We start from the raw sequence: 112,379 nt of genomic DNA on the forward strand, positions 1-112,379 counted from the left end.
TCACAATGCTCCATGACCCCTGACAACAAAATGATCCTGGACTCTTCTCATCAAAATGCTCCATGACACTTTTCATCAAAATGATCCATGTGCTTGTCATCCCAATGTTCCATGACCTCTGTAATCACAATGCTCCTTGAGGCTTGTCATCACAGTGCACCATGACCCTTGTCATCACAATGCTCCATGCCTTTGTCAGCAAAATGCTCCATGACTATGTCAACAAAATGCTCCATGAGCTTATCATCACAATCCTCCATGAAACTTGGGATCACATTGCTTCATGCCCTTTTCATCACAATGCTCCATCCTACTTGAAATCAAAATGCTCCATTCCCTCTTTCATCATAATGCTCCAAACCCTTGAGATCACAATGTTCCATAACAGTTGTCATCACAATGCCCCATGACGGTTGTCATCACAATTAAACATGGTCTTCTCATCACAATGCTCCATGACCTTTTTCATCACAATGTTCAATACACTTGTCATCACAATGCTCCCTGACACTTTTCGTCAGTATGCTCCTTGAACACTTGCATGACAAAGCTCCATGCCTTTTTCATCACAATGATACATGCCCTTTTCATCACAATGCTCCAAGCCCCCTGTAATCAAAATGCTCCATGCCCTTCTCATCACCAAGCTCCATGACACATGTCATCAGAATGCTCCATGGCCTTATCATCAAAATGTTCCATGCCCTTGTAATCAAAATGCTCCAAGAACCCTGTAATCACAATGATCCATGCCCCTTTTCATGAGAATGTTCCATGAGACTTGTCATAACAAGCCTCCATGGTCTTCTCATCAAAATGCTCCAGGACCTTGTCATCACAATGCTCCATTCCCTTGTCATCACAATGCTCCATGACCCCTGTCATCACAATACTCCATGAACATGTTCAGCCCAAAGATCCATGAAATTCTCATCAAAATGCTCCATTACCCTTGTCATCACAATGCTCCATGACCCCTGGCAACACAATCATCCCAGACTCTTGGCATCAAAAACCTCCATGTCCCTTGTCATCCCAGTGATCCATGCCCTTTTCATCCCAATGCTCCGTGACCTCTGTAATCACAATGCTCCGTGAGCTTGTCATCACAGTGCTCCATGACGCTTGTCATCAAAATGCTCCATGCGTTTGTCAGAAAAATGCTACATGACCGTGTCATCACAATACTCCATCTGCTTGTCATCACAGTACTCCATTACCATTGTCATCAAAATCCTCCATGACCCTTGGGATCAAAATGCTACATGACTTTTTCATCAAAATGCTACATGATCCTTGAAATCAAAATGATCCATGAAATCTGTCATCACCATGCTCCAAACCCTTGTGATCACAATGTTCCATAACACTTGACATCACAATACTCCAGGATGCCTGCCATCACAATGCTCCATGACCTTTGTCATCACAATGCTCAATACACTTGTCATCCCAATGCTCCCTGACACTTGTCGTCACAAAGCTCCTTGAACCCTGTCATGAAAAGGCTCCATGCCTTTTTCATCACAATGCTCCATGCCCTTTTCATCACAATGCTCCATGCCATTGTCATCACAAAACTCCACAAGCTTGTCATCAGAATGCTCCAAGACCCTTGTCATCACAATTCTCCATGACACTTGTCATCACTATGTTCCAAGACAACTGTCATCACAATGCTCCATTCCCCTTGTCATTACAGTGCTCCATGATGTTTGTCATCACAATTTTCCATGGTCCTCTTATCACAATACTCCACGGTCTTGCGATCACAATGCTCCATGCAATGGTCATCACAATGCTCCATGTCCCTTGTCCTCACAATTCTCCCCGTCCGTGTCATCACAATGCTCCATGACACTTTTCATAACAATGTTACATGCTCTTGACATCACAATTCTCCATGCACTTGTCATCACACTTCTCCATCACCCCTGTCATAGAAAGCTCCATGCACTTGTCATCACAATGCTCCATGCCCTTGTCATCACAATGCTCCAAGCCCTTGTCATCACAATACCCCATTACCTTTGTCATCATAATCCTCCGTGAAACTTGGCATCACAATGCTCCATGCCATTGCCATCAAAAAGGACCATGACATATCTCCTCACAATGTTCCATGCCCTTTTCATCACAATGCACCACGCCCCTTGTCATCCCAATAATCCATGAAACTTGTCAGACCAATGTTCCATGCCCCTGTCATCAAAATGTTCCATGCCCTTGTCATCACAATGCTCCTTGACTCCAGTCATCACCATGCTTCATGACATTTGTCATCACAATGCTCCATGCCCTTGTCATCACAATGCCCTGTGACCATTGTAATCACAATGCTCCGTGCCTTTGTCAGCACAATGTTCCGAGTTCCTTGTCATCACAATACTCCATGCGATGATCACCACATTGATCCATGACCGTGTCATCACAATGCGCCATGCGCTTGTCATCACAGGGCTCCACTACCTTTTCAACACCATGCTAAATAAACCTTGTCTTCTCAATGCTCCATGCACTTCTTATCAAAATGCTCTCTCACCACTGATATCACAATGTTCCATCACTAGTCATCACAATACTCCCTCACCTCTGTCATCACTATGTTCCATGACCCCAGTCATCACAATGCTACATGCCTATCATCACAATGCTCCATAACCCCTGACATCACAATGTTCCATAACAACTCTCATCAAAATATTCCATGACACTTTTCATCAAATTGCTCCATGACCCTGCCATCACAATGCTCCCTGCCCTTCTCCTTACAATGCACCACACCCTTCTCATCAAAATGCTCCATGACACTCTCATCACAAAGCTCCATGACCCTTGGCATCACAGTGCTCCATGCCATTGTCCTCACAATGCTCCATGAAATCTCTCATCACATTGCTCCATGCCCTTGTCATTCCGAAGTTCCATGACACTTGTCATCACAATGTTCGATGCACTTCTCATCACATTGCTCCATGCCCTTGTCATTACAATCCTCCATAAACCATGCATCAGTGTTCCTTTCCCTTGTGATGACAATGCTCCATGCCCACCCTCATCACAATAATCCATGAACTTGTTCAGACCAATGCTCCATGCCCTTGTCATCACAATGCTCCTTTACCCCTGTCATAACAATGCTCCATGACCCCTGATATCACAATGTTCTAAGGCCTTATCATCACAAAACTCCTTGACGCATGTCATCAGAATGCTCCATGGACTTCTCATCACAATGCTCCATGCCCTTTTCATCACAATGCTCCAAGACCACTGTAAGAACAATGTTCCATGCCACTTTTCATCTCAATGCTGCATGAACCCTGTCATCACAATGCACCATGCCCATCATCATAATGCTTCATGCTATGTCATCAAAATGAAATCAGAATGCTCCATGACTTCTGTCATCACAATGCTCCAAACCTTTCTGATCAAAATGTTCCATAACACTTTTCATCACAACGTCCCATGATGCTCGTCATCACAATTATCCATGGCCTTCTCATCACAATGCTCCATGTCCTTTGTTATCACAATGCTCAATACACTTGTCATCACAATGCTCCCTCACAATTGTCATCAGTATGCTCCTTGAACCCTGTCACGACAAGGCTCCATGCCTTTTTCATCACAATGATACGAGCCCTTTTCATCACAATGCTCCAAGACCACTGAAATCACAATGCTCCATTCACTTGTCATCACAAAGCTCCAAGACGCATGTCATCAGAATGCTCCATGGTCTTCTCATCAAAATGTTCGAGGCCCTTGTCATCACAATGCTCCAAGACCCCTGTAATCACAATGGTCCATGCCGTTTTTCATCAGAATTCTCCATGAGACTTGTCATCTCAAGGCTCCATGGTCTTCTCATCAAAATGGTACAGGACCTTGTCATCACAATGCTCCATTTCGTTGTCATCACTATACTCCATGATAGCTGTCATCAAAATAGTCCATGAACATGTTCAGCACTATGTTCCATGACCTTCTCATCAGAATGCTCCATTACCCCTCTCATCACAATGCTCCATGACCAGAGTCATAACAATGCTCCATTACCCCTGACAGCACAATGATCCGGGACTCGTCTCATCAAAATGCTCAATGACACTTGTCATCACAATGACCCATGCCCTTGTCATCCCAATGCTCCATGACCCCTGTAATCACAATTTTACATAACGCTAGCCATCACAGTTCTCCATGTCCCTTGTCATCAAAATACTCCATGCCTTTGTAAGCAAAATGCTACATGACCTTTTCATCACAATGCTCCATGTGCTTGTCATCACAATCCTCCATTACCCTTGTCATCACAATCCTCCATGAACCTTGGGATGCCATTGTTTCATGCTAATGTCATCACAATGCTCCATGCTCCTTGAAATCAAAATGCTCCATGCACTCTATCATCACAATGCTCCAAACCCTTGTGATCACAATGTTCCATAACACATGTCATCACAATGCTCCATGAAGCCTGTCATCACAATACTCAATGCATTTGTCATCACAATGCTCCATGAACTTTGTCATCACAATGCTCAATACACTTGTCATCACAATGCTCCCTGACACTTGTCATCAAAATGCTCCTTGAACATTGTCATGGAAAGGCTCCATGCCTTTTTTTATCATAATGCTCCATGTACTTTTCATCACAATGCTCCATGCCATTGTCAGCACAATACTCCACAAGCTTCTCATCAGAATGCTCCATGACCCTTGGCATCACAAAGCTCCATGACCTCTGTCATCACAATGCTCCATGACACCTGTCATCAAAATGCTCCATGCCCCTTGTCATTACAGTGCTCCATGACGCTCCTCATCACAATTATCCATGATCTTCTCATCACAATGCTCCACTGTCTTGCCATCACAATGTTCCATGCCCTGGTCATCACAATGCTCCATGTCCCTTGTCATCTTAGTTCTCCAAGTCCTTGTCATCACAATGCTCCATGACACTTCTCATCAAAACGTTACATGCTCTTGTCATCATATTTCTTCATTCACTTGTCATCGCAGTGCTCCATGACCACTGTCAAAGGAACCTCCATGCGCTTGTCAAGACAATGCTTCACGACCTTGTCATCCAAATTCTCAATGGCCCTTTTCATCACAATTCACCATGCCCTTGTCATCTCAATGCTCTATGATCCTTGTCATCACAATGCTCCAAGCACTTGTCATCACAATGCTCCATTACTTTTTTAATCACAATACTGCATGACATTTGGCATCACAATGCTCCACGTCATTGTCATCAAAATGGACCATGATATATGTCATCACAATGCTCCCTGACAACTATCTTTACAAACTCCAAGACCTTGTCATCACAATGCTCCATGCCCTTGTCATCACAATGTGCCATGCCCATTGTCATCCCAGTAATCCATGAAACTTGTCAGAATTATGCTCCATGCCCCTGTGATGACAATGCTCCTTTCCCTTGTCATCACAATGCTCCATGACCCCTGTCATCACAATGCTCCGTGACTCCAGTCATCACAATGCTTCGTGATATTTGTCACCACGAAATCCATGAACTTTTCATCACAATGCTCTTTGACACTTGTCATCACAATGCTCCATGCACTTTTTAGCACAATGCTCCATGACCCATGTCATCACAATGTGCCATGCTCTTGTCATCACAATGCTCCACAACTTTGTCATCACAATGCTCCATAAACCTTGTCATCACAATGCTCCATGCACTTCTCATCAAAATGCTCTCCCACCAATGATATCACAATGTCCCATCACTAGTCTTCACAATTCTCCCTCACCCCTGTCATCACTATGTTCCATGACCCCTCTCATCACGATGTTACCTACCCTTATCATCACAATGCTCCATGACCCCTGACATCACAATGTTCCATAACCCGTGTCTTCAATATGTTCCTTGACCCTTTTCTTCAAATTGCTCCATGACCCTGTCATCACAATGCCCCCTGCCTTGCTCATCACAATGCACCATGCCCTTCTCATCAAAATGCTCCATAACATTTGTCATCACTTAGCTACATGACCATTGGTATCACAATGCTCCATGCTTTTGTCATCACAATGCTCCATGAACCCTATCATCACATTGCTCCATGCCATTGTCTTCACAAAGTTCCATGACGCTTGTTATCACAGTGCTCGATGCCCTTCTCATCACAACACTCCATGACCTTGTCATTACAATCCTCCATGACCCATGTATGAGAGTGTTCCGTACCCTTTTCCTCACATGGCTCCATGACCCTTGTCATAACAATGCTCCAAGACCCACAGTGACAGTAATCAATGAGAAAGTTTCCATGGTGTTAGTTCTCATAATGACAGTTCTTGTAAGAGTGCTCATGTTGGCAGTGCTAGTGGTGACAGTGTTCTTGGTGACAGTGCTCATGGTGGCAGTGCCCATGGTGGGACTACCGATGGTGACACTCTCCATGGTGACAGTGCACATGGTCATGGTGCATCTGGTCGTAATGAAATATAGTGACAGTCCTCATTGTGAGATTGCTCATGGTGATAGTGCCCATGGTGTGTTCCCATGGTTACAGTGCTCATGGTGACAGTGCCCATGGTGACAGTGAACACTGTGAGACTGCCCTTTTGTGGTTGGGCCCTTGGTGATACTTCTTATCATGATAGTGCTCAAGGTACCAGTTTCATGTTAATATTGCTCATGGTAGCATTGCCCACAATGAGAGTGCCAAGGGTGTGAATACAGACTTTGACAGTGCCTATGGTGACTTTTCACTCTGTGACAGTGCCCTTGGGGACAGTGAGCATGGTGAGATTTCTCAAGGTGATAGTGCCCATTGTATCAGTTTTCATAGTGACAAGATCCATGGCGTCAGTGCACATCATGGCATTGCTCACAGTAATAGTTCTCACGGTGAGAGTGTCCATGGTGATATTACCCACGGTTACAGTAATCAGTGATAAAATGCTCATGGTGACAGTGCCCATGGCGATAGTGCCCATGGTGAGAGTCTGCACATTGATAGTGCCCATGGTGGCAGTTCCTATTGTGAAAGTGCTCATGATGACATTGTCCATGTTGATAGTTACCATGGTGACAGTGCTCATGGTGATAGTAACCATGGTAACAGTGCACATGGTGGACGTGCCCATGGTGACAGTGCCCATGATGACAGTATTCATGGTGATAGTTCTCATGCTGAAAGTGCCCATGGTGACATTTCACATGGTGGCAGTGAAAAATGGTAACAGTGCCCATGTTGACTCTTCTCACTGTTACAGTGCTCATGGTGAAATCCCATGCAGACAGTACTAACGGTGACAGTTCTCATGGGTGCAGTGCCCATGGTGACAGTGCTCACAGTGATAATGCCCATGGTGGCAGTGCCCATGGTGACACTGCCCATGATGACAGTTCCTATGGGGACAGTGCCCATGGCACCATTGCTTATGGTGACAGTGCTCATGGTAACAGTGCCCATGGTGTCAGTGACCACGGTGAGAGTGCTCACAGTGAAAGTGCCCATGGTGACAGAGCTCATGGTGCCAGTCCGCATTGTGCCAGTACCTATGGCGACAGTGCTCATGGAGACAGAGAGCACCGTGAGAGTGCTCATGGTGATAGAGCTCATGGTAATAATGCAAATGGTGATAGTGCAAATGTTGACAATACCCATGGTGACAGTACTAATGTTGAAAATACCCATGGTGGCAGTTCTCATAGCAACAGTTCTCATGGTGACAGTGCTCATAATAGCAGTGCCTAAGGTGGTGACAGTGCTAATGGTGACACTGCTCTTGGTGGCAGTTCCCATGGGGACAGTACTGATGGTGACACTGTGCATAGTTACACTGCCCATGGTAACCAAGCTCACGTTGATAGTGCACATCGTGACAGTGCCCATGGTGGTAGTTCACCTGGTGACAGTGCTAAATAGTGACAGTGCACATGCTGACAGTGTTCATGGTGATAATGCCCATGGTGACAGTGCACAGGGTGATAATGGGCACTATTACAGTGTTCATGGTGACAGAGCCCAAGGTGGCAGTGTCCATGGTGACAGTGCTCACAATGACAGTGCCCATGCTGACAGTGCCGACAGTAACAGTACCCATGGTGACACTTCTCACGGTGAGAGTGCCCATGGGGACAGTTAGCATGGTGAGATTTCTCACGGTGATAATGCCTGTTGTGACAGTGCTCACAGTGACAATGCCCATTGTGCCAGTGCCTACAGAGACATTCCGCACGGTCATATTTTGCACAGTGATAGTGCCTATGGTGATATTACCCATGGTGACACTGCACATGGTTGCAGAGCAAAATGATGATAGTGCCCATGGTGACATTGCTCATGGTGACTTTGTTTACTGTGATAATCCTTACGCTGAAAGTGCCCATGATGACACTGCACATAGTGTCATTGTTCATGGTAACAGTGTTCACGGTGATAGTTCCAATGGTGAGAGTGGCCATGGTGACAGTGCCCATAGTCACAATTCTCATGGTGTAGTGCTCATAGTGACACTGCCCATGGTGAAGTTATGCAGGGTGACAGTAATCATGGTGACAGTGCTCATGGTGATAGTGCCCATGGTGACAGTGAAAATGTTCCCAATTCTCACAGTGATAATGGCTATGGTGAGAGTACCTAGGGTGACAATGCCCATGGTGACAGTGCCCAAGGGGCCATGCCCATGGTGACAGTGCTCATCGTGACAGTGCTCACGTTGGCAGTGCCACTAATGAACATGCTCATTGTGGCAGTGCTCATGGTGACAATGCTCATGGTGACAGTGCCCATGTTTTCAGTGTTTATTGTGATAGATGTCACAGTGTCAGTTCCCACAAGGACAGTGCCCATGCTGACAAAGCCCATGTTGATACTTCCCATTGTAAAAGTGCCCATGGTGACAGCGCCCATTGAGACAAGTCCCATGGTGACACTGCTCATGGTGACAGTGCCATTGGTGAGAGTGCCAAGAGTGACAGTGCTCATGGTGAAACTGCCCATGGACACATTGTCTATGGTGATAGTGCTCATGGTGACAACCACACGGTGACAGTGCCAATGGTGATAGTCCCAGTGTTGACAGTTCTTATGTTGAATGTGACCATGGTGAGATTTCTCATGGTGACAGTAGCTATGGTGAAAATTCTCATAGTGACAGTGCTCATGGTAACAGTGCTCATGGTGATATTACCCATGGTGACAGTACTCATGGTAAAAGTGCCCATGGTGACACTGCACATTGTGGCCATGCAAAATGGTGACAGTGCCCATGGTGATATTGATCATGATGACATTGCGTACGGGGAGAGTCCTTACGGTGATAGTGTGTATGGTGAAACTGCACACAGTTACAGTGCTCATGGTGACAGTGTTCATAGTGAGAGTGCCGATGGTGAATGTGTCCATGGTGACAGTGTCCATAGTCACAATTCTCATGGTGTAGTGCTCACGGTGACAGTGCCCATGGGGAAAAAACAGAGTGTGACAGTATTCATGGGGACATTGCTCATGGTGATAGTGCCCATAGTGAAAGTGACCATGTTCACAGCTCTCACGGTGATAGTGCCCATGGTGACAATACCCAGGGTGACAGAGCACATGGTAAAAGTGTTCACGCTGACAGTGCCCATGGTGACATTACCTAAGGTGAAAATTCCCATGCTGAGAGTGCTCATGGTAACAGTGCCCAGGGTGTCCTGCCTATGTTGACAGTGATCATGGTGACATTGCTCATATGGACAGTGCTATAAGTGACAGTGCTCATTGTGGCAGTGCTCATGGTGACTGTGCTCATGGTGACTGTGCCCATGGCTACAGTGTTTATGGTGATCGATGTCACGGTGGCTGTGCCGATGGGGACAGTGCCCACAATGACAAAGCCCATTTTGATACTTCCCATTGTGACAGTGCCCACAGTGACAGAGCAAATGGTGACAGTGCCCGAGATAAGAGTGCCCATGGTGAGAGTGATAACAGTGACTGTGCCCATGGTGACAGCAACCAGTGTGACAACGCCCATTGTGACAGTGCTCATGGTGGCCATGCCGATGCTGACAGTGCCGATGGTTATAGTGCCAATAGTGAGACTGCTCATGGTGAAACTGCCAATGGAGATACTGCCCATGGTGATAGTGCTCATCGTGACAACCCCTCGGAGGCAGTTCCAATGGTGAGAGTTCTCGTGGTGACAGTTCTCACTGTGAAAGTGACCCTGTTGAAATTGCTCATGGTGACAGTATGCATGGTGACAGTGCTCAAGGTGATACTCTCCATTTTGACAGTGCCCATGGTGACTGTTCTCATGGTGACAGTGCTTATGGTGATAATGCTCTTAGTGACAGTGCTCACGGTGACAGTGCCCACGGTAGACAGTGACCACGGTGACTGTTCTCACTGTGATAGTGCCCATGGTGACAGTGTTCACGGTGACACTCTGCATTGAGGTTGTGTCCGTGGTGACAGTGTTCAGGGTGATAGTGCTCACAGTCATATTACTCACGTTGACAGTGCCCAAGGTCACAATACCGACGGTGACAGTAATCATGGTGAAAGTGCCCATGGTGGCAGCTCTCATAGTGACAGTTCTTGTGACAGTGCTCTTGTTGGCAGTGACTATGGTGAGATTACCGATGGTGACACTGCCCATGGTGACAGTGCACATGGTCATGCTGCATCTGGTGGCAGTGCAAAATAGTGACAGTGCCCATGGTGATATTGCTCATGGTGATAGTGCCCATGGTGAGATTGCCCATGTTTACAGTGCTCATGGTGACAGTGCCCATGCTGACAGTGCCCCTGGTGACAGTGCAGACCGTGAGAGTGCTCATGGTGGCCGTGCCCATGGTGACAGTTCTTATCATGATAATGTTCACGGTAGCAGTGTTCATGGTAATAGTGCTCACGGTGGCAGAGCCCACAATGAGTGCCAAACGGGAGAATACTGACTGTGACAGTCCACATGGTGACATTTCTCTCTGTGACAGTGCCCTTGGGGACAGTTAGCATGGTGAGCTTTCTCATGATAAGATCTGTCACCATGGGCACGTCCACCAAGCGCACTCTCACGGTGTGCACTGTCACCAGGGGCACTGTCACTATGGGCACTGTCACCATGAGCATTGTAACCGTGGGCCCTTTACCATGGGCATTATAACTATGAGCAATATCACCATGGGCACTGTCACTATTTTGCACTGCCACCAGATGCACCATGACTATGTGCACTGTCACCATGGGCAGTGTCACCATCGGTAGTCTCACCATGGACACTACCACCATGAGCACTGTCACCCACAGCACTGTCACCACGAGCACTGCCACCATGAGCACTTTCACCATGATTACTGTCACTTTGGGCACTGTCAACTTAAGTACTATCACCGTGAACACTATCACCCTGAGCACTGTCACCACGGGCACAGTCTCAATGCGGACCGTCACCATGAAGAGTCACAATGGACACTATCACGGTGACAACAGTCAACGTGGTTACTGGCACCAAGGGCACTGTCACTGTGAGCACTGTCAATAAGAGCATTATCACCATAGGCACTGTCACCGTGAGAACAGTCACCATGTGCAGTGTTAACATGGAGACTATCACCTTGAACACTGTCACTATGAGCAGTGTCACCATGAGCAATTACAACAGGGTCACTTTCACCGTGAGAACTGTCATCACCGGTACTGTCACTATTGGCACTGCCTCCGAAGGGTTGTCACGATGAGCACTATCACCATGGGCATTGTCTCCATGGGCAGTTTCACCATGAGCACCCTCACTATTGGCACTATCACCATTGGAACTGTCAACATCGGCACGGTCACTGTGAGCACTCTCACAATGGGTGTTGTCACACTGGTCGCTGTCACCATAGGCACAGTCACCATTGGCAGTTTCACCATGGACACCGTGATCTTGGGCAATGTCACCATGGGCTCTGTCACCGGGGCACTCTCACAATGGGAAATATCATTATGGGCTATGTCAGCCTGGGCACTGTCACCGTGGGCCATGCAACCCTGACATCTATCACCATAAGCACTGTAAACATGGGCACTAACACCATGGGCACTGTCACCATGAGCACTACACCATGAGAATTGTGACTATGGGCACTGTCACCATGGGCACATTCACCATCGGCACTCTAGCCGTGAACACCGTCACCATGAGCACTGTCACTGTCTGCAGTTTCACCATACACACGATCACTGTAAGTACTATCACCATAAGCAATGTCAACATGAGCAATATCACCATGGACACTGTCACCATTTCGCACTGCAACAATGTGCAGTGTCACCATGGGCACTTTTACCATGAGTACTGTCACCATGGGTAATATCACCATGGGCACAGTCATTGTGAGCACTGTTACTATGATAATTTTCACCATAGGCACTGTCACCGTGAGAACAGTCACCATGGGCACTGTCAACATGGAGACCATCACCTTGAGCAAAGTCACCATGAGCACTGTCACCATGAGAAATATCACCATGGTTTCATTCAACATAAGAACTGTCACCACGGGGACTATTACCATTGGCACTGTCTCCATGGGGTTGTCACCATGAACACTATCACCATGGGCAATGTCACAGAGGTGTTGTCACCATGAGCACTATCACCATGGGAAACGCCTCCATGGACAGTTTCACCATGAACACTGTCACCGTGAACACTGTCACCATGGGCCTTGTCACACTGTGTGCTGTCACCATGGGCACTCTCACCGTGGGCACTGTCACAAAGGGAAGTATCACCATGGGCTTTGTCAGCGTGGGCACTGTCCCCGTGGACACTGACACCTTGATATATATCACCATAAACACTGTAAACATGGTCACTGTCACCATGAGCACGGTCACCATGAACACTGCCACAATGAGCAATGTTATTTATGGCACTGTCAACATGAGCACTGTTACCATGGGCATGACACCATGGGCTCTGTCACCATGGGCATTGTCACCCTATGTACTCTCACCATAGGCATTAGCACTGTGAGAATTGTGAACATGGGCACTGTTCCCATAGGCATTATCACAATGAGCACAGGCACCATGAGTACTGTCACCCTGGGTATTCCCACCATGGGCACTGTCACTGTGAGCACTACACCATGAGAATTGTGACTATGGGCACTGTCACCATGGACACTCTCACCATGGGAACTACCACCGTGAACACTGTAACCATGAACAATGTCACTCTGTGCAGTGTCAACATGTGCACTGTCACCGTAAGGACTATCATGGTAAGCAAATTCACCATGAGGAATGTCACCATGGGCAATGTCACCATTTTGCACTCCAACCATGTGCATTGTCACCATGGGTAATATCACAATAGACACTTTCACCGTGAGAAATGTGATCATGCAGAATGTTTCTATAAACACTGGCACCATGGGCATTGTCACTGTGAGAACTGTCACAATGGGCACTATAACCATGACAAATTTCACCATGCTAAATATCCCTATGGGCATTCTCACTGTGAGAAGGGTCACCATGGGCACTGTTACTGTCGGCACTGTCACCATGGGCACTGTCATTGTGGGCACTGTCACCATGTCTACTGCCACCTTGGGCTCTGTCAACATGAACACTCTAACAATGCCCATTATCACCATGTACACTGTCACCATGGGCACTATCACCATGAGCACTGTCAGCATGTGCATTGTTACTATTTAACACTGTCACCAGGTGAACTACCACCATGGGCACTGTCACAATGTGCACTATCACCGTGAGCATAGTTACCATGGGCACTGTAACAATGCAAAGTGTCATCATCGGTACTATCCCCATGGGAACTGCCACCAAGAGCACTGTCACCATTAGCACTGTCACCATGTGCACTCCAACTTTGGGCACTGCTAATATGAGCACTGTCACCATGAGTACTGTCGCTATGAGAACTGCCATCATGTGTATTTTCACCATTAGTACTGTCATCATGTGTATTGTCACCCTTTGCACTATCACCATGAGCACTATTACCTTGAACACTATGACTGTGAGCACTCTCACTGTGGTCACTGTCACCATGGGTACTGGCACAATGCGGACTGGCACCATGAGCCCTGTCACCATGGGCACTAACACTGTAAGCACTCTAACCGTGGTCACTGTCACCATGGGCACTGTTACCATGAGCACTGTCACCATAGGCAATTGCACCGTGGGAACTGGCAACATGGGCACTCTCATCATGGGCATTGTCACCATGGGCACTGTTACCATGGGCACTAGCATCAATGGTGCTATCACTGTGAGCACTGTCACCATGGGTACTGCAACCATGAGAAGTGTCTCCATGAGTACTTTCTGCATGGGTTGTCACCATGTGCACTGTCACCATGAGAACTGTCATCATGGGCAGGGTCTCCATTTTTTACTGACACCATGTGCAATGTCACCATGGGCACTATCACTGTGAGAACTGTCACCGTGAGTACTGTCACCATGGGAACTACCAAAATGGGCAATGTCATCACAAGCACTTTTACAATGGGAACTGCCACCATGGGTACTGTAAACGTGCGGACTCTCACCATGGTCACTATCACCATGGGCACTGTCACTGTGAGCACTGTTACCGTCGCCACTATCAGTATGAGCACTATTACTGTGAGCACTACCAGCGTGAGCACTCTCACCGTGTTAACTGTCACCATGGACACTCTCACTGTGAGCACTGTCACCTTAAGCAATGGCACAATGTAGACTGTCACCATGAGCATTGTCATCATGGGAACTATCACTGTTAGAAATGTCACTGTGGTCACTTTCACCATGTGAACTGTCACCATGGGCAGTGTCACCATTGGTAGTCTCACCATGGTCACTGCCACAATGAGCACTGTCACCAAGAGCCCTATCACCACGAGCACTGCCACCATGAGCACTGTCAGAAGAACTGTCACTATGAGAACTGGCACCATGGGCACATTCACCATGATTACTGTCACCGTGTGTATCATCACCTTGGGCACTGTCAACGTGAGTGCTATCACCGTGAGCACTATCACCCTGAGCACTGTCACCACAGGCACAGCCTCATTGAAGACGGTCACAATGAACACTGTCACCATGGGCACTATTACGGAGAGAACAGTCACCGTGTTCACTGTAACCATGGGCACTCTCACCGTGCGCACTGTAACTAAGGGTATTATCACCATAGGCACTGTCTCCGTGAGAACAGTCACCATGGGCACTGTCAACATGGAGAAGACTATCACCTTGAGCACTGTCATCTTGAGCACTGTCACCATGGGCACTATTACCATGGGTAATGTTTTCATGGGCAATTACCAGGTGAGCACTTTCAACATGGGCACTGTCATCATGGGCACTGTCACGAAGAGCACTGCCACAATGAGCAGTGTCACCATGTGCACTCTCACCATGTGCACTATCACCGACTGTAAGTTTACCATTGGCCCTATCACAAAGTGCAGTGTCACCATCGGTTCTGTTCCCATGGAAACTCTCACCAAGTGCACTGTCACCATGAGCACTGTCAAAATGAGCACTGTCACTTTGGTCCCTGCTATTATGAGCACAGTCACCCTGAGAACTGTCACTATGAAAACTGCCGCCATGGGTATTTTCACCATGAGAACTGTCACCATGGGTATTGTCACCAGTTGCACTGTCACCATGAGGAATATTACCGCAAGCACACTCACTGTGAACGCTGTCACCATGGGCACTTGTACAATGTGGACATTCACCATGAGCCCTGTCACCATGGGCACTGTCACCGTGAGCACTGTCACCGTGAGCACTGTCACCGTGGGCATTGTCACCATGGGCCCTGTCATCATTGGCACTGCCACTATGGGAACTGTCACTGTGAGCACTGTCACCATGGATAATGCAATGATGAGCACTGTCACCGTGAGCACTGTCACCATGAGCACTGTCACTGTGTGCAGTGTCCCCATACACACTATCACAATACGGACTATCACCGTAAGCAATATCACCATGAGCAATGTAACCATCGGCCCTGTCACCATGTGCACTATCAGCATGGGCAGTGCCACCATGGGCCCGTTATCATTGAGGACTGTCAACATGGGTAATATCACCATGGGAACTGTCACCGTGAGAACTATCACCGTGAGCAATGTCATAATGGGCCCTGTCGCCATGGGCATTGTCACTATGAGCACTGTCAGAATTGGTATTATCACAGTGAGCAGTCTCACCATGCTAACTGTCCCCATGGGCACTGTCACCGTGATAACTGTCACCATTGTCACTGTGACTGTGGGCAATGCCACCGTGAGCATTATTACCATGAACACTGCAACCGTTAGAACTATCATCATAAGTAATGTCACCATGGGCACTGTCACGATTGGCATGGCCAACATGGGCACTCTCAAGGTGTGCACTGTTATCCAGGGCACTGCCACCATGGGCAATGTCACAGTGAGCACTGTCACCATGAGCAATGCCACAATGAGCACTGTCACTTCTGGCACTGCTTACATGAGCAGTGTCACCATGGGCATGACACCCTGGAAAATGTCACCATGGGCACTGTCACCATGAGCACTCTCAGCTTGGGCATTACACCCTAAGTACTGGGACCATGGGAACATTCACCATAAGCATTGTTATCATGAGCTCTGTCTCCCTGGGTATTGTCACCATGGGCACTATCAATGTGAGAATTATGATCATTGACACTGTCAACATAGGCACTACCACCATGAGCACTGTCACCATGAGTAATGTCACCCTGGGTATTGTCACCATGGGCTCTGTCACCGTGAACACTACACCATTGGAATTGTGACTATGGGCACTGTCACCATGTGCACTATCACTGTGAGCAAGTTTACCATGGGCAATATCACAATGTGCAGAGTCACCTTCGGCAATGTCCCCAGGGGATCTCCCACCAGGTGTACTGTCACCACTAGCAATGGCACCACGGGCACTGCCACCATGGGCACTGCCACCATGAGCATTATTACGATTAACACTGCTACGGTGAGCAGTATCATCATAAATACTGTCACCATTGACACTGTCACAATTGGCATGACCACCATGTGCATACTCATGGTGTGTACTGTCACCAGTGGCACTGCCACCATATGCAGTGTCATCATGAGCACTGTAACCATGGGCACTCTCACCATGGGCACTGACATCATGAGCAGTGTCACCGTGGGCAATGTCAGCAGGGGCCTGGTCACATGGGTGCTGTCACCATGGGCATTCTCACCTTTAGCACTTTCACTATGGGTACTGTCAGCAGGGGTACTACCACCATGGGTAATGTTATCAGGGACACTTTCCAGGTGAGCACTTTCAACATGGGCACTGTCATCATGGTCACTGTCAACATGGGCACTGTCACCATGGCCATTGTCTTCGTGGGCACTGTCAACAGTTTCACTGTCGCTGTAAGCTCTCTCACCTTTGCACTGTGATGGTGAGCACTGTCACCATGCATCTATAACCGTGGGCATTGGCAGCATGAGCAGTGTCACTGAGGGCACTGCCTCCATGAGCACTATCACCATGAGCACAGCCACTGTGAACTCTATCACCATAAGCACTGTCATCATTCAGCACTGTCCCCATGTGCACTGCCACAATGAGCAGTGTCACCATGGGCACTTCCACCATGAGCACTGTCATCATGAGCACTGTCACAGTGAGCCGTGTCTCCATGGTCAATGTCAACCTGTGTACTCTCACCAAGTGCACTATCCCCGATAGCAAGCTTACCATTGGCTCTGTCACAAAGAGCTGTGTCACCATCAGTACTGTTCCCATGGGAACTGTCACCAAGTGCACTGTCACTATGAGCATTGTCATCACTAGCACTGCCACCTTGTACCCTGCCATTATGAGCACTGTCACCCTGGGAACTATCGCTATATAAACTGCCACAATGGGTATTTTCACCATGAGTACTGTCACCACGGGTATTGTCACCATTTGTACTGTCACCATGTGCACTATCACAGCAAGGACTATCACCTTAAGCAATATCACCATGCACAATATCACCATAGACACTGTCACCATTTTGCACTGCCACCATGTGCACTATCACCATAGGCAGTGTCACCTTAGGCACTTTATTATTGAGTACTCTCTCCATGGTTAATATCACCATGGGCATTTTCACCATGACAACTATCACCGTGAGCAATATCATGATTGGCCCTGATGCCATGGGACTTGTCACTATGAGCACGGTCACAATGGGCACTATCACCATGAGCAGTCTCAGTGTGGTATCTGTCACCATGGGCACTGTCACCATGGGCACGGACATTTTCGGCACTGTGCCATGGGCACTGTCACTGTGGGCACTGCCACCGTGAGCAGTATTATGATGAACACTGCTACTGTGAGTAGTATCATCATAAATACTGTCCCCATGGACACTGTCACAATTAGCACGGCCACCATGGGCATACTCATGGTGTGCACTCTCACCAAGGGCACTGACATCATGGGCAGTGTCACCGTGGGCACTGTCACCAGGGGCCCTGTCACATGGGTGCTGTCACCATGGGTATTCCCACCATTAGCACTTTCACTATGGATTCTGTCACCAGGGGCACTACCGCCATGGATAATGTTATCACGGGCACTTTACAGGTGAGCACTTTCACCATGCGCACTGTCATCATGGGCACTGTCAAAATGGGCACTGTCACCATGAGCACTGTCACCATGGCCATTGTCTTCGTGGGCACTGTCAACAGTTTCACTGTCACCGTAAGCTCTCTCACCATTGCACTGTGATGGTGGGCACTGTCACCATGCGTCTATAAACGTGGGCATTGGCAGCATGAGCAGTGTCACTGAGGACACTGCCTCCATGAGCACAGCCACTGTGAACTCTATCACCATAAGCACTGTCATCATCGGCATTGTCCCCATGAGCACTGCCACAATGAGCAGCGTCACGATGGGCACTTCCACCATGAGCACTGTCACCATGAGCACTGTCACAGTGAGCCGTGTCTCCATGGTCAATGTCAACCTGTGCACTCTCACCAAGTGCACTATCCCTAGAGCAAGCTTACTATTGGCTCTGTCACAAAGTGCAGTATCACCATCGGAACTGTTCCCATGGGAACTGTCACCAACTGCACTGTCACTATGAGCATTCTCATCACGAGCACTGCCACCTTGTACCCAGCTATTATGAGCACTGTCACCCTGAGAACTGTCGCTATAAACCTGCCACATGGGTATTTTCACCATGAGTACTGTCACCATGTGTATTGTCACCATTTGTACTGAAACCATGTGCCCTATCACCGCAAGGACTATCACCTTAAGCAATATCACCATGCACAATATCACCAGGGACTCTGTCACCATTTTGCACTGCCACCATGTGCACTCTCACCATAGGCAGTGTCACCTTAGGCACTTTATTATTGAGTCCTCTCACCATGGGTAATATCACCATGGGCATTGTCACCGTGACAACTATCACCGTGAGCAATATCATGATTGGCCCTGACGCCATGGGACTTGTCACTATGAGCACTGTCACAATGGGCACTATCACTGTGAGCAGTCTCACTGTAGTATCTGTCACCATGGGCACTGTCACCATAGGCACTGTCACTTTCGGCACTGTGCCATGGGCACTGCCACCGTGAGCATTATTACGATGAACACTGCTACTGTGAGGAGTATCATCATAAATACTGTCACCATGGGCACTGTCCCAATTGGCATGGCCACCATGTGCATACTCATGGTGTGCAGTGTCATCAGGGCCACTGCCACCATGGGAGTGTCACCATGAGCACTGTAACCATGGGCACTGTCACCATGGGCCCTATCACCATGGGTAATGTTATCATGGGCACTTTCCAAGTGAGCACTTTCACCATGGGCAATGTGATCATGGGCAACGTCAACACAGGCCCTGTCACAGTGAGAACTGTCACCATGGGCACTGTCACTTTCATCACTGTCCATGGGCACTGTCACTGTGGGCACTGCCACTGTGAGCATTATTATGATAAACACTGCTACTGTGAGCAATATCATCATAAATACTGTCACCATGGGCACTGTCCCAATTGGCACGGCCACCATGTGCATACTCATGGTGTGCACTGTCACCAGGGCCACTGCCACCATGGGCAGTGTCACCATGAGCACGGTAACCATGGGCACTGTCAAAATGGGCACTATCACCATAGGTAATGTTCTCATGGGCAATTTCCCGGTGAACACTTTCAACATGGGCCCTGTCATCATGGGCAGTGTCACGAAGAGCACTGCCACAATGAGCAGTGTCACCATGTGCACTCTAACCATGTGCACGATCACCAAGTGCAAGTTTACCATCGGCCCTGTCACAAAGTGCAGTGTCACCATCGGTTCTGTTCCCATGGAAACTCTCACCAAGTGCACTGTCACCATGAGCACTGCCACAATGAGCACTGTCACTTTGGTCCCTGCTATTATGAGCACTGTCACCCTGAGAACTGTCACTATGAAAACTGCTGCCATGGGTATTTTCACCATGAGTACTCTCACCATGGGTATTGTCACCAGTGGCACTGTCACCATGAGCACTATTACCGCAAGCACTATCACTGTGAACGCTGTCACCATGGGCACATGTACAATGTGGACTTTCACCATGAGCCCTGTCACCATGGGCACTGTCACTGTGAGCACTGTCACCGTGAGCACTGTCACCGTGGGAAGTGTTACCATGGGACCTGTCATCATTGGCACTGCTACCATGGGAACAGTCACTGTGAACACTGTCACCATGGGTACTGCAATGATGAGCACTGTCACCGTGAGCACTGTCACCATGAGCACTGTCACTGTGTGCAGTGTCCCCATACACACTATCACAATAAGGACTATCACCGTAAGCAATATCACCGTGAACAATGTCTCCATGGGCACTGTCAACATGTGCACTATCACCATGGGCAGGGCCACCATGGGCCCGTTATCATTGAGGACTGTCAACATGGGTAATATCACCATGGGAACTGTCACCGTGAGAACTATCACCGTGAGCAATGTCATAATGGGCCGTGTCGCCATGGGCATTGTCACTATGAGCACTGTCAGAATTGGTATTATCACAGTGAGCAGTCTCACCATGCTAACTGTCCCCATGGGCACTGTCACCGTGATAACTGTCACCATGGTCACTGTGACTGTGGGCAATGCCACCGTGAGCATTATTACCATGAACACTGCAACGGTTAGAACTATCATCATAAGTAATGTCACCATGGGCACTGTCACGATTGGCATGGCCAACATGGGCACTCTCAAGGTGTGCACTGTTACCCAGGGCACTGCCACAATGGGCACTGTCACAGTGAGCACTGTCACCGTGAGCAATGCCACAATGAGCACTGTCACTTCTGGCACTGCTTACATGAGCAGTGTCACAATGGTCATGACACCCTGCTTATTGTCACCATGGGCACTCCCACCATGCGCACCCTCAGCATGGGCATTACACCCTAGGTAGGTACTGGCACCATGGGAACATTCACCGTGATCATTGTGACCATGAGCTCTGTCACCCTGGGTATTGTCACCATGGGCACTATCACCGTGAGAATTATGATCATGGACACTGTCACCATAGGCACTATCACCATGAACACTGTCACCATGAGTAATGTCACCCTGGGTATTGTCACCATGGGCTCTGTCACCGTGAGCACTACAGCATGGGAATTGTGACTATGGGCACTGTCACCAGGTGCAATACCACCATGGGCCCTCTCACCATGTGCACTATCACTGTGAGCAAGGTTAGCATGGGCAATGTCACAATGTGCAGAGTCACCTTCGGTAATGTCCCCAGGGGATCTGCCACCAGGTGTACTGTCACCACTAGCAATGGCACCACGGGCACTGCCACCTTGGGCACTGCTATTAGGAGGACTGTCACCATGAGAACTGTCGCTATGAGAACTGTCACCATGGGTATTTTCACCATGAGTACCCTCACCATAGGTATTGTCACCATTTGCACCCTCAGCATGAGCACTATTATGGTGAGCACTATCACCGTTAGCACTTTCACCATGGGCACTGGCACAATTCGGACTCGGACCAAGAGCCCTGTCACCATGGGCACTATCACCTTGAGCACTGTCACCATAGACCACATCAGCGTGGGCACTTTCACCATGGGCACTGTCATCATGTGCAGTGTCACCGTTGGGAAGTGTCACAATTGGCAATGTCACCATGGGCACTGCCACCATAGGCACTGTCACCATGAGCACTCTCAGTATGGTTTCTCACCGTGTGCACTTTCACAAAGAGCACTGTCATGGTGGGCAGTGTTACCATGTGCTCTATCACCGCAAGTACTATCACGTTAAGCAATGTCACCATGAGCAATGTCACCATTGGTACTGTCACCATGTTGCACTGCCATCATGTGTACTATCAACATAGGCACTGTCACCATGGGCACTTTATCATTGAGTACTCTCACCATGGGTAATATCACCATGGGCATTGTCACCATGACAACTATCACTGTGAGCAATATCATGATTGGCCCTGGCGCCATGGACCTTGTCACTATGAGCACTGTCACAATGGGCACTATCACCGTGAGCAGGCTCACTGTGGTATCTGTCACCATGGACACTGTTTCCCTTAGAACTTTCACCATGGGCACTGTCACTTTTGGCACTGTCCACGGGCACTGTCACTGTGGGCACTGCCACCATGAGCATTATTATGATGAACATTGCTACTGTGAGCACTATCATCATCAATACTGTCACCATGGACACTGTCACAATTGGCACGGTCACCATGTTCATACTCATGGTGTGCACTGTCACCAGGGGTACTGCCACCATGGGCAATGTCACCATGAGCACTGTAACCATGGGCACTCTCACCATCGGCACTGACATCATGGGCAGTGTCACCATGGGCACTGTCACCAGCGGCCTTTTCACATGGGTGCTGTCACCATGCGCATTCTCACCATTAGCTCTTTCACTATGGATACTGTAACAGGGGCACTACCACCATGGGTATTGACATCATGGGCCCTTTCCAATTCAGCACTTGCACCATGGACACTGTCATCATGGGCACTGTCACCATGAGCACTGCCACCATGGCCATTGTCCTCGTGGGCAGTGTCAGCATTTACACTGTCACCGTGAGCTCTCTCACCATTGCACTGTGATTGTAGACACTGTCATCATGCGTCTATCACCTGGGCATTGCCAGCTTGAGCTTTATCACTAAGGGCACTGCGTCTATGAGCACTATCACCATGAGCACAGCGACTGTGAACTCTATCACCTTGAGCACTGTCGTCATCGGCACTGTCCTCATGTGCACTGCCACAATGACCTGTGTCACCATGGGCACTTCCACCATGAGCACTGTCACCATGAACCCTGTCACAGTGAGCCATGTCCCCATGGGCAATGTCACCTTGGGCACTTTCACCATGTGCACTATCACTGCGAGCAAGTTTACCGTTGGCTCTGTCACAAATTGCAGTGTCACCATCAGTATTGTTCCTATGGATACTTTCACCAAGGGCACTGTCACCATGAGCACTGTCACCACTTCCACTGCCACCTTGTTCCATGCTATTATGAGCACAGTCACCCTGAGAACTGGTGCTATGAGAACTGCCACGATGCGTATTTTCACCATGAGTACTGTCGCCATGGGTACTGTCACCATTTGCACTGTCACCATGTGCACTATCACCGCAAGGATTATCACCTTAAGCAATGTCACCATGTGCAATGTCACCATGGACACTGTAACCATTTTTAACTGCCACCATGGGGACTATCGCCTTGGGCACTGCCACCATGGGCACTTTATCATTGAGTACTGTCACCATGGGTAATATCTCCATGGGCCCTGTCTCCATGAGAACTATCACCGTGTGCACTGTTACCAAGAGCACTGTCACCATGAGCAGTGCCACCTTGCACACTTCTATTATGAGCACTGTCCCCATGAGAATGGTAACTATGAGAAATGCCACAATGGGTATTTTCACCACGTGTACTGTCACCATGGATATTGTCACCATTTGTGATGTCACCATGAACACTGTCACCATGGACACTATCACCATGAGAACTGTCAGCATGGGCACTGTCACTGTCAGCACTTTCACCTTAGGCACTGCTACCATGCACAATGTCACCATGGGCACTATCACTGTGAGCACTGTCAACATGAGAACATCACCAAGGGCACTGTCAACATGTGTACTCTCTCCAAGGGCAATTTCACCATTAGTACTGTGTCACCACGGGCAGTAGCACCACGAGTATTATCACTGTGGACACTGTCACCAGGGACACTGTCAGTTTCAGTACTGTCACCATGGATACTGCAACCATGAGCACTGTCACCATGAGCATTGTCACCATTGGCATTATCACCCTGTGCACTCTCACCATGGGCAGTATCACCATGAGAACTGTCAGAATGGGCACTTTATTAATGAGTACTCTCACCATGGGTAATATCACCGTGGGCACTGTCACCATGACAACTATCACCGTGAGCAATAACATGATTGGCCCTGGCGCCATGGGCCTTGTCACTCTGAGCACTGTCACAATGGGCACTATCACCATGAGCAGTCTCCCTGTGGTATGTGTCACCATGGGCCCTGTCACTTTTGGCAATGTCCATGGGCACTGTCATTGTGGGCACTGCCACCAAGAGCATTATTACAATGAACACTGCTACTGTGAGCAGTATCATCATAAATACTGTCACCACGGGCACTATCACAATTAGCATGGCCATCATATGCATACTCATGGTGTGCACTGTCACCAGGGGCACTGCCACCATGACCAGTGTCACCATGAACATTGTAACCATGGGCACTGTCACAATGGGCACTGACATCATGTGCAGTTTCACCGTAGGCACTGTCACCAGGGGCCTTGTCACATGGGTGCTCTCACCATGGGCATTCTCACAATTAGCACTGTCACTATGGGCACTGTCACCAGGGTCCCTACCACCATCGGTATTGTTATCATGGACCCTTTCCAGGTAAGCACTTTCACCATGGGCACTGTCATCATGGGCACTGTCAACATGGGCACTGTCACTGTGGGCACTGCCACCATGAGCATTATAATGATGAACACTGCTACCGTGAGCAGCAACATCATAAATACTGTCACCAGGGGCACTGCCACCATGGGCATTGTCAACATGAGCACTGTAACCATGGACACTGTCACCGTGGGCACTGTCACCATGGGCCTTGGCACATGGGTGCTGTCATCATGGCCATTGTCTTCTTGGACACTGTCACCAGTTTCAATGTCACCGTAAGCTCTCTCACCATTGCACTGTGATGGTGGGCACTGTCACCATACGTCTGTCATCATGGGCATTGCCAGCATGAGCAGTATCACTGAGGGCACTGCCTCCATGAGCACTATCACCATGACCACAGCCACTGTGAACTCTATCACCACAAGTACTGTCATCATCCGCACTGTCACCATTAACACTGCCACAATGAGCAGCGTCACCATGGGCACTTCCACCATGAGCACTGTCACCATGAGCATTTTCACTCTGAGCTTTGTCTCCATGGGCAATGTCACCATGGGCACGCTCACCATGTGCAATATCCCCGAGACCAAGGTTACCATTGGCCCTGTCACAAAGTGCATTTTCACCATCAGTTCTGTTCCCATGGGGACTGTCACCAAGTGCACTGTCACCATGGGCACTGTCACCACGACCACTGCCACCTTGGGCCCTGCTATTATGAGCACTGTCCCCCTGAGAATTGTCACTATGAGAACTGCCACCATGGTTATTTTCACCATGAGTACTGTCGCCATGGGTATTGTCACCTTTTGCACTGTCACCATGTGCACTATCACCGCAAGGACTATCACCTTAAGCAATGTCACCATGCACAATATCACCATGGACATTGTCACCATGAGAACTCTCACCGTGAACAATGTTACCAAGAGCACTGTCACTACGAGCACTGCCACCTTGGGCCCTGCTATTATGAGCACTGTTACCATGAGAACTGTCGCCATGGGAACTGCCACCATGGGTATTTTCACTATGAGTACTGTCACCATGGGTATTGACACCATTTGTTGTGTCTCCATGAGCTCTGTCACTGTGACAAATGTCACTATTAGAATTGCCACATGGGAACTTTTACGATGAATACTCTCACCATGGGCATTTTCAACATGGGCACTGTCACAGTGAGCATAGTTACCATGGGCACTGTCACAATGTGCAGTGTCACAATCGGTACTGTCCCCATGGGAACTGACACCAAGAACACTGTCACCTCGAACACTGCCACCTTGGGTAGTTTCAATATGAGTACTGTCACCATGGGTATTGGCACCATTTGCACTGTCACCATTAGCACTATTACCGCAAGCACTATCACCATGAGCACTGTCACCATGGGCACTGGTACAATGCGGACTTTCACCATGAGCCCAATCACCATGGGCTCTATCACTGTGAGCACTCTCACCGTGTTCATTGTCACCATGGGCACTGTCACCATGAGCACTGTCACCGTAGGCAATGTCACCGTGGGCATTATCACCATGGGCCCTGTCATCATTGGCACTGCCACCATGGGAACTGTCACTGTGAGCACTGTCACCATGGGTACTGCAACCATGAGCACTGTCTCCATGAGCACTGTCTCTGTGTGCAGTGTCCCCATGTGCACTATCACCCTAAGGACTATCACCGTAAGCAATGTCACCATGAGTAATATCACCATGGGCATTGTCACCATTTGGCCCTGCCACCATGTGCACTATCACCATGGGCACTGTCACCATGGGCCCTTTATCATTGAGTACTGTCACCATGGATAATATCACCATGGGAACTGTCACCATGAGAACTATCACTGTGAGCAATGTCATAATGGGCACTGGCGCCATGGGCCTTGGCACTATGAGCACTGTCAGAATTGGTATTATCACAGTGAGCAGTCTCACCATGTTAACTGTCACCATGGGCTCTGTAACCGTGATAACTGTCACCATGGACACTGTCACTGTCGGCACTCTCCATGGGTACTGTCACTGTGGGCACTGCCACTGTGAGCATTATTACCATGAACACTGTAACCGTTAGGACTATCACCATAAGTACTTTCACCATGGGCACTCTCACCATTGGCATGGCCACCAGGGGCACTCTCATGATGAGTACTATCACCATGGGTATTTTCACCATGGGCACTGTCACCGTTAGCAGTGTTACCATGAGCACTTTCTTTATGAGCACTGTCTCCATGGGCACGGGCACAATGCGGAGGCTCACCGTGAGCCATGTCACCATGGGAACTATCACCGTGAGCATTGTTCCCGTGGTCACTGTCACCATGGGCAATCTCACCGTGAACATTGTCACCATTGACAATGTCACAATGGTAACTGTCACCTTGGGCACTGTCTTCATAGGCATGGTCACTGTGGACACTGTCACCATGGGCACTGTCAGTTTGAGCACTGTCACCATGGGTACTGCAACCATGGGCAATATCACCATGAGCACTGTCACCATTGGCAGTATTACCATGTGCACTTGACGGAGTCCAGCTCCATTGAGTCCAGGGATTCCCGAGGGATGGATAGTGTCGGCAAAGGAAATAATTCTATTAAAATTCTTAAAGTATCAGCATTGCATGTTTCTATTTTTCACGTCTTTATTCTTTATTCTTCTTCTATTGTTTACAATCACATGTTTATATATTGTGGTTTATTCCATTACCAGGTACGTGGCTAAACAGTCTTAGCACAATCAAACCTCATAATGTTCTATAAAGATTGTTTTTAAAAAAAATCCCCTACTTTCTAGATGTCCTACTAAGATATTTCCCCAAGTTCCCATTAATCACAGGTTATTTCTTAGTAACTAAGCCAAGCAGTTATATGATAATTTTAATTTTAAAAGTTGGAGCTATTTGTTCCTATTTCTCTTCTTGCATGGGCAGCCTTTCACATGGGTTCCATGAAAATATTTACAATATACCCGGCATGCCCTTTCTTGTTGTTTCCTCCAACTGAGACAGTGTTTTCTCCCTATCCTAACAACCAATTCTGCTCTAGTCATTTGCTTTTCTATAATTAATGTTCCTTTATAATAGAACCATACATTTCCTATGTTATCAGGAACTCTGGCCCATGGCCATAACTCCATACTAGAGGGTGTTTTTCATAAAGACATCGCTTTAGTGCCAGGCTCTTAATTCTTTACCCATTTCCCCAGGGCTTTAGTGGGTACTTCCCATTCTGTTGTAGTTTCAGGAGGGGGAGTCATAGAGGAATTTTTCTTTCACGTGGAGCAATATCCCCCAAAATTGCCCCTATATGTAAATTTATTTCCATAAAACATAACAACAGAACTGTAGTCCACCTTCCTGGCATGGCGCTGCCTTGCAGTTTCGCCTTCTATTGCTCCATGACTTTGTCATGGTGCAGTGCCTCCAGGATGGCTTCCAACATCTCCCCCTTTTTCATTTTTTTTTTTAAAGTGCAGTATGTAGCTACCCGAAAAGTTGTTTGATGTTTTTAATAATTATCCTGACAATGACTGAAAGTACAAATATCAGAATTAGTACAACTCCTGCAATGATTCCTCCATTAATGAGCATTGAGAATAAGGTTTTATGTGACACAAATGACTTAATGCTTTCAAAATAAATCTGAGCAGACTATCCTGGAGATAAATCTAAGTTTGTATTTCCTATGTCAAGAATCTCTTGATGTAATTTAGTAAGGTCTAAACTAACATCTGTTTGGTTCCAAACTTCCATAATATGAGTACAAATTTGTTCCCAAGAATATAATGATGCATTCACTTTTAGAGGAGTAACACAAATCCATCTATATTTTTTATGACACGTCAAAGTTAATCTTATTTTGAGTGCTGTTAATTCTTGCCCTATGTGTAAAATTGCGTCTTCTAAGGCATCCACCTTTGCTTCTAACTTTCTGTCTATAACTTCCTGAGTAGCCAGAGCTAAAGATACATTTTTTGAAAGCTCATTTACATGTTGAGCTGTATGTACTTGTTGAGCTACGGAACTTATTGAAAGAGAAAATGATGCTATTACAGCTATAAATGTAGATATTCTTAGAATTAAAGCTGAAACAAATCTTTTTGAACGTAATAAAACTTCAGTTTCATGCAAAACTTGTAAGCCAATATCATCATACCAGGCAGAGGACAATTTTACAGGCAACATAATATATGGTGGTCGTTCAAGAATCATTAAAACTTGTACATTCATAGAGGAATTTATACAACTTGTCAAAATACAATCAAAGCAATGTGTCCAAAATGTAGAATCAGAAGCATTATGATAAATATTTAGATCCACATATTTTGGGGCTACCAAGAATACATAAGGTGCTGACACACAAGCCTGCATAGAATAAATGCCCATATTTTTAAGTCTTTGAAGAATAACTGGCGATGGGGCAACAATAGCTTTCCAAAGCTGGGTCTGTGCATAATACATATTATCTTGAGCCATAGTTAGGATAGGAGGCACCCATCCTCCAGTGTGCCATCTATTAACAAGCATAGAAGCTGGAATGAATGTATTATTCCAATCATAACGTGCAAGATGTTGTAAATAAGATCTATAATCCTTACATGGATCAGGATTACACCAATCATGCACATTTTTTGTGGTATCCTCTATGGGAATATCAATTCGTGAACAATATATAGAATAATTCCATGTAGGAAATCCTGTATTGGTACCTACAGCATCCCAGTTACTATCCAATTTGTCTTCCGGAGATTGTAATATAAATGATTGTATTCCTGTACGAATACTTTAAGGAGGATTACAAGGAGGAAATTTAAAGAATGAGAGGAAGGTTGATTCTAAGTTTGATCTTCTCCGGGTGCTAGATAAATCAAAGACCAAAGAAGTTTCTTATTAGATTGACTCGAAGGAGAAGCAGTAAGCTGTCCTTTAGGAAAAACCAGTATACAACCATCCTTACGAGAGGCTACAGAATTATTAATTGATGGAAATATAAAACATATAGGATGGAACTCTGATTTTCCTTGAAAAATAAAATTATTCTTTGTTTAAATTTATTATATGGATAGGAGCTTATGGCTCCTCCCATTAACCTGGGCATAGTAGTATACACTGCTATACCCTCATTATCTCAGGCTACAGTTTGTAAAATCAGTGGATCAGGGAGATAAGTCCAATAAGAATTACCCAAAACATTTCCGCTAGTTACCTGGCAGGCCAATATAGCAAGCATAGCAACAAAAAGATTTCCAGGTGTTAAGGTAGCTCCCTGGTCTATTACCACTTTCTCGGCGTCATCAGCAAGTCATTTAATCTGACCCCAAATTGGTGGGTTTGAAGTTCTCGTAGAGATGTCTTGTCTCTTGTGAGGTCTCGTGCACGGACGTGGCAGACAAAGAATTGATCTCTCTCCGGTGGTGAGGTTTTGTATCTGCTGCAGCAATGGTTTCTATATGAGGAATGGTGACAGTGAACACGGTGACAACCCATGTTGACAGTGCTCATGGTATCACTACCCGTGGTTTCAGTGCTCACAGTGATAGTGCCCAGGTGGAAGTGCCCATGGTGACACTGCCCATGGTGACAATGCCCATGATGACTGTGCCCATGGTGATAGTACCCATGGTGCCATTGCTTATGGTGACATTGCTCACAGTGACAGTACCCATAGTAACAGTGATCACAGTGAGAGTGCTCAAGGTGACAGTGTCCATGGTGACAGGGCTCATTGTGACAGTCTGCATTGTGCCAGTAACCCTAGTGACAGTGCTCACACTGACAGTGCCCATGGTGACAGTGTCCACGGTGAGAGTGCTCACGGTGGTAGTGCTCACAATAATAGTGCTCATGGTGACAGTGCCGATGGTGTCAGTGCTCACGGTGACAGTGCCCATGGTTATATTGCCCATGGTGAGAGTCCGCACGTTAATAGTGCCCATGGTAGCAGTTCCAATTGTGAAAGTGCACAGGATGACATTGCTCATGTTGGTAGTTCCCATGGTGAGAGTGCTCATGGTGATAGTGACCATGGTAACAGTGCACATGGTTGCTGTTCCCTTCGTGACAGTGCCCATGAGGACAGTACTCATGGTGACAGTTCTCATGGTGATAGTGCCAATGGTGACATTGCACATGGTGGCAGTGAAAAATGGTGACAGTGCCCATGTTGACAGTTCTCATGGTGACAGTGCACACGGTGACAACCCATGCAGACAATACACACGGTGCCAGTTCTCATGGTTGCAGTACGCATGGTGACAGTGATCAAAGTGATAGTGCCAATGGTGGCAGTGCCCATGTTGACAGTGCCCATGGCGCCATTGCCTATGGTGGCCGTGCCCATGGTGACAGTTACCATAGTGAGAGTGCTCACAGTGATAGTGCCCATGGTGAAAGGGCTCATGGTGCCAGTCCGCATTTTGCCAGTACCCATGGAGACAGTGCTCATGGTGACAGTGACCACAGTGAGAGTGCTCATGGTGATAGTGCTCATGGTGACAGTTCAAATGGTGACAATACCCATGGTGAGAGTACTCCTGATGAAAATACCTAGGGTGGCATTTCTCATAGTGACAGTTCTCATGGTGACAGTGCTCATAATAGCAGTGCCCAAGGTGGCAATGCTCGTGGTGACAGTGCTAATGGTGACAGTGCTTTTGGTGGCATTTCCCATTGGGAAAATACCGATGGTGACACTGCGCATCGTTACAGTGCCCATGGTAACCATGCTCATGGTGATAGTGCACATTGTGACAGTGCCCACGGTGGTAGTTCACCTGGTGACAGTGTTAAATAGTGACAGTGCACATGCTGACAGTGCTCATGGTGATAGTGCCCATGGTGACAGTGCACAGGGTGATAATGGGCATTGTTACAGTGTTCATGGTAACAGAGCCCAAGGTAGCAGAGGCCATGGTGAGAGTGCCCACAATGACAGTGTCCTTAGTGGCAGTGCCATCAGTGCCAGTGCCCATGGTGACACTTCTCACGGTGACAGTGCCCATGGGGACAGTTCGCATGGTGAGATTTCTCATGGTGATACTGCCCGTTGAGACAGTGCTCACAGTGACAATCCCATGGTGCCAGTGCCCATAGAGACATTCCGCATGGTCACATTTCTCATGGTGAAAGTGCCTATGTTGATATTGTCCATGGTGACACTGCACATGGTGGCAGTGCAAAATGGTGACAGTGCCAATGGTGACATTGCTCAAGGTGACTCTCCTTACAGTGATATTCCTTACAGTGACCGTGCGCATGGTGACACTGCACCCAGTAACAGTGTTCATGGTGACAGTGTTCACAGTGATAGTTCCCATGCTGAGAGTGTCCATGGTGACAGTGCCCATAGTCACAATTCTTATGGTGTATTGCTCACAGTGACAGTGCCCATGGTGAAATTACCCAGGGTGACATTACTCATGGTGAGAGTGCTCAGGGTGATAGTGCCCATGGTGAGAGTGCCCATGGTCCCAATTTTCACAGTGATAATACCTATGCTGAGAGTACCTAGGGTGACAATGCCCATGGTGGCATGCCCATGGTGACAGTGCTCATGGTGAAAGTGTTCATGGTGACAGTGCCCAGTTTTACACTGTTTATGGTGATAGATGTCACGGTGTCAGTGCCCACGGGGACAGTGTCCAGGCTGACAAAGCCCATGGTGATACTTCCCATTGTGATAGTGCCCACGGTGACAGTGCTCATGGTGAAAGTGTTCATGGTGACAGTGCCCAGGTTTACAGTGTTTATGGTGATAGATGTCACGGTGTCAGTGCCCACGGGGACAGTGTCCAGGCTGACAAAGCCCATGGTGATACTTCCCATTGTGATAGTGCCCACGGTGACAGTGCCCATGGTGACAGCGCCCAGTGTGACAAGGCCCATGGTGACAGTGCTCACGGTGACCGTGCTCATGGTGACAGTGCCCATGGTGAAAGTGCTCACCTGGTAAGTGTCCCTGGTAACATTACCCATGGTGGTAGTGCCCCTGGTGACAGTACCCATAGTGAAAGTGCTAATGGTGAGAATGCCCATGGTGACAGTGCCCAGTGTGACAAGGCCCATGGTGACAGTGCTCACGGTGACCATGCCCATGGTGACAGTGCCGATGGTGAGAGTGCCAATAGTGAGAGTGCTCATGGTGAAACTGCCCATGGTAACATTGCCCATGGTGATAGTTCTCATGGTGTCAACCCCACAGTGACAGTGCCAATGGTGATAGTGCCCATGGTGAGAGTTCTTACATTGAGTGCGACCATAATGACCATTTTCACGGTGACAGTGCCCATGATGATATTACCCATGGTGACAGTACTCTTGGTAAAAGTGCCCATGGTGACACTGCACATGGTGGCAGTGCAAAATGGTGACAGTGCCCATGGTGATGTTGATCATGGTGACATTGCTTACGGTGATAGTCCTTATAGTGATAGTGTGTATGGTGAAACTGCAACAGTGACAGTGCTCATGGTGACAGTGTTCACGGCGATAGTGCCGATGGTGAATGTGCCGTTGGTGATAGTGCCCATAGTCACAATTCTCACAGGGTAGTGCTCACGGTGACAGTGCCCATAGTGAGAATACACAAGGTGACAGTATTCATGGTGACATTGCTCACGGTGAGAGTGCCCATGTTCACAACTCTCAAGGTGATAGTGCCCATGGTGACAATACCCAGGGTGACAGAGCTCATGGTAAAAGTGCTCACGGTGACAGTGCCTGTGGTGACAGTACCTAAGGTGATATCTCAAATGGTGAGTGTGCTCATGGTGACAGTGCCCATGGTGACAATACCCAGGGTGTCCTGCCCATGGTGACAGTGATCATGGTGACACTGCTCTTGTGGACAGTGCCATAAGTGACATTGTTCATTGTGGCAGTGTTCATGGTGACAGTGCCCATGGTTACAGTGCTTATGGTGATAGATGTCACAGTGGCCGTGCCACAGTGAAAGTGCCCACGCTGACAAAGCCTATGGTGATACTTCCCATTTTGACAGGGCTCACGGTGACAGAGCCCATGGTGACAGTGCCCAAGATCACAGTTCCCATGGTGAGAGTGCTAATGGTGACTGTGCCCATGGTGACAGTGCCCAGTGTGACAACGCCCATTGTGACAGTGCTCACGGTGACCGTGCCGATGCTGACAGTGCCAATCGTGATAGTGCCAATAGTGAGAGTGCTCACGGTGATACTGCTCACAGTAATAGTGCTCATGGTTACAGTGCAAATGGTGACAATACCCATGATGACACTACTCATGTTGAAAATACCCATGGGGCAGTTCTCATAGTGACCGTTCTCATGGTGACAGTGCAAATGGTGACAATACCCATGGTGAGAGTACTCATGTTGAAAATACCCATGGTGGCAGTTCTCATAGTGACCGTTCTCATGGTGACAGTGCTCATAATAGCAGTGCCCAAGGTGGCACTGCTCGTGGTGACAGTGCTAATGGTGACAGTACTCTTGGTGGCAGTTCCCATGGGGACAGTACTGATGTTGACACTGGGCATTGTTACAGTGCCTATGGTAACTGTGCTCACAGTGATAGTGCACATCGTGACAGTGCCCATGGTGGTAGGTCACCTGGTGACAGTGCTAAATAGTGACAGTGCACTTGCTGACAGTGCTCATGGTGATAGTGCCATAGTGACAGTGCACATGGTGATAATAGGCATTGTTACCGTGTTCATGGTGACAGAACTCTAGGTGGCAGTGGCCATGGTGACAGTGCCCACAATGACAGTGCCCGTGGTGAGAGTGCCGACAGTGACAATGTGCATGGTGACACTTCGCATGGTGACAGTGCCCATGGGGACACTTAGCATGGTGAGATTTCTCATGGTGATAGTGCCTGTTGGGACAGTGCTCACAGTGACAATGCCCATGGTTCCAGTGCCCATAGAGACATTCCACACGGTCACATTTTTCACGGTGAAACTGCTTATGGTGATATTACCCATGGTGACACTGCACATGGTGGCAGTGCAAAAGGGTGATAGTGCCCATGGTGACATTGTTCATGGTGATTTTGCTTATGGTGATAGTCATTACGCTGAAAGTGCACATGATGACACTGCACGCAGTGTCAGTGTTCATGGTGGCAGTGTTTATGGTGATAGTTCACATTGTGTGTACATGGTGACAGTGCCCATAGTCCCAAATCTCATGGTGTAGTGCTCATAGTGACAGTGCCCATGGTGAAAATACCCAGGGTGACAGTACTCATGTTGACAGTGCTCAGGGTTATAGTGCCCATGGTGACAGTGCCCATGTTCATAATTCTCACAGTGATAATGCCAATGGTTTGAGTACCTAGTGTGGCAATGCCCATGGAGACAGTGCCCAAGGTGTCATGCCCATGGGGACAGTGCTCATGGTGACAGTGCTCACGTTTGCAGTGCCATAAATAACAGTGCTCATTTGGGGAGTGCTCATGGTGACCGTGCTCATGGTGACAATGCCCATGTTTAGAGTGTTTATGGTGATAGATGTCACGGTGTCAGTGCCCACGGGGACAGTGCCCATGCTGACAAAGCCCATGTGATACTTCCCATTGTGAAAGTGCCCATGGTGACATCGCCCAGTGTGACAAGTCCCATGGTGACACTGCTCATGGTGACAGTGCCCATTGTGACAGTGCTGATGGTGAGAGTGCCAATAGTGACAGTGCTCATGGTGCAACTGCCCATGGAGACATTGCCCATGGTGATAGTGCTCTTGGTAACAACCCCACAGTGACAGGGCCAATGGTGATAGTCCCCGTGGTGACAGTTCTTACATTGAATGTGACCATGGTGACAGTTCTCACGGTGAGAGAGCCTATGGTGAAAATTCTAATAGTGACCATGCTCACGGTAACAGTGCCCATGGTGATTTTACCCAGGGTGACAGAGCTCATGGTAAAAGTGCTCACGGTGGCAGTGCCCATGGTGACAGTACTTAAGGTGACAATTCCCATGCTAGGAGTGCTCATGGTAACAGTGCCCATGGTGACAATACCAAGGGTGTCCTGCCCATGGTGACAGTGATCATGGTGACACTGCTCATGTGGACAGAGCCATAAGTGACTATGCTCATTGTGTCAGTGCTCATGGTGACCGTGCTCATGCTGAAAAGTGCCCAAGGTTACAGTGCTTACGGTGATCAATGTCACGGTGGCTGTGCCCACGGTGACAGTGTCCACGATGACAAAGCCCATGGTGATACTTCCTATTGTGACAGTGCCCACGGTGACAGAGACCATGGTGACAGTGCACAAGATAACAGTACCAAAGGTGAGAGTGATAACTGTGACTGTGCCCATGTTGACAGCACCCAGTGTGACAACACCCATTGTGAAAGTGCTCACAGCGACTGTGTCGATGCTGACAGTGCCGATGGTGATAGTGTCAATTGAGAGAGTACTCACGGTGACACTGCCCATGGAGACACTGCCCATAGTGATAGTGCTCATCGTGACAACCCCTCGGAGGCAGTGCTAATGGTGAGAGTCCTCGTGGTGACAGTTCTCACGGTGAAAATGACCCTGTTGAAATTGCTCATGGTGACAGTGCTCATGGTGACAGTGCTCAAGGTGATAGTCTCCATGTTGACAGTGCCCATGGTGACTCTTCTCATGGTGACAGTGCCTATGGTGATAATGCTCTTAGTGACAGTGCTCACGGGGACAGTGCCCATGGTGACAGTGACCACGGTGACTGTTCTCACCATGATAGTGCACATGGTGACAGTGTTCGTGGTGACAGTCCGCATTGAGGCTGTGCCCATGGTGACAGTGATCAGGGTTATAGTGCCCACAGTGATAGTACTCACGTTGACAGTGTCCAAGGTGACAATACCGACGGTGACAGTAATCATGGTGAAAGTGCCCATGGTGGCAGTTCTCATATGACAGTTCTTGTGACAGTGCTCATGGTGGCAGTGCCCATGGTGAGACTACCAATGGTGAAAACTGACCATGGTGACAGTGCACATGGTCATGGTGCATCTGGTGGCAGTGCGCATAGTGACAGTGCCCATGGTGATATTGCTCATGGTGATAGTGCCCATGGTGAGAGTGCCCATGGTTACAGTGCTCATGGAGACAGTGCCCATGGTGACAGTGCCCCTTGTGACGGTGCACACCGTGAGAGTGCCCATGGTGGCTGTGCCCATGGTGACAGTTCTTATCATCATAGTGCTCACGGTAGCAGTGTTTATGGTAAGAGTGCTCACGGTGGCAGTGCTCACAATGAGAGTGCCAAAGGGGAGAATACTGACTGTGACAGTGCCCATGGGGACTTTTCTCTGTGTGACAGTGCCCTTGAGGAGAGTTAGCAGGTTGAGATTTTTCACAATAAGATCTGTCACCATGGGCACAGACACCATGGGCACTCTAACGGTGTGCACTGTCCCCAGGGGCACTGACACTATGGGTACTGTCACCATGAGCACTGTAACCATGGGCACTCTCACCATGGGCACTATCAATATGAGCAATATCACTATGGACACTGTCACCATTTTGTACTGCCACCATGTGCAGTGTCACCATGGGCATTTTCACTATGAGTACTGTCACCATGGGTAATATCACCATGGTCACTGTCACCGTGAACACTCTCACTATGAGAATTTTCACCATTGGCCCTATCACCATGAGAATTGTCACCATGGGCACTGTCAACATGGAGACTATCATCTTGAGCACTATCACCATGAACACTGTCACCATGAGCAATTTCAACAGGGCCACTTTCACCATGAGAACGGTCATCACCGGGGCTCTCACCATTGGCACTGCCTCCGAGAGGTTGTCACGATGAGCACTATCACCATGGGCAGTGTCTCCATGGGCAGTTTCACCATGAGCACCCTCACTATTGGCACTATCACCATTGGCACTGTCAACGTCAGCACGGTCACCGTAAGCACTGTCACAATGGGCGTTTTCACACTGGGTGCTGTCACAATGGGCACAGTCACCATTAGCAGTCTCACCATGGGCACTGTGACCATGGGCACTGTCACCATAAGCACGGTCACCATGAGCACTGCCACAATGAGCACTGTCACTTATGTCACTGTCTTCATGAGAAGTGTCACCATGATCACTCTCACCATGGGCAGGACACCCTGGGTATTGCCACCATGGGCACTGTAACCATGAGCACTCTCACCATGGGAATTGTCACCTTAGGTACTGTCACCATGGGCACTGTCACCGTGAACACTTTTACCATGAGCTTTGTCACCCTGGGTATTGTCACTATGGGCACTATCACCATGAGAGTTGTAAACATGGGCACTCTCACCATGGGCACTATCACCATGAGCAATGTCACCATGAATACTGTCACAATGTGTATTGTCACCATGGACACTGTCACCGTTAGCACTCTCACCATGGGCACTGTGTTCTTGGGCACTGTCACCATGGGATCTGCCCCCGTTGGCACTGTCACAATGGGAAGTATCACCATGGGCTTTGTCAGCGTGGGCAATGTCACCGTGGGCAAGGCCACCATGACATCTATCATCATAGGCACTGTAACCATGGGCACTGGCACCATGAGCACGGTCAACATGAGCACTGCCACAATGAGCAATGTCACTTATGGAACTGTCCTCATGAAAAGTGTCCCCATGGTCAATGTCACCATGGGCAGGACACCCTGGGTATTGTCACCATGGGCACTGTCTCTATGAGCCTTCTCACCATGAAAATTTTAACCGTAGGTACTGTCACCATGGACACTGTCTCCGTGAACACTTTTATCATGAGCTCTGTCACCCTGGGTATTGTCACCATGGGCACTATCACCGTGAGAGTTGTGAACATGGGCACTCTCACCATGGGCACTATCACCTTGAGAAATGTCACCATGAATACTGTCACCCTGTGTATTTTCAGCATGGTCACTGTCACCGTAAGGAATACACCGTAAGAATTGTGACTATGGGCACAGTCACCATTGGCACATTCACCATTGGCACTATCGCCGTGAACACGGTCACCATGAGCACTATCACTGTGTGCAGTTTCACCATACACACTCTCACTGTAAGGACTAGCACCATAAGCAATGTCACCATGATCAATATCCTCATGGGCACTGTCACCATTTTGTACTGCCACCATGTGCAGTGCCACCATGGGCATTTTCACTATGAGTACTGTCACCATGGGTAATATCACCATGTTCACTGTCACCATGAGCACTCACTATTAGACTTTTCACCATTGGCCCTGTCACCATGAGAATTGTCACCATGGGCACTGCCAACATGGAGACTATCACCTTGAGCACTGTCACCATGGTCACATTTAATGTAAGACCTGTCACCTCGGGGACTACCAACATTGGTACTGTCACCATGGGGTTGTCACCATGAGCACTATCAACATGGGCGATGTCTCCTTGGGCAGTTTTACCATGAGCACTGTCACTATTGGCAATCTCACCACCGGCACTGTCACCATGGGCACCATCACCGTGAGCACTGTCACCATGGGCCTTGTGACACTGGGTGCTGTCACCATGGGCACTGTCACCGTAGGCACTGTCACAATGGGAAGTGTCTCCATGGTCTTTGTCAGCCTTGGCACTGTCCCCGTGGGCACTGACACCGTGACATCTATCACCATAAACACTGTAAACATGGGCAATGTCACCATGAGCACTGGCACAATGAGCACTGTTATTTATGGCACTGCCACCATGAGCACTGTCACCATGGGCATGACCCCATGGGCACTGTCACCATGGGCATTGTCACCCTAGGTACTGTCACCATAGGCATTATCACTGTGAGAATTGTGAACATGGGCAATGCCAATATGAACACTGTCACCATGAGTACAGTCTTCCTGTTTATTGTCACCCTGGGCACTGTACCGTGAGCACTACACCGTGAGAATTGTGACTCTGGGCACTGTCACCATCGGCTCATTCCCCATCAGCACTATCGCCGTTAACACTGCCACCATGAGCACTGTCACTGTGTGCAGTTTCACCATACACACTATCACCGTAAGCAATGTCACCATGAGCAATATCTCCATAGGCACTGCCACTATTTTGCACTGCCACCATGTGCAGTGTCACCATGGGCACATTTACCATGAGTACTGTCACCATGGGTATTATCACCATGGGCACTTCACCGTGAGCACTGTCACTATGAGAATTTTCACCATAGGCACTGTCACCATGAGAAGTGTCACCATGGGCACTGTCAACATGGAGACCATCACCTTGAGCACTGTCACCATGAGCACTGTCACCATGAGCAATATCACCATGGTCACATTCAATGTAAGAACTGTCAGCACGGGGACTATCACCATTGGCACTGTCACTGAGGGGTTGTCACAATGAGCACTATCACCATGGGCATTGCCTCCATGGGCAGTTTCACCCTGAGCACTGTCACTATTTGCACTCTCACTGTTGGCACTATCACCACAGGCACGGTCACTGTGGGCCCTGTCACCATTGGCCTTCTCACACTGGGCAATGTCATCATGGGCACTGTCACAATGGTCACTGTCACAATGGGAAGTATCACCATGGGCTTTGTCAGTGTGGGCACTGTCTCCGTGGACACTGACACCATGACATCTATCACCATAAACACTGTAAACATGGACACTGTCACCATGAGCACGGCCACCATGAGCACTGCCACAATGAGCACTGTTATTTATGGCACTGCAATCATGAGCACTGTCACCATGAGGACTGTCACCATGGGCATGACACCATGGACACTGTCACCATGGGCATTTTCACCCTAGGTTCTCTCACCATAGGCATTATCACTGTGAGAATTGTGAACATGGGCACTGTAACCATGGACACTATCACCATGAACACTCTCACCGTGATCACTGTTACGATGGGTACTGTCACTGTGAGCACTATCACCATAGGCAATGGCAGCGTGGGCATTGTCACCATGGGCCCTGTCATCATGGGTATTGTCACTGTGGGCAGTGTCACCATGGGCAAGGCCACCATGGGCAATACCACTGTGAGCACTGTCACCACGGGTACTACTATCATGTGCACTGTCACTGTGGGCAATGTCAGTATGGGTTGTCACAGTTTGCACTGTCACCATGAGAACTGTCAACATGAGCACTGTCACCATTTTCCACTGCCACAATGTGCACTACCACCATGTGCACTGTCACCATGAGAACTACCAACATGGGCACTCTCATCATGAGCACTTTCACAAAGGGCACTGCCACCATGGCACTATTCACGTGAGCACACTCACCATGGGCACTATCACCATAGGCACTGTCAGTTTCAGCACTATCACCATGGGTACTTCAACCCTGACCAATGTCACCATTAGCACTGTCACCATTCTCAGTATCACCATGGGCACTATCACCAAGAGAACTGTCAGTCTGAGCACTGTCACCATGGGTATTGTGACTTTGGGCACTGTCACCGTGAGCTCTGTCACCATGGTCACTTTGCCATGAGCACTGTCACTCTGACCACTCTCACTATAAGAACTGTCACCATGGGCACTTTCACGATGGGCACTTCCAACATTGGCACTATCACCATGAGCACTGTCAACAAAAGCACTGTCACCGTGGGCAGTGTCAGCATGCACAATGTCACTGCAAGGACTATCACATTAAGAAATGTCATGATGGGCACTGTCAACATTTTGCACTGCCACCATGTGCACTATCAACTTAGGCACTGTCACCATGAGGACTTTATCACTGAGTACTCACACCATGGGTAATATCACCATGGGCACTCTCACCACACCATGAGAACTATCACCATGAGCAATGTCATGATGGGCACTGGCGCAATGGGTCTTGTCACTATGAGCACTGAAACAATTGGCACTATCACCGTGAGAAATCTCACCACGCTAACTGTCCCCAAGGGCACTGTCACAGAGAGAAAAGTCATCATGGGAACTGTCCCAGTCAGTATTCTCACCATGGGTACTCTCATTGTGGGTAATGCCTCCGTAAGCACTATTACCATGAATACTGCTACCGTGAGCACTAGCATGATAAGAACTGTCACCATGGGCATGGCCACCATGGGCACTCTCAGGGTGTGCACTGTCACCAGGGGCACTGTCACCATGAGCAATGTAACCATGGGCACTCTCACCATGAGCAATATCACCATGGGCACTGTCACTCTTTGCACTGCCACCAGATGCACCATGACCATGTACACTGTCACCATGGGCAGTGTCACCATCGGTAGTCTCACTATGGGCACTGCCACCATGAGCACTGTCACCAAGAGCACTGTCACCATGAGCACAGCCACCATGAGCACCGTCACAAGAACTGTCACTATGAGAACTGTCACCATGGACACTTTCTTATGATTACGGTCACCGTGGTTATTGTCACCTTTGGCACTGTCAACGTGAGTACTATCACCGTGAGCACAATCACCCTGAGCACTGTCACCATGGGCACAGCCTCAATGCGGACTGTCACCGTGAACACTGTCACCATGGGCACTACCATGGTGAGAACAGTCACCATGGTCACTGTCACCATGGGCACTGTCCCCGTGAGCACCGTCACTAAGGGCATAATCACCATATGCACTGTCACCGTGAGAACAGTCACCATGGGCACTGTCAACATGGAAACTATCACCATGAGCAATGTCACCATGAGCAATTACAACAGGAACACTTTCACCGTTAGAACTGTCACCGCGGGGACTCTCACTATTGGCACTGCCTCCGAGGGTTTGTCATGATGAGCACTATCACCATGGGCAGTGTCTCCATGGGCAGTGTCACCATGAGCACTCTCAATATTGGCACTATCAACATCAGCACTGTCAGCATAGGCACGGTCACCATGTGCGCTGTCATAAAGGGCATTGTCACACTGTGTGTTGTCACCATGGGAACAGTCACAATTAGCACTCTCACCATGGGCACTGTGATCTTGGGCACTGTCACCATGGACTCTGCCCCCGTTGGCACTGTCACAATGGGAAGTATCACCATGGGCTTTGTCAGCGTGAGCAATGTCACCGTGGGCAAGGTCACCATGACATCTATCACCATAGGCACTGTAACCATGGGCACTGGCACCATGAGCACAGTCACCATGAGCACTGCCACAATGAGCAATGTCACTTATGGCACTGTCCTCATGAGAAGTGAAACCATGATCACTGTCACCATGGGCAGGACAGCCTGGGTATTGTCACCATGGGCACTGTCACCATGAGGACTCTCACCATGGGAATTGTCACCTTAGGTACTGTCACCATGGGCACTGTCACCATGATCCCTTTTCCATGAGCTCTGTCACCCTGGGTATTGTCACCATGGGCACTATCACCATGAGAGTTGTGAACATGGGCACTTTCACCATGGGCACTATCACCATGAACAATGTCACCATGAATACTGTTACCCTCTGTATTGTCACCATGGGCACTGTCACCGTAAGCACTACACCGTCAGAATTGTGATAATGGGCACAGTCACCATGGGCACATTCACCACTGGAACTATCGCCGTGAACACTGTCACCATGAGCACTGTCTCTGTGTGCAGTTTCACCATACACACTATCACTGTAAGGACTATCATCGTAAGCAATGTCACCATGAGCAATATCCCCATGGGCACTTGCACCATTTTGCACTGCCACCATGTGCAGTGTCACCATGGACACTTTCACTATGAGTACTGTCACCATGGGTAATATCACCATGGTCACTCTCACCATGAGCACTGTCATTATGAGAATTTTCACCATAGGCCCTGTCACCATGAGAACTGTCACCATCCTCACTGTCAACATGGAGACCATCACCTTGAGCACTGTCACCATGAGCGATGTCACCATGGTCACATTCAACGTAAGAACTGTCACCACAGGGACTATCAACATTGGCACTGTCACCATGGGGTTGTCATCATGAGCACTATCACCATTAGCAATGTCTCCATGGGCAGTTTCACCATGAGCACTTTCACTATTGACACACTCACCATTGGCACTGTCACAATGGGCACTGTCACCGTGAGTACTGTCACCATGGGCCTTGTCACTCTGGGCGTTAACATCATTGGTACTGTCACCGTGGACACTGTCCCAATGGGAATTTTCACCATGGGTTTTGTCAACATAGGCAGTGTCCCCGTGGGCACTGACACCGTGACATCTATCACCATAAACCCTGTACACATGGGCACTTTCACCACGAGCACGGTCACCATGAGCACTGCCACAATGAGCACTGTTATTTATGGCACTGCCAACATGAGCACTGTCACTGTGGGCATGACACCATGGGCACTGTCACCATGGGCATTGTCACCCATGGTACTCTCACCACAGGCATTATCACTGTGAGAATTGTGAACATGGGCACTGTCTCCATGGGCATTATCACCATGAACACTGTCACGATGAGCACTGTCACCCTGGGTATTTTCACCATGGGCACTGTCACTGTGAGCACTACACCGTGAGAATTGTGACTATGGGCACTGTCACCATGAACACTCTCACCATGGGAACTATCACTGTGAACACTGTCACCATGAACACTGTCACTGTGTGCAGTGTCACCATGCGCACTGTCACCATTTTGCACTGCCACCATGTGCAGTGTCACCATGGGTAATATCACCATAGGCACATTCACCATGAGAAACGTGACCATGCGGAATGTCTCTATGGGCCCTGGCACCCTGGGCACTGTCACTGTGAGTACTGTCACAACGAGCACTATAACCGTGACAAATCTCACCATGCTAACTGTCCCCATGGGCACTCTCACTGTTAGAAGTGTCAGCATGGGCACTGTCACTGTCGTCACTGTCACCATGGCCACTGCCACCTTGGGCTCTGTCACCATGAACACTGTAACAATGCCCATTATCACCGTGTGCACTGTCACTATGGGCACTATCACGATGAGCACTGTCAGCATGTACACTATCACTATTTAGCACTGTCACCAGGTGAACTACCACCATGGGCACTGTCATGATGTGCACTATCACCGTAAGCACAGTTACCATGGGCACTGTAACAATGTGCAGTGTCACCATCGGTACTGTCCCCATGGGAACTGCCACGAAGAGCACTGTCACCATTAGCACTGTCACCATCTTGGGCACTGCTATTATGAGCACTGTCACCATGGGTCTGTCGCTATGAGAACTGCCACCAGGGGTATTTTCAACATGAGTACTGTCACCATGGGTATTGTCACCATTTGCACTATCACCATGAGCACTATTACCGTGAGATCTCTCACTGTGATCACTGTCACCATGAGCACTGTCGCCACGGGTACTGGCACAATGCGGACTGGCACCATGAGCCCTGTCACCATGGGCACTATCACTGTGAGCACTCTCACCGTGGTCACTGTCACCATGGGCACTGTTACCATGAGCACTGTCACCATGGTCACATTCAACGTAAGAGCTGTCACCATGGGGACTATCACCATTGGCACTGTCACTGTGGGGTTATCACCATGAGCACTATCACCATGGACGATGTCTCCATGGGCAGTTTTCCCATGAGCACTGTCACCATCGGCACTGTCACCATCGGCACGATCACCGTGAGAACTGTCAACATGGGCCTTGTCACACTGGGTTCTGTCACCATGGGCACTGTCACCCTGGGCATTGTCACAATGGGAAGTATCACCATGGGCTTTGTCAACCTAGGCAGTGTCCCCGTTGTCACTGACACCGTGACATCTATCACCATAAACATTGTAAACATTGGCACGGTCACCATGAGCACTGGCACAATGAGCATTGTTATTTATGGCACTGCCACCATGAAAACTGTGACCCTGAGCACTGTCACCATGGGCATGACAAAATGGGCACTGTCACCATGGGCATTGTCACCCTAGGTACTCTCACCATAGGCATTATCACTGTGAGAATTGTGAACATGGGCACTGTCACCATGCGCACTGTCACTGTAAGGACTATCCCGGTAAGCAAGGTCACCATGAGCAATGTCACAGTAGGCACTGTCACCATTTTGCACTGCCACCATGTGCGGTGTCACCATGGGCACTTTTACCATGAGTACTCTCACCATGGGTAATATCACCATGGACACTGTCACCGTGAGCACTGTCACTATGAGAATTTTCACCATAGCCACTGTCACAATGAGAACTGTCACCATGGTCACATTCAATGTAATAACTTTCACCTCGGGGACTATGACCATTGGCACTGTCACCGTGGTGTTGTCACCATGAGCACTATCTCCATGGGCAATGTCTCCATGGGCAGTATTACCATGAGCACTGTCACCATGGGAATTGTCACTTTAGGCTCTGTCAGCATGGGACTGTCACCGTGAGCACTTTTTCGATGAGCTCTGTCACCCTGGGTATTGTCACCATGGGCACTATCACCGTGAGAGTTGTGAACATGGGCAATCTCACTGTGGACACTATCACCATGAGCAATGTCACCATGAATACTGTCACCCTGTGTATTGACACCATGGGCACTGTCACCATGAGCACTATACCGTGAGAATTGTGAGAATGAGCACTGTCACCATTGGCACATTCATCATCTGCACTATCACCATGAACACTGTCACCATGAGTACTGTTACTGTGTGCAGTTTCACCATACACACTATCACCGTAAGAACTATCATCGTAAGCAATGTCACCATGAGCAATATCACCATGGGCACTGTCACCATTTTTCACTGCCACTATGTGCAGTGTCACCATGGGTAATATCACCATAGGCACTATCACCGTGAGAAATGTGACCATGCAGAATGTCTCTATGGGCACTGGTACCATGTGCATTGTCACTGTGAGCACTGTAACAACGGGCACTCTCACCGTGAGAAATCTCACCATGCTAACTGTCCCCATGGGAACTGTCACCGTGAGAAGGGTCACCATGGGCACTGTCACTGTCGGCACTTTCACCATGGGCACTGTCATTGTGGGCACTCTCACCATGGCCATTGCCACCTTGGACTCTATCACCATGAACACTGTAACAATGCCCATTATCACCGTGTGCAGTGTCACCATGGGCACTATCACCATGAGTACTGTCACCTTGAGTAATATCACCATGGGCACTGTCACCGTGAGCACTGTCACTATGAGAATTTTGACCATAGGCACTGTCACCATGAGAAATGTCACCATGGGCACCGTCAACATGGAGACCATCACCTTGAGCAGTGTCACCATGAGCACTGTCACCATGAGCAATGTCACCATGGTCACATTCAATGTAAGAACTCTCACCACGGGGACTCTCACCGTTGGCACTGTCACAGTGGTGTTGTCACCATAAGCACTATCACCATGGGCAATGTCTCCATGGGCAGTTTCACCTTGAGCACTGTCACTATTGGCCATCTCACTATCGGCCCTGTCACCATGGTCATGGTCACCATGAGCACTGTCACCATGGGCCTTGTCACACTGGGTACTGTCACCATGGGCGCTGTCACCGTGGGCACTATCACAATGGGAAAAATCAGCAAGGGCTTTGTCACCAAGGGTGCTGTCCCCATGGGCACTGACACCGTGACCTCTGTCACCTTAAACACTGTAAACATTTGCACTGTCACCATGAGAACTGCCACAATGAGCACTGTTATTTATGGAACTGCCAACATGAGCACTGTCACCATGAGCACTGTCTCCATGGTCATGACACCATGGACACTGTCACCAGGGGCATTGTAACCCTATGTACTCTCACCATAGGCTTTAACACTCTGAGAATTGTGAACATGGGCACTGTCCCATGGGCATTATCACCATGAGCACTGTCACCATGAGTACTCTCACCCTGGGTATTTTCACCATGGGCACTGTCACTGTGAGCCCTACACCATGAGAATTGTGACTATGGGCACTGTTACTATGGACACTCTCACCATGGGAACTATCACCATGAACATTGTCACAATGAACACTGTCACTGTGTGCACTGTCACTATGTGCACTGTCACCATAAGGACTATCAATGTAAGTAAAGTCACCATGAGCAATATCACCATGGGCACTGTCACCATCTTGCACTGCCACCACGTGCACTGTCACCATGGGTAATATCACCAAAGGCACTTTCACCATGAGAAATATGACCGTGCGGAATGTCTCTATGGGCACTGGCATCATGGGCCTTCTCACGGAGCACACTGTCACAACGGGCAATATCACTGTGATAAATCTCACCATGCTAACTGTCTCAATGGGTACTGCCACCGTTAGAAGTGTCAGCATGGGCACTGTCACTGTTGGCACTGTCACCAAGGGCACTGTCATTGTGGGCACTGTCACCATGGCCACTGCCACCTTGGGCTCTGTCACCATGAACACTGTAACAATGTCCGTTATCACCGTGTGCACTGTCACCATGGGCACTATCACCATGAGCACTGTCAGCATGTGCACTGTCACTTTTTAGCACTGTCACCAGGTGAACTACCACCAGGGACACTGTCACGATGTGCACTATCACCGTGAGCACGGTTACCATGGGCACTGTAACAATGCACAGTGTCACCATTGGTACTGTCCCCATGGGAACTGCCACCAAGTGCACTGTCACCATTAGCACTGTCACCACGAGCACTGCCACCTTGGGAACTGCTATTATGAGCACTGTCACCATGAGAACTGTCGCTATGAGAACTGCCACCATGGGTAGTTTCAACATGAGTACCGTCACCCTGGGTATTGTCACCATTTGCACTGTCACCATAAGCACTATTACCGTCAGCACTATCACCGTGAGCACTCTCACTGTCGTCACTGTCACCATGAGCACTGTTGCCCTGGGTACTGACACAATTCGGACTGTCACCATGAGCCCTGTCACCATGGGCAATATCACTGTGAGCACTCTCACCTTACTCACTGTCTCATGGGCACTGTTACCATGAGCACTGTCAACATAGACAATAGTGCTGTGGGCAGTGTCACCATGGGCAGTGTCACCATGGGCACTGCCACCATGTGCACTATCACTGTGAGCACTGTCACCATGGGTACTTCAACCATGAGAAATATCACCGTGAGTACTGTCTGAATGGGTTGTCACCATGTGCACTGTCACCATGAGAACTGTCAACATGGGCACTCTCACCATTTTTCGTTGCCACCATGTGCAATGTCACCATGGGCACTATCACCGTGAGAATTGTCACCAAGAGTACTGTCATCATGGGTACTGTCACCAAGGGCACTGCCACCACGTGCACTGTTATCATGGTCACCAGCATCGTGAGCACTTTCACAATGGGAACTACCACCATGGGCATTATCAACGTAAGGACTCTCACCATGGGCACTCTCACCATGGGCACTCTCACCATCGGCACTATTGCCATGAACACTGTCACCATGAACACTGTCACCGTGTGCAGTTTCACCATACACACTATCACTGTAAGGACTATCACCGTAAGCAATGTCACCATGAGCAATATCACCATGGGCACTGTCACCATTTTGCACTGCAACCATGTGCAGTGTCACCATGGACACTTTTACCATGAGTACTGTCACCATGGGTAATATCACCATGGGCACTCTCACCATAAGCACTGTCACTATGAGAATTTTCACCAAAGGCACTGTCACCATGAGAACTGTCACTATGGTCACATTCAATGTAAGAACTGTCACCACGGGGACTATTACCATTGGCACTGTCACTGTGGACTTGTCACCATGAACACTATCAACATGGGGAATACCTCCATGGGCTGTTTCCCCATGAGCACTGTTACTATTGACACTCTCACAATCGGCACTGTCACCATGGGCACATTCACCATGAGCAGTGTCACCATGGGCCTTGTCACACTGGGCACTGTCACCATGGGCACTTTCACAATGGGAAGTATCACCACGGGCTTTGTCAGCGTGGGCACTGTCCCCGTTGGCACTGACACCGTGACATCTATCAGCATAAGCACTTTAAACGTGGGCACTGTCACCATGAGCACGGTCACCATGAGCACTGTCACCATGGACCTTGTCACATTGGGCGCTGTCACCATGGGCACTGTCACCATGAGCATGCTCACCTTAAGCACTGCCACAATGAGCACTGTTATTTATGGCTCTCCCAACATGAGCACTGTTACCATGAGCACTCTCACCATGGGCATGACACCATGAGCACTGTCACCATGGGCATTGTCACCCTAGGTACTCTCACCATAGGCATTATCACTGTGAGAATTGTGAACATGGACACTGTCCCCATGGGCACTATCACATTGAGCACTGTCACCATGAGTACTGTCACCCTGGGTATTTTCACCATGGGCAGTGTCACTGTGAGCAATACACCATGAGAGTTGTGACTATGGGCACTGTCACCATGGACACTCTCACCATGGGAACAACCACCGTGAACACTGTCATCATGAACACTGTCACCATGTGCACTGTCAACATGAGAACTGTCAGTATGGGCACTGTCATCATTATTCACTGCAACCATGTGCACTACCACCATGGGCACTGTCACCATGGGCACTATCACGGTGAGCACTGTCACCATGAGTAGTGTCATCATGGGCACTGTCACCAAGGTCACGGCCACCATGTGCACAGTTACCATGGTCACTATCACCGTGAGCACAGTCACCATGGGAACTACCAACATGGGCACTGTCATCATGAGCAGTTTCACAATGGGAACTGCCACCCTGGGCACTATTAATGTAAGCACTCTCACCATGGGCACTATCACCAAGGGCACTGTCAGTTTCAGCACTATCACCATGGGTACTGCAACCATGACCACTGTCACCACAAACACTGTCACCATGTGCACTGTCACCATGGGCACTATCACCATGAGAACTGTCAGCCTGAGCACTGTCACCATGTGTATTGTGACTTTGGGCACTGTCACCATGAGCACTGTCACCTTGGGCACTGGCACAATGTGAACTTTCACCATGAACATTGTCATCATGTGCACAATCACTGTTAGAACTGTCACGGTCGTCACTGTCAAAATGGGAACTGTAACCGTGAGCTCTTTCACCGTGAGGGTTGTGACCATGGGCACTGTCACCATGGGCAAGGTTCCCATGGACAATTTCACTGTTAGTACTGTCACCATGGACACTATAACTATGGGCACTGTCACCGTGAGCTCTGTCACCATGGGCACTTTCACCATGAGCAGTGACACTCTGACCACTCTCACCATAAGAGAGGTCACCATGGGCACTTTCACGATGGGCACTTCCACCACTGGCACTATCACTGTGAGCACTGTCAACAAGAGCACTGTCACGGTGGGCAGTGTCACCATGTGCACTATCCCCACAAGAACTATCACATTAAGCAATGTCACAATGGGCACTGTCACCATTTGCACTGCCACCATGTGCACTATCACCTTAGGCACTGTCACCATGAGCATTTTATCACTGAGTACTGTCACCCTGGGTAATATCACCATGGGCACTGTCACTGTGAGAACTGTCACCATGAGCAATGACATGATGGGCACTGGAGCCATGGGTCTTGTTCACTATGAGCACTGAAACAATGGGCACTATCACCGTGAGAAATCTCACCATGCTAACTCTCCCCAAGGGCACTATCACAGAGAGAAAAGTCACCATCGGAACTGTCACAGTCAGTATTCTCATCTTTGGCATTCTCATTGTGGGCACTGCCTCCGTGGGCACTATTATCATGAACACTGGTACCGTTAGCTCTATCATGATAAGAACTGTGACCATGGGCATGGCCACCATGGGCATTCTCACGGTGTGCACTGTCACCAGGGGCATTGTCACCATGGACACTGTCACAATGAGCATAATAACCATGGGCACTCTCACCATGGGCACTATCACCATGAGCAATATCACCATGGGCACTGTCACTATTTTGCACTGCCACCAGAGGCACCATGACTATGTGCACTGTCACCATGTGCAGTGTCACCATTGGTATTCTCACCATGGGCACTGCCACCATGAGCACTGTCACCACGAGCACTGCCACCATGAGCACTGTCACAAGAACTGTCCCTATGAGAACTGCCACCATGGGCACTTTCACCATGATTACTGACACCGTGAGTATTGTCTCCTTGGGCAATGTCATCGTGAGTACTACCACCATGAGCACTATCACCCTGAGAACTGTCACCATGGGCACAGCCTCAATGCGGGCTGTCATCATGAACACTGTCGCCATGGGCACTATCACGGTGAGAACAGTCACCGTGGTCACTGTCACCATGGGCACTGTCACTGTGAGCACTGTCACTAAGAGCATTATCACCATAGGCACTGTCACCATGAGAACAGTCACCATGGGCACTGTCAACATGGAGACTATCACCTTGAGCACTGTCACCATGAGCAATTTCAACAGGGTCACTTCCACCGTGAGAACTGTGACCATGCATACTCTCACTATTGGCACTGCCTCTTAGGGGTTGTCACGATGAGCACTATCACCATTGTCAATGGTCTCCATGGGCCGTGTCACCCTGTGCACTCTCAGTATTGGCACTATTACCATCGGCACTGTCATCATCGGCATGGTCACCGTGAACACTGTCACAATGGGTGTTGTCACAATGGGCGCTGTCACCATGGGCACAGTCACCATTAGCACTCTCACCATGAGCACTGTGATATTGGGCACTGTCACCATGGGCTCTGTCACAGTGGGCACTGTCAGAATGGGAAGTATCACCATGGGCTTTGTCAGCATGGGCACTGTCACCATAGGCATGGCCACCGTGACATCTATCACCATAAGCACTGTAACCAGGGGCACTGTCACCATAAGCATGGTCACTATGAACACTGCCACAATGAGCACTATCACCATGGGCAATGTCTCCATGGGCAGTTTCACCATGAGCACTGTCACTATTGGCACTCTCACCATCGGCACGGTCACCATTGGCACGGTCACCATTAGCCTTGTCACCATGGGCCTTGTCACACTGGGCGCTGTCACCATGGACACTGTTAGGGTGGGCTCTGTCACAATAGGAAGTATCACCATGGGCTTTGTCAGCGTGGGCACTGTCCCCGTGGACACTGACACCGTGACATCTATCACCATAAACACTGTATACAAGGGCAATGTCACCATGAGCACGGTTACCATGAGCACTGCCACAATGAGCACTGTTATTTATGGCACTGCCAACATGGCACAGTCACCATGAGCACTCTCTACCATGGGCATGACCCCATGGGCACTGTCACCATGGGCATTGTCACCCTAGGTACTCTCACCATAGGCATTATCACTGTGAGAATTGTGAACATGGGCAATGTCACCAAGGGCACTGTCACCATGGGCACTCTCACCATGAGTACTGTCACCCTGGGCATTTTCACTTTGGGCACTGTCACTGTGAGCACTACAGCATGAGATTTGTGACTATGGTCACTGTCACCATGGACACTCTCACAATGCGAACTATCACCGTGAACACTGTCACCATGAACACTGTCACTCTGTGCAGTGTCACCATGCACACTGTGACCATAAGGACTATCAATGTAAGCCAAGTCACCATGAGCAATGTCACCATGGGCACTGTCACCATTTTGCACTGCCACCATGTGCAGTGTCAAGATGGGTAATATCATTATAGGCACATGCACTCTGAGAAATGTGACCATGTGGAATGTCTCTATGGTACCTGGCACCATGGGCATTGTCACTGTGAGCACTGTCACAATGGGCACTATCACTGTGATAAATCTCACCATGCTAACTGTCTCAATGGGTACTGCCACCGTTAGAAGTGTCAGCATGGGCACTGTCACTGTTGGCACTGTCACCAAGGGCACTGTCATTGTGGGCACTGTCACCATGGCCACTGCCACCTTGGGCTCTGTCACCATGAACACTGTAACAATGTCCATTATCACCGTGTGCACTGTCACCATGGGCACTATCACCATGAGCACTGTCAGCATGTGCACTGTCACTATTTAGCACTGTCACCAGGTGAACTACCACCAGGGACACTGTCACGATGTGCACTATCACCGTGAGCACGGTTACCATGGGCACTGTTACAATGCACAGTGTCACCATCGGTACTGTCCCCATGGGAACTGCCACCAAGTGCACTGTCACCATTAGCACTGTCACTACGACCACTGCCACCTTGGGAACTGCTATTATGAGCACTGTCACCATGAGAACTGTCGCTATGAGAACTGCCACCATGGGTATTTTCAACATGAGTACCGTCACCATGGGTATTGTCACCATTTGCACTGTCACCATAAGCACTATTACCGTCAGCACTATCACCGTGAGCACTCTCACTGTCACTGTCCCCACGACCACTGTTGCCCTGGGTACTGACACAATTCGGACTGTCACCATGAGCTCTGTCACCATGGGCAATATCACTGTGAGAACTCTCACCTTACTCACTGTCTCATGGGCACTGTTACCATGAGCACTGTCAACATAGACAATAGTGCTGTGGGCAGTGTCACCATGGGCAGTGTCACCATGGGCACTGCCACCATGTGCTCTATCACTGTGAGCACTGTCACCATGGGTACTGCAACCATGAGAAATATAACCGTGAGTACTGTCTGCGTGGGTTGTCACCATGTGCACTGTCACCATGAGAACTGTCAACATGGGCACTCTCACCATTTTTCGTTGCCGCCATGTGCAATGTCACCATGGGCACTATCACCGTGAGAATTGTCACCATGAGTACTGTCATCATGGGCACTGTCACCAAGGGCACTGCCACCACGTGCACTGTTATCATGGTCACCAGCATCGTGAGCACTTTCACAATAGGACCTACCACCATGGGCATTATCAACGTAAGGACTCTCACCATGGGCACTCTCACCATGGGCACTCTCACCATGAGCACTGTCACTAATTGCATTATCACCATAGGCACTGTCACCATGTGAACAGTCACCATGGGCACTGTCATCATGGAGACTATCATCTTGAGCATTGTCACCATGAACAAAGTCAATAGGGTCACTTTCACCATGAGAACTGTCACCACGGGGACTCTCACCATTGGCACTGCCTCCGAGGGGATGTCACGATGAGCACTATCACCATGGGCAGTGTCTCCATGGGCAGTTTCACTGTGAGCACTCTCACTATTGGCACTATCACCATCGGCACTGCCAGCATCAGTACGGTCACCGTGAGCAGAGTCACAATGGGCATTGTCACAGTGGGCACTGTCACAATGGGCACAGTCTACATTAGCATTCTCACTATGGGCACTGTGATCTTGGGCACTGTCAATGTGGGCTCTTTCACTGTGGGCACTGTCACAATGGGAGGTATCACCATGGGCTTTCTCAGCGTGGGCACTGTCACTGTGGGCACGGCCACCGTGACATCTATCACCATAAGCACTGTAACAATGGGCACCGTCCCTCTGAGCACAGTCATCATGAGCACTGCCACAATGAGAACTGTCATTTATGGCACTGTCCACATTAGCAGTTTCACCATGATCACTGTCACCATGGGCAGGACACCCTGTGTATTGTCACCATGAGCACTCTCACCATGATCACTCTCACCATGGGAATTGTCACCTTAGGTACTGTCACCATGGGCACTGTCACCATGAGCACTTTTACCATGAGCTCTGTCACCCTGGTATTGTCACCATGAGCACTATACCGTGAGAATTGTGACTATGGGCACTGTCAGCCTGGGCACTTTCACCATCGGCACTATTGCCGTGAACACTGTCACCATGAGCACTGTCACTGTGTCAAGTTTCACCATACACACTATCACCATAAGAACTATCACCATAAGCAGTGTCACCATGAGCAATATCACCATGGGAACTGTCACCATTTTGCACTGCCACCATGTGCAGTGTCACCATGGGCACTTTTACCATGAGTACTCTCACCATGGGTAATAACACCATGGGCACTCTCACCATGAGCACTATCAGTATGAGAATTTTCACCATAGGCACTGTCACCGTGAGAACTGTCACCTAGGTCACATTCAACATAAGAACTGTCACCACGGGGACCATCAAAATTGGCACTGTCACCGTGGGGTTGTCAGCATGAGCACTATCACCACGGCTAATGTCTCCATGGGCAATTTTCCCATGAGCACTGTCAATATTGGTTCTCTCACTATCGGCCCTGTCACCATGGGCATAGTCACCATGAGCACTGTCACCATGGGCCTTGTCACACTGGATGCTGTCACCATGGGCCATGTCACCATGGCCACAGTCACAATGGGAAGTATCACCATGTGCTTTGTCATCCTGGACACTGTCCCCTTGGGCACTGACACTGTGATATCTATCATCATAAACACTGTAAACATGGGCACTGTCACCATGAGCATGGTCACCATGAGCACTGCCACAATGAACACTGTTATTTATGACACTGCCAACATGAGCCCTGTCACCATGAGCACAGTCACCATGGGCATGAAACCATGGGCACTGTCACCATGGGCATTGTCACCCTAGGTACTCTCAGCCTAGGCATTATCACTGTGAGAATTGTGAACATGGGCACTGTCACCATGGGCACTATCACCATGAGCACTCTCACCATGAGTACTGTCACCCTGGGTATTTTCACCATGGGCACTGTCACTGTGAGCACTACACCATGAGAATTGTGACTGTGGGCACTTCCGCCATCGGCACTATCACTGTGATCACTGTCACCATGTGTACTGCAACCATAAGAACTGTCACCGTGAGTACTGTCTGCTTTGGTTGTCACCGTGTGCACTGTTATCATGAGAACTGTCAACATGGGCACTGTCACCGTTTTTCACTGCCACCATGTTCAATGTCACCATTGGCACTATCACCGTGAGAACTGTCACCATGAGTACTGCCGTCATGGGCACTGTCACCAAGGGCACAGCCACCATGTGCACTGTTGCCATGGTCACTATCACCATGAGCACTGTCACCATGGGAACTACCAACATGGGCAATGTCATCATGAGCACTTTCACAATGGGAACTGCCACCATGGGCACTATCAATGGGCAGACTCTCACCATGGGCACTATCACCATGGGCACTGTCACTGTGAGCACTGTCACCATGAGCACTATTACTGTGAGCACTACCACCGTGAGCGCTCTCACCATGGTCACTGTCACCATGGGCACTGTCACCATGAGCACTGGCACAATGCGGACTGTCAAAATGAGACCTCTCACCATGGACATTATCACCATGAGCACTCTCACCGTGGTCACTGTTACCATGGGTACTGTCACTGTGAGCACTGTTACCATAGGCAATGGCACCGTGGGCACTGTCTCCATGTGCACTGTCATCATGGGCATTGTCACCGTGGGCAGTGTAACAGTGGGCACCGCCACCATTGGCACTATCACTGTGAACTTCTTTACAAAAACAACTTTGGGCACGTTCTTTACCTTATTATGTCAGTCATGTAAGGTCACATTCTAACTTGCCTGGAATCATATGTGAAGGTAATCGCCAAGCTGACCTTTTGACACGAATTGTCGCTTTCCCTTGTATTGAGGAGGCACAAGGTTCACATAATTTGCATCAACAAAATTCCGTAGCTCTGTGATATCAATTTCAACTGCCCTGGGAGATAGCCAGATCTATAATTAAAAATTGTCCACATTGTCCAACTTATTCATCCAGTTTGCCCATGGGGGTCAACCCTAGAGGATCATTACCTAATATGTTATGGCAAATGGATGTAACTCATGTGCCAACTTTTGGAAAGCTATCTTATGTACATGGTTCTGTGGATACCTATTCTCATGTAATTCTTGCCTCAGCAAGAACTGGGAAAGCTTTTAAGGATGTTATGCAACACGTATTTTTCTGTTTTGCCTTTCTAGGCATTCCAAAAGCTCTAAAAAATGATAACGCTCCTGCCTACATTTCTAAGGCTTTTAAAGACTTTTGTGAAAAATTTAATATTTCCCATTCTATGGGAATCCCCTATAATCCTCAGGGTTATGCAAGAGTGGAAAGAGCCCATCATAATTTAAAAGTTCAAATTACAAATTTACAGCAAGGGGAATTCAAATACACTTCTCCACATCACACCTTCAACACACACTATTTGTATTAAATAATTTGAGTACTGATTCACAAGGTAATACTGCCATGATGAGGCATTGGAATCCCGATATTAATAAACCTAAACATAGGGTGAAATGGAAGGATATGCTCACTCGTCAATGGAAAGGACCTGATATTTTCTAACCACCGGCTAAGGGTATGCTTGTGTATTTCCACAGGACGCTGACTCGCCGTTGTGGGTGCCTGACCGTCTCATCAGACATGTCGGGCCCTCCGACCCTGCCTTACCACTTCCCAGTCAGGCACAAGGCACCACAGCCGGAGACGTCAGCTAATGAATCACCATCAGCTAAAGAACCACTGCTGCAGCAGATACAAAAGCTCACCATTGGAGAGAGACCAATTCTTTGTCTTCCGCATCCGCACCCAAGACCTCGCAAGACACAAGCCATCTCAACAAGAACTTCGAATCCACCAAATTGGGGTCAGATTAAACAACTTGCTGATGACGCCAAGAAAGTGGTAACAGACCAGGGAGCTACCTTATCACCTGGAAATCTTTTTGTTGCTATGCTTGCTATATTGGCCTGCCAGGTAACTAGGGGAAATGCTTTGGATAAATCTTATTGGACATATCTCCCTGATCCACCGATTTTACAAACTGTAGCCTGGGATAATGAGGGTATACCAGTGTCTACTACTATGCCCAGGTTAATGGGAGGAGCCATAAGCTCCTATCCATATAATAAATTTAAAATAAATAATAATTTTACACTTCATGGAAAATCAGGGTTCCATACTCTATGTTTTATATTTCCATCAATTAATAACTCTGTAGCCTCTCGTAAGGATGGACGTATACCGGTTTTTCTTAAAGGACAGCTTACTGCTTCTCCTTTGAGTCAATCTAATAAGAGACTTCTTTGGTCTTTGATTTACCTAGCACCTGGAGAAGATCCAACTTATAATCAACCTTCCTCTCATCTTTAAAATGTCTTCCTTGTAATCCTCCTTATGGTATTCATACAGGAGTACAATCATCTATCTTACAATCTCCAGAAGACGAATTGGATAGTAACTGGGACGCTGTAGATACCAATACCAGATTTCCTACATGGAATTATTGTATATATTCTTCAAGAATTGATATTCCCATAGAGGATACCACAAAAAATGTGCATGATTGGAGTAATCCTGATCCATGTAAGGATTAGAGATCTTATTTACAACATCATGCACATTATGATTGGAATAATTCACTCATTCCTGCTTCTATGCTTGTTAATAGATGGCACACTGGAGGATGTGTGCCTCCTATACTAACTATGGCTCAAGAGAGTATGTATTATGCACAGACCCAGCTTTGGAAAGTTATTGCTGCACCACCACCAGTTATTCTTCATAGACCTAAAAATATGGGCATTTATTCTATGCAGGCTTGTGTGTCAGCACCTTATGTATTCTTGGTAGCCCCAAAATATGTGGATCTAAATATTTATTATAATACTTCTGATTCTACTTTTTGGACACATTGCTATGATTGTATTTCGACAAGTTGTATAAATCCCTCTATGAATGTACAAGTTTTAATGATTCTTAAACGACCTCCATACATTATGTTGCCTGTAAAATTATCCTCTGCCTTGTATGATGATTATGGCTTACAAGTTTTGCATGAAACTGAACTTTTATTACATTCAAAGAGACTTGTTGCAGCTTTAATTCTAGCAATATCTACATTTATAGCTGTAATAGCATCACTTTCTCTTTCAATAAGTTCCATAGCTCAACATGTACATACAGCTCAACATGTAAATGAGCTTTCAAAAATGTATCTTTAGCTCTGGCTACTGAGGAAGTTATAGACAGAAAGTTAGAAGCAAAGGTGGATGCCTTAGAAGAAGCAATTTTACACATAGGGCATGAATTAACAGCGCTCAAAGTAAGATTAGCTTTGAGGTGTCATAAAAAATATAGATGGATTTGTGTTACTCCTCTAAAAGTGAATGAATCATTATATTCTTGGGAATAAATTCGTACTCATATTATGGGAGTTTGGAACCAAACAGATGCTAGTTTAGACCCTACTAAATTACATCAAGAGATTCATGACATAGGAAATACAAACTTAGGTTTATCTCCGGCAGAGTCTGCTCAGAAATTTTTTGAAAGTATTAAGTCATTTGTGTCACATAAAACCTTATTCTCAATGCTCATTAATGGAGGAATCATGGCAGTTGTTGTACTAATTCTGATATTTTTACTGCCAGTCATCATTAGAATAATTATTAAAAGCATCAAACAACTTTCTGTCGAGCTACATACTGCACTTTTAAAAAATAAAAAAGGGGGTGATGTCGGAAGCCATCCTGGAGGCATTGCACCATGACAAAGTCATGAGCAACGGAAGGCACTGCAAGGCAGTGCCGTGTCAGTAAGGTGGACTACAGCTCCGTTGTTATGTTTTATGATAATCACTTTACATACAGGGGCAATTTTGGGGGGATGTTGCTCCAGGTGAAAAAAAATTCCTCTAGGACTCTCCCTCCTGAAACTATCATAGGATGGGAAGTACCCACTAAAGCCCTGTGTAAATGGTAAAGAATTAAGAGCCTGGAGCTAAGGGGATGTTTTTGTGAAAAACACCCTCTAGTATGGAGTTATGGCCATGGGCTGGAGTTCCTGATGATGACATAGGAAATGTATGGTTCTATTATAAAGGAAAATTAATTATAGAAAAACAAATGACTAGAGCAGAATTCGTTGCCCTGATAGGGAGAAAACGCTGTCTCAGTTGAAGGAAACAACGAGAAAGAGCATGCAGGTACATTGTAAATATTTTCCTGGAACCATTGTAAAAGGATGCACATGCAAGAAGAAAAATAGGAACAAGTAGCTCCAAATTTTACAATTGAAATAATCATAGAACTGCTTGCCTTGGTTACTAAGAAACAACCTGTGATTAATGGGAACTTGGGGAAATATTTTAATAGGACATCTAGAAACTAGGGGATGTTTGTTTTAAAAAATCTTTATAGAATATTTTCAGGTTTGATTGTGCTAAGATTGTTTGGCCACGTACCTGGTAATGTAATCAACTATGATATATAAACCTGTGATTGTAAACAATAGAGGAAGAATGAAGAATAAAGACATGAGAAAGAGAAACATGCAATGTTGATACTTTAAGAAGTGTAATAGAATTATTTCCTTTGCCGACGCTATCCATCCCTCGGGTATCCCGAGACTCACTAGAGCTGGACTCTGGCAATATATGGCCTTTATTATGTTGTGGAATCTTCCTTCGATGTCTACTGTGTGGAGGGTTTTTATCATAACCTGGTGTTGAATTTTTTCTAAAGCTTTCTCTGCTTCTATTGAGATGATCACATGTGTTTTCTCTTTCAATTTTTTAATATGGTGTATCACATTGATTGATTTGCATATATTGAAGAATCCTTTTATTCCTGCAATAAACCCCACTTGATCATGGTGTATTTTCCTTTTAATGTGCTGTTGGCTTCTGTTTGCTACTATTTTGTTGAGGATTTTTGCATCTATATTCATCAGTGATATTGATTGCAGTTTTCTTTTTTTGTGATATCTTTGTCTGGTTGTGGTATCAGTGATGGTGTCTCCATAGAATTAGTTTTGGACTTTTCCTCCCTCTGCCATATTTTGGAAGAGTTTGAGAAAGACAGGTGTTAAACTCTTTAAGCCAGAAAGGACTGGCAGGACATCTTAAGTGATGAAGGAGAAAAACCTGCAACTAAGATTAATTTTTTTTTGAAATAGGTGAGATCACACCATGTTTGTTTTTATATTCCTGACTTACTTCTTAAGTACTTCTCACTTCGTCGTACTTCTGCTCAACATCTCTTACTATTAGAGATGTTGACTTAACATAGTGCCCTCAAGGTGCACCCATTTTGTTACAAAAGGCAGCATTTTCCTTCTACTATGCCTGAATATATTTTTATTGTGACACATTTTTTTCCTGCCACACAAAATACTTTTCTGTGCCACATTTTCTTTTTCCATCTATTTCGCCTAAGTGTGTTGTTTTCCTGTTATGGCATTTGAGAATGATGGTGCAGTGTACATGGGATGCAGGTATCTTTATGACTCGGTGATTTTCCTTCCTCTATAAAAATATCCCAAGATTTTTTCTGGATGATTTAGTAGTTCTACTTTTTTAGCTTTTTGAGGAATCTTCCAACTGTTTTCTAGAGCAGCTACACCAATCAGCATTCCCAACAAGAATGTAGGAGGGTTCCCTTTTGTCATGCCTGCTATCTTCTCTTTTTTTTTATAATAGACAATCTAATAGATATGAGGTGATATTCCACTACAGAGGTTTTGCACTTTCCTAATGTATGTTTGTTATTAGCTGCTTATCTCGTATGTGTTTCTAATATTTTCTGCAATTCTGTAGATTGCCTGTTAATTCTGTTGATTGTTTCCTTTATTATATAGGAATGTTTCAGTTCAATTTCACTTCACTTAACTTTTGATTTTGTTGCCTGCTCTACTGCTGTCATAGCCAAGGAATTATTGCCAAGGCCAATCTTGAGAAGTTTGTTCCTTATCTTTTCTCAATGGATTTGAAACATTTTGGTCTTATCTTTAAAGCAATTTCCCCAACATTTCTGAGATACAATTGACATATAACGTTGGCAGTTTTAAGGTACACAGCATGATGGTTAGATGTACATCTATGCTGTGAAATAATGTGATAATAATGTTAGTTAATACTTCTATCACCTCACATGGTTACCAAATTTGTGTGTGTGCTGTAAGAACATTTAAGATCTACTTTCCGAGTAACTTTTAAACATGCAATAACGTATTGGTAACTAACTCACTATCCTGTAATTTAGATCCCAAGAAGTTACACATTTTATAACATGAAATTTATGCTCTTTGACTATCATCTCCCTATTTCTCCGAACCTCACACCTATTAAATACGTATACACTCTTTTTTTTTGAAGATCTCAGCCATTTAGATTTCATAAATAAGTGGGATCACACAGTTTGTCTTTATGTCTCTGATTGTTTCACTAAGAATAATGCCTGCAAGTTGATTATATGTGGTCACAAATTGCAGGAATTTCATTATATGACTGTATAATATCCACTGTCGTAATATATACATTTCTTAATCCATTTAATCATTGATAAACGGTTAGTGACTATGCCTGGCATATTTTAGATAAATATTTACACAGTGAACATGGGAGTGCAAATATCTCTGTAAGTTAACTGATTTCATTTCTTTCAATTATGTATATTCAGAAATGGAATTGCTAGGTTATATGGTGGTATTATTTTTAGAATTTTGAGGAACATCCATATTATTTTCCATAGTGGTTGTACTAAGTTACATTACCACCAAAAGTCTGTAAGTGTTCCCTGTTTTCTACATGCTTGACTACACTTTTATGTCTTTTCTTTTTCATAATAACCACTATGAAATGCGTGAGTTGCTATCTCATTGTGGTTTTATTTTGCTTTTCTCTTACTATTAAAGAGGTTGAACAAATGTTCATGTGTCAGTTGGTCATTTGTACGTCTCCTATGGGGGGAATATATCTGCTAAGATCTTCAGCCCACCTTTTAATTAGATTATTCAACTTTTCTAAAAAAAACTAAGTCTTTTTTATGTTTCAACATTAGTCCTGTAGCTGGCATGTTGTTGGCAAATATTTTCTCCCATTACATAGGAGAATTCCTATGCCTCCTGTTCCACTGCCTCTTCACTCTGTTCAAGTTTCTTTTTGTGCAGAGGCTTTTAAATTTGATGTTTTCACACATGTTGAATTTTCTTTTTGTTCCTTCTACATTTGGTATCATATACAAAAGAATCATTGCTGACACAAATGCCTTGGAGATTTTTTTCTGTTTAATTCTAAGGATTTTGTGATTTCTGTTCACGTTGTGTTAATTTTTGAGTCCTCTAAGATGGGTGTTCAATTTTATTCTTTTCCATGTGGATATCCAGCTTTTCCAACACTACTTAGTGTAAAGTCTATTTTTACTCCATTGTTTATTCTTGTCTTCTTTGTCATGTGTTAGTTGACTGGACATGGCTGAGTTTATTTCTGGGCTCTCAGTCCTATTCTATTGGTATTTTGTCTGTTTTTATTCTAATTTCACATTATTTTGGTTACCGTAACTTTGTATAATAGTTTGAAACCAGGAAGTGAGTTGCACCCAGCTTTGTTTATCTTGCTGAAAATTGCCTTGTCTATTTTCAGTGTCCTTTGTTGTTTCGTACAATTTTTAGGATTATTATTCTATTTCTGGGAAAATTGCCATTGAAATGTTGATTGGGATTCCATTGAAACTATAGATAGCTTGAGGTAGCGTGAACATTTTAACAGTATTCATTCTTTCAATTTAGAAATATGGGATACTTTTCTATTTACATATATCTTCTTCAGTTTTTGTAAATGTTATATTTTTAGGTGTACAGATGGTTTTGTCTCCTTGCTTAAATGTATTCCTAACATTTTATTGTTTTAGGTGCTGCGGTAAATGGAAGTGTTTTTTTTTTTTTTTTTTTCTGTCAGGTATTTTCTTGTTAGTGTATAGAAATGCAACTAATTTTGTATTCTTATTTCTAATCCTACAAAATTATTGATTTCATGTATTAGTTCTAACAGTTTCATGGGGTTTTGGTGGAGTCTTTAGGATTTCCTGCATACAGAATATGTCATCTTCAAACAGAGACATTTTAAATTCTTCCTTTCCACTTTGGATCCCTTTCATTTATTTTCCGTGCCTAATGGTTCTGGCTAGGGATTCTACTATTATGTTGAAGAGAAGTGGTGATAGTGAGCATTTTTTATTTGTTCCTGTCTTAGAGGAAAAGTTTTCCGCTTTTCATCTTGAATATGATGTTAGCTGTGGGCTTGATAATATATGATCTTTATTACATTTAAAATGTTTCTTCTCTCCCCAGGTTGTTGAAAGCTTTAATCAAGAAAATTTAGAAAATTCTTTCAAACATTTCTTCTGCATGCTATTCGTGTCGTAAATTAAAATTTTTGATTTAAAAATGTTAACTGCCCTTGCATCACCAGGAATTATTTCACCTTAGCATGTTGAACATTTTAGTGTGTTTTTGAATTTGGTTTGCTAGAATTTTGTTGAGAATTTTTGCATCTATATGTACAAGGATATTAGCTTGTAAGTTCTGTGCTTTTTGTTTTGTTTTGTTTTGTTTTGTGTTCCCTTCTATTTCCTTATGTGGCTTTGTTAATCAAGAAAATCCTGGTTTTATAAAATGAGTTTGGAAATGTTTCCTCTTTTGTAGTTATTTGGGAGAGTTTGGGAAGGACTGGCAATAAATCTTCATTAAATGTTCAGTAGAATTCACCAGTGAAACTAACTGATCCTGGGCTTCTCTTTGCTGGGAGAGTTTTGAATAGTGCTTCAATTTCCTAAGTCATTATTTGTATGATCAAGATATTTTTTGTTTGTTTGTTTTTTGCTTCTTCATGATTGTCTTGCTATGTTTTATATAGGAGTTTTTGGAGATTTATCCATTTTTGTAACCCAGTTTTTTAACATTCTTTATAACTATTTGTATGCTATGGTGTCAGCTGCAATTTCTCCTCTTTCGGTTAAAGTTTTATTTATTAAGCTCTTTTTTTCTCTTCGTTAGTCTTGCTAAATCTTGTCAATTTTAAGATCCTTTCCAAATTCCAACACTTGGATTCAGTTTTTCCTAATTATCTGATATTTGTTTTATTAATTTCCATTTGAATCTTTCTTATTTTTTTCCTTTTATTCCTGGTGCTTAATTTGTTCATTTTTCCCAGTCCTTCATGTATATGCACAAGTGGTTTATTTTAGATTATTCTTTTCTCTTTTAGAAGAATCTATGATTGCTAAAATTAATTCATCCATTGACTGATTTTTCTATATTCCAAACGTTTTGGTATGTTGTCATTTTCGTTTATCTGAAGGTAGTTTCAGATTTCCCTTTTGACTTCTTCCTTGACCCATATATATTTCCAGTGTGTGTTGTATAAGTTTACATATAAGGGATTTTTCTTTTTCTCTTGTTATTGATTTCTAGCTTCATAACATTATGATCAAAAAAGATGCTTAATGTGACTCTGATCTTCTTAAATTTGTTAACGCTTGCTTTATGTTTCAAGACAGTGTCCATTCTGGGAAATGCTCCTTCAGCACTTAAGCAGAATATGAATTTTGGTACTGTTGAATGGAAGTTTTCTATAAGTTTATTAGGTACATTCTGTTTCTTTATTAATTTTCTAAGGTAGAAAGTGGGATAATACAGTCACTTACTATTATTTGTTTTATTGTTGATTTATCCTCTCAGATATTTTTTTTTTTTTTTTTTTTTTGTGGAGGGTTGTGGGTATACGGGTCTCTCACTGTTGTGGCATCTCCCGCTGCAGAGCACAGGCTCCGGACGTGCAGGCTCAGCGGCCATGGCTCACGGGCCCAGCCGCTCCACGGCATGTGGGTTCTTCCCAGACCGGGCCATGAAGGCATGCCCCCTGCACGGCAGGTGGACTCTCAAGCACTGCGCCACCAGGGAAGCCCTCTATCAGAACTCTTAATGGTTGATTTAAATATATGTTTAATCCCGCAACGTTCAGTACATATATATTTACAATTATTATTTTCTCTTGATAAATTGATCCATTATCATTGTATACAGACCTTATTTATCACTTGTGACCTACTTTGACTGAAAGTCTGTATTACCTGAGATTGGGAGATCAAGTCCTGCACTTGTTTGGAAACTGTTTGGACTATCAATTTCTATTCCCTCACCTTCAGCTTATGTGTGTCCTTAATGATAAAATGGTTCTTTTAAACAGCATATTGTTTTTTTTTTATCATTTATATGGCAATATAATTGTTTTACACTGTTGTGTTAGTTTCTGCTGTATAGTAAAGTGAATCAGCTATAGGTATATTCACATATCCACTCCCTCTTGCATCTCCCTCCCACCCTCCCTATCCCACCAAGCTAGGTGGTCACAAAGCACTGAACGTATCTCCCTGTGCTATGCAGCTGCTTTCCACTAGCTATCTATTTTACATTTCGTAGTGTATATATGTACAGACGACTCTCTAACTTCATGCCAGCTTACCCTTTCCACTCACTATATTCTCAAATCAATTCTCTATATCAACATCTTTATTGCTGTCCTACACCTACATTCATCAGAATGTTTTTTTAATTCCATATATATATATATATATTAGCAAAAAGTTTGTCTTTTGTTTCTTTCTGACTCATTTCACACAGTATGACAGACTCTAAGTCTATCCACCTAACTGCAAATAGCTCAATTTTTATTTCTATTTATGGCTCAGTGATATTCCATTGTATATATATGACACACCTTCTTTATCCATTCTTCTGTCAATTGATACTTAGGTGTTTACCTGTCCTGGCTATTGTAATTACACCTGTAATGAACTTTGTGGTCCATGACCCTTTTGGAATTATGCTTTTCTCGGGGTATATACAAAGAAGCGGGATTGTGGGGTCATATATTAGTTCAAGTTTTAGGTTCTTAATGACCTCCATATTGTTCACCATAGTGGCTGTAACAATTTACATTCCCACTAACAGTACAAGAGGGTACTGTTTTCCATACACCACTCCAGATTTTAGAGTTTGTAGAATTTTGAATTTGATGGCTATTCTGACTAGTGTGAGGTGACACCTCATTGTAGTTTGATTTATATTTCTTTAATGATTCATGATATTGAGCAAACTTCTATGTGTTTTATTGCAATCTGTGTATCATCTTTGGAGAAATGTCTATTTAGGTCCTCTGCCCACTTTTGGATTGTTGTTTGTATTTTTTGGTTTAGAGCTGCATGAGCTGCTGGTAAATTTTGAAGATTAATCGTTTGTCAGTTGCTTCATTTGCAAATATTTTCTGATTCTGAGGGTTGTCATTTGGTCTTGTTTGTGGTTCCCTTTGTTGTGAAAAATGTTTTAAGTTTCATTAGTTCCCATTTGTTTAATTTTGTTTTTATTTCCATTTCTTTAGGAAGTGGGTCAAAAAGAATCTTGCCGTGATTTATGTCATAGAGTGTTCTGCCTATGTGTTCCTCTAAGTGTATGATAGTGTGGAAACTTACTTTTAGGACTCTAATCCATTTGTGTTTATTTTTGTGTATGGTGTTAGGGAGTGTTCTGATTTCATTCTTGTACATGTAGCTGTTCAGTTTTCCCAGCACAACTTGTTGAATAGGATGTCTTATCTCCATTGTATATTCTTGCAACCTTTATCAAAAAGTAGGTGACCATATGTGCATGGGTTTACCTCTGGGCTTTCTATCCTATTCCGTTGATCTATATTTCGGTTTTTGTGCCAGTATCATACTATCTTGATTATTGTAGATTTGTAGTATAGTCTGAAGTCCTGGAGCCTGATTCATCCAGCTGTGTTTTTCTTTCTCAAGAGTTCTTTTGGTATTTAGTGTCTTTTTTTGTTTCCATACACACTGTGTAATTTTTTCGCCTAGTTCCCTGGAATATGCCATTGGTAATTTGATAATGATTGCATTGACTCTGTAGATTGCGTTAGGTCATATAGTCATTTTCACTATGTTGATTCCTACAACCCAAGAACATAATATATCTCTCCATCTCTTTGTATCCTCTTTCATTTCTTTCATCAGCGTCTTATAGGTTTCTGCATACAGGTCTTCTGTCTACCTTGGTATATTCGTTCCTATTCTATTTTTTGCAATGGTAAATGAGAGTGTTTCCTTAATTTCTCTTTCAGATTTTTCATCATTAGCCTATAGGAATCCCAGAGATTTCTGTGCATTAAATTTGTATCCTGCTACTTTCCCAAAATCATTGATTAGCGCTAGGCATTTTCTGGTAACATCTTTAGGATTCTCTCTGTGTAGTATCAGGTCATCTGCAAAGAGTGACAACTTTAATTCTTCTTTTCCAAATTGGATTCCTTTTATTTCCTTGTCTTCTCGGATTGCTGTGGCTGAGACATCCAAAACTATGTTGAATAAGAGTTGAGAGTGTGGGCAACCTTGCCTTGTTCCTGATCTTAGTGAAAATACTTTCAGTTGTTCACCATTGAGGACGATGTTTGCTGTGGGTTTGTCATATAAGGCCTTTATTATGTTCTGGAATCTTCCCTCTATGCCTACTATGTGGAGGGTTTTTATCATAAACTGGTGTTGATTTTTTTCGAAAGCTTTCTCTGCATCTATTGAGATGATCAGATGTGTTTTCTACTTCAATTTGTTAATATGGTGTATGACATTGGTTGCTTTGCAAATATTGGAGAATCCTTGTATTCCTGGAATAAATCCCACTTGATCATGGTGTATTTTCCGTTTAATGTGCTGTTGGATTCTGTTTGCTACTATTTTGTTGAGGATTTTTGTATCTATATTCATCAGTAATATTGGCCTGCAGTTTTATTTATTCATTTATTTTTTTGATATTTTGTCTGCTTTTGGTATTAGTGATGGTGTCTCCATAGAATTCGTTTTGGATTTTTCCTCCCTCTGCTACATTTTGGAAGAGTTTTAGAAGGACAGGTGTTAAACACTCCAAGCCAAGAAGGACTGGCAAGACATCTTAAGTGATGAAGGAGAAAAACCTGCAACGAAGATATATATATTTTTTAAATATGTGAGATCACACCATGTTTGTTTTTATATGTCTGACTTACTTCTTAAGTGCTTCTTTCTTCGTCGTACTTCTTCTCAAAATCTCTTACTATTAGAGATGTTGATTTAACATAGTGCTCTCAAGGTGCAGCTATTTTGTTACAAAAGGCAGCATTTTCCTTCTACTATGCCTGAATATATTTTTATTGTGACACATTTTTTTCCTGCCACACAAAATACTTTTCTGTGCCACATTTTCTTTACCCATCTATTTAGCCTAAGTTTGTTGTTTCCTGTTATGGCATTTGAGAATGATGGTGCAGTGTACATGGGATGCAGGTGTCTTTATGATTTTGTGTGTTTCTTTCCTTTATAAAAACACCCAAAGAGTATTTTTCTGGATGATTAATTAGTTCTAATTTTTAGCATTTTGAGGAATCTTCAAACTGGTTTCTAGAGCGGCTATACCATTCAGCATTCCTAACAAGAATGTAGGAGGGTTCCCTTTTGTCATGCCTGCTATCTTCTCTTCTTTGATATTAGGCAATCTAATAGATATGAGGTGATAATCCACTACAGAGGTTTAGCACTTTCCTAATATATGTTCGTCGTTAACCACTTATCAGGTACTTGTTTCTAATATTGTATGCTATTCTGTAGATTGCCTCTTAATTCTATTGATTGTTTCCTTTATTATATAGGAATGTTTCAGTTCAATTTCAATTCACTTAACTTTGGTTTTGTTGCCTGCTCTACTGCTGTCATAGCCAAGGAATTATTGCCAAGGCCAATCTTGAGAAGTTTGTTCCTTATCTTTTCTCAATGGATTTGAAACTTTTTGGTCTTATCTTTAAAGCAATTTCCCCAACACTTTTGAGATATAATTGACATATAACGTTGGTAGTTTTATGGTACACAGCATGATGATGAGATTTACATCTATGCTGTGAAATAATATGATAATAATGTTAGTTAATAATTCTATCACCTCACATAGTTACCAATTGTGTGTGTGTTCTGTAAGAAAACTGAAGATATGCATTCCCAGTAACTTTTAAACATGCAATAAAGTATTGGTAACTAAGTCTCTATCCTTTAATTTGGATCCCAAGAATTTACACATTTTATAACAGGAAATTTGTGCTCTTTGACAATCATCTCCCTGTTTCTCCCCACCTCACACCTAATAAATATGTAAAAACTCTCTTTTTGATGAACTCACCATTTAGATTTCATAAATAAGTGGGACCACAAAGTTTGTCTTAATGTCTGATTGTTTCACTAAGCATAAGGCCTGCAAGTTGATTTCATGTGGTCACAAATTGCGGGAATTTCTTTATATGACTGTATAATACCCATTGTGGTAACATATACATTTCTTAAGCCTTTTTATCATTGATAAACAGTTAGTGACAATTCCTTGCATATTTTAGATAAATATTTATTCAGTGAACATGGGAGTGCAAATATCTCTGTAAGTTAACTGATTTCATTTCCTTCAAATATGTGTATTCAGAAATGGAATTGCTAGGTTATATGGTGGTATTATTTTTAGTATTTTGAGGAACATCCGTATCATTTTCCATAGTGGTTGTACTAAGTTACATTCCCACCAAAAGTCTGTAAGTGTTCCCTGTGTTTTACATGCTTGACTACACTTTTCTCTCTTTTCCTTTTCATAAAAACCACCAGGAAATGTGTGAGTTGATATCTCATTGTGGTTTTATTTTGCATTTCTCTTACTATTACAGATATTGAGCCAATATTCATGTGTTGCTTGGTCATTTGTATGTCTCCTATGGGGGGAATATATCTGCTAAGATCTTCAGTCCACGTTTTAATTAGATTTTTCGCTTTTTTTTTAACTGAGAGTGTTTATGTTTCAACATTCTCCTGTAGCTTGCACGCTGTTGGCAAATATTTTCTCCCATTTCACAGGACAATTCCTATGTCTCCTGTTCAGTGCCTCTTCACTGTTCAAGTTTCTTTTAGTGCAGAGGCTTTTAAATTTAATGTTTTCACACATGTTGAATTTTCTTTTAGTTCCTTCTACTTTTGGTATCATATCCAAAAGAATCATTGCTGAGACAAATGTCTTGGAGATTTTTTTTCTGTTTAATTCTAGGGATTTTGTGATTTCTGCTCATGTTGTTTTAATTTTTGAATCGTCTAAGATGCATGTTCAATTTTATTGTTTTCCATGTGGATATCCAGTTTTTCCAACACCACTCAGTGTAAAGCCTATTTTTACTCCATTATTTATTCTTGTCATCCTTGTCAAATGTTAGTTGACTGGACATGGCTGAGTTAATGTCTGTGCTCTCAGTCCTATTCTATTGGTCTATTGTCTGTTTTTATGCTTGTCTCACACTATTTTGATTTCCGTAACTTTGTATTATGGTTTGAAACCACGAAGTGAGTTTCATCCAGCTTTGTTTATCTTGCTGGAAATTGCTTTGTCTATTTTCAGGGTCCTTTCTTGTTTTGTACAATTTTTAGGACTGTTATTCTATTCTAGGAAAATTGCCATTGAAAAGTTGATTGGGATTCCATTGAAACTATAGACAGCTTGAGGTAGCATGACCATTGTAACAGTATACATTCTTTCAATTTAGAAATATGGGATAGCTTTCTATTTACTTGTTTCTTCTTCACTTTTTGTGAATATCATATTTTTAGGTGTACACATGTTTTTGTCTTCTTGCTTAAATGTATTCCTAAGATTTTATTGTTTTTGGTGCTGCTGTAAATGGAAGTGTTTTCTTTATTTTTCTGTCAGCTATTTTCTAGTTAGTGTATAGAAATGCAGCTAATTTTGTATTTTTATTTCATATCCAAAAACATTACTGAATTCATTTATTAGTTCTAAAAGTTTCACGGGGTTTTTGGTGGAGTCTTAAGATTTCCTGCATACGTAATATGTCATCTTCAAACAGAGACATTTCTAATTCTTCCATTCCACTTTTGATCCCTTTTATTTCTTTTGCTTGCCTAAAGGTTCTGACTAGTGTTTCTAGTATTATGTTGAATAGGGGTGGTGATAGTGGGCATTTTTTATTTGTTCCTGTCTTAGAGGAAAGGTTTTCAGCGTTACACCATGAATATGATGTTAGCTGGGACCTTGATAATATATGACCTTTATTACATTTAAAATGTTTCTTCTCTCCCCAGGTAGTTGAAAGCTTTAATCAAGAAAATTTAGAAAATTCTTTCAAACATATCTTCTGCATGCTATTCGTGTCATAAATTAAATTTATTGATTTAAAAACATTAACTGCCCTTGCATCCCCAGGAATTATCCCACCTTATCATGTTGAACATTTTATTGTGCTATTGAATTAGGTTTGCTAGAATTTTGCTGAGAATTTTTGCATCTATATATAAAAGGATATTAGCCTGTATGTTCTGTGGTTTTCACTTGTTTGTTTGTATGTTTGTTTTGTTTTCTTTTGTTTTCTGTTTCCCTTGTTATTTCCTTATCTGGCTTTGTTATTCAGGAAAATGTTGGTTATGTAAAATGAGTTTGGAAATGGATCCTCTTTTGTAGTGATTTGGGAGAGTTTGGGAAGGACTGGCAATAAATCTTCATTAAATGTTCAGTAGAATTCACCAGTGAAACTAACTGATCCTGTGCTTCTCTTTGTTGGGAGAGTTTTGAATACTGCTTCAATTTTCTAAGTCATTATTTGTATGATCAAGATATTTTTTGCTTGTTTGTTTTTTGCTTCTTCATGATTGTCTTGCTTCATTTTATATAGGAGTTGTTGGAGATTTATCCATTTGTGTGACCCGGTTTTTTATCATCCTTTATAATGATTTTTGTGCTATGATGTCAGTGGCAATTTCTCCTCTTTCAGTTGAAGTTTTATTTATTAAGCTCTTTTTTGCTCTTTGTTAGTCTAGCTAAAGCTTGTCAATTTTATTATCCTTTCCAAATGCCATCACTTGCATTCATTTTCTCCTAATTATCTGATATTCATTTTATTCATTTCCATTTGAATCTTTCTTATGTTTTCCTTTTATTACTCATGCTTAATTTGTTCATTTTTCCTAATCCTTCAGGCATAAGTTTAAGTTGTTTATTTAAATCATTCCTTTCTCTTAATATAAGAATTTATGATTGCTAAAAATAATTCATTCTTTAGACTGATTTTTCTACATTCCCAAAGTATGGGTATATTGTAATTTTTGTTTATCTGAAGGTAGTTTCAAGTTTCCCTTTTGAGTTCTTTCCTGACCCATAGATTTTTCCAGTGTGTGCTGTATAATTCTACATATTAGGTTTTTTTTTCACTTTTTCTATTGTTATTGATTTCTAGCTTCATAACATTATGATCAAAAATGTTGCTTAATGTGGTTTTGATCTTCTTAAATTTGTTAACGCTTGCTTTATATTCCACGACAGCATCTATCCTAGGGAATGCTCTATCTGAACTTAAGAATAATGTGGAATCTGATTCTGTTGGATGGAACTTCTATATAATTTTATTGGGTACATTCAGTGTCTTTATCAATATCCTAAGGTATAAAGTGAGATAATATAGTCCCTTACCATTATTAGTTTTACTGTAGATTTCTCCTATCAGATCTGTTGATGGGTAATTTATATATTTGTTTAATCCTGCAATGTTCAGTACATATATATTTACAATTATTATAATCTCTTGTTAAATTGATCTATTATCATTGTATACTGACCTTCTTTATCAATTGTGAACTATTTTGACTGAAAGTCTGTATTACCTGAGATTGGGGGAGCCAGTCCAGCTCTTGTTTGGAAACTGTTTCGACTATCAGTTTCTATTCCCTCACCTTCAGCTTATGTGTGTCCTTAAAGTTAAAATTGCTCTTGTAGACAACATATTGTTTTTTTTATCATTTATATGGTAATTTAATTGTTTTACAATGTTGTGTTAGTGTCTGCTGTATAACAAAATGAATCAGCTATAGGTATACATATATTCCCATATCCACTCCCTCTTGCATCTCCCTCCAACACTCCCTATCCCACCAAGCTTGGTGGTCACAAAGCACTGAACGAATCTCCCTGTGCTATGCAGCTGCTTTCCACTAGCTATCTATTTTACATTTCGTAGTGTATAGATGTACATACGACTCTCTCACTTCATGCCAGCTTACCCTTTCCACTCCCCATGTTCTCAAGTCGATTCTCTACATCTGCATCTTTTTTCCTGTGCTGTTCCTACCTTCATCAGAACCTTTTTTTTAGATTCCATATATATGTGATAGCAAAGTGTTTTTCTTTTTCTCTTTCTGACTTCACACAGTATGACAGACTCTAAGTCTATCCACCTAACTGCAAATAGCTCAATTTAATTTCTCTTTATCTCTGAGTAATATTCCATTGTATATATATATATGCCACACCTTCTTTATTCATTCATGTGTCGATTGACACTTAGCTTTTTCCCTGTCCTGGCTATTGTAATTACACCTGTAATAAACTGTGTGGTCCATGACTCTTTTTGAATTATGGTTTTCTCAGGGTATATGCACAGTTGTGGGATTGTGGGGTCATATATTAGTTCTAGTTTTAGTTTCTTAATGACCACCATACTGTTCTCTATAGTGACTGTAACAATTTACATTCCCATTAACAGTGCTGGAGGGTTTCCTATTCCCTACACTCTCTCAAGAATGTATAGTATATTGATTTTTTGATGACGGCTCCTCTGACTAGTGTGAGGTGATACCTCATTGTAGATTTGATTTATATTTCTATAATGATTCATGCTCAACATGAAAGGTTGAGCCAACTTTCATGTGTTTTATTGCAATCTGGGTATCATCTTTGGAGAAATGTCTATTTAGGTCTTCTGCCCATTTTTGGATGGTTTGTGTTTTTTGGTTTACAGCTGCATGAGCTGTGCATAAATTTTGGAGATTAATCCTATTTCAGTTGCTTCATTTGCAAATATTTTCTCCCATTCTGAGGGTTGTCGTTTCGTGTTGTTTATAGTTTCCTTTCCTGTGAAAAATTTTTGTTTCACTATGTCCCATTACTTTAATTTTGTTTTTATTTCCATTTTTCTAGGAAGTGGGTCAAAAAGAATCTTGCTGTTATTTATGTCATAGAGTGTTCTGCCTATGTTTTCCTCTAAGTGTTTGATAGTGTCTCACCTTACATTTAGTCCTTTAATCGATTTGTGTTTATTTTTGTGTATGGCGTTAGGGAGTGTTCTAATTTCATTCTTGTACATGTAGCCATTCAGTTTTCCCAGCACCACTTGTTGAAGAGGATGTCTTATCTCCATTGTATATTCTTCCCTCCTTTATCAAAAATAAGGTGACCATATATCTGTGGGTTTACCCCTGGGCTTTCTACCGTGCTCCATTGATCTATATTTCTGTTTTTGTGCCAGTACCATACTCTCTTGATTACTGTAGCTTTTAGTATAGTCTGAAGTCCAGGAGCCCGATTCATCCAGCTCTGTTTTTCTTTCTCAAGATTGTTTTGGCTATTCGGCATGTTTTTTTTTTTTTTTTTCCATACACGCTGTGAATTTTTTTCTTCTAGTTCCCTCGAAAATGCCATTGGTATTTTGATAGGGATTGCATTGACTCTGTAGATTGCGTTATGTCATACAGTCATTTTCACTATGTTGATTCTTCAAACCCAAGAACATGGTATATATCTCCATCTATTTGTATCCTCCTATATTTTTTTCATCAGCATCTTATAGGTTTCTGCATACAGGTCTTTTGTCTACCTGGGTATGTTTCTTTCTATTCTATTTGTTGCAATGGTAAATGAGAGTGTTTCCTTAATTTCTCTTTCAGATTTTCCATCATTAACCTACTGGAATCCCAGAGATTTCTGTGCATTAATTTTTTATTGTGCTACTTTACCAAATTTATCGGTTAGCTCTATTCATCTTCTGGTAGCATCCTTAGGATACTCTATGTGTAGTATCAAGTCATCTGCAAAGAGTGACAGCTTTACTTCTTCTTTTCTGATTTGGATTCCTTTTATTTCCTTTTCTTCTCTGATTGCTGCGTCTGAAACGCCCAAATCTATGTGGAGAAAGAGCTGTGAGGGTGGACAGCCTTGTCTTTTTCCTGATCTTAATGAAAATACTTTCGGTTTTTCACCATTGAGGATGATGTTTGCTGTGGGTTTGTCATATATGCCCTTTATTATGTTGAGGAAACTCCCCTCTATGCTTACTATGTGGAGAGTTTTTATCATATATTGGGTTTGAATTTTTTCGAAAGTTTCCCTGCATCCATTGAGATGATCATATTGTTTTTCTCCTTCAATTGGTTAATATGAAGTATCACGTTGATTGATTTGCATATATTGAAGAATCCTTGTATTCTTGGAATAAACTCCACTTGATCATGGTGTATTATCCTTTTAATGTGCTGTTGGCTTCTGTTTGCTACCATTTTGTTGAGGATTTTTGCATCTATATTCATCAGTGATATTGGCCTGTAGTTTTCTTTTTTTTATTATATCTTTGCCTGGTTTTGGTATCAGGGTGATTGTGGCGCCATAGAATTAGTTTTGGAGTCTTCCTCCCTCTGCTATATTTTGGAAGAGATTGTGAAGGACAGTTGTTAAATTCTCCAAGCCAGAAGGGACTGTCAGGATATATTTAAAGTGATGAAGGAGAAAAACCTGCAACGAAGATTAATTTTTTTCCTATAAGTGAGATTACACCATTTTTGTTTTTATTTGTCTGATTTACTTCTTAAGTACTTCTTACTTCTTCTTTCATCATACTTCTTCTCAACATCTCTTACTATTAGAGATGTTGACTGAACATAGTGCCCTTAAGGTGCACCCATTTTGTTACAAAGGCACCATTTTATTTCTAGTATGCCTGAATATATTTTTATTGTGCCACTTTTTTTTACTGCCACACAAAATAACTTGCTGGGGCACATTTCCTTTATCCATCTATTCAGGCTAAGTGTGTAGTTATCCTGGTATGGCATTTGAGAATGATGGTGCAGTGTACATGGTATTCAGGTGTTTCTTAGAGTCAGCATTTTTCCTTCCATTTTATAAATAACCAAAGATTTTGTTCTGGATGATTTGGTAGTTCTAATTTTTGGTTTTATGAGGAACCTCCAAACTCTTTTCTAGAGTGGCTACACCAAACAGCATTCCCAACAAGAGTGTAAGGTGGTTCCCTTTGGTCATGCCTGCTGTCTTCTCTTTTTTGATAATAGCCAATCTAACAGATATGAGGTGATATCCCACTACTGAGGTTTTGCACTTTCCTTATGTATGTTGGATATTAGCCACTTCTAAGGTACGTGTTTGTAAATATTTTATACTATTCTATAGATTGCCTGTTAATTCTGTTGATTGTTTCCTTTATTATGTAGGAATGTTTCAGGTCAATTTCACTTCACTTAACTTTTGATTTTGTTGCCTTCTCTCCTGCTGTCATTGTCAAGAAATTATTGCCAAGGCCAATCTTGAGAAGTTTGTTCCTTATCTTTACTCAAAGGCTTTGAAACATTTAGGTCCTATCTTTAATACATTTTCCCCAACATTATTGAGATATAATTGACATATAACCTTGGTAATTATAAGGTACACAGCATGATGATTAGACTTACATCTATGTTGTGAAATAATGTGATAATAATGTTAGTTAATACTTCTATCACCTCACATAGTTACCATTTTTGTGTGTGTGCTGTAAGAACATTTAAGATCTCCTTTCCTTGTAACCTTGAAATATGCAATAAGGTGTTGGTAACTAAGTCACTATGCTGTAACTTAGATCCCAAGAATCTACATATTTTATACCAGGACATTTGTACTCTTTGACTCTCATCTCCTTATTTTTCCCAAACCCACACCTATTAAATACATATCAACTCTCTGTTTTGATGACCTCTGCTGTTTAGATTTAATAAATAAGTGGGACCACACAGTTTGTCTTTATGTCTCTGATTGTTTCACTAAGCATAATGCCCACAAGTTGATTTCATGTGGTCACAAATTGCAGGATTTTCTTTATATGGCTGTATAATATCCATTGTGGTAATATATACAGTTCTTAATCCGTTTATTCATTGATAAACAGTTAGTGTCTATGCCTTGCATATTTTGGTAAATATTAATACAGTGAACATGGGAGTTCAAATATCTCAGTAAAGTAACTGATTTCATTTCCTTCAAATATGTATATTCAGAAATGGAATTGCTAGGTTATATGGTGGTATTATTTTTAGTACTTTGAGGAACATCCTAATTATTTTATGTAGTGGTTGTACTAAGGTATATTCCCACCAACAGTCTGTAAGTTTTCCCAGTTTTCTACATGCTTGACTACACTTTTCTGTCTTTTCTTTTTCATAATAACCACTAGGAAATGTGTGAGTTGACATCCCTTTGTGGTTTTATTTTGCATTTCTCTTACTATTACAGATGTTGAGCAAATGTTCATGTGTCTCTTGGTCACTTGTAGGTCTCCTATGAAGGTAGTATATCTGCTAAGGTGTTCAGCCCACGTTTTAATTAGATTATTCAACTTTTTTTTAATTGAATCCTTTTATGTTTGGACATTAGTCCCGTAGCAGGCATGTTGTTGGCAAATCTTTTCTCCCATTCCATAGGAGAATTCTTATGCCTCCTGTTCAATGCCTCTTCACTCTGTTCAAGTTTCTTTTTGTGCAGAGGCTTTTAAATTTGATGTTGTCACACATGTTGAATTTTCCTTTTGTTCCTTCTACTTTTGGTATCATACCCAAAAGAATCATTGCTGAGACAAATGCCTTGGAGATTTTTTTTTCTGTTTAATTCTAGGCATGTTGTGATTTCTGTTCATGTTGTGTTAATTTTTGAATCGTCTAAGATGCATGTTCAATTTTATTGTTTTCCGTGTGGATATCCCGTTTTTCCAACACCACTCAGTGTAAAGTCTATTTTTACTCCATTGTTTATTCTTGTCGTCCTTGTCAAATGTTACTTGACTGGACATGGCTGAGTTTATTTCTGGGCTGTCAGTCCTATTCTATTGGTCTATTGTCTTTTTTATGCTAACTTCACACTATTTTGATTACCATAACTTTGTATAATAGTTTGAAACTAGAAAGTGAGTTGCAACCAGCTTTGTTTATCTTGCTGAAAATTGTTTTGGCTATTTTCAGGGTCCTTTGTTGTTTTGTACAATTTTTAGGATTGTTATTCTATTTCTAGGAAAATTGCCATTGAAAATTTATTGGGTTTCAATTGAAACTATAGATGGCTTTAGGTAGCGTGAACATTTGAACAGTATTCATTCTTTCAATTCAGAAACATGGGATAAGTTTCTATTCACTTGTGTCTTCTTCAGTTTTTGTAAATGTCATATTTTTAGGTGTACAGATGTTTTTGTCTCCTTGCTTAAATGTAGTCCTAACATTTTATTGTTTTTGGTACTGCCGTTAATGGAAGTGTTTTCTTTATTTTTTTGTCAGCTATTTTCTTGTTAGTGTATACACATGCAACTAATTTGGTATTTTTGTTTCACAGCCAACAACATTACTGAATTTGTTTATTAGTTCTAACAATTTCATGCGGTTTTTGGTGGAGACTTTAGGATTTCCTTCATACATCATATTTTATCTTCCAACAGAGGCATTTTTTACTTCTCCCTTTCCACTTTTGATCCCTTTCTTTTCTTTTTCTTGCCTAATGCTTCTGGCTATGTATTCTAATATTATGTGGAATAGGAGTGGTGATAGTGGGCATTTTTTATTTGTTCCTGTCTGAGAGGAAAAGTTTTCAGCTTTTCACCATGAATATGATGTTAGCTGTGGGCTTGTTAATATATGACCTTTTTACATTTAAAATGTTTCTTCGCTACACAGTTAGTTAAGAGCTTTATTCAAGAAAGTCTAAAAAATACTTTCAAACATTTCTTCCGCATGTTATTCATGTGGTTAATTAAAAGCATTGATTTAAAAATGTTAACAACCCTTACATCCCCAGGAGGTATCCCACCTTATCATGTTGATCCTTTTAGTGTGCTATTGAATTTGGTTTGCTAGAATTTTCTTGAGAATTTTTCGATCAATATGTACAAGTATATTGGCCTGTAAGTTCTGCGTTTTTCTGTTTGTTTTGTTTTGTGATTCCCTTGTTATATCTTTATCTGGCTTTGTTAATCAGATAAATGCTGGTTTTATAAAATGAGTTTGGAAATATTTCCTCTTTTTTAGTTATTTGGTAGGGTTGGGAAGGCCTGGCAATAAATCTTCATTAAATGTTCAGTAGAATTCACCCATGAAACGATCTGATCCTCGACTTCTCTTTGTTTGGAGAATTTTGAATACTGAATCAATTTTCTAATTCATCATTTGTATGATCAAGACATACTTTTTTTTTTTTTTTTTTTGTCTTCTTCATGATGGTCTTGCAACATGGTACATTGGAGTTAGTGGAGATTAATGCATTTGTGTGACCCTGTTTTTTAGCTTTCTTTATTATGATTTGTATGCTATGATGTCAATCACAATTTCTCCTCTTTCAATTAAAGTTTTCTTTATTAAGTTCTTTTTTCTCTTCATTAGTCTAGCTAAAGCTTTGTCAATTTTATTATGCTTTACAAATACCAGCTCTTAGATTCAGTTTTTAAATAATTATATGATTATTGTTTTATTCATTTCCATTTGAAACTTTCATATTTCTTCCTTTTATTCTTGGAAATTAATTTGTTCCTTTTTCCTAGGCCTTCATGTATAAGGATAAGTCGTTTAATTAAATCATTCTTTTCTCTTAATAAAAGAAGTTATGAATGCTAAAAATTCACTCCTTAGATTGATTATGCTACATCCCCAAAGTTTTGGTATGTTGTCATTTTTGTTTATGTGAAGGTAGTTTCAGATTTCCCTTTTGACTTCTTCCTTGACCCATAGATTTTTCCAGTGTGTGCTGTTTAATTTTACATATTAGGAATTTTTCACTTTTTCTCTTGTTACTGATTTCTAGCTTCATAACGTTATGATAAAACAGGATGCTCAATGTGGTTTTGATCTTCTTAAATTTGTTAAGGCTTGCTTTATGTACCAAGGCAGTGACTATCAGGGGGAATGTTCCATCAGCACTTAAGAAGCATGTGGATTCTGGTTCTGATGAATGGAAGTTCTCTATAAGTTTATTAGGTACCTTCGGTGTCTTTATTAATTTTCTAAGGTAGAAAGTGGGATAATATAGTTCCTTAGTATTATTATTTTTACTGTTGGTTTCTCTTATCAGATCTCTTAATGGTTGATTTAAATATTTGTTTAATCATGCAACATTCAGTACCTATATATTTACAATTATTATAACCTCTTGATAAATTGATCCGTTATTATTTTATACTGACCTTATTTATCACTTCTGAACTACTGTGACTGAAAGTCTGTATTACATGAGATTGGGAGAGCCAGTCCTGTTCTTGTTTGGAAAGTGTTTGCACTATCAGTTTGTATTCCCACACCTTTAGCTTATGTGTGTCCTTAAAGTTAAAATGGCTCTTATAGACAGCATATTCCTTTTTTTTAACACCTATATCGGAGTATAATTGCTTTAGAATATTGCATTAGGTTCTGCTGTATAACAAAGTGAATCAGCTATAGATATACATATATTACCTTACCCACTCCCTATTGCATTTTCCTCACACCATCCCTATCTCACACGGCTAGGTGGTCACAAAGCACTGAACTTATCTCCCTGTGTTATGCAGCTGCTTTCCACTAGCTATCCATTTTACATTTGGTAGTGTATATACGTCTATATGACTATCTCACTTCGTGCCAGCTTATCCTTGCCCCTGCAAGTGTTATCAAGTCGATTCTCTACATCTGCATCTTTATTCCTCTCCTGCCCCTACGTTCATCAGAACCTGTTTTTTTTCTGATTTCGTACATAAATCTTAGCAAACAGTTGTTCTTTTTTCTTTCTGATTTACTTCACGAAATATGGCAGACTCTAAGTCCATCCAACTAACCACAAAGAGCTCAAATTCATTTCTATTTATGTCTGAGTAATATTCCATTTTATATATATATGCCACACATTCTTTATCCATTCTTCTGTCCATGGACACTTAAGTTGCTTCCATGTCCTGGCTATTGTAAATAGACCTGTAATGAACTTTGTGTTCCATGACTCCTTTTGAATTATGGTTTTCTCAGGGTATAAGCACAGTAGTGGGATTGCTGGGTCATATGCTATTTCTAGTAGTAGTTTCTTATGACCTCCATACTTTTCTCCGTAGTGACTGTAACAATTTACATTCCAAACAACAGTGCCAGAAGTTTCCCTTTTCTTCACACCCTCTACAGAATTTATTGTTTTTACCGTTTTTGTTGATGGTCATTCTGACTAATGTGAGGTGATACCTCATTGTAGATTTGATTTACATTTCTTTAATGATTCATGATATTGGGCAACCTTTCATGTGTTTTATGGCAATCTGTATATCATCCTTGGAGAACTGTATAGTTAGATCTTCTGCTCATTTTTGGATTCTTGTTTGTGTTTTTGGTTTGGAGCTGCATGATCTGTTGGTAAAATTCGGAGATTAATCATTTTCAGTTGCTTCATTTGCAAATATGTTCTCCTATTCTCAGGGTTGTCTTTTGGTCTTTTTTATGGTTTCCTTTGCTGTGCAAAAGCTTTTAAATTTCACTAGGTCCCATTTGTTTATTTTTGTTTTTACTTCCATTTCTCTAGGAGGTGGGTCAAAAAGAATCTTGCTGTGATTTATGTCATAGAGTGTTCTGCCTAAGTTTTCCTCTAATTGTTTGGTCATGTCTGACTTTACATTTAGGACTTTAATCCATTTGTGTTTATTTTTGTGTATGGTGTTAGTGAGTGTTTTAATTTCATTCTTGGACATGTATCCGTCCAGTTTTCCAAGCACCACTTGTTGAAGAGGATGTCTTATCTCCATTGTATATGCTTGCCTGCTTTGTCAAAAATAAGATGACTATATGTGAGTGGGTTTATCTCTGGGCTTTCTATACTGTTACATTGATGTATATTTCTGTTTTTCTGTCAGTACCATACTGTGTTGAGGATTGTAACTTTGTAGTATAGTCTGAAGTGCAGGAGCCTGATTCATCCAGCTCCGTTTTTCTTTCTCAAGTTTGCTTTCGTTATTCGGTGTATTTTTATTTCCATACACATTGTGCAATATTTTCTTCTGATTCCCTGGAAAATGCGATTGCTAGTTTGATAGGCATTACATTGAATCTGTAGATTGATTTGGGTAATATAGTCATTTTTACAATGTTGATTCTTCCAACCCAAGGACATGGCATATCTCTCCGTCTGTATCATCTTTCATTTCTTTCATCAGCATCTTATAGTGTTCTGCATACAACTCTTTTCTCTCCCCGGGTATGTTTATTCCTATTCTTTTTGTTGCAATCGTAAATAAGAGTGTTTCATGATTCAAGGGGAGTTCAAGTTGTCTAAAAGCCTACATGTCATTTGTAGAAAGGATCTAAACTTCAGGTATACCCTGAGGTATGTCTTTGCATCTATGGCCCATGGTGCCATTTAGGGGATGTCTATTCTGGAGGGGACCTATAGAGGTGGTGTTTAGGGACTGAGGGGAGGGATTTGGATGTCTCTTTGGGGGCATATCATTTTGCGCCAGGGCTTAGGAATATTTGGTGGATGGTCATTGGTGGCCATGTTTCGATAGCACATGGTATTTGCAATGTTCTCCAAAGGGAGGTGGATTTGGGTAAAATTGGAGATTTCTAATCAAGGCAGGATTTGAGGAATATTGTTTAAGTAAGGGTCCTAGTACAAGTGTTGGGTTCTTGCCAGAATGACTTTTGTGACCCAAGTTCCATTATAGGGTCCTTCAAGCATTTGGAGATCTGTGTCAATAAGATTCGATTCATCGGAGATCACTTTTCTCGTAAAGATAGTCTTCAAATCAGGCTAAGAAAGGATACTGGAGATAGTCAACCAGGATCTGGAGAGAAACAGGGTACCATTAGGACTTCATTTTCTATAGTTTTACTACCATTCATGAACATATGGCGTCCTTCTTGTCAGGAATGGAGAAAGAACAGTTGTGCTGCTGGGACACAGATATTATCATGCAAAATTACATGCATTGGTTATTCATGAGGGAGAGTATAGTCCCAATTTAGAGAGGCTCTATTTAGGACAGTTGTACAACTATCATGAAGAGTATGGCCTTTGCTCATTCATGTACATAAACTATGTATAATTTTCCCTAACGGGTTATAGAGTTGTGAGCCTTGTGTCTAGCGAAGAAGTACATACTTCTGTATATGAGGAAGGGAAAGCCTTCTGGTCCAGTATGTCAGTTACCTGCAAAGTTTCTAAATGAAAAATCCAGCATTGTTCTCTCCCAGCTGTGTGATCACAGGCAATTTCTTTTCAGCATCCATTGGTGGTATGAAGGTGATGATAAGAAGAACAGCAAATACTTACATGATCTTTACAGTGTGGTGAATGTAAGTCTTTATCAGGTGTCATAATACACCAGGTAATTTAATAGTATTCCAGCTACTAATGTTAATTAGGTAGTATGTACTGTGTGTCACACTCTTTTTTAAGCCCTTTATTCATATTTAGTCATTTAAACTCTACCAATGGGGAAAGGTACAATCATTATCCTCATTTTATAGATGGCCCAGAGAAGTGAGGTCCCTGTCTTCAGGTCACACAGCTGATAATCATGGAAAGAATTACTGGAAGGGTCCAACACTTCTCTTGTGCCAACTGCGGGCTGGAACACGAAAGGATCATTGTTTCTTCCTCAGAAAGGACAGCTAATGAGTTATGTCAGAAGATGATAGTGTAAGGCCCTCCAAAAATTCTTTACATTACAAACCTACAAAGTTGTCAGATTCAACTTTTTCAGAACTCTGGAAATTGACAAAATTTCACAGGAACTAGGGAAGTATTTACGTGTTGAAAAATGACTGAATCTTGGTAAGATCAGCAAGCTCTAGAGACTTTAAATGGTCACAATCCCATCCTCCTTTTTTCCAGCTTAATAATAGTACATATTGAAACAGTATGCATTCCTTTTGCATCCGAGTAGCCACCAGAAGGAGAAGAACAAAGTGAGAATTCTTTCAGAACCTAATCTCCAAAGATTTATCATTATCTGACGTGACTGAGATGTTCCTTGGAATTCTGCGTTTGCAAGACTGGCTATATTTGACATAATTTGGACGTCACCCAGTTCGAATGTACTTTGACATGGGGAGTTGTCAAAATAATTATGGGGGCAGAAAGAAAGTTGTAAGAATTAATGCCAAGAAACATCCCAAATTTGATGCAAAACATCATTATACAGATTCGCCCAGCTAAACAAACTCAAAGCAGGTTAAACTCACATAGATCCATAGCAACACATATCATAAACTACTGAAAGCCAAAAACCAAGAGAGAATTGTGAAAGCACTGTGAAGCAACCCATGGCATGTAAGAGATTCTCAATTAAACCAAAAAAAAAAAAAAAAGACTACTCATCAGACAACATGCAGGGCAGAAAACACTTCGATACATTCATAGTGCTAATAGAAAAAAAAAAAAAAACTGTCAACCAAGAATTTTATATGCAGCAAGACCATCTTTTGAAACTGAGGACAGGATTAGGACAATTCCAGATAAGCACAAAACGGAGAGGATTTATTGCTAACTATCTGCCCTACAAGATGAGATAATTCTTGGAGAGAGTCCAAACTAAAATGAAAGACACTTTGATGATAACTCAGAGAAAGAAAGAACATCAGTAAAAGTAATTATAAAGGTAAATACAGAGGATAATTTAAACGATTTTTTTGTATGATTGTAGTCTGAATAATAGTCCCCCAATATGCCCACATTTTAATCCCCAGGACATGTATGTTATTTTATGCAGAAAACTTTGCATATATGATTATATTAGAGTCTTCAGATGGGAAATTTTCTTGGGTTACCTTGGGTGGATCTAATCAAAATATTTCTTATAAGAGGAATGAAGGATATGTCGGTGACAGAGGACAAGTTAATGTGATGACAGAAGTAGATAATGAACTGATGTATTTGAAGGTAGTAGAAGGGGTTACTAGCCTAGGAATACTGGCAACCACTAAGCAATAAAAAAGGGCAAGGAAACACATTCTCGCAGCAGAGCCTCCAGATGGACCCAATCCTGCCAACATATTGACTTTAGCCCAGTAAAATGGATTTGGGACTTGTAACATGTAGTATTTTAAGAGAATAATTTGTAAAGTTTTAAACAATTGAATTCCTGAAAATGTGTTTCAGTAACAATAGTAAACTAATGCAGTTAATTTTTTCTCTTACCTGATTTAAAACATTACTCCACAGGAAAAAAATTAATTGGTGCTGATGTATAAAGTGTATAAAGATGTAATTTATGATAAGAACAACACAAGAAAAAGGATAAACTAGATAAAAGAAAAAATTCATATTTTGAAATTAAGTTGGTATTAATGTGAACTAGGTTGTTAGAAACTGTCAGTTTACTTTATAACAACCTAACTCCAGAGCAACCACTAATAAAATGGCTCTAAAATGTATATAGTAAAAGAAATAACAAAAAACCATAAAAGTGGTACACTAGAAGATGTCCAATTAAAAAGCAGATTGTAAGTATGGATTTTTTAAAAACATGACCACGTATATGTTGTTAAAGAGACAAATCTTAGTGTGAAACAAATAGATTTTAAGTAAAATGTTGCAAAGATAAGTCTCATGCCAAGAAAAATCGAAAGAGAGTTATAGTGACTATACTAACAACAGACAAAAAAGATTTTACATAAAAAAATAATGAGACAAAGGACAGTATATATACTATATTATTATATTAGATTAATAATATATTATTGATAAAAGGGTAAATCTGTTGAAATACACAAGAATTATAAACAAATGCTCACCTAACAAAAAAGTTCCAGATACCTGAATCAAAAACTTACAAAATTTGAGAGAGAGATAAATAGGTTCAACAGCATATCCAAATGAATGACAAAATATATGATCACCAAGGGAAGAGAAGACCTAAACAAAACTATGATTTAAACCGAGTGCACTTAACAGACATGTACACAACATTCCTCCCAAGAACAGAAGAATACAATTTCCTTTCACTTGAACTAGGAATGTTCTCCAGGATAGACTTCAAGTTATGCCATAAAACAAGTGTCAATAATTTAAATCACACCAAATTTTTCTCTGACCACAAAGGAAAGAATAATGGGCATCAATAATAGGAGGAACTTGTGAAAACTTGTAAATATGTGGAAATTAAACAACGCATTCCTAAGTAATAAAAGAGTCAAACAGTGTCCAAGAGATATTAGAAAATACTCTGAAGTGAATGAAAATGTAAACACAACATACCAAAACATGGGATTCGGCAAAAACAGAGCACAGAGGAATATATATATATATATATATATATATATATATATATATAATACATTATATACATTTGTATAGTTTTCTCCATGTCTCTTTTGCAGTTTATTAAATATTTATTAAATATGGGTTTATAGTTTTATGAAATTGGGAAAATTTCTGCCCACATGTTTTTTGAAAATATTACTTTCGGAGCTCACTGCCATACCATTATCTCTTTCCAGAACTCCAATTACATGAGTATTAAGGCACTTGACTTGTTTGACTTTCCCCCACACACACCTTTTGTATTTTGCATAGTTTCTTCTACTTTGTTAAACTTCCTAATTTTTTCTTGTGTGTTAATTTGTTAATCACATCTGTTATGTAAAATCACAGGTTAAGAACATTAAAACATCTATTATAAATATATTTCACATGTCAAAGAAATTCCCAAGAAAGGGGTGGGCCAAAAGAGTTTTTGAAGAAATAATGGACAAAAAATTTACAAATTTAATGAAAACTAAAGCCACAGATGTTGCTGGTAAGTTTCTGGTAAGTGTTGATAGATGGAAGGTAATTGTGAATGTTAGCGTTTTGGAGTTGCGTTTTGTGTTCCTTTAATATTTTTGAGTCTGCTCTAGAGAACTTATGTAGTTGCCATCTGATCCTTTCAGGCCTTACTTCTTTTTCTCTAGAGTGGCATTTAGACATAGAATACCTGTGTTGTCTGAAGAAATCAGCATTGTGTTTTTGTTTTTGATTTTGTTTTATGATGTACGATACATTATTTTTATTTCTTAATTGAAGTATAGTTGATTTAAAAATTAGTTACTTTTTGCTTTACAGCAAAGTAACTCAGTTATCTATATATACATTCTTTTTCATATTCTATTCCATGATGGTTTATCTCAGGATACTGAATAGATTTCTGTGTGCTCTACAGTAGGACCCTGTTGTTTACCCATTCTATATATAATAGCTTATATCTGTTAACTCCAAACTCCCACTGTATGGGGGAGGGTGTTAGGTGAGGAAGAAGGTGGGAGGTTTTCATATTCCTGTTTTGATAGTGCTGTTGATCTTGGGAGGGAATGAATTGACAGATAACCCTTCATTCTTTTCATCCCCCAGGTCCCTACACCTTTAGTATCTGTGATACCTCCAATTTCTCTGACTACATCTGTGGAGGCATTGTCAGTCAAGTCAAAGTAACTAAGAGGATAAGCTTTGTGACTATGAGCAGGAGGGTGTGTTGTAGGCTTCCAGGCATCTCCACGTTTTTTTACTTTTTTGGTTCTGATATCTTGCTCTTCACAGAAAACCTTGCCTACTTCACAGGCAGAGCCGGACTTTGTGATAACAAATTTTGTCAAGTATTATCGCCCTCCTCAGCTACAAATTGGCTTCCAGGTCCTGCACCAGTTCCGTGCCCAGCATGGCCAGCTCTCTCGGCCCCACAATGAGGTAGATGGGTGGGCAAGCCAACCAGGTCCTTGAACCAAAGCTGCTCTATGCCTTTTCATCTATTTAGTTTTTCTCCCTCTCCCTCTCCCCACAGTGGTGTGATTGTTCTTTTACTCCTTCCAGGAGGACGCAACAGAACTGGTGACCCTAGCACAGGCTTGAATTCTCAAGCTCTGCCAGCAGTGTAGCAAAACAGTCTGGATGAAGAACTCATCCAGAAGCCGGCTTATATGGCCCCTGGGGATCTGGCACCCATCAACTCCTTCACTGGTTGCGTGGCTGCCCAGGAGTTTATGAAGGTCAGCGTGAGTGGAGACGGACAGTGCTGGGCCTGGGCCAGGTTCCTTTCCGGCCCTGCTGCTTGCTTTCCAGCTCTGATTAACCAGTGATCACATTCTCTTTCTAACCGACTCCTCAGGGCTGCTCTGGAAAGTTTATGCCTGTTATACAGTAGCTGTACTTTGATGCCATTGAGTGTCTCCCTGTGGAAAAAGAGGCCTTTACAGAGGACACGTGCCTTCCAGTATGTGATTTGGGCCCATGGAGAAGACATTATTGTGGATCTTTTTAACGTGGCTTTTCCCTAACCCTCTCTTCCCTTCACATGACTCAGTGCCAGAACCATTATGATGGGCAGGTGGCTGTATTTGGCTCTGACCTGCAAGAGAAGCTGGGTAAGCAGAGATACTTCTTGGTGAGAGAACCTTGTTGTCAAAAGCTACCTTTAGGTCCCCTAGGCTCTGGCCACCTCTTCTGGAGTCTCCTCGTGGTGTACAAGGGATGGTGTTGGCTTGTACCCTCATCTCATCCCTCTTCCATTTTCTTCACACCAGGTCCTTTATATCCTGGTCTTGTGCCTCTTTCCTTAGAGGACCATGGATTTTTATGGCACTGTGACTTAAATATGCAGTCATAGATCCTCTTACCCTCTCTTGCCATCTGCAGGGGTAGTGAGGAGTGAGGAGTGGTTTTGTTACCCAGTGACCCTAACCATCTTGTGTCTCCCTTCTTGGCCACCTCCCAGGTGGGTGCAGGGGCCGTTGGCTGTGAGCTACTTAAGACCTTTGCCATGACTGGGCTAGGCTGTGGGGAGGGTGTGGCAATCACCATTACAGACATGGACACCATAGTAAAATCCAATCTGAATCGACAGTTTCTGTTCCGATCTTGTGATATCAAGGTGAGTGGAATGGATATGGTATGTGGTTCAGCTTTGTTTTTCACTTTTCTCCTGTCTTTTTCTGGTTATCTGCCTTATTGCCTTTGGACTTTTTTTTTTTTTGGTACGCGGACCTCACACTGTTGTGGCCTCTGCCATTGTGGAGTGCAGGCTCTGGACCTTCAGGCCCAGCGGCCATGGATCATGGGCACAGATGCTCCATGGAATGTGGGATCTTCCTGGACAAGGGCACGAACCCATGTCCCCGAAACGGCCGGTGGACTCTCAACCACTGCGCCACCAGGGAAGCCCACCTTAGGACTTTTTGTTTGTCTCTTTCCTTCAGTTCTTACCTTATTTCTTTTCTCTACCACTCACTCTTTCTTCCAGGAGATATTTATTGAAAACTTATTACATCTTTCATTTGTGAGTTTAAACCTGTCCCCAGCCATTTTTTTTTTCTTTGGTTTTTGGTTACGGCTAATGTGGAACTCTGGAAGCTAGATTATAGAGGGATCTATCTGGGGCGTCTCTGTAAAGTTCAGTGTTATTTTGCCTGGCCAGTGTTTATCTTTCCTTTCATTTTATCATGCAAATACTAGGTACTACTTAAGTAGGTAGAATGTATAAGATAGCAAATGAAAGGTTTCTGCTTTTGTCTAGTGAGAAGACATAGTAAATGAGAGATTCTCTAATGCAGTGGAGGTTGGCAGCACACTTTCCTCAAGTCCAAAAGATCACAACTCTTTTAAGAATACTAAGACATTATGTCCTTTTTATCCTCATTTTATCAGGTGAAAGGGTAATTTTCCACTCTGTTCTAGGAGGCTGTCCATTACCCCAAAACACAGTATTTTCCAAATGACCAGACCAATTCATGATGATACAGAACTGTGCATTAACTAAAGAGCCATTCAAAATACAGAGAAAGACAGTGGGTATTGATGTGGATCAATATTTCACCTTTCAACTAAACATTAAAGAAATATTGCTTGTCAAGTTTTGATATATATATATATATATATATATATATATATATATATATTTAAATATCAACAGTCATCTGAAAATGTTATTGATTTTTTTTTCTGTGAGGCTGGATATCCCTGACATCTTTCAAGCAAAACATGTAATACATTAAAGTCAGTAAATAATGAAAATTTAGCTATCTTCTAAGACATTATATAAGTAAAATTTGTAAAACTGTAAATACAGATTGACTCCTGTCATTAACGCTTTGTATTGGAGTTTCTTTCATAGTGTTTGTACTATATAATGGAATTATTCCATATTTATTAATTTATTTATTTATTTATTTTTGGCTGTGTTGGGGCTTCCTTTCTGTGTGAGATCTTTCTCTAGTTGTGGTAAGCGGGGACCATGCTTCATCGCAGTGTGCGGGCCTCTCACTAGTGCAGCCTCTCTTTTTGTGGAGCACAGGCTCTAGACACGCAGGCTCAGTAGTTGTGGCTCTGTCCTAGTTGCTCCGTTGCATGTGGGATCTTCCAAGACCAGGGCTCAAAACCATTTCCTCTGCATTAGCAGGGAGATTCTAAACCACTGTGCCACCAGGGAAGCCCCTCCAATTTTAAATGGAGTAATAATATTTTAAAATGTTCTCAGATTAAATATCAAACGTAGGAAATCTTGATAGCTGTGCATCAGATAAAAAAGAAACCGCAAACTTTGTTTTAACTTCATTTTGGACAACTGCTAGAGCAAATAATAAATACCATAGCACTGTATGTGGTTAGAACATAACAAGGTGAAACATAATGTGTAGGGACAAGAATGAAAATCAAGATATAGAACTGGAAGTGCCATGAGAGGGTGTTTTGCAGTGTGGTAAAGGAAATCCTCATTGGAAAGGTGGTATAACCGCAGAGAATTAAAGATGGTATACGAGAACAGGAAGAAATCTCAGGGAAGAGTATGCCAGGTGAAGTTAACAGTGTGAGCAAAACCCTGAGCTTGGAATATGACTGCTATGTTTAAGGAGTTGAGACAGAGATAGATCATGGTAAGAGAGAAGGTTGTCAAAGGAATAGGGACCAGCTCATTTCACCCTTAGTGAAAGTGGGAATCAATAGAGGGCTTTGAGGAGAGGAATGTGATCTGACTTGGTTTCAGAGGATCCTTTTTGTTTTTGTATGTTCAGAGGACCTTGGTTTTCTTTGCGTGAATGCACTCCAACTCGGGGTGCTAGTAACGAAAAACAGTGGATGTTCGGTAGACAAAAGAACAGATACTCAACCCATTGTCTCCTATTGTATCACTGTTTTCCTTTTTTATTCACGCCATTCCTCATTTGTCCCAGCCCAAGCTGTGTGGCATTTGTCATAGACCACAGAGCCTCCTGACCTCAGAGCCTAGGTCTTGTGCATCATTACTTAAATCAGTTTTCAGAACAGCTCTGTAAAGTTTTGTTGGGTGATTATGTGAATGACAGTTCTGTTTCTCCATCACTACCCAGAAATTGAAGTCTGATACAGATGCTGCAGCTGTGAACCAGATAAACGCACACATCCGTGTGATGAGCCATCAGAACTGTGTGGGCCCTCACACAGAGCATGTGTATGATTGATAAATTCCTCCAAAACCTGGATGGTGTGGACAATGCCTCGGACAATGTGGATGCCCGTGAGTTTTGGGGATGGGTGAGGACGAGGCGAGAGTAATGTGTGTGTTTTAGGGAGTGTGTGTCACCGTGTCCTATCCTGATGTTATTTTCCCCACCCTCACCTGCTGCAACTTTCTCACAGGCACGTATATGGACTGCTGCTGTGTGTTGTACCGAAAGCCTCTTCTGGAGTCAGGCACACTGGGTACCAAGGGTACTGTGTAAGGGTTTATCCCCTTCCTGACAGAGTCATACAGCTCCAGCCAGGACCCTCCTGACAAGTCCATCCCCAAGTGCACACTGAAGAACTTCCCGAATGTCATCGAGCACACTTTGCAGGTGATCAGCCTTGCAGGGAGAAAGAGGTGGAACAGATATGTACTGGGACAGTGTCTCAGTTGCCAAACTCTTGTTATTCCGATGATGAAGCCTCAGTGTATATAATATCTGCCCTCTCTTTAACTCTCCTTCACTCATTTTAAACCTAGGAGCCTAACGCTTTTCATAATGATTTTTTTTTAACTTGAAATTTTTATTTTGCAAACATACAGGGAAGTATTATTTATACCATGTGAAATACTTTATGTGAGAAGTGTATATCTAAACGGTGAGGATATGTTTCTTTGTGTACAGGATACTATTTTGTCGTTGAACAAAATTAACTTAATATCATCTCTGCTAGTTATTTAGATATCTCTAATATTAAGTCCATATTTAGGAATAATTTTCTAATTGTTTCCCAAAATATGTTTAATAGTTTGTCAGCATAGTTGTGTTTATATAGTACACATACATACAAAAGAGCATAACTCTCATGTACATTGACAAAGTAAAAGCACCCCATTAACTGGTCCTCAGAACTTGGCCCTGATTACAGTCCCCTTTCAAACCACAAATAACCATCCTTTTATCAAAATGATTCTTAACCCAGTCTTTGAGGCTATGTTTAGGAAGTATGGGAACAGGAAGAAAATGAGCAGTAACAGTTCAGTCTGTCACTTTTCCTTCCAGAAGGGATGAGTTTATACTTGTGGAGTCAGTTCAGTATGTGTCTTTCTCCCTTTCCATGCATCCCATGTTGGTGTGTGTGTGTGTGTGTGTGTGTGTGTGTGTAGATACAGAGAGACGGAGAAAGAGATGTGTTTGTGTGTGTGTGTGTTCATTTCTATACATATAAATCCTCTCCTAGGTTATGGTTCTATTATTGTGTTTCTCTCTACCCAGTATGCATAAAGGCCAATAAAAAGGATTTTAAAACTAATATACTATGTGCCCTTGGACTTAACCACTTCATGCTTCAGATTCCTTATCTGTAAAATTGGAATGACAGTAGTAACTCTCACAGGAATTCTGAAAAACATGTATACTTAATATGCCCTTGTGACTTTCAAACTAAGCTTTAAATGTGTACATGTTTGCTTATTTCTTATTAACTCCATGAGGTGTAGTTTTACTGTTACAGTGTTTGTCTTTAAAATTAGGAAACACACGTACAGATATGCCTGATTGTCACAAGACTGTGGCACAGCTGGCCTTTGAACCTGGATTTCGAGCATCAAGGTGCTCCAGATCACTTCACCAGTGACTATTTATCGACCTCTGAATTCACAGGGGTCAAACCTCTATCTTACTTTCTTCCCAGTCCCCAGAACCTGCATAGAGATCGTTCATGTTTTATTCTTGGTGTGAACTTTTTCTTGAATTGATGCATGACATACCTAGGGTAATGTGTACATCTTAATAAATTCTGCATGAATGTACACTTGTGTGTAAACCTCTTCCCAGATTAAGATCATAGGTTTTTACATTGAAGTGGTGAGGGCTTGACAAGTTTGAGGAGACACATTGGGAGGGTTTTCTTCCTCTGTTCTCCCATAACAGCCATGCTCTTCCTATTTGCTGTATTTCCTGATGGTGGTCCTAAGGCCTACAGAAACTTATTTGTTTCCCGTAACCCACATAGTGTTGATTTGCTCTGTCTGCCATGGATGAGTTTGAAGGTCTCTTCAAGCAACCAGCAGAAAACGTCAACCAGTACGTAATGTGAGTAATTCTGTCCAAATCCTCGCTCACCGTGTCTGCTGCCTGTCAGTCAAAGCATTCTGTAACCAATGTAACACTTAGGACCTGGTCTACTTTTCAAATAATCTAATGATTCCTTGGGCCTTATACATTTGGGAGTCAGTACTGACTTTTCATGCTGTTAAGCTCCCTCTGGGATCACTGTGTAACTCTGTGTTTTTGTCCTCTCTAATTCTTGATAGGGATTCAAAGTTTGTGGAGCAAACACTGCACCTGGCAGGCATCCAAACCCTAGAGGTGCTGCAGTCTGTGCAGCTCAGCCTGGTGCTTCAGCGGCCACATACATGGGCTGACTGTGTGACGTGGGCTTACTAGCACTGGCACAACCAGTGCTCCAACAACATCAGACAGCTGCTGCGCAGCTTTCCTCCGAACCAGGTATTACACTCTTCTGGTCTCCATTTGTCAGAATAGGCTTACTGGAAGCAGTTTGTTACACGCTTTTGACATGGTTCATTGCAGTTCATCCATTTGTGGCAAGACCACCAAGTCCCAGAGATCTCATTAAATGATTAAGTGATTGACTTTTGAAGTCAAAGACCTGTTCCTCCCAACCTCTCTCCTCTACCTGCCCAGCCCTGTTCTCTCAAGCAACATACTTGGTACCTATTTCCCTTAGATATGACATGAGTCATTCCAGATTCCCTGTCAGGGCTATAGAGATTGTAGAAGATAAATTTTGGTGTTAAGAGCACAGGACCTAGGTGGCTTCAAGTCTCAACTGCATTTGATATTGGGACTAATCATGTATTTTCTCTCTGTGCCTTAGTAGCCTCATGTAGGAAGTTGGAATAATGGTGACCTAATTTCATGAGTTCTATGAGGGTTGATTTATATTTACTAAGTTAATAAATTAAATATGTTACTACATGACTGGCAATCCATAAAAGTTTCATAAATAGCTCTGTGTCTGGCACAAAGGGAGTGCCCAGCGATATACTAATTTGGGACTTCCGGGCTTGAAAATGAGGAGTCACAATTATGAGAAAGACCTCTCCTCTCAGGTCCCACTCTCCCACATCTTTCTGTTTTCCTAGCTTACAAGCTCAGGAGCCCCTTTCTGGTCTGTGCACAGCCGCTCATCTTTGATGTCAGCAATGAAGTCTCCTCCCTCAGGTCTCCTACAGTCGGGTCAAATGTGGGTACGTGGATGGGAAGGAGGCTGCAGCTCCTTAGGTGAGTACTGATATGCTTACCCCTCCATACCTTGCCTTCTCTTAGCCCCTGCACCTGGACTAGGTGATAGCTGCTGCCAACCTGTTTGCCCAGGCCTATGGGCTGAGGGGCTCTCAGGACCGAGCTTCTGTGATCATACTCATTCAGTCTGTGCAGGTCCTTGAGTTCACCCCGAAGTCTGGTGTCAAGATCCATGTTTCTGACCAGGAGCTGCAGACCACTTCGTGTGTTGGTGAGGATGTTTATCTAGTTGGCCTAGAGCTAGCATCCTACTTATCACCTACCTATGCAAGCCTCCCCTGTACTTGTGTTTTGCCACTGGCTCTGCTCTGAGATCTCAGGCCTGAGATTAATCCACACTGTCCTTTGGTCCTTGCTTCTTCCAATTTAAAATAAGGTTGGTTGGTTGAGGCAAGTTCTCTGATGCCCTACTACTTTGTTCTTCCCACTGTTTCTCCCTCAGGTGCACCAGTTGTCCAGCTCTTTTCTGTGTGTATGTTTGCTTTGTTTTGTTCTTTCTCTGTTTCTTTTTGTGTCCATATGCAGGGACAAATGGATATGATCTTTACCAGTAGGCTCTCTGCCTTGATTTCTTCCTTGATTCATTTCATTATAGATCTCCTCATCCACCTCCCCCCTTCTTTGGTATGCCTGTTTACCCTATTGTTATTTATTTATTTACTGATTTATTTATTTATTTAGGCTGTGTTGGGTCTTCGTTTCTGTGTGAGGGCTTTCACTTCTTGTGGCTCACGGGCCTACTTGCTCTGTGGCATGTGGGATCTTCCCAGACCAGGGCTCGAACCCCTGTCCCCTGCCCTGGCAGGCATATTTTCAACCACTGGGCCACCAGGGAAGGCCTAACCTATTTTTAACCTCCATATATCTTTCCTCATCTCCCTATCTAGATAGCCCTCCTCATCTCCCCATCTCTAACTACCCCCCAACTCAAATTTCCCCCCCTCTACCGTATTCTGTCTCATGCTCTGTAAGTCTTCCTCTACATTTCATCTTCTTTGTATATATCCTTCAATTTCTTCCTCTGTATATCTCTCCCCTCCTGATGTATCCCCCGCATTTCCCTTCCGAAATAACTACTCTCTCATGCTCCTCTTTGTATATTTTCTTTATTTATCTCCCTACGTGTCTCCCTTTCAGGTGTTTTGAACTTTCCCATTCTCTGAACGTTCTCATAATCTTCACATTTATCCTCCTTGGTCTCCCTCTTCAGATTTTTTTCACGTCTCTCCCATTTCATATTACTCTCTTCTTTGCTGTCTGTACACTTTCCCCCTATGTTCCTTTCTGTATCTCTTATCCCTCTGTCTCTTGTTTTCCCTCGTATCTTCCTTCATGTCTCCCCATCTCTCTCTATGTCTTTCTCTTGAAGTATGTTCTCATTGACTCCCTTTTTTTTTTTTAATTGTGGTAAGAAACACAAAGGATTTACCATCTTTAAATATAGTAGACTTCCAGTTTGGAAGGCTTAATATTTAATGGAATGGATTTTAAGGCTTAATATTTCATTGGATGGATAGATCACATTTTTCTGTCCACTCATTCAGCAGTGAACAACTTCTGTGCTTTCACCTCTTATCTGTCATGATTAATGCTGCTGTCTATATCCTTTCTTAGTGGCTTTACCTGTTGCCCTCAGTGTCTCTACAGATCTCCATGTCCCACACACCTGTCTACCTTTTTCTTTTCTGACATGTTTTCTGCCCTATCTTTCCCCCTTCTTTTCTCTTTCCCATGATGTCTCTCCTTTTCAAATCCTTTATCTGCCTGAACATCTCTGCCCCACCCTGGATTCCTGCTGGCACCTCAGACCGTGAACAGGGATTTAACATGTATCTAAGGACTAACGTGTACTTCCTCCCTTTCCGCAGTGGATAATCACCTGCAGGAGCTCAAGCCATGCTGACCAACCAGAGAGCCTCCCTGGGTTCAAGATCTACCCCGTCATCTTTGAGAAGGTGCTGTGATGGGGACCTCAACCGTGTATGAGAAATGGCTGAGCCACCCTAAGCTTTTTTGGGGATTACAGGCCTGACTGTAATTATGTTGTTGTTGTTGTTGTTGTTGTTTTTCGGTACGTGGCTTTCTCTCTCTTGTGGGCTCTCCCATTACTGAGCACAGGCGCCGGATGGGAAAGCTCAGCGAACATGGCTCCTGTGCCCAGCCGCTCCCTGGCATGTGGGATCTTCCCCGACTGGTGCACGGACCCGTTTCTCCTGCATCGGATGACCCAAGTATCTTTTGTGGTCTGGGCTAGTATTTGGCTGGTCTGGCAGGTAATTGAGGTGAATATACCTCAGTTCCCAGTATCCAGGAAAACTTTTTCTCCTTAACTCTGTCTCTCCTGTTCTTCCTCTGTCTCCACTCACAACAGGATGATGACAGCAACTTTCATATGCATTTCATTGTGGCTGTATTGAGTCTCCGGGCAGAGAGCTATAACATTCCCCCTGCTGACCGGCATAAGACTACAATAGTCTATACCTAACCTTGCATCCTTTTCCAAGTTTAACTCTGCCACATTTGAAGTCTTCTGTAGACCTTGAACGTCTCTAACAACTACGTCTTCTCATCACCTTCTGTATTACAGATCAAGCTGATTGCAGGGAAGATCATTCCAGCCATAGCAGCTATAGTTGGCCTTGCAGGTCTGGAGCTGTACAAGGTAGTTCAGGGACACCAACAGCTTGAGTCCTATAAGAACAGCTTCATCAACTTGGCCCTTCCTTTTTTTTCCGTTTCTCTGAGCCCCTTGACCGACACCATCACCAGGTAAGGGCTTGCTTTTATAGAAACCTTTGGTGTTGCCCATCAGTGATTGATGCTATGTGTGTGTGTGCATGCGTAGAAGTTGTGTGTATCTTATTTCGGTAGAACTGGCTCTAGTTTTCATCATACCTGGTGAGAGGCTTTTTTAATTTTGTGTATCCTTTGTTCATTGTTTGAACCTGTGCAAAGTAGGAATGGAACTGGCATGTTTGTGAAATGAAGAGGAGCGTATGATTAGGGCTTGCTCCCATTTTACTCTTGGTGCTTTACTCTGTGCTTTGTCCCATAATACTACAACCAGCAGTGGTCACTGTGGGATTGCTTTGAGGTACAGTGGCTGCAGCCTAATGGTGAAGAGATGCCCCTCAAGCAGTTCCTTGACTATTTTAAGGTAAGACCCTTTCACTCACTGCACCTGTGGTGGTGGTTGCCCAGGTTACTGGTACTGTCCATCCCAGTGACCCTGTTGCCCCTCCTCGTTTCCACCCTCTTCAGACAGAGTACAAGTTAGAGATCATCATGCTGTTCCAGGGTGTATCTATGTTCTCCTCCTTTATCAAGACAGCAAGTAAGATCAAAGATCAACTCAGGCTTGAGTTGGGTCAGTGTGCAAACAGAAACAGGTCCTGCCTGGGGTGGGAAACATCAGCTAGCTATGCAACTCATCTTCACTGTTCTCTTAACTTTGTCTCTGTAAGTCTTTCCTCTCTGTTTACTTCACAGACTCTCTTTCTCCTCACCCCAGGATGTCAGCAATAGTGAAACGAGTATCAAAGCAAAAGCTGGGACACCACATTCAAGCACTGTTTCTTGAGCTGTGCTGCAACTAGAGCGGCAATGATTTGGATGTCCCCTATGTACGATACACCATTCGCTATTCCCTCTACACCCATCTACCTCATTCTCAGTCAAATCAATCTATTTCCATTTCTCTTATAGTTGTCGCAAATGCTGAGCCTTAAGTTCTTCTGAGGACTTTTTGTTGTTGCTGCTGCTTTCTACTGTTTGGAGTTGGAATTCTTAATAAAGAGTTATTAATCCAAGTGTGTCATATCATTCTTTTGTCAAAGGCCCGTACCCTGTTGTCTGTGGGAAAGACCAGCCTTTCTTTAGCTCTGTAGGTTCAGGTGATAGTATGAAAGGCTCAGCCCCTCCCACCAGCATGGAATTTGCCTCACATCCAAGCTTATGAGAAAAGATTAAATCCACCTGTTCTGGTAAACCATTGGTTTGCTATTTTTTCCTTTGTCCTCTCTGTTTAAAAAAGAAATAGAGGGGGAGTTCAGGAAGATGGCAGAAGAGTAAGTCACGGAGATCACCTTCCTCCCCACAGATACATCAGAAATACATCTACACGTGGAGCAACTCCTACAGAATACCTACTGAACGCTGGCAGAAGGCCTCAGGCCTCTCAAAAAGCCAGAAACTCCCCCACGTACCTGTGTAGGGCAAAAGAAAAAAAAAAGAAAAAACAGAGACAAAAGAATAGGGATGGGACCTGCACCAGTGGGAGGGAGCTGTGAAGGAGGAAAGGCTTCCATACACTAGGAGCCCCTTTGTGGGCGGAGACTGCTGGTGGTTGAGGGGTGTAGCTTTGCAACCACATAGGAGAGCACAGCAACGGGTGCAGAGGGCAAAGCAGAGAGGTTCCCACACAGAGTATCGGTGATGACTGGCACTCACCAGCCCAAGAGGCTGGTCTGCTCAATGGCCGGGGCATGCAGGAGCTGGGAGCTGAGACTCGGGCTTGGGTCAGAGCGCAAGGAGAGGACTGGAGTTGGCGGTGTGAGCACAGCTTGAAGGGGTTAGTGCAGCACGGCTAGCCGGGAGGGAGTCCGGGAAGAAGTCTGGAGCTTCCAGAGAGGCAAGAGACATTTTCTTCCCTCTTTGATTCCTGGTGCGCGAGGAGAGCGCTACTTAAAGGAGCTCCAGAGAAGGGTGCGAGTTGTGGCTATCAGCGTGACCCCAGAGATGGGCATGAGATGCTAAGGCTGCTGCTGCCACCACCTAGAATCCTGTGTAGAAGCACAGGTCCCTCCTCATGCCTCCGTGAACAGGAAGCAGAGCAGCCCGCCAGTGTCAGGGTCCCGAGATCCAGGGACAACTTCCCCAGGAGAATTAATTGTGCACCTCAGGCTGCTGCAAAGTCACGCCAGATTTGGACACCACAGGCCAGACCTGCATCCATATGCCTCCATCCCCACGGCCTGAGAGAGGCAGAGCCACTGAATCAGTGGCTCCTTTAACCCTGTCCTGTCTGAGCGAAGAACAGACACCCTCAGGCAAGCTACATGCAGAGGCATGGCCAAATTCATAGCGGAAACACAGGAGCTGTGCGAGCAAAGAAGAGAAAGGGGGGCTTCTCTGGTGGCACAATCATTGAGAATCCGCCTGCTAATGCAGGTAACACGGGTTCGAGCCCTGGTCTGGGAAGATCCCACATGCCACGTGGAGCAACTAGGCCCGTGAGCCACAACTACTGACCCTGCACGTCTGGAGCCTATGCTCCACAACAAGAGAGGCCATGACAGTGAGAGGCCTGCACACTGTAATGAAGAGTGGCCAGTGCTTGCCAAAACTAGATAAAGCCCTCACACAGAAATGAAAACCCAATACAGTTAAAAATAAATAAATAAATGAAAGTACACTTAGTTAAAAAATATATTTTTAAAAAATATTTCACACCAGGGTCAAAAACAAAAACAAACAACAAAACACAGACAACAAAAATAAAAAAAGATAAAGGGAGATCTCTCCCAGCAGCCTCAGGAGCAGCGGACTAATTCTCCACAATCAACTTCATGTACCCTGCATCAGTGGAATACCTGAATAGACAATGGTTCATCCCATATTGACGGGTGGACTTTGTGAGCAAGATATATTATTTATTCCTCTTTTCCTCTTTTTGTGAGTGTGTATGTGTATGCTTCTGTGTGAGATTTTGTTTGTATAGCTTTGCTTTCACAATTTGTCCTATGGTTCTCTCTGTCAATTTTTTTTTACTTATAAAATATTTCTTTCCTTAATAATTATTTTTTATTTTTGTTTTAATAACTTTTTAAATTTTATCTATCTTTTCTTTTTTCTTGCTTTCTTTCCTTCCTTCCTTCTTTCTTTCCTTCTTTCTACTTTTTCTCCCTTTTATTCTGAGCCATGTGGATGAAAGGCTCTTGGTGCTCCAGCCAGGAGTCAGTGCTGTGCCTCTGAGGTGGGGAAGCCAAATTCAGGACACTGGCCCACAAGAGACCTCCCAGCTGCACATAATATCAAATGGTGAAAATCTCCCAGAGATCTCCGTCTCAATGTCAAGACCCAGCTTCACTCAACAACCAACAAGCTATGGTGCTGGACACCATATGCCAAACAACTAGCAAGACAGGAACACAACACCACCCATTAGCAGAGAGGCTGCCTGAAATCATAATAAGGCCACAGACACCCTAGAACACAACACTAGACCTGGAAATTTTCACCAGAAAGACAAGATCCAACTGCATCCACCAGAACACAGGCACCAGAGTCCCCTCCACCAGGAAGCCTACAAAACCCATTGAATGAACTTTAGCCACTGGAGACAGACACCAAAAACAATGGGAACTACGGACCTGCAGCCTGCAAAAAGGAGACCCCAAACACAGAAAGATGAGCAAAATGAGAAGACAGAAAAACACACAGCAGATGACGGAGCAAGGTAAAAACCCACCAGACCTAATAAATGAAGAGCAAATAGGCAGTCTACCTGAAAAAGAATTCAGAATAATGATAGTGAAGATGATCCAAAATCTGTGAAATAGAATAGAGAAAATGCAAGAAACATTTCACAAGACCTAGAACAAGTAAAGAAGAAACAAGTAATGATGAACAGCACAATAAATGAAACTAAAAATACTGTAGAATGGATCAGTAGCAGAATAACTGAGGCAGAAAAAATGGATAAGTGACCTGGAAGTAAAATAATGGAAATAAAACTGCAGAGCAGAATAAGGAGAAAAGAATGAAAAGAACTGCAGACAGTCTCACAGACCTCTTGGACAATATTAAATGCACCACATTCGAATCATATGTGTCCCAGAAGAAGAAGAGAAAACAAAAGGGACTGAGAAAATACTTGAAGAGATTATAGTTCAAAATATCCGTAATATGGGAAAGGAAAAATTTAATCAAATCCAGGAAGCACAGAGTCCCATGCAGGATAAATCCAAGGAGAAACACGCCAAGACACATATTAATCAAACTCTCAAAAATTAAATACAAAGAAAACATATTAAAAGCAGCAGGGGAAAACAAACAAACAAACAAACAACACAAAAGAGATTCCCCATAAGGTTAACAGTGGATCTTTCAGCAGAAACTCTGCAAGCCAGAAGGGAGTGGCAGGACATATTTAAAGTGATGAAGGAGAAAAATCTACAACCCAGATTACACTACCCAACAAGGATCTCAGTCACATTTGATGGGGAAATTAAAAACTTTAACGACAAGCAAAAGCTGAGAGACTTCAGCACCACCAAACTAACTTTACAGCAAATGCTAAAGGAACTTATCTAGGCAAGAAACACAAGAGAAGAAAAAGATCTACAAAAACAAATACAAAATAATTAAGAAGTGGGAAGGGGAACATACATATTGATAATTACTTTAAAGGTAAATGGGTTAAATGCTCCGACCAAAAGACACAGACAAGCTGAATGGATACAAATCCAAGACCCATATATATGCTGTGTACAAGAGACCCACTTCAGACCGAGGGACACATACAGAATGAAAGTGAGGGGATGGAAAATGATATTCCATGCAAATGGAATTCAAAAGAAAGCTGGGGTAGCAATTCTCTTATCAGAAGAAAATAGAATTTAAAATAAAGACTATTACAAGAGACAAAGAAGGACACTACATAATGATCAAGGGATCGATCCAAGAGGAAGATATGACAATTGTAAATATTTATGCACCCAACATAGGGGCACCTCAGTACATAAAACAAATACTAACAGCCATAAAAGGGGAAATCGACAATAACATATTCATAGTAGGGGACTTTAACACCCCACTTTCACCAATGGACAGATCATCCAAAATGAAAATAAATAAGGAAACACAAGCTTTATGTGATACATTAAAAAAGGTGGACCTAATTGATATTTATAGGGCATTCCATCCAAAAACAACAGAATACACATTTTTCTCAAATGCACATGGAACGTTCTCCAAGATAGATCATATCTTGGGTCACAAATCAAGCCTTGCTAAATTTAAGAAAATTGAAACTCTATCAAGTATCTTTTCCGACCACAATGCTATGAGACTAGATAGCAATTTCAGGAAAAGATCTGTAAAAAAATACAAATGCATGGAGGCTAAACAATACACTACTTAATAACGAAGTGATCACTGAAGAAATCAAAGAGGAAATCAAAAAATACCTAGCAACACATGACAATGGAGACATGACGACCAAAAACCTATGGGATGTAGCAAAAGCAGTTCTAAGAGGGAAGTTTATAGCAATACAATCCTACCTTAAGGAACAGGAAACATCTCAAATAAACAACCTAACCTTGCACCTAAAGCAATAAGAGAAAGAAGAACAAAAAACCCCCAAGGTTCGCAGAAGGAAAGAAATCAAAAACATCAGATGAGTAATAAATGAAAAAGAAATGAAGGAAACAACAGCAAATATCAAGAAAACCAAAAGCTGGTTCTTTGGGAAGATAAACAAAATTGATAAACCTTTAGCCAGATTCATCAAGAAAAAAAGGGAGAAGACTCAAGTCAATAGAATTAGAAATGAAAAAGGAGAAGTAACAACTGACACTGCAGAAATACAAAAGATCATGAGAGATTGCTACAAGCAACTCTATGCCAATAAATTGGACAATCTGGAAGAAATGGAAAATTTCTTAGAAATGCACAACCTGCCAAGACTGAATCAGGAAGAAATAGAAAATATGAACAGACCAATCACAAGCACTGAAATCGAAACTGTGATTAAACGTCTTCCAACAAACAAAGCCCAAGACGAGACGGCTTCACAGGCGAACTCTATCAAACAACTAGTTAAGAGCTAACACCTATTCTTTTCAAAGTCTTCCAAAATATAGCAGAGGGAGGAACACTCCCAAACACATTTTAGGAGGCCAACATCACCGTGATACCAAAACCAGACAAGGATGTCACAAAGAAAGAAAACTACAGGCCAATGATGAACATAGATGCAAAAATCCTCCACAAAATACTAGCAAAGAGAATGCAACAGCACATTAAAAGGATTCATTTAACCATTGATAAACAATGACATATTTTAGGTAAATATTAATACAGTGAACAAGGGAGTGCAAATATCTCAGTAAAGTAACTAATTTCATTTCCTTCAAATATGTATATTCAGAAATGGAATTGCTAGGTTATATGGTGGTACTGTTTTTACTATTTTGAGGAACATCCGAATTATTTTCCATAGTGGTTGTACTAAGTTACATTCCCACCAACAGTCTGTGAGTGTTCTCTTTTTTTCTACATGCTTGACTACACTTTTATGTCTTGTCTTTTTCATAATGACCACTATAAAATGTGTGAGTCGATATCTTTTTGTGGTTTTATGTTGCATTTCTCTTACTAGTGCAGAACTTGAGCAAATTTTCATGTGTCTGTTGGTCATTCATAGGTCTCCTATGAGAGGAATATATCTGCTAAAGTGTTCAGCCCACTTTTTAATTAGATTATTCAGCTTTTGTTTTAATTGTGTCCTTTTATGTTTGGACATTAGTCCCTTAGCTGTCATGTAGTTGGCAAATCTTTTCTCCCATTCCATAGAATTCCTATGCTTCCTGTTCCATTGCCTCTTTACTCTGTTCAAATATACGCACACACACACACATATATACACGTATACAGAAAACAAAAAACAAAAAACTATAACCCCCACCTAACCATAACATTGTGGACAGTTCCCAGCTACCGGGATCTATTTACATCTGGCGCTGAAACTCTGTCCTAGAGAGGTGGGTGTAACTCCAACATCGCTAGGACCACAGGATGTGTCTCTAGACCCCTAACTACCTTAGATTGCTAGGTAAGGAGTACTCCAATCAAGGCACTTATGTTACTAAGAATGGAACCCACAAAGTCTGGCTACTGTGACCAAGGGGTTTACTGGTGGGATAAGGGGATTATGATGCAAAGGGCGGGGCTCCAATCAGTCCCCATCTGGCATGCAGTCCTCCTGGCTTGCTTCCTGGGGAAGGGAGCATCTGACCGTGCTGCTGTCTGGAGCTCTGATGTCACAGCCTCAAGCCCAGAAACATCCACGTCTGGGTGCTCTGGAGTGCCTTCCTGTCCTGTGTCCTTACGTGACAAAGGTCTGAGCACTGCCTGGGAAAACTCTTCTACGTGGGTACCAGAGGAATGTGACAGGAAAAGCAGTAACAACCCCAAAGTCCATCAGAGTAGAACGGGCTAACTGGGGTGTGTTCCTAAAATGGAATACTACCCTCCACCCAAAAAGAGTGGATAACGGCTAGTCATCTCAGAAATACAAGGATGAGGGGGAGAAAAGTCAGCTCCAGAATACCCATTGTATATAACACATAAACTTCAAAATTAAGTAAATATAATTTGGGGGTGTGCAGTGAAACTTTATACAAACTACAGAATTCAGAATTCGGGTTACAACTAGATGGAAAGGGGTGGTGGGGCAGAGTGTCTGGAAGAAACATGGAGTGACCTTTCCAGGTGTCAGCAGTGCCGTTACTTACGATGGGGTGGGGGGTACACGAGTGTCTATTTTATTATGTCTTTCTTTTTACATCACTCTTATATACACTCTGATGTGTATGATTTATTTCACAAAAGTTTTAAGAGCCAGGTCTGTGCCAATCAGTGGTCTGAGAATCACTGTGGACATACACCATTCCCAGGTCACATATTTGTTTTTTAACTTGCTTGGGATGCCAACCTTAATTCACGCAGGAAGATAAAAACTTCCCTTAGTGGCTGCTTTCTAACTTTGTAAAGACTGAAAATTAAACCTGAGATGATGTAGTAAATTAAAACGATAGTGATGTTTTTAGATCAAATTGTATGTGTTAAAGTGTGTTTGATGGCTCGTTTTTAACATTGAAGAGAATTTGGCATATTCATCTCAGATTAGTTTTGTTATTTCAATTAGAAACCTACTAAATAACTCAGTTTAGGATTAAATGGAAAATTTAAGAACATTGTATTAAATGATATTTATTTGTTTTATTATTATTATTTTTTGATGTGAGGAAAAGAAACCTCAGGTTTTCTGGTTTCTTTTTTTATATTGTGAATTTTATTTTACTTTTTTATACACCAGGTTCTTATTAGTTATCCATTTTATACATAATAGTGTACGTATGTAAATGGTATTTTTAAAAGAACTAGAGATTCACCGTGTTTATGAGTTTATTAGATTCACTAGATCAGGTTAAATACTAGAAGAGGTGGCAATTAAAGGGCTTAAAAAGAAAATTAGGGAACAGTTCTCAGAGCTTTCTGAGATGCTCTTCCTGGGTTAGAATCCTCAAATTCGGCTCAAATAAAATTTTCCAATTTTTTCTTTAAAATGTTTAATTTAAAAAAATAAAAGATTTAATTTATAAATGCACTTAAAAAAAACAGTGATGCCCTTATGCCTTTTTATGGCAGTAGACTATAAAAAAAAGATCAGAATTAACTATTTCAGATACTTGCAATGACCAGGGTGGGTATTTGGTAAAGGAAGCAGCAGCAATGTTTTGTAGTTTTCTGGAGGACCAGGAAAAGAGGCCCGTGTGAGCGGGGACTGTGGGAAAATCCTCATAGAAAACCCATCCCTCTGACCAGAGGAACCCAAATAAGATGTCCCTGTGACCTGAATGGTGGCAGTGTGGTTTTTGTTTTGTGTTTTTTTAAATAATTTTTATGGGAGTATAGTTGATTTTAAATGTTGTGTTAGTTTTTGCTGTACAGCAAAACAAATCAGTTATACATACACATATATCCATTCTTTTTTAGATTCTTTTCCCATAGAGGCCGTTACAGACTAACAAAAAGCGTTCCCTGTGCTATACAGTAGGTCCTTACTAGTTACCTATTTTATACATAGTAGTGTGTACATGTCAATCCCAATCTCCCAATTTATCCCTCCCCCTCCCCTTCCCACCGGTAACCATGTTTGTTTTCTACATCTATGACTCTATTTCTGTTTTGTAAATAAGTTCATTGGTACCATTTTTTTAGATTCCACATATAAGTGACATCATATGATATTTGTCTCTGACTTACTTCACTCAGTATGACCATCTCTAGGTCCACGCATGTTGCTGCAAATGGCATTATTTTGTTCTTTTTTATGGCCGAGTAATATCCCATTGTATATATGTACCACATCTTCTTTATCCATTCCTCTGGGGATGGACATTTAGGTTGCTTGGCTATCGTAAATAGTGCTGCAATAAACATCAGGGTGCACGTATCTTTTCAAATTATGGTTTTCTCTGGATATATTCCCAGACCTCCTTCCCCAGCCCCACTCTGCAGCCCTTGGGAATCTCCTTCTGAACAAAAGCAGAGATGGCCAGATGGTTTTTGGTGGTGGGCCTCGCCCCACTCAGGGCCCGTGGGGGGACCATTACTGAGGAAGGCACACGTGACCCCGATGGGCCCCAAGGCTGCTCCCCCTCCCTCCTGAACCCTTAGGAGCCAGGCCGCAAGGCTGGCCACTCGACGGAAACACCTGAGAGTGAGTTTAAGCTTAAGTTTAAAAAAGGAAAAGGCGACAAGTACTTGCCCCCAGACCCATGAAATCAGGAATTCTACAGTAGGACCCGGGAGTGGGAATATTTCTGAAGTTCCCCCAGGTGACTCCAAAGTGCACCTCCCAGGCTGAAAACTACTAACAATTTGATTTGCAGCAATACTCCTTACACCAAAGGCAACAGTGTCCACCAGCACGGCTGGGCCCAAGCTCTAACAAAGAGAGCAGAAAGGCAGCTCCTGTGGTTCCGAGCACCTTCCAACTGCAGACACCATTTATGCCATTTGACTTGGCAAATGCCTTCTGTACAGCAGGACAGGGTGACGATAACTCAGGTACTTTCAGAGTTATGGAGGGATCCCATGTGTACAGAACCAGCCTTCACGGTGCTGCAGAACATTGGGAATTCTATTTAAGCTGAAGCTAAATTTTAGTTTCCTCCCTGAATTATTTATTCCTCAAAAAATAAATGGTGAACCCCAGGAGATGGTGGTGACAGTGCGTGTTGCTCAGGAGGGACTTTAAAAATCACTGCTCCAGCTGCTGCAGTAACAAATTCCACAAATAAAATGGCCATCGCAGAGCGCTCACCTCCCATCAGGTCACTTGGCAAGCTGATCTCGCCCCAGAACACGTATGTCACTTTACGCTCGTGGGTGGTTGGTGCCTCCATCCGGAATGAGTGGGAGGCACAGCGAAGCTGATGGTGCCCATGTCCTGGCGGAGCACAGCACATCTGACTGCACCCCCTGAAGCCACTGCTTTTATAACACGAGTTGTACTTTTGTAACCAGCAGTGGTGACCCCCAACTTGGCCATCTATTCCCTGCGCCCCCATTGGCGCCCCGGGAGCTCCTTTCGTGGGTCACTGTTCATCCATCCCTCCTCTCTCACCCGCTCCCCAATCTTAGCCTGGAGGTGAGCGTGCGTTTCTGGACCAAACGTCAACGTGTAACTGACACCACAACTAGCCACAGTGCACCCTGCAACCTTACGGGTAAGATTCCAAGAACAGCTGAGAAGCAAGGAGAGCTGGGGTTGTGGACTGGATGAGAAACCTGAATAAAACAAATCCCCACCAGATAATTGTGGCATAAAATAAATCTAATGGCAGACTAAGTGGAGTATCTGGGAAGTACCTTGAACCTTCATTCAAAAACACATAACTCCTAAACCACGTCAGTTTTCTTGTTTCCACTTTTAATTCTGCCATTTTCCCTCAATGTTCAGGTTTTAACAAAGACAACAGGGCTATTGCTTGCCAAATCCCAGCTAGGAATGCAGAGCATAGAACAAATCAAAACTACAGCAAAAAAATTATCAATCTGTACAACTAACTTTAGAAAATAGTTTAGTACAATTTTGTTGTAAAACTCATTTACAGGAGGTTAATCACATGTACTTATCAAATTTCCTCCTGATAATACATGAAAACAAAAACTCAATAAACTATGCATAGTAAATCCAAAGCAAATTATATACAAAGAAGCAAAACAAATTTTTAAGTACAATATATGCATGTTCAAAGAACTAAGACTGAAAGAAGGCCACTTTCTTTAACGCCAGGGCAAGGACGAAACTAACAGCTGCATTTTTCACCTGCAGTAAGGTTAACCACCAATCAACAACACTGCACTGACAGCCACATCAGGAAAGGCCACACTGTACATATGAAATGCTTCATGCAAATACATACATCAACAGGAACCACCAATCGATTCCAATGCAATGTCAGGTATGACTGTTTCCTGCTGGGAGAGGCTGTCAGGACACAGGCTTGCTCATTACCAGAGATGATGCACTAATTCTCACGTTGCCAGACCAGGTGGAAGGTGGACCAAAAGTGAACACAACGTGTGAGAACAGGCACCAAACTTAACTGGAAATAACATCGTTTGGGTGGGGCAGCAAAGTACGTACGGTGGGGAGCACTTACTTCACGTGTTGTGTGAGCGGAGTGGGAGAAGTTCCTGACCCCAGCTCTTTCCAGCATGCCTCTTCTCTAAGCTTACAGGTTTTAGATTCTCTACATTGTCACTACAAGTGTCTGCTAAATGAAGCATTTTACCAAGATAGCAGGAAAGTAAACTTAAAGAAACAATGAGCTTTCTTGCCAAAGGCCAGGCAGGAAGCTTACGAAGCCCCTACCCAGAGTGGGGCTCAGCCCGCCTCTGTCAACAGGGAGCAGGGGCTAACTGTGGGGACAGAGCATGTGCTCCCCGAGTGACAGGACTGTTCAATCCCATCAGCAGAGGTCTGGAAACCAGAGGGAGGTACAAGGGTAATAAAGAAGTAGCATGCTTAAACCTTTGGCAACCAAATGTTTTTTTTGAAAGCTCTTAATAACCTGCTTCAGTAGAATTCCTGATGAACACAAAGCCCTTTTTGCTTAAAAAGCAGATGACTGAAAAAGTTTCAAATGGTGCACATTCGTCTTCAGGAATGCATGCTTTCTCCCCCAAATTAACTAGGGCTGCAAAGCATTCACTACAAACCGCTAGTTCAAACAATGGTCAACTGTTACTAACACAGATTCTCAGTCTGTGATACCTCAACATCAGTGTGTGTGCGCTTGGAAAACTGGACTTTGACATTAGGCAGCCCTGCCCTCCATCAAGTCTCTCAAATCACCACCCACCATGGCCACCTCCTTTCACAGAAGCACAACCCCTCTAACCAGATCTTCCACCACAGTGGTGTATTTGCGTCACTTACGATGGTTTCCAAAGATGACAGGCAATCTGTCAACTCTCTCCCTGTTCTCAACTCCCAAGCATTTGCACTCCTCTCCCATCCTTCGCTTTTTAGAGGATGTTTCTCTCCTGCCTATAATATTGTATCTGGTCTGCCCTAACTGGTTCTCAAGCTGCCTGGTGACCAGTATCCCTTGGGAAGATGTTAAACATCCAGATTTTCATGAGTTGGATTCTCTTGGTGATCCCCAGGCTTCCACAAGCCACCCCAGCACTGCTCCAATACTTGGCAACCACTGGATTTGTAACCCACCAGTTGCAGGAAATTCACAATATGCTGGGGGGATCTGAATGACATTTCAAGAATTATTCTTTCATTTCACAT

General features: G+C 43.5%; 1 pseudogene across 1 annotated transcript; it reads left to right on the top strand.

Annotated features, from left to right (window-relative positions):
• Window positions 1-44,193: 44,193 nt before the first annotated feature.
• LOC308610222 (ubiquitin-like modifier-activating enzyme 1) lies at window positions 44,194-101,364 on the top strand (annotated as a pseudogene). Its single transcript has 22 exons — window positions 44,194-44,337; window positions 57,989-58,026; window positions 58,457-58,832; window positions 84,687-84,852; window positions 89,385-89,482; window positions 89,571-89,717; window positions 89,841-90,016; window positions 90,136-90,240; window positions 90,331-90,411; window positions 90,742-90,897; window positions 93,350-93,516; window positions 93,639-93,835; window positions 95,475-95,539; window positions 95,761-95,956; window positions 96,616-96,677; window positions 96,800-96,986; window positions 98,644-98,730; window positions 99,147-99,239; window positions 99,363-99,544; window positions 99,831-99,932; window positions 100,037-100,109; window positions 101,228-101,364. The product of its transcript is annotated as a ubiquitin-like modifier-activating enzyme 1 (transcript).
• Window positions 101,365-112,379: the final 11,015 nt, after the last annotated feature.

This window comes from Mesoplodon bidens (assembly GCF_964165515.1).
Source record: "Mesoplodon bidens genome assembly, contig: HAP1_SCAFFOLD_97, whole genome shotgun sequence".
NCBI lineage: Eukaryota > Metazoa > Chordata > Mammalia > Artiodactyla > Ziphiidae > Mesoplodon > Mesoplodon bidens.